This window comes from Amblyraja radiata, chromosome 10, assembly GCF_010909765.2.
Source record: "Amblyraja radiata isolate CabotCenter1 chromosome 10, sAmbRad1.1.pri, whole genome shotgun sequence".
NCBI lineage: Eukaryota > Metazoa > Chordata > Chondrichthyes > Rajiformes > Rajidae > Amblyraja > Amblyraja radiata.
Genome location: NC_045965.1, coordinates 3,396,263 through 3,540,441, shown reverse-complemented (window position 1 = coordinate 3,540,441; position 144,179 = coordinate 3,396,263). Strand labels below are relative to the sequence as shown.

The following is a 144,179-nucleotide window of genomic DNA, read 5'->3' as shown; positions in this document are numbered from 1 at the left end:
TGTGAAAACCGTGGCGATGCTCTGCCAGCTTTGTAAACTTCCCTCCCCAGCCAACATAAACATGTGTTTAAGACCTTTGGTAAAAGTGCAAGGTTGTTAATGATGCAGATGGAAACTTGGTTCATAGCAGGGGGGGGTCCAGGAGGTAGATTCAATAGTGGCGTGTGAGGGGCTTTAAGATAGCCGCATGGATATGTAGAGAGTGGAGGGGTATGGATTACAGGCACGCAGGACTGACAGAAGGAACTACAGGTCACCTATCCATGTTCTCCACAGATGCTGCCTGACCCACTGAGTTACTCCAGCACTCTGTGAAACGTCACCTATCCATGTTCTCCAGAGATGCTGCCTGACCCGCTGAGTTACTCCAGCACTCTGCGAAACGTCACCTATCCATGCTCTCCACAGATGCTGCCTGACCCGCTGAGTTACTCCAGCACTCTGCGAAACGTCACCTATCCATGCTCTCCACAGATGCTGCCTGACCCGCTGAGTTACTCCAGCACTCTGCGAAACGTCACCTATCCATGCTCTCCACAGATGCTGTCTGACCCGCTGAGTTACTCCAGCACTCTGTGTCTATCTATGGCATAAACCAGCATCTGCGGTTTCTTGTTTCTACCTGGTGGAAGAATAGTTTGAGGAAGTAAAAGCTGGTGTCTGTGTTAAGGTTCGAGTGCCTGGGCATTCCTCTGTCAGGACAGGACAGGCTGTGCCGGTCTGAAGCCAGCAGCTTTATTTCGCTCTTGCCCTTGAACTTGGGTCTGTTTTGTCTGCGCTCAACTCATTGCCTGCGGATCGGATAACACAGGCACAGGAGGAGGGAGGGGGAGGGGGTGGGGGTGGGGGGAAGTGTCTACCGTCTGGCAGACCACTTTAGCTTTGAATTATGACCCTTGCCAGCTTGCTTTAATGACCGGGAGAAGCCCAGTTGCAACAGCAAAGATTGCCTGAAGCGAGAGTCTGGCCCTAACAGGCCATAAAGCCGGGAGACCAAGTAAGCAGAGTTAATCTTCATCACCTCTCCAATTTAAATTCCAGTCGGAGTAGTTACATTCCTCTTTACATTTTCCTTTAACCCCTTGTGTTCCACATTGCCCTAAAGCAGCGACATACACAGAGTGCTGGAGTAACTCAGTGGGTCGTCAGACAGCGTCTCTGGAGAACATGGATAGGTTTAAAGGTTCAAAGGTCTATTTATTGTCACGTTTACCAATTAAGGTGCAGTGAAACTCAATTTACCATACAGCCATACTAAAAAAAGCAACAAGACAGAGTTACATAAAAGTTAACATAAACATCCACCACAGTGGATTCCCCACATTCCCCACTGTGATGGAAGGCAATAAAGTCTAATCTTCTTCCTCCTTATTTTCCCGCGGTCGGGGCATCGAACCATGCACAGTCACGGCGGTCGTAGCTCTCGCGTCGGGGTGGTCGAAGCTCCTGTGGCTTGGAGCTCCCGAATTCGGTCTCTAACCAGGGACCGCGAGCTCTGTGATGCCACTCCAGCCGAGGCCTCCAGCTCCTCGATGTTAGGCCGCAGTGCGGACACAGATACGATACGGAAAAAAATCGCATCTCCGTCGAGGTAAGAGATTATAAAAAGCTTCCCCCAATCCCCCCCCCACATAAGCTAAAGAACACAAAAACATACATTTTTTTATGATGGGGTTAGCATAAAACAAACCCTGCTGTTCAGATCCCAATAGGAACCGGTTTTTCAACATTATTCTCCAGAGCTGCACAGACTAGTAATTTACACACAAGGGAGCGCTTTTTCTCAGCTACTACTTTTTTCCAAAATTAAACTTTATACAGAATAAAACATTGAAACAAAACAAGATCTGTGCAAAAAATTATTCCGACATTCTCAGCAGCAATATATATATATATATATATATATACATTCATTAGTGTTTATACTTTAATTTAGTTTAGTTTAGATATACAGCATGGAAACAGGCCCTTCAGCCCACTGAGTCCGTGTTGACCAGCGATCACCCATGCACTAGCACTATCCTACATACTAGGGACAATTTACAGAAGCCACTCAACCTACAAACCTGCATGTCTTTGGGATGTGGGAGGAAACCGGAATATATCCAGTAGATGCACAGAATCTCTTGCCCAGAGGAGGTGAATTGAGAACCACAAGACATAGGTTTAAGTTGAAGGGGAAAAGATGTAATAGAAATCTGAGGGGTAACTTTTTCATCCAAAGGGTGGTGGGTTTATGGAACAAGCTGCCAGAGGAGGTAGGTGAGGCAGGGACTATCGCAATATTTAAGAAGCATTTAGATACATGGATAGGACATTTTGGAGGGATATGGAGCAAATGCAGGCAGGTGGGACTAGTGTAGATGGGATGTTGGCCGGTGTGAGCTAAAGAGCCTGTTTCTATGCTGTACGACTCTGTGACTCTGTGACTCTGTGTTTGTGTGCAGGTGTCAGTGGGGGAGGGAGAGTGCATCCTTCCTCCTGTTGAATGTGTGTTTAACTATACGTCAGACAAGGGCAGGCATTATGTGGAGCACAGTGTCCCAGCGGAACAGTGCAGGCATTGAAGCACCATTGTGTGGACAGACGGGGTGGAAGATTGCAAGCTTCACGTGGTCCGCCCTGTTTCGACCAATGCTATCAACCCGGCGTGCACAAACAAATAAGATCAAATAGAACAAGTTGTCCAACAACTTTAGGCTGTGCAAGCCATACGCAAGAAGAACAAGTGTGGACAGACGTCTTGATTGCTGTCATAGCTACTGCACGTTAATGTTAACTCCGCAGTAGGCAGTGGGGAGGTAGGGTCGCACAGAGGTGCAGCGGGTGGAGCCACTGCTTCACAGTGCCAGAGACACAGGTTCGATCCTGACCTCAGGTGTTGACTGTGTGGAGTTTGCATGTTCTCCCTGTGACCGTGTGGGTTTCCTCCAGGTCCTTCCACATCCCAAAGTCGTGTGGGATTGTAGGATGATTGGCTTTTGTAAATTGTCCCTAGTGTGTAGGGAGTAGATGAGAAAGTGTAATAGCATAGAACTAGCATGAACGGGCGATGAATGGTCGATGTTTAGTTTAGTTGAGGTACAGTGAGAAGTGTTTGTTGCATGCTATCCAGTCAGCGGCCAGACAATCATGTGTACATTCGATGGGTTTACGTTTCCATGCTGTTCCTTTCAATCAACATCAGTGGTCATAGAGTCAAACAGCACGATAGCAAGCCCTTTGTCCCAACCTGCCCCCACTGCCCAACTTGCCCCTGCTGCCCAACTTGCCCCTACTGCCCAACATGCCCCTACTGCCCAACTTGCCCCTACTGCCCAACTTGCCCCTATTGCCCAACTTGCCCCTACTGCCCAACTTGCCCCTACTGCCCAACTTGCCCCTGCTGCCCAACTTGCCCCTGCTGCCCAACTTGCCCCTACTGCCCAACTTGCCCCTATTGCCCAACTTGCCCCTACTGCCCAACTTGCCCCTGCTGCCCAACATGCCCCTGCTGCCCAACTTGCCCCTACTGCCCAACTTGCCCCTATTGCCCAACTTGCCCCTACTGCCCAACTTGCCCCTACTGCCCAACTTGCCCCTACTGCCCAACTTGCCCCTACTGCCCAACTTGCCCCTACTGCCCAACTTGCCCCTACTGCCCAACTTGCCCCTGCTGCCCAACTTGCCCCTGCTGCCCAACATGCCCCTACTGCCCAACCTGGCCCTAATGCCCAACCTGCCCCTACTGCCCAACTTGCCCCTACTGCCCAACTTGCCCCTGCTGCCCAACCTGCCCCTACTGCCCAACTTGCCCCTACTGCCCAACTTGCCCCTGCTGCCCAACTTGCCCCTACTGCCCAACTTGCCCATACTGCCCAACTTGCCCCCGCTGCCCAACATGCCCCTGCTGCCCAACTTGCCCCTACTGCCCAACTTGCCCCTACTGCCCAACTTGCCCCTGCTGCCCAACTTGCCCCTACTGCCCAACTTGCCCCTGCTGCCCAACATGCCCCTGCTGCCCAACTTGCCCCTACTGCCCAACTTGCCCCTGCTGCCCAACTTGCCCCTGCTGCCCAACTTGCCCCTGCTGCCCAACGTGCCCCTTACTGCCCAACAAGCCCCTGCTGCCCAACTTGCCCCTCCTGCCCAACCTGCCCCTTACTGCCCAACATGCCCCTGCTGCCCAACATGCCCCTGCTGCCCAACTTGCCCCTGCTGCCCAACTTGCCCCTACTGCCCAACTTGCCCCTACTGCCCAACTTGCCCCCGCTGCCCAACTTGCCCCTGCTGCCCAACTTGCCCCTACTGCCCAACTTGCCCCTACTGCCCAACTTGCCCCTACTGCCCAACTTGCCCCCACTGCCCAACTTGCCCCTGCTGCCCAACTTGCCCCTACTGCCCAACTTGCCCCTACTGCCCAACTTGCCCCTGCTGCCCAACTTGCCCCTGCTGCCCAACTTGCCCCTGCTGCCCAGCTTGCCCCTACTGCCCAATCTGCCCCTGCTGCCCAACTTGCCCCTGCTGCCCAACTTGCCCCCGCTGCCCAACTTGCCCCCGCTGCCCAACTTGCCCCTCCTGCCCAACTTGCCCCTGCTGCCCAACTTGCCCCTGCTGCCCAACTTGCCCCCGCTGCCCAACTTGCCCCTCCTGCCCAACTTGCCCCTGCTGCCCAACTTGCCCCTGCTGCCCAACTTGCCCCCGCTGCCCAACTTGCCCCTACTGCCCAACCTGCCCCTGCTGCCCAACTTGCCCCTACTGCCCAACTTGCCCCTGCTGCCCAACTTGCCCCTACTGCCCAACTTGCCCCTACTGCCCAACTTGCCCCTGCTGCCCAACTTGCCCCTGCTGCCTAACTTGCCCCTGCTGCCTAACTTGCCCCTACTGTCCAACTTGCCCCTACTGCCTAACTTGCCCCTACTGTCCAACTTGCCCCTACTGCCCAACCTGCCCCTGCTGCCCAACCTGCCCCTGCTGCCCAACTTGCCCCTACTGCCCAACTTGCCCCTGCTGCCCAACTTGCCCCTGCTGCCCAACCTGCCCCTACTGCCCAACTTGCCCCTACTGCCCAACTTGCCCCTGCTGCCCAACTTGCCCCTGCTGCCCAACCTGCCCCTACTGCCCAACTTGCCCCTGCTGCCCAACTTGCCCCTACTGCCCAACCTGCCCCTACTGCCCAACTTGCCCCTACTGCCCAACTTGCCCCTGCTGCCCAACCTGCCCCTACTGCCCAACTTGCCCCTACTGCCCAACTTGCCCCTGCTGACCAACTTGCCCCTGCTGCCCAACTTTCCCCTCCTGCCCAACTTGCCCCTGCTGCCCAACTTTCCCCTACTGCCCAACTTGCCCCTGCTGCCCAACTTGCCCCCACTGCCCAACTTGCCCCTACTGCCCAACTTTCCCCTACTGCCCAACTTGCCCCTGCTGACCAACTTGCCCCTGCTGCCCAACTTTCCCCTACTGCCCAACTTGCCCCTACTGCCCAACTTGCCCCTGCTGACCAACTTGCCCCTGCTGCCCAACTTTCCCCTCCTGCCCAACTTGCCCCTGCTGCCCAACTTTCCCCTACTGCCCAACTTGCCCCTACTGCCCAACTTGCCCGTCCTGCCCAACTTGCCCCTACTGCCCAACTTGCCCCTACTGCCCAACTTGCCCCTACTGCCCAACTTGCCCCTGCTGCCCAACTTGCCCCTACTGCCCAACTTGCCCCTACTGCCCAACCTGCCCCTACTTCCCAACTTGCCCCTGCTGCCCAACTTGCCCCTGCTGCCCAACCTGCCCCTACTGCCCAACGTGCCCCTACTGCCCAACTTGCCACTGCTGCCCAACTTGCCCCTACTGCCCAACTTGCCCCTACTGCCCAACTTGCCCCTGCTGCCCAACTTGCCCCTACTGCCCAACCTGTCCCTACTGCCCAACTTGCCCCTACTGCCCAACGTGCCCCTACTGCCCAACTTGCCCCTACTGCCCAACCGGCCCCTGCTGCCCAACTTGCCCCTGCTGCCCAACTTGCCCCTGCTGCCCAACTTGCCCCTGCTGCCCAACTTGCCCCTGCTGCCCAACTTGCCCCATCTACACTACTCCACAACTGTTGCCTCAGTGTTGCAGACATAAATGGAAGCTCATAGGTTACTTATAACATCCAAAAACCCGGTGGCAATGATTTCCAAATGCTTCCAGTTGATGCTAACCTTGAGTATTTCTGTCAGAGTTATCCTCATGAAAAACACATGCTGGAGTTACTCCAGCACTTTGTGTTCATCTTCGTTATAAACCAACATCCACAGATCCTTCCAACACATGTCCTCTGTTGTTGTTCTGTCTGCATTACTTGTCAAATGCAAGGTCCGAGACATGGTTTTACACAAAACATTTCAGATATGATTTGTACTAAATTTACATAATCCTGTTTACTTTTGAGTGAATGTCCTGCTGGAATTTTATGTAGATTTATGATTCATTAAAATTATTGAAATATTCCAATGCTTGGAAGATTGCATTGTATGTTTAATGGTGTGGTTGTAAATCACAGCACACAGCATCAGCTGTATTAACTATCAGCTCTGAGAGGTACTTGCAAACAACAGCCCATATATCATAACCCATGTCACATGCATTCACTGCACCACTCTTGTACCACTTTTAATCTTCCTTTTGATAGGTTATGTGTGCACAAAAACTCGACACATTTCTGGCTGGAAACTGTAGAATTACTAATACAGTAAGCCATTCTAATGCAGCATCTCTGGAGAGAAGGAATGGGTGACGTTTTGGGCCCAGACCCTTTTTCTGTCTCGACCCGAAACGTCACCCATTCCTTCTCTCCAGAGATGCTGCCTGCCCCGCTGAGTTACTCCAGCATTTTGTGTCCATCTTCGGTATAAACCAGCATCTGCAGTTCCTTCCTGCACCATTCTAACGTGCTAACATTAAAATACATATTTTTTGTTATTTTATTTTAGATATGAATTGTTATATAATTCATGTTGCAACACTTTAAGACTTTGGTTAGGGCACATTTGGAGCGTTGCCTGCAATTCTGGTCGCCCCATTACAAGAGGGATGTGGAGGCTTTGGAGAAGGTGCAGAGGAGGTTTAGACCAATAGACAATAGACAATAGGTGCAGGAGTAGGCCATACGGCCGTTCAAGCCAGCACCGCCATTCAATGTGATCATGGCTGATCATCCACAATCAGTACCCCGTTCCTGCCTTCTCCCCATATCCCTCTGACTCCGCTATCCTCAAGAGCCCTATCTAGCTCTCTCTTGAAAGTTTCCAGAGAATCGGCCTCCACTGCCCTCTGAGGCAGAGAATTCCACAGACTCACAACTCTCTGTGTGAAAAAGTGTTTCCTCATCTCCGTTCTAAACGGCTTACCCCTTATTCTTGAACTGTGGCCCCTGGTTCTGGACTCCCCCAACCTCGGGAACATGTTCTGGCCACTAGCGTGTCCAAACCCTTAATAATCTTGTATGTTTCATCAAGATCCCCTCTCATGCTTCTAAATTCCGGAGTGTACAAGCCCAGCCGCTCTATTCGCTCAGCATATGACAGTCCTGCCATCCTGGGAATTAACCTTGTAAACCTACGCTGCACTCCCTCAACAGTAAGAATGTCCTTCCTCAAATTTGGAGACCAAAACTGCAGGTGTGGTCTCACTAGGACCCTGTACAACTGCACAAGGACCTCGTTGCTCCTATACTCAACTCCTCTTGTTATGAAGGCCAACATGCCATTCGCTTTCTTCACTGCCTGCTGTACCTGCATGCTTACTTTCATTGACTGATGAACAAGGACCCAATAATAATAATAATAATAATAATAATAATAATAATAATAATAATAATAATAATAATAATAATAATAATACTTTATTGTTATTGTAAATACACACAACGATATTTCAGGCACACTGCCCGAACAGAGATTCAGCGTAAGAGATAAATAATAACGACAATGGAAACAACAAAAATGGCAAGAAAAACGTTGTCGTCAGAATGTGCAAAATTTCACAATATAGTGTTGTGGCAGTACATAATATTGGCTATGGGGGCTGTGTGTTCAGTGTGGAGTTCAGAGTGGTGATTGTCTTGGGGTAGAAACTGTTTGTTAATCTTGTGGTGTGTGATTTGATGGACCTGTAACGCTTTCCTGAGGGCAGAAGGACAATCAAGTGATGTGGGGGATGAGATGAGTCCTTTGGTATGCGTGATGCCTTCCGCAGGCAACGAGAGCTATAGATCTCTGCCAGGGCAGGCAGGTATGTGTTGGTGAACTTCTGGGCTGCGTTGATGACTCTGCACTTCCGTTGTACTTCCCCTTTTCCCAACTTGACACCATTAAGATAATAATCTTCCTTCCTGTTTTTGGCACCAAAGTGGATAACCTCACATTTATCCACATTAAACTGCATCTGTCATGCATCTGCCCACTCCCCCAAACTGTCCAAGTCACCCGGCATTCTCATAGCATCCCCCTCACAGTTCACACTGCCACCCAGCTTTGTGTCATCTGCAAATTTGCTAATGTTCCTTTTAATTCCTTCATCTAAATCATTGATGTGTATTGTAAATATCTGCGGTCCCAGCACCGAGCCTTGCGGTACCCCACTAGTCACTGCCTGCCATTCTGAAAGGGACCTGTTAATCCCTACTCTTTGTTTCCTGTATGCCAACCAATTTTCTATCCATGTCAGCACTCTACCCCCAATACCATGTGCCCTAATTTTGCCCACTAATCTCCTATGTGGGACCTTATCAAATGCTTTCTGAAAGTCCAGGTACACTACATCCATTGGCTCTCCCTTGTCCATTTTTCTAGTTACATCCTGAAAAAATTCCAGAAGATTAGTTAAGCATGATTTCCCCTTTGTAAATCCATGCTGAATCGGACTGATCCTGTTACTGCTATCCAAATTGGCCACTATTTTATCTTTTATGATTGACTCCAGCATCTTCCCCATCACCGATGTCAGGCTAACTGGTCTATAATTCCCTGTTTTCTCTCTCCCGCCTTTCTTAAAAAGTGGGATAACATTCGCTATCCTCCTGAATCTATAGAACATTGGAAAATTATCACCAATGTGTCCACAATTTCTAGAGCCAGTTCCTTAAGTACCCTGGGATGCAGACCATCAGGCCCTGGGGATTTATCAGCCATCAGCCTATCCAACACCATTTCCTGCCTAATGTGGATTTCCTTCAGTTCCTCCATCACCCCAGATCCTCTGGCCACAACTATATCAGGAAGATTGTTTGTGTCCTCCTTAGTAAAGACAGATCCAAAGTACCTGTTCAACTCATCTGCCATTTCCTTGTTCCCCATAATAAATTCACACTTTTCAGTCTTCAAGGGTCCAACTTTGGTCTTAACTATATTTTTTCTCTTCACATCCCTAAAGAAGCTTTTACTATCCTGCTTTATATTCTTGGCTAGCTTACCTTCGTACCTCATCATTTCACCCCGTATTGCCTTTTTCGGGATTGCCATCTCGGGACGACAGATGGCACAATGGGCTAAGTGTTCGGCTGGCAACCGGAAGGTAGCCGGTTCGAATCCCGCTTGGAGTGCATACTGTCGTTGTGTCCTTGGGCAAGACGGAGCGGGTGAGCCCTCGCTGGGGCTCGCTGGAGGGGAGCGCTCCGTTTCGCTGACCCGGGGCAGCCGGCAGCCTGAAGTCGCAGCCTGAAGCCGCGGTCTGCAGAGCTCCAGCTGGTGCGGCGTCTACAGCCCGGGATCTCATGTTGGGGACCCGGGGGAAGAAGAAGCCATCACTGCCGGCCCGCGGCCGACTTCTACCGCGGGTCCGGCATGGACTTACCATCACCCCTGGAGGGGAGCTTCGACCGCCGGCCCTGCAGTCTACGGTGCTTCTGGCTGCGGCGGGGACTTTAAATCTTGACCGCCGGCCTGCGGCCTACAACAACTTAAAGCCGCGGTCTCCGGTGAGGAAGAGCCGATCCTGGACTGACTCTGGACTCTGGTCCTGACCACGGGGGGGGAAATGGAGGAGGACTGGCCAAATTTTGTGCCTTCCACCACAGTGATGAATGCTGTGGTGGATGTTTGTGTTACAGTTTTATTGTGGTTGTGTGTTCTTTATTATTGTATCGCTGCAGACAACCCAAATTTCCACCAGCCTGGCTGTATGGCAATAAATTATATCTAATCTAATCTAATCTAAGACACTTCACCCACCTTTGCCTGTGTGTGAATGTGTGTGAGTGATTGGTGGTGGTCGGAGGGGCCGTAGGCGCAGATTGGCAACCACGCTTCCGTCAGTCTGCCCCAGGGCAGCTGTGGCTACAGAAGTAGCTTACCACCACCGAGTGTGACTGAGGAGTGAATGAATAATGCGATGTAAAGCGCCTTGAGTATTAGAAAGGCGCTATATAAATCCCATCCATTATTATTATTATTTTTAGTTATCTTCTGTTGCTATTTAAACGTTACCCAATCCTCTGGCTTCCCGCTCATCTTTGCTTCGTTGTACCAGAATGATGCCTGGAATAGAGGGTATTAGTTATAAGGGCAGGTTGTCGGACTTGGATTCTTTTCTCTGGAACGTCAGAGGTTGAGGGGAGACCTGATCGAAGTATATAAAATGATGAGAGGCATAGATAGGGTAGACATTCTGAACCAGTTCCAGAGTGGAAAAGAATAGAGCGTAGTTTTAAGGCGAGAGTGGCAAAGTTCAAAGGAAAAGCAGAGGGTGGTGGGGGACCGGAGCGCGCTGCCAGGGGTGGTGGTGGAGGCAGACACGATAGTGTTATTTAAGAGGCTTTTGGATAGGCACGTAGATATGCAGGGAATGGATGGATATGGATCACGTGCGGGTAGAGGAGACTATCTTGGCTTCATCATCGGCACGGACAATATGGGCCGAAGGGCCTGTTCCTGTGCTGTACTGTTCTATGCTATTCTGGGGAATAACTATTTCCTGAATTTGTGACATTGCTCTAGGTTGACTGGATGGTATTGCATGGTTCTTAATACATCTTCAAACTAGGATCCAAAGTGGGCAGAAGGTAGTCTGACTTGGAGTCTAAGTTCCTCATGCACTCGATGCATGTACAGATTCCACGGCAGAGGTTGGGAATCTGTCACACAATCCTTCACATTCCTAAAAATGGGATCTCAAACAGCAAACCACGGTAAAAGTAGCTGAACTGGCAGCGAGAATACAATGCTATTATAGTCATAGAGTGAAACAGTGTGGAAACAGGCCCTTTGGCCCAACTTGCCCACACTGGCCAACATGTCCAAGCTGCATGAGTCCCACCTGCCCACATTTGGTCCATTACATCACAAAGATAACACAGCTGGGGCGTCACAGTTTTTTTAATTATCAAAAAATTTATTGAATTATTAAAAATAATATTTACAATACAATAAAACAAAATAGAACCCACCACCAGAATACAAGGCAAACAAATATACTAAATAAACAACTATAGAACTATTGAAAATACATTCAACCCCCGCGTTGCCCAGTGTTCCCAGAAATACCCCAGGGTGCCCGTGGACAGGGCGTAGTCCCTCTCCAACACCACCCGGGCGCGGACGTAAACCCGGCAAAGGCGCGGGCAGTCGGCTTGGGCAGAGCCCTCTTCTGCCTGGTGCCGTGACTTGCGGATGGCCAGCTTGGCCAGGCCCAGGGGCGGCACAGTGGTGCAACGGTCGAGCTACTGCTTTACTGCACCGGAGACCCAGGTTCAATCCAGAATGCAGGTGCTGTCTGTACGGAGTTCACATAGATATATAGATACATAGATATATAGATACATAGGCCTACCCCTTATTTTTAAACTGTGACCCCTGGTTCTGGACTCCGACATCGGGAACATGTTTCCTGCTTCTAGCGTGTCCAATTTCTGAATAATTTTATATGTTTCTATAAGATCCCTCCTCATCCTAAATTCCAGTGAATACAAGCCCACTCGCTCCATTCTTTCACCCAATGACAGTCCCGCCATCCTGGGAATTAACCTTGTGAACCTACGCTGCACTCCCTCAATGGCAAGAATGTACTTCCTCAAAAATTGGGAGACCAAAACTCCTCACACTACAGCAGATGTGGTCTCACCAGGGACTTGTTTCGAGGGGTGGAAGGATCTCTTTGCTCCTATGCTCAACTCCTCTAGTTATGAATATGCCCCTTGGTTTTCTTCACTGCCTGTTGTACCTGCATGTCTATTTTCAGTGACTGATGTACAAGGCCACCCAGATCTCGTTATACTGCCCCTTTTCCTAACCTGACACCATTCAGATAATAATCTACCTGCCTGTTCTCTCTCTCTCTCTCTTGCACACAACGTTCTTATGGTCTAACATTTCTTGCAAATGAACTGAGCGTTTTTTGGTGAAACCTATTTTGAATGACTAATTTCCGCAACAAATCTTTTTATTTGTGTATCAAAGTGAAATCAAAATAGTTTCGCAATCATGGACGCACATAAAATAGTGGTAGAGAAAAATTAGACCAAGAGTTAAGACATTGAACTGGAAGAATAATGCTGGAGTCTGAGGAAGGGCCCTCACCCCAAACACCATCCGTCCATTCCCTCCACAGATGCAGCCTGACCCGCTGAGTTCCTCCAGCACTTTGTGCTTTGCTGAAGATTCCAGCATCTGCACTTTCTCGAGCCTCTGAAAAAAGTATCTATGTTCCCTATGCTTACAATGGCTTATTCAACACTAAACAAATCAGGGGGCCACGGCTGTAGAACACAGAAACAGGCCCTTCGGCCCACCATGTCCATATTGGGCTAGTCCCATTTGCCTGGATTTGGCCCATTGCCTCTAAACCATTCCTATCCACATATCTATCCAAATGTCTTTTGAAAGTCACAATGTATAGTATTTCAGTTGTACTGGGAAGGAGGGAAAGCCATTGCAAGCCGTTTTAAGCAGAATTTAGTGAGTTAGTCAGTTAAAACAAAATAAATAATTCAGTGGGTGGGGAGATGACATCTCTGGTGGGATGTGCAGGATATGCTTCACTGAATGACCCAGTGCCGACAAGACCTTCAACATTGCTTTGGGCAGATTGCCCTTGAACTGTGCTGTAGCACAGTGCCATAGTGATAGAGCTACTGCCTTATGGCACCAGAGACCTGACTTCGATCCTGACTATGGGTGCTGTCTGTACAGAGTTTGTATGTTATCCCGATGACCTATGTGGGTTTTCTCCAGGTGCTCTGGTGTCCTCCCACACTCCAAAGACGTGCAGGTTTGTAGTTTTAATTGCCTTCAGTAAAATTGTAAATTGTCTCGAGTGTGTAGGATAGTACGAGGTGATCGCTGGTCAACGCAGACTCGGTGGGCCGAAGGGCCTGTTTCCGTGCTGTATCTCTAAATTAAAACTATTTCAAATACCAGTAAAACAGATTTGCTTTATCAGAAGATAGACACAAAATGCTGGACTAACTCAGCAAATCAGGCATTATCTCTGGAGAGAAGGAATGGGTGACGTGTTGGGTCAAGGCCTTTCTTTTTCTATTATTTTTAATTGCTTTTGAATGCTTTGTGTAAAGCGCTTTGAATTGCCATGTGGCTGAAATGTGCCATATAAATAAAGTTGCTTGCTTGTTTCTTCAGACTGTGTCAGGAGAGAGAGAGAGAGACACACACAGAGATAAGAAAGAGTAAGGTGTGAAAATGAGATATCAATGGGGAGGAAGTCCAAGGAAAATGTTGAACAGATCATTGTTAGCTTGGGGAAGGTGACAACGAAGTATGCAAAGATAAAATTTAATCAGGAGGACAGTCAGACTGGTCGTAGAACTCGGATGGGGGGAGGTGGAGAGAGAGTGAAAGTAAGGGTTACCAGTGTGTACTTTATCAGTATGTCCACCCAACAAAGTAAATGGCAAGTTACCCTGGCCATTTATTATCATCTACCACGTATATAGAATAACGAGATACACTTTTTCCAGGAAGACGGATCCAATGTTTATTTTTCATCACATTTTTATCATACATAAATATACAGTTCAGTAAAAGACACGGTGTACTCTGTGGAGCCAGCTGGATTTCTTGGAGATAGTGTTGATGATGTGATATTGTGGAACGTCCTGCAGCGTTACTGGGGGAACCGCATTGTTGGGGAAAAGCCACACGCAGCAGCTCCGTTCCACACCAATCATGCCCACAGGCCCAGTGAGCATGGGGCAAAGAGTGTACGCAGCCCAGACCATCACACAAACCAACCTCCCTTCCATCGACTCCATCTACACCGCACGCTGCCTCGACCAGGCCAGCAGCATCATCAAGGACCGGTCTCACCCTGCCCACTCCCTCTTCTCCCCTCTCCCATCAGGCAAGAGGTACAGAAGTGTGAAAACGTACACCTCCAGATTCAGGGACAGTTTCTTCCCAGCTGTTATCAGGCAACTGAACCATCCTATCACCAACTAGAGAGTAGTCCTGAACTCCCATCTACCTCATTGGAGACCCTCAGACTATCTTTCTTCCGAATTTACTGGACTTTATCTGACACGAAACGTTATTCCCTTTATCCTGGATCTGTACACTGTGGATGGCTTGTTTGTAATCATGTATATTCTTTCCGCTGTTTAAGAAGGTACTGCAGATGCTGGAAAATCGAAGGTAGACAAAAATGCTGGAGAAACTCAGCGGGTGAGGCAGCATCTATGGAGCGAAGGAATAGGTAACGTTTCAGGACGAAACCCTTCATCTGAAGAAGGGTTTTGGCCCGAAACGTTGCCTATTTCCCTTTGCTCCATAGATGCTGCCTCACCCGCTGAGTTTCTCCAGCATTTTTGTCTACGCTATTCTTTCCGCTGACTGGTTAGCACGCAACAAAAGCTTTTCACTGTACCTCGGTACACATGACAATAAACTAAACTAACTACTCCAAGTGGCTCAAACCCAGAAGGGTTTGGACAAGAAAGCATTTTGACTTATCCCAGCTAAGAGCAACTACTCAGTTAACAAACACAAAATGGTGGTGGAATTCAACGAATTCCACCACCATCGGTGGTGGGAATGGACAGGAGACGTATTGGGTCAGGACTCTTAGTTAGACTGATAGAAACATATAAAATAGGTACAGGAGGAGGCCATTTGGCCCTTCGAGCCATTCAATATGAACATGGCTGCTCATCCAAAATCAATACCCGTTCCTGCTTTCTCCATAATATCCCCTGATTCTGTTAGCCCTAAGAGCTAAATCTAACTCTCTCCTGAATTCATGATGGAGTAGGGCGGGGGAGAAAGCTGCAACAGAGATTCTGTTCGAGATTCCAGCATCTGCAGTTTCTCGTGTCCAAACGATTCGGATACGGTAAACCCTTGTTTTAATGGACCTCTTTATAATAGATATCAGTTAGAGTGAACGTACTTACCGATGGCTGCCCACGCGGTCCCGGCACACACTGCCTCCCCAGCCGGACCTTCTGCCACCACCGCTGACCCTTACCTGTATTCCTGCCGCCCGCGGGCAGAGACCATTCTCCACCGATCCTCACCTCCCCCCCAGCTGCCAGCAGGCCAGTACCGTCAACTCACCTGGATTCCAGGTCAGGTTCCAGATGGATAGTGTGAACAAGGGTCTCAACCAGAAACATCACCTATCCATGTTCTCCAGAGATGCTGCCTGACCCGCTGAGTTACTCCAGCACTCTGTGTCTTTTGCGTATTAACCAGCAACTGCAGTTGTTTGTTTCTACCAAGCTGAGAGCGTAGGGGTCCCGGCGGTGGGGGGTGGGATTGGGGGGCGGACGGAGGGGGGGCTCCAGCAATGTGTAGCAGGCCTGGTTCACCGCAGCGAGAAGAAGATCAGACTGTTTTGTGACTTTGTCAGTGCCAGAAACGCAGTGACTGTGTACTGTCTAGGTGAGGTCTGCTGTGTGATTTATGTTGCCAACTTTCTCACTCCCAAATAAGGGATAAAAGGTCAAAATAAGGGACAAGCTCCCAACGGCAATTCGTTGACCGACTTGGCCGTGGCTGGGTGAATGATGAGTTGGCCCGGGTGCTGGACTGCACATAAAGCCCAGCCGGCGGGCCAGCTGAGGAGGTTTGGCCTGGTCGCCAGGGACGCGCAACATCGTGCGCCAAGACCGGCACCCGATCCAACTCATAAACCGATGATCGGCCATGAGGAGGAGAGGTGGTGGTGTCGGCGGTAAGCGAAGGTCCGAGTGTCGGACAGCTGGCCTGGGTGCCGACCGACGTGACCGGATACGGCACTCCGACCCGACAGTCCCCTCGACCCGAATAGTCGCAGTCAAATACGGGACAAGGGCGGTCCCTTATGGAACAAACCAATTTAGCCCAATATACAGGATGTCCCGGCTAATATGGGACAGATGTTAACCCTATGTGTGATGTTACCAATTATATGCAAAAACAGGGAATTTCACTGTACCTAGGTACATGTGAGGTTAAAATATCATTATACAATGATGATACCTTGTTCTGTTATAGTGGACAATCGGCAATAACAGGCACCTCTCCTCCACACCCACTGGTCTGTTGTAACGAGGGTTTACTGTAGTTTAGTTTCGAGACACAGCATGGACACAGGCCCTTCTGCCCACCGTGTCCGTGCCGACAAGCGATCCCCGCACACTAGCACTACCCTGCACACACTAGGGGAAATTTACATTGATACCAAGCCAATTCACCTACAAACCTGCACGTCATTGGAGTGTGGGAGGAAACCGAAGATCTCGGAGAAAACCCACGCAGGTCACGGGGAGAACGTACAAACTCCGAAACAGACAGCGCCCGTGGTCAGGATCGAACCCGGGTCTCTGGCGATGTAATGCCCCTGTCCCACTTAGGAAACCTGAACAGAAACCTCTGGAGACTTTGCGCCCCAACCAAGGTTACAAAGTAACTCAGTGGGTCAGACAGCACCTCTGGAGAACATGGATGGTTCATAGTTCATGTCATAGGGGCAGAATTAGGCCATTCGGCCCATTGAGTCTACTCTGACATTCAATAATGGCTTATCTATTTTACCCTCTCAACCCCATTCTCCTGCCTTCTCCCCATAACCTTTGATACCCCTTACTAATAAAGAATATGTCAATCTCCACTATAAAACTACCCAATGACTTGGTCTCCACAGCTTTCTGTGGCAATGAATTCCACAGATTCACCACCCTCTGTCTAAAGACATTCCTCTAAGGGTACGTCATTTTATCCCCTTTCTAGCGGCATGTGATTTTATTCTGGGGCTATGACCTCCAGTCCTAGACTCTCCCACTAGTGGAAACACCCTCTCCACATCCACTCTATCCAGGCCTTTCACCATTTGGTAAGTTTCAATGAGGTTCCCCCCTCATTTTTCTAAACTCCAGCGGGTAGAGGTCCAGTGCCGTCAAACGCTCATCATATGTTAACCCACTCATTCCTGGGATTATTCTCGTAAACCTCCCTGGACCCTCTCCGATGCCAGCACATCCCTTCCTCAGTTATAGGGCCCAAACTGCTCATAATAGGTGACGTCTCAGGTCAGAACCCTCTTCAAACTCCAGACTTCAGTCCTGACCTGAGACGTCACCTATCCATGTTCTCCAGAGATGCTGCCTGACCCGCTGAGTTATTCCAGCACTCTGTGAAACGTCACCCATCCATGTTCTCCAGAGATGCTGCCTGACCCACTGAGTTATTCCAGCACTCTGTGAAACGTCACCTATCCATGTTCTCCAGAGACGCTGCCTGACCCGCTGAGTTACTCCAAAAGTCCAAAACTCTGTGAAACGTCAACTATCCATTTTCTCTACAGATGCTGCCTGACCCCGAGTTACTCCAGCACTCTGTGAAACGTTACCTATCCATGTTCTCCAGAGATGCTGCCTGACCCGCTGAGTTACTCCAGCACTCTGTGTCCTTTTTCGTAAACCCCCAGCATCTGCAGTTCCTTGTTAGTACATTTGTTAAGCACAGTTTCATTGTTAAAGTTATATTAAACATTACATTCAACTGAAGATTTTATAATCAGATATCAAATGGCATTGATTGCTGAGATTTTGTGCATCTATGCAAGCCCGTACAATCTGCACCAGTGTTATCTTTGTACATCTTATTTGGGTCACTACCTACCATAGCTGTGTCTGGTCCAGGGTAGTCTCTCGTTGCTGAAATCTGGGCCACAGTTGCATTCATTGTCCAGCGAGTCTTAAAGTATAGTTTAACCCACCGACAGCAATGAATGTTGATTGTGACCTTTGCCCAAGCCTGTTATACAGGTTCTCCACCTGTCGGGATCGCGTTGGCAGCCATCATGACAATCCTGAGGGAGGTGTCACGCCCTCTCGGTGGCCAGAGCTGGTCGGAGGGTACAGACTACAAGGTACAAACAACGGTCGATGGTTTCTCCCAGGGTATCAAACTCACCGACAGCGTTGAATGTTCCTTGAAGCCTGCAGCAAGCAGAACGGCTAAAGTCAGGGACAAAAGAGTTTTTTTTTTAGCAAAGGCCACTGATTCATTTGTTAATGGCGTGCAATGCTGTTGCCATCTTTCTGACACGCAGGTAGTCTAGTCGGGCCAAATCTGCAAAAACAATGGCAAGAATTCAGAGTCGGGAGCTCACAAGGTTCATTCTCCACTAGAATAAAACATTTCAGAAATGCTTTGTTTAGTTTAGTTTAGATATACAACGCGGGAGCAGACCCTTTGGCCCACTGAGTCCACACCGACCAGCAATCCCCGCACACAAACACTACCCTACACACACTAGGGACAGTTTTACATTGATACCAAGCAAGTTAACCTGCAAACCTGAACGTCTTTGGAGTGAGGGAGGAAACCCCACGCGGAGAACGTACACACTCCGTACAGACAGCACACGTAGTCGGGATTGAATCGGGGGCTCTGGCACTGCAAGGCAGCAACTCTACCGCTGCTCTACTATGTCACTCCTCTATGCCACAAACCAAAACATCTGTTTTCATGTATAAAGAATGACAGTAATTTACAGTTGGCGATGCCCTAACAACTGGGACCCACAACTAGCTGCACTTTACTGTGACATCTCCCTCATATCATCCCTCCCTCCCTTTCTCCCCCTCTCTTTAGGCTAACAGAATCAAGGGATATGGGGAGAAAGCAGGAACAGGGTACTGATTCTGGATGAGCAGCCATGATCATATTGAATGGCTGTGCTGACTCAAAGGGCCGAATGGCCTACTCCTGCACCTATTTTCTATGTTTCTATGTTTACCACTGCACGATCCTACCAACAACGAGAGTGGTCCTGAGCCATTATCTACCTCGGACTATCTTTGTTCAGACTATACTGGACTTAAACTTGAACTTGACGTTATTCCCTTAGAATTTATCGATACACTGTGAATGACTCGAATGTAATCATGTATTGTCTTCCCGCTGACTGGTTAGCACGCAACAAAAGCTTTTCACTGTACCTCGCTACACTCGTGACGATAAACTGAACGAGAAACAAATATTGCTTTAAGAATGGAAAGTTTGCGAATGAACAACGGCGACACGAAGAACTACAACTTACAAAGAAATTCCTTTCCAAACAGCAGTACCTTGTGACTGATACACTGCGTTGCCTGTGGGTAAACGTCTGGAATGTGCACAAAGGAAATAGATGATTTATCATTCGAACGCTGAAAGGATGTATTTAAAATGTAAGCACAAAGGCAGAATCCACGCTGAATATTCCACCCACAGCACTCTGAATCAGCCAAGGCTCTGCAGTATGGTAGTGTACACCCTGACCACATCACATGCCAGCAATGCTGCACAGAATGATTGGACACTGCTTAGGGTAAAGGAGGTTAGTGTGACCTTTCACATTCTGGGTTTTATATTACACTTGGCATCTGTTTAAATAGGTGCCAATTTCCCATGTTTGCAGCATTCTTTATTCATCTCAACACAGAAAAAAACGTTTAGACATCTTTTAAATTCAAACAGAGTAGCAGAAAAATCAGAGTGTAGAAACAAAGAACTGCAGATGCTGGTCTCCAACAAAGATAGACACAAAGTGCTGGAGTAATGCAGCGGGCAGCATCATTGGAGAAAAAGGATAGGTAATGTTTCGAGTTGGATCTGAAGAAGGGGTCTAACCCAAATCGGTGAATCTGTGGAATTCTTTGCCACAGAAGGCTGCAGAGGCCAAGTCAGAGAGATCGAGTTTTGATTAGTACAGGTGTCAGAGATTATGGGGGGGAATGGCAGGAGAATGGGGTTAGGAGGGAGAGATAGATCAGCCATGAGTAGACTTGATGTGCCGAATGGCCTAATGGTGGAGTAGGCTTGAAGGGCCAAGGAGTAAAAAGGTTCTTCTGCAGTTATATAGGGCTCTGGGGAGACCACATATGGAGTATTGCGTACAGTTATGGTCTCCTAATTTGAGGAAGGACATCCTTGTGATTGAGGCAGTGCAGCGTAGGTTCACGAGATTGATCCCTGGGATGGTGGGACTGTCATATGAGGAAAGATTGAAATGACTAGGCTTGTTTAGACTGGAGTTTAGAAGGATGAGGGGGTATCTTATAGAAACATATAAAATTATAAAAGGACTGGACAAGCTAGATGCAGGAAAAATGTTCCCAATGTTGGGCGAGTCCAGAACCAGGGGCCACAGTCTTAGAATAAAGGGGAGGTCATTTAAGACTGAGGTGAGAAAAAACTTTTTCACCCAGAGAGTTGTGAATTTATGGAATTCCCTGCCACAGAGGGCAGTGGAGGCCAAATCACTGGATGGATTTAAGAGAGAGTTAGATAGAGCTCTAGGGGCTAGTGGAATCAAGGGATATGGGGAGAAGGCAGGCACGGGTTATTGATACGGGACGATCAGCCATGATCACAATAAATGGCAGTGCTGGCTCGAAGGGCCGAATGGCCTCCTCCTGCACCTATTTTCTATGTTTCTATGTTTCCATAAATGACCTAATTCTACTCGTATCACTTATGACCTTATGTGACCTAATGATCACCTGGCAGCTTGTCCCATGTAGCCTCCACCCTCTGTGAAACGGTTTCCCATCAGATTTATAGTAAATCTTTCCCCTCTCCCCTTAAATCTATGCCCTCCTGTTCTTGATCCACCTACTCTGGGTAAAATAATATCAAATACACTTCTATAAGATCACCCCTCAGCCTCCTGCCCTCCAAGGAATAGAGTCCTAGCCTGCCCAACCTCTCCCGATAGGTCAGACCCTCAAGTCCTGGCAACTTCCTCGTAAATCTTCTTTGCATTCAATCCAGTTTAATAGTGACCCTTGGACTATCCTTAATCAGACTGCTGGCTTTATCTTGCACTAAACGTTATTCCCTTATCATGTATCTATACACTGTAAATGGCTTGATTGTAATCATGTATTGTCTTTCCACTGACTGGTTAGCACGCAACAAAAGCTTTTCACTGTACCTCAGTACACGTGACAATAAACTAAACTTAACTGGCACATTTCCTGCAGCAGGGTGAACAAAACTGAACACAATATTTCAAGTGCGGCCTCACTGACATCTTGTACAACTGTAACATAATGGTCAGACAAAGGGTCCTGACTCCCGACCTGGAATGACACCTACAGTATCCGTCTTAGCCGGAGAAGCTGCCTGAGCCGCAGAGTTAATTTAGCACTTGGTGTCTTTTTTGGCAACCTAACGCCCTAACTTCTGCACACAATTCACTGACAGATGAAGATCAGTGTGCCAAGAGCCTTCTTCTTATGAGGAATGATTTACATTTTCCATTCATAGAGTAAGTACACTGTGTTTAATTATAAAGGATTTGCTAGCCTGCAACTTCCAGCAAAGTGAGGTGAGGTTAGGGTGACCCAGACATAAGCAATGTTACGGTGGTTAATAAAAGACCCAATAAACCACTGCAATAAACAAAATGCCATGCAAGCATTTCTATTGTGTTCTGCCACAAGTAAAATCACAAATACTTGCCTGCTTACGTGGTTCATTTTATTTTGTACAGGATTTCTGATGAATTCAATTTGTACAGTAAAACAAAACAAAACTGTTGCTAAATTACAGAAAGACACAGAGTGCTGGAGTAACTCAGCGGGTCAGGCAGCATCTGTGGAGAACATGGATAGGTGACGTTTCACAGAGTGCTGGAGTAACTCAGCGGGTCAGGCAGCATCTCTGGAGAACATGGATAGGTGATGTTTCATAGAGTGCTGGAGTAACTCAGCGGGTCAGGCAGCATCTGTAGAGAACATGGATAGGTGACGTTTCACAGAGTGCTGGAGTAACTCAGCGGGTCAGGCAGCATCTGTGGGGAACATGGATAGGTGACATTTCACAGAGTGCTGGAGTAACTCAGCTGGTCAGGCAGCATCTCTGGAGAACATGGATAGGTGACATTTCTGTCGGGATCCTTCTAAGTGGATAAAAACAGAATAAGGGACGGGCTCAGAACCAACTAAAACTGATGTAAAACTGACTTACTGTCATTGATGTATCTACTCCATAGCAATTGCGATACTTTTCACCAGAAATCTGGTCACAGATTGCACAAAGACTGGTAAAGGAAATAACTCAGTGATATTGCCAGCATCCCTTCTGCAATCCAAAACAGTCTGAAGAAGGGTCCTGACCTGAAACGTCACCTATCCATGTTCTCCTGAGATGCTGCTTGACCTACTGAGTTACTCCAGCACTCTGTGAAACATCACCTATCCATGTTCTCCGGAGATGGTGCCTGACCCGCTGAGTTACTCCAGCACTCTGTGAAACATCACCTATCCATGTTCTCCAGTGATGGTGCCTGACCCACTGAGTTACTCCAGCACTCTGTGAAACGTCACCTATCCATGTTCTCCGGAGATGGTGCATGACTCTCGGAATTACTCCAGCCTTTTGTGTCTTTTTTTAAGAAACCAGCATCTGCAGTTCCTTGTTTCTACGTTTCGGAGTTAGCTATGAACACTTTTTATTTGTCGACAAAACAAATGATTTTAATTTGAGTTTGTGAGTTCCTCCAGCACTTTGTGTTTTGCTCAAGTTTCCAGCATCTGCAGTTCCTCGTGTCTCTACTTTCCAAGGGCTACTGAAAGGCAGGGGCACTCAGTTAATAACCATTGACAACATCTGTTATTCTTTTAAGGTAGGGATTTTTGTGGAAAGGTGCCGTTGACCTTTTTAAATGGTGCGTTGTGCAGACACTCAATGCAAGCCTTGCCGGGATTACTCGAGCTGCTGCATGTATTGTGTGGCAATAGCTGCCTGGATTTAACATTGTTCCTAAGCTAATGCTCAATCACAGAGGACAACAGGAGATGTCAGTTCTCAGCGGTTATGTCATCACAGTAGGATTTGATTAGTTTGCTTTCGTCCAGACAACTCAGGGAGTTAAATCCTCCAAAGACTAGCAGCAGCTTCCTTAATGATCAGGTTCAACTCCCTCAGCTTCAGTCTGCTCTGGTTACCACAGCTAGCATAATGGATTAAAGATGTCCTTTCACTTTTGTGTTTCGCTGGGAAGATTTTCAGAATAACGAACTAGTCACTGACTTTCCCAATCAATTATATTCAAGCAAATTTAAAAAACCCTCAAGTGGCCTCTAAAAGTAAATTGTTAGTCAAAGTTGAAATATTGCCTTTCCTGGCTAGAATCAAAATGAGTTTTACAGTCCTAGTCATAGAGTGATACAATGTGGAAACAGGCTCATCGGCCCATCTACACTAGTCCCAGCTGCCCAGGTTTTGTCCATATCCCTCCAAACTGTCCTATCCATGTACCTGTCTAACTATTTCTTAAACGTTGGGGTAGTCCTGCAGTCTGAAGAAGGGTCTCGTCCCGAAACGACACCCATTCCTTCTCTCCAGAGATGCTGCCTGTCCCGCTGAGTTACCCCAGCATTTTGTGTCTAACTCCTGCCTCATCTACCTCCTCTGGCAGCTTGTTCCATACACCCACCATCCTTTGTGTAAAAAGGTTACCCCTCAGATTCCTATTAAATCTTTTCCCCTTCTCCTTAAACCTTTGTCCTCTGGTCCTCGATTCACCTACTCTGGGCAAGAGTCTCTGTGTATCTACCCGATCTATTCCTCTCATGATTTTATACACCTCTATAAGATAACCTCTCATCTTCCTGCGCTCCAAGGAATAGAGTCCCAGCCTACTCAACCTCTCCCTATAGCTCAGACCCTCCAGTCCTGGCAACATCCTCATAAATGTTCTCTTTACCCCTTCCAGCTTGACAACATTTTTCCCACAACATGGTGCCCAGAACTAAACACAATATTCTAAATGCGGTCTCACCGATGTCTTATACAACTGCAACATGGCCTCCCAACTTCTACACTCAATACTGACTGAGGAAGGCCAAAGTGCCAAAAGCCTTTTTGATCACCTTATCTCCTGCGAGTCAACCTTCAAGGAACCCATGCACCTGCAACTCCTATATCGCTTTATGACAATAAAGGCTATCTATCTATCTATCTATCTATCTATCTATCTATCTATCTATCTATCTATCTATCTATCTATCTATCTATCTATCTATCTATCTATCTATCTATCTATCTATCTATCTATCTATCTATCTATCTATCTATCTATCTATCTATCTATCTATCTATCTATCTATCTATCTATCTATCTATCTATCTATCTATCTATCTATCTATCTATCTATCTATCTATCTGCCTACAATTCATTGTGTCGGTCCTGCCCATGTTAGACTTCCCAAAATGCAACACCTCACATGACTCCATATTAAATTCCATGTTCTCTGAGTGACGATTATAGAACATAGAACAGTGCAGCACACCGACAGGCCCTTCAGCCCACATTGTCTGTGCTGATCATGGTGCTAACACCATCATTTATCTGCCTGTACATGATCCGCATCCCTCCATTCCTTGCATTTCTAAAGCCCCTGTCCCACTCAGGCATTTTTTTCGGTGACTATGGGTGACTATGCTGTTGCCACAAGGTTGCGGGGTGATGCCTGTATGGTCGTGAGTCGTCTCCTCAAGTCGCCTAAAGAGACGTAACGTTTTTCTGGTGGCCGCTGGATTTTGAAATGTTCAAAACATTTTGGCGACTGTGGGCTTGACGTAGCTTGTCTTCTCCTGACGTAGGTGCTGTCGTAGGTTGTCGCCATTTTTGCAGCGATCTGCTACGACTGTGACAGTCGCCGAAAAAATTGCCTAAGTGGGACAGGCCCTTTAAACACCACTATTGTATCTGCTTCCACCACCACCCCTGGCAGCGCATTCCAGGCACCCACCACCCTTTGTGTAACAAACCCGCCCCATACATTTCCCTTAAACTTCTAGCATTTGATGTTTCCACCCTGGGAAAAAGGTTCTCACCATCTATGCCTCTCATCATTTTTGACACGTCTAACAGCTCTCCCAGAAGCCTCTGCCTTCCAGGGAAAACAATCCAAGTGGATGCAACCTCTCTCTGCGGCCGATACCCCCTAATCACTGGAGAACGTTCTCAACCCGAAACTTCACCCATTCCTTTTACTCCAGAGATGCTGCCTCCCCCACCTGGTTACTCCAGCTTTTTGTGTCTGTTCAGGCATCATTCTGGCGAAGGAGGGCAGGAGCAAGTGGTTAATTAGTTGATGGGCATTATGGAAGACCATCTTGAACTGGTTCCAATGATCAGTTTTGCACATTAGACCTGTATGGTTGGATTATGCTTGGCAATTGGAATTTTAAAGCAATTCCCTGCTTAGAGAATGGATCTATTATACATTAGATTGTGTGTACATAGGGCTGCAATTCTATTGCAATCATATGCAGAGGGTTTAGGGAGCAACTGTTGGATGTGAGTTGGTGCCTAATTAGGTTCAAGATGGCGGCACGGTGGCCAAGTTGCTGCTTCGCAGCGCCAGAGACCTGGGTTCGATCCTGTCCACAGATGCTGTCTGTACGGAGTTTGTACGTTCTCCCCGTGACCCAGGTGGGTTTTCTCTGAGATCTTCGGTTTCCACACATAGTCCAAAGACGTACATGTTTGTGGGTTAATTGGCTTGGTACAATTATAAACTGTCACTAGTGTGTGTAGTGTAGTGTTGGTGTGCGGGGATCGCTGGTCAGTGCGGACTCAGTGGGCCGAAGGGCCTGCTTCCATATTGTATCTCTAAAACCAAAACTAACAGAGGTTTTAGAGAGAAACTGTTGGGTGTGAGTCGGTGGCCTGGTGCTTAGTTAGGTTCAAGATGGCAGGGAAACATGCTTTGTGTGTCTCTGTTTGTCATGTCCCACACTGAAAGTTTTCATCTACTTACACCCACACGACCACCGACTGGGCCCACGTACCAGGCTGCACACACCGCCTCCCACTGGCCATAGAGGGGACAGCAAGAATCACACCCACAGAGATTTCCAGCTCCAACAGAACCTCCTCTGTGGACAGTCAGAACAGCAGGCTGCCTGTCGAGATAAAGGAATTAAATTATAGTCCAAAATAACAAAATTACAAAGCAAAATAACATCTCCGGTTCGCCGGCTAACATTTCTGTTTGAAGAAGGGTCCTGACCCGAAACCTCTTCTCCAGAGATGCTGCATGGCCCATTGAGTTACTCAGGCACTTTGTGACTATCTTCTTTTCCAATCTCCTGTCACACTCTCCTCTCATCCTCCTGAGAACATCTTCTGCTGCCAGTTCACAGCTCTCCAATCCTTTTCCACAGTCGGAGATGGTTTTGTAGACTACCATACAGTAGAGAGTTAGATAGGGCTCTTAAAGATAGCGGAGTCAGGGGACGTGGCGAGAAGGCAGGAACGGGGTACTGTTTGTGGATGATCAGCCATGATCACATTGAATGATGGTGCTGGCTCGAAGGGCCGAATGGCCTACTCCTGCACCTATTGTTTATTGTCATACGAATGCAGAGAGAGGGGGAGGAGCTGGTGGGTGAGGGGGTTGGTGATTGGATGGCAGAGTAGACTTGATGGGCTGGATGGCCTAATTCTACTCATATCACTTATGACCTTGTGACCTTATGACAACTACCATAACTAGTTTAACTCAAAGCCCGGTGAATGGGCAGAGTTGGGGTCAGGGAAAACCTGCTTATTGGGGAAAATGTTATTTTGCCTTTAGGCTTTTGAGATACAGTGTGGAAACAGGCCCTTCGGCCCACCGGGTCCACGCTGACTAGCGATCCCCATACTCTAACACTATCCTACACACAACAGGGACAATTTACAATTTTACAGAGGCCAATTAACCTACAAGCCTTTACGTCTTTGCAGTGTGGGAGGAAGCAGGAACACTTGGGGAAAACCTTTGTGGTCATGGGGAGAATGTATAAACTCCATACAGGCAGCACCCTTGCTCAGGATTGAACCCGGGTCCCCGTCCCCTGGAAGGCAGCAACTCTACCGCTGCACCACTTTTGCAGGCTAAAGGTTATGGGGAGAAGGCAGGAGAATGGGGTTGAGAGGGAAAAACATCAGCCATGATTGAATGGGCCGAATGGCCTAACCCTGGTCGTACGTCTTATGGTTTTAAACAGGTCCTTCGGCCCAACTTGTCCACGCCGACCAAGATGCCCCAGCTACACTAGTCCTACCTGCCTGCAATTGGCCCATATCCCTCTAAACCTGTCCTATCCTTGTATCCGTACAAATATATTTTAAATGTTGTTATTGTACCAGCCTCAACTACCTCCTCTGGCAACTCGTTAGTTAGGGTGACTAATCCAAGGACTGCAACCTGACCCAGAGGAACAAGGAACTGCAGGTGCTAAGGTTAGAGTAAAAGACACAGAGTGCTGGAGTAACTCAGCGGGTCAGGCAGCATCTCTGGAGAACATGGATAGGTGATGTTTCACAGAGTGCTGGAGTAACTCAGCGGGTCAGGCAGCATCTCTGGAGAACTTGGATAGATGACGTTTCACAGAGTGCTGGAGTAGCTCAGCGGGTCAGGCAGCATCTCTGGAGAACTTATCGGAGACCTTTGAACTATTTTAAATTAGAATTTATCTTACATTAACCCTTTATCCTGTATTTGTACACTGTGAACGGCCTGATTGTAATCATGTATAGTCTTATAACACGTAACAAAAAGTTGTTCACTGTATATGTGACAATAAACTCAACTCAACTAAAGAAAACAAACAAAACAAAACATGGATAGGCATGTGTAGGAAGCAACTGCAGATGCTGGTTTACCCCAAAGATAGACTCAAAATGCTGGGGTAATTCAGCGGGACAGGCAACACCTCTGGAGAGAAGGAATGGGTGACGTTTCTGGTCGAGACCCTTCTTCAGACCAACCATGGATAGGCAAAGTTTAGGATCTGGAACTTTCTGCAGAGTTTGAAGAAGTGTCACCTGAAACGTCACCTATCCATGTTCTCCACAGATGCTGCCTGACCCGCTGAGTTACTCCAGCACTCTGTGAAACGTCACCTATCCATGTTCTCCACAGATGCTGCCTGACCCGCTGAGTTACTCCAGCACTCTGTGAAACGTCACCTATCCATGTTCTCCACAGATGCTGCCTGACCCGCTGAGTTACTCCAGCACTCTGTGAAACGTCACCTATCAACGTTTTCCACAGATGCTGCCTGACCTGCTGAGTTACTCCAGCACTCGGTGTCTTTTACTGTAACCTTAGCACCTGCAGTTCCTTGTTCCTCTGGGTCAGGTTGCAGTCCTTGCATTAGTCATCTTCAGAGTTTGGGCAGAGACCTGATCAGTGGAAAACCCACCGCACATCAAAAGCTCAGAAAAGCTGCTGCATCATGCTAATTATTAATATTTATGCATCATCTTTGGAGATATGAAATGAATCTCGTGGTTTTAAGTGGAAGAAGTATGTGCGTGACAGTCTGTGAATGAGTACATTCGGAAACATTTCTTGATTATTTTGCAGATTTCATCTGATGACTGAAGCAACACGGACTGAGTTTTAAGTTTGTAAATCAGCTGTGTGTGTTGACCCTGGTGTCCACGGGGTCCTGGAACAGCCCGCATCAGCGGTCATGGCCAGGGCGGGTCACCTGCACCGAATCCGAGCCACTCCCTAAACCCATCCACTGGCACGGTGGAGTTGCTGCCTTACAGCGCCAGAGACCAGGGTTCCATCCTGACTACGGGTGCTGTCTGCACGGAGTTTGTACGCTCTCCCCGTGACATGCGTGGGTTTTCTCCGAGATCTTCGGTTTCTTCCCACACTTCAAAAACATCCAGGCTTGTAGGCTAATTGGCTTGGTATAAAATACCAAAAAATGCAAAGTAATTGTCACTAACGAGTGCAGAATAGTTTTAGTGTGCGGGGATCAAGGGCGCCGACCGACGGATGAGGACAGACCGCGTGGGAGTGAGGACACTGCTGCCGGGATGCATGGGTGTAACAGAGGGGGACCTGGCATGGATACTTTGTAACTTTCTCAGCGCCCTTTATGTGGCAACTAATTGCATACCTTGGGGATGCAAGCAAAGAATTTCACTGTGACTTGTTGCATGTTACAATAAAGCATTCATTCACTCCGTCATTCATTCATTCATTCATTCATTCATTCATTCATTCATTCATTCATTCATACATTCAACTAAATCAGTTAAAACAATTGGCTTCCATTTCCGGCCATTCCTTCCACTTTGCTCCTCTAAGCTGGCGAGACTCCGGTGTGGACTCTGTGGTCACACGCCAGCGGTAGTTTGGAGGGAAGAGGTTACAGAGGTTACGTGGAGAAGTACAGATGGGTCCTGCCAGTGTTGTTCCTTCACTGCATCCTGGTCCGGAGATGAACAAGGAAAATCCATCCCGGGACACACAAAGGATTCAGACATCATCCCAGGCCAATACTTGGAAAATGGTTGGGAGTCAAATCCCTCCTTCAGTGTCGCAGCGGTAGAGTTGCTGTCCGCAGAGCCGGAGACCCGGGTTTGATCCTGACTACGGGTGATGTCTGTACGGAGTTTGTACGTTCTCCCTGTGACCGCGTAGTTTTCTTCCGGGTGTTCCGGTTTCCTCCCACACTCCAAAGACGTCCAGGTTAGTAGGTTAATTGGCTTCTGTAAATTGTCCTTAGTGTGTAGCATATAACTAGTGTGCGCTGTTCACTCTGGGCTCAGTGAGCCAAGGCCCTGTATCTCTAAACTGAACTGAACTCTTGGCTCTCGTCTAATGTGAAGTGTTGACACCATGAACATTAAAAACGTTTAATTTAATGATTAATTGGGTGCCACGTTTGACTGGGAGCCGACTGACTAATGTGCTTCCATGAGAACATCCCATGTAGAACGAGGCACATTCCTCCCACATCTGAGAAAGCCAAGACTGTGAGTCTTAACGTGGGTGTGCTTTATTCGGATTGTACAGTCCCAGGGGCCAGGAGAGTTGTTTGTGACTTACTATGTTCCATACTGTGAGGTGATTATTTCTCAACCTCTGCCCAGCTTTGAACAGCTTTGCAAATGTTCTCTTGGAGATGGGAACCTATTGCTACTGCAGGAAAGCATTGCCATGTTCCCAGGCAGTGACACGCTTCCTGTCAGTCCCCCCCAAACCACATCCATGTGCTAAACATCTGCCCCAAAATGCAGATGTGGCCTCAGCCAGCTCTTTCGATGGTTGTCTCACGATTCCCGCTTCTGGCAATGAAAGCAAAATCTTTCTTTTCTGTTCAACACCAACCATCAGGCACCTGAACGCTGCACAATACTAACCTCAGCAACTATGATCATCTGGGGACTGTGTCTTTGGTTGCACTACAATGGTGGCACAGTGGTAAAGACACTGACTCACAGCGCCATAGATCCCGATTTGATCCAGATCTCGGGTGTTATCTGTATGTGTGGAGTTTCCACGTGCTCTCCCTATCAATGCCTGGGTTTCCACCGGGTGCTCCGGTTTCCTCCCACATCTCAAAAATGTGCGGTTATTAGGTTAATTGTAGGGAGTGTAGGGAGCGGATGAGAAAGTGGGATAAGACAGAACTAGTGTGAACGGGTAATCGATGGTCGGTATGGACAGGGTGGGCTGAAGGGCCTGTTCCCATGCTGTATCGCAAAACTAAACTAAACAACAATGTTATGGTTACCTAGTATTATTTTGTTGTTTTATTGAGTATTACCGTATTTCCCGGCAATGACAACGCTATTTTTTACCCAATAATAAGGCATGAAAATTTACCTGCGTCTTGGAGGCCGAAGGTTAGGTTGTTAGCCAAGAAAGATAGCCTTGGATATCCCTCAGTACAGCAACATAAAGAACGATATTCTATCCCAATGAGTCTATCCCTCATTGCTGGCAGCTGATGGGAAGCGGCTGTAAAGTGGGAAAGGGCTGTAAAAGTACAGCGCCGCTGGGGGGGGGGGGAAGAGGTTGGGGGGGGGGCGGGGGAGAGTTCCTTTCACAGTGTGTAGGGAGTCTGACCTGGGTCAGCAGGGCCTGGGCTGCACAAATTGGCTGGGCCGCCTGGGGTAAAATTGCGGGGAGGGCAGGAGCGTTGAGAAGAAGGGGGTCGGGGATCATGGCCGAGCCACCGCATTGTGGCCAGGGAGGGAAGTAGCTCGGGTGGCTGCAAGAGGCCGCTGGGACCTTACAGCGGAACCGGTCTCCACCTCAGCGCCTTCTGCTGGCCCGTCCGCCAGCCAGCTATGGTGTCCTTCGGCACAGGCGCAACCGGTGGAGGTGGTGGTTGGCGGTTAGCTACTGGGCGGAAGGTTGGCTGCTCCTAGTCCTAGGCCCGCTCTCTCTCTCTCTCTCTCTCACTCTCTCTCCCTCTCTCTACTAGTCCCGGTGCAGACGACCTGGGCCCCACAGCCAGTCCAGGGGCAGGCAACCTGGGAACTTGAGCTAGTCCCAGGGCACGCAGGTGACCTGGGAACTGCAGCTAGTTCTGGGACGCAAGGGATCTGGGAACTGCAGCCAGTCCTAGGGCACGCAGGCGAAGTTGCCAACCCCTGGACTAAACCAAACCCTTGATCCTCTCAAAATTTAGCAACTTAAATTGGGGGTGCGGCTTCGACACAGGTGCGTCTGCATTGCCAGGAAATACGATACATATTTATCGATGTGTTACTGCATGAATGGACACGTTAAGCTGCAGCAAGTAAGTATTTCATGGTTCCATTGCCGGAATATATGACAATTAAACATTTAACTTTTGACTCGTGAAATCAATGCGCAGGGGGATCAAACAGGTTCATGTTCCCACTTGAGTTAAAATCTTTAACAAGCTCATGTGCTTTGGCACTATGTGTAGGAAGGAACTGCCGAAGTTGGTTTAACCCTGAAGATAGACACAAAAAGCTGGAGTAACTCAGCGGGACAGACAGCATCTCTGGAGAGAAGGAATGGGTGACGTTTCGGGTCCAGACCCTTCTTCAGACTGAAAGCCACGGGAAAGGGAAACGAGAGATATAGACGATGATGTAGAGAGATATGGAACAAATGAATGAAAGATATGCAAAAAATGGCCTGTTTTCTTTATCATCGTTACTTTTTTACATATCTTTTATTCACACGTTTTTAAATTGAGGATACAACCACATACATTATGCTGAGTTTCTGGAAACACCTAAGTGAGAAAAGGCTTTGGACATTCGCTCAGAGTGAGTCGCTCAGCCACAATCTCAACTAAAAGGATGTCTGACCTTGCTTTGTCTTTCACTTCGTACATTCCTGTGGTTTCCAAAGAATGTGCGCAAGCGAAAAATTGTTTCCATACAGGCTGATGGAAGCAATCTCCAAGCTTCATGGTGTCTTTCGAAAGGAAACTTACTTTAGTTTAGTTTAATGTAGAGATACAGCGTGGAAACAGGCTCTTCGGCTCACTGAGTCCGTGCCGACCAGCGATCCCCGCACACTAACACTATCCTATGCACACTAGGGACAATTTACATTTATACCAAGCCAATTAACCTACAAACCTGTAAGTCTTTGGAGTGTGGGATTAACTTAAGATGTCAGAGAAAACCATCTCAGTTACGGGAAGAACGTAAAAACTCCGTACAGACAGCACCCTTAGTCGGGGTTGAACATGGGTCTCTGGCGTGGTAATGGCTGTAAGGCAGCAACTCTACCACTGCGCCACTGTGCTGCTCTATCAACTTTGAAGAAGTAAAAACATCAGGCGTAGAGTGGATGATTAAAACATAGATATGATGCAATAAAACTTTATTCACCCTGGGGGGAAATAGTTCTGCCGACAGTCATAACACACAAAGTACACAAAAAACTTGAAATTAAAAATGAAAAACAAAAAGAAAATGACAAACGACTGTGGTCCGGCTGCCGTGTGCTCCCATGGCCATCGAGGCTCAAGCTGCCTCTGAGGCCCCTCCACCGCCGAGACTCCCATCACCACCGCCGCTAAGGCTTCTTCGACCCAGGCAGGCCTCGCCGCCCGGCTTCTCCACTTCTCCACAGTCCCCTGGGAGGCCTGTGGGACGAGTCGGGCCTACCGGGGCCCATTCCAGTCATCGGCACCACGGTTGTTTGTCGGGTGGATCGGGCCCACACGGCTTCCCCGAGACACTCCCGCACAGTATTCCCAGTCCAAAGAAGGGTCTCGACCCGAACTGTCACCCATTCCTTTTCTCCAGAGATGCTATCTGGCCCGTTGAGTTACTACAGTTTTTTGTGTCTATCTATTGAAGAGTACACCACAGGCCATTTGGCCTACAATGTCCCTGCCAAACATGATATCTGGTAAAACTAATCTCCCCTGCCTGTACATAATCCATATCCCTCCGTTACCTACATATCCATGTCTCTTGCCCAAAAGCCTTTTAAACACCACTATGGTACCTGCCTCCACCACCATCCCAGGCAATGCATTCCAGGCACCCACAACCCTCTATCTAAAAAAACATTATCCTTTAAACTTTTCCTCTCTCACTTTAAAGCTAAGTCCACTTGTCTTTGATATTTCCACCCTGGGAAAAATATCCCGAGAAAACCCATGAGGTAATAAGGCAGCAACTCATCCGCTCCACCATATATTTATTATGGTGTCACATCAATAAAGTTGAACATATGATTCTGATTTCTGCCCTTAATTGGATAACGCACATCTCCAGTCATTGTGTTTTATGGCTGGTTTTCAACCTCTTCAGTCTGATGGTCTCGACCCAAAACATCACCTATTCTTTCACTCCATAGATGGTGCCAGTCATACTGAGGTTTTCTAGTTTTTAGTGTCTATCTTCAGTTAAAACCAGCATCTGCAGTTCCTTCCTACACTCTTTGTTAAGCGAAACAGGTCCTATTCTCATAATATTATTCACTTCAACTAAGTTTTTTCTATACCTCCGTTGCTGCAGAGAATACAATCCCAATTATCAAATCTTTCTTCAAAGTGAAAAAAAAATTCCAGCTCTGCCAACATGTTCATAAATCGCCCCTGGATCCTCTCCAGAGCACTTGCACCCTTTCTACAATGTGTCATAGTCTTACAGCATGGAAACAGGCCCTTCATCCCAACTTGTTCATGCAGATCACGATGCCCCATCTAAACTAGTCCCATTTATCCGCATTTGGCCCATACCCTTTTAAACCTTGTGTGTGCCAGTGTTTGTGTGTGTCAGTGAAGCGGCGAAAACATCCGGAGTGAGCGGAGACTTGGCGATGCCCGGGGAATCCTCCCTCTCCACACCCCCCCCACCCCCCCGGGAATGTGGGCCGGCCCAGGTACTCTGTGTCCAGCTGTGGTCCGGGGGAGGTGAGGTGAGGTGAGGGCATCGGAGTGGAGCCTTAGCCAGAGATTCATCCCAGCGGCTCTGGAGGCGGCACCAATGACCCCACTAACCCGGTCCGTTCCTAGCTCCAGGCCGGGGTTAAAACTCCATGGGGTGTGGAGGTGACGGACACAGAGCTGCCGGAGGTGAGGGTGGGAGGGTGGGAGGTGTGAGCGGTGCCTCGGGGGGGGGGGGGGGGGGGGGGGGGGGGGGGGGGGGGGGGGGGGGGGGGGGAGGGGGAAGGGGGTGTTTGGTGTTGGGACCTCCACTGTCGTGTCTCACCTATCACACCATCTGCACGGGAGAAAATTTTTGCTTTATTTTGAACTTCCAGCACCTGCAGATTTTTAAGCGTGTGAAATTTGTGATCAGTGTGATCAGTGTGAGAGCGTGAGAATTTTGTGAAATGCGTGAGAGTTGGCAGCACCGGTAACAGGCCCTTCAGCCCACAATGTCTCAACTGAACATGATGCCAAGCTAAACTAATCTCCTCTGACCACATGTGATTCATATCCCTCCATTCCCTGCACTTCCATGTGTCTGTCCAAAAGACCATCACTATTTATTTTATCCTGTATCTGTGGATGGCTCGATGGTAATCATGTAGTCCTTCAACTGACTGGTTAGCACGCAACAAAAGCTCTTCACTGTACCTCGGTACACGTGACAATGATGTAAAGCCTCTGAAACACCACTATCGTATCTGCCTCCACCACCACCACCACCCCTGGCAGCACGTTCCAGGCACCCACCACTCACAGTGTATAACATTTGCCCCGCACATCTCATTTAAACTTTGTCCCTCTCACTTTAGAGCAAAGTCTTCTAGCCTTTGACATTCCCACCCTGGGAAAAAGGGACAGGAAAGTGTGTGGGCCACCTCAACCTCGTAGCTGAGAAATGGGTCGACATGGTTCAATCAATGAAAATAATTTGGAGATCATGCAGGTGGAAATAATCATACATAAAATAACGGTAAAGAAAAATTAGACCGAGAGTCAAGACATTGAACTGGAAGAGTAATACTGCAGTCTGAAGAAGGGCCCTCATCCAAAACGTCACCTGTCCATTCCCTCCACAGATGCTGCCTGACCCGCTGAGTTCTTCCAACACTTTGTGTTTTGCTGAAGATGCCAGCATCTGCAGTCTCTATGTTACCCATCCTCACAATGGCTTGTCCAACATTGAGCATCTTCATAGAGCTGTAGGGCATGGAAACAGGCCCTTCGGCCCACCTTGCCCATGCTGACCAAGACGGCATAATGGGCTAGTCCCACTTGCCTGCATTTTGCCCATAGCTCTCTAAACCCTTCCTATCAACATTGAGTTGAGTTTAATGCCACATGTACCCAGGTACGGTGAAAAGCTATATCTGGCCAAATAGCTCTTAAAGTATGGAGAAAATGGACATCAATATTCTTTAAGTGGTACAAATCACCCAATTAATTCTCAGGGACTGTAACTGAAGCTCTTTAATGGAATCGAAACGAGCTGTGCTAACCGATTTTGCAAAAGAACATGACTTCAAAGTAGAAAGAATTAGTTTCTGAATGAAGTAATATCTCAAGTGGATTAATTGCACGCTGGGCTTTCTCACTTTGCAGCAGTCTGCTCCCTTTGATCTGTGAGATTAGACTAATTGCAAGTGTAAGACGTTACAGAGAGCACTGGGTGCTCAACATGGAGATGTGCATTGGAATGTCAAGCTGCCTGCCTAAACTGCAACAGACTCAAACTGAGGGGGAGTGGCACCAACTGCACCTACCAATTGAACCGCACTGGTTTAGTTTAGAGATACAGCGCGGAAAAAGGGTCTTTGGCCCTCCGGGACCGCACCAACCAGCGATCCCCACACATTTATACCATCCTTCACACACTGGGGACATTTACGCTTATACCAAGCCTATTAACCTACAACCTATGTCTTTGGAGTGTGGGAGGAAACCGAAGACCTTGGAGAAAACCCACACAGGTCACGGGGAGAACCACTAATCAACCAGCGATCCCTGCACATTAACACTATCCTACACACACTAGGGGCAATTTACACTTATACCAAGTCAATGAACCTATGTCTTTAGCATGTGGATGGTCATAGAGTCACAATGTGGAAACAGGCCCTTTGGCCCAACTTGCCCACAACGACCAACGTGTCCCAGCTATACTAGTCCCAACTGCTCATGTTTGGTCCACATCCCTCCAAACCTTTCCTACCCATGCACCTGTCTAACTGTTTCTTAAATGTTGGAATAGTCCCTGCCTCAACTACTTCCTCTGGCAGCTTGTTCCATACACTCACCACCTTTGTGTGAAAAAGTTACCCCTCAGATTCCTATTAAATCTTTTCCCCCTCACCTTAAACCTATGTCCTCTGGTCCTCGATTCACCTACTTTGGGCAAGAGACTCTGTGTATCTACTCGATCTATTCCTCTTATGATTGTATACACCTCTATAAGATCTCCCCTCATCCCCCTGCGCTGCAAGGAATAGAGTCCCAGTCTGCTCAACCTCTCCCTATAGCTCACGCCCTCTCGTCCTGGCAAAATCCTCTCTCTACCCTGAAAACAGAGGTTCTTGGAAAAAATCCACACAGGTCTCGGGGAGAACGTACAAACTCCATACAGACAGCACCCGCAGTCAGGATTGAACCCGGGTCTCTGGCACTGTAAGGCAGCAGCTCTACTGCTGCACGACTAATTGAACAGCATTGAATTGATCAATGGTACAACCACCCCATTCCATGTGAATCACAATACTTTCCTTGGAATACAGCACTAACTTTCTGACAGATAAAAACCAGATTATCGTTGTGCAAATCAAAAATACTTGACACCGTGTAAGAAGGAACTGAAGATGTTGGTTTAAACTGAAGATAGACGCAAAATGCTGGAGTAACTCAGCGGGACAGGCAGTGTCTGTGGAGAAAAAGGGTAGGTGACGTTTTGGTTTGAGACCCTTGTTCAGACAGTGTGGGAGGAAACCGGAGCACCCAGAGAAAATCCATGCTGTCACAGAGAGAACGTACAAACTCCACGCAGACCGCACCCATAGTCAGGATGCAACTCGTGTCTGTGGCGCTGTAAGGCAGCAACTCTACCACTCTGTGTGACTAAACCCCAATCAACAGAAATGACTGCACCTCACTACAGGAATGTATCTCTGTTCCATGTCCCATGCTGACTGCCCTGTGAGCACAGTGAATGCCCAGCCTTAGAGCCTAATGCCAACAGTCTCAGGGCTGTGCACATCCCTGCTGTTGGGATGTGCACAGGTTTGAAGCTGCCCAAACCTTCTTTCTGCCAGGGAGGAGCTCACTGTTACCACAACTCTAAGCATCGACTTGCTTCCACAGAATGGGGACGCACACAGTCCCATGTGAATGTTATAGGGTCAGTGCAATGAAGGACACAGTGCTGTAGTAACTCAGCGGTTCAGGCAGCATCTGTGGAGAACATGGATAGGTGACGTTTCACAGAGTGCTGGAGTAACTCAGCGGGTCAGGCAGCATCTGTGGAGAACATGGATAGGTGACGTTTCACAGAGTGCTGGAGTAACTCAGCGGGTCAGGCAGCATCTGTGGAGAACATGGATAGGTGACGTTTCACAGAGTGCTGGAGTAACTCAGCGGGTCAGGCAGCATCTGTGGAGAACATGGATAGGTGACGTTTCACAGAGTGCTGGAGTAACTCAGCGGGTCATGCAACATCTGTGGAGAACATGGATAGGTGACGTTTCACAGAGTGCTGGAGTAACTCAGCGGGTCAGGCAGCATTTCTGGAGAATATGGATAGGTAACGTTTCATGTCGGACCCTTCTTCAGAGCAATAACATTGCTTTATCTACACATTAACCTTGAGACCAATTCCATGAAATAGTATTGATGGGTACAAGATGGAAAATTGGAGCCTGAAGAAGGGTCTTGACCTGAAACGTCACCTATTCCTTTTCTCCAGAGATGCTGTCTGACCCGCTGAGTTACTCCAGCTTGTTGCGTCTAACATAGCTGCCAGGTAGGTTATTTAGCCTCTTAAGTCTGTTCCACCATTTGGTAAGGTCATGGCTAATCAGTCAATTAATGTGCACGTACCTGATTACAAATCTGTAAAGCTCAGAAAGCTATTAAGATATTTATTGGCAAAATAGCTTCATTTGCCATCCACAAAAGTGATTTCTCATCCTCTTTCACCCTTTGTGTTGTGATGTGTCTGCCTTTCGTTCACCTAAAATGACCTCCAATTTAAGGACACTACCCCATCCCATATCTCCCACTCCAGCAGTGGTTTCTCCTTCCACTCCATCAGTTCCCCCTAACATCTCAAAATAAAATCTTCAATCAAATTCTCCCCAGCCGTCTAAATTGCAGCAAATAGTTAGCGCAATGTATAGTTTAGCCTTTGGGAGCGTGTGTATCAATCTGTTGACTCTCCAAGGCAAAGTATAATATATCCTTCCTAAGGCTTGGTGCCCAGATCTGCTCTGAGTAATCCGCTTACATCTGTTGCACATTAAAGGCAAATCTCTAATTTCACATCATTCATTTTCTAATGCTTTATACATCCGTTATAATTTTGCTCATGACACTTCAGCTGGGGAGAATTCTGACAAAATTGCATCAAAGGAAATCGAATCTCTCTTTCTGTCCCAACACAGGAGGCCACTTCAGGCAGTGTCAACCACTAACTATCGAGATGTATCACAGCTTGGTTTGGGAACAGCTCCATCCGAGACCACAAGAAATTATAGAGAGTTGTGGACGGAGCCCAGACCATCTCACAAACCAACCTCCCATCCATTCACCTCATCTACACTTCACGCTGCCTCGGCAAGACCAGTAGCATAATCTAGGACCCATCTCACCCCCTCTTCTCGCCTCTCCCATCGGGCAAAAGGTATAGAAGTGTGATAACGCACACCTCCAGATTCAGGGACAGTTTCTTCCTAGCTGTTATCAAACAACTGAACCATCCTATCATCAACTAGAGAGCTGTCCTGATCTCCCAACTATCTCATTGGAGACCCTCAGACTATCTTTAGTCGGACTTTATCTTGCACTAAACATTATACCCTTTATCCTGTATCTGTACACTGGGGATGGCTTGATTGTAATCATGTATAGTCTCTCCGCTGACTGGATAGTGCTCCTTGGAGTACAGGAACCTGAGGGGTGATCTTATAGAGTTGTATAAAACCATGAGGGGAATCAGTAGGGTGAATGCGCAATGTCTTTCACCCAGAATCAAGAACGAGAGGACATAGGTTAAGGTGAGAGGGCAAACGTTTAACAGGAACCTGAGAGGCAACTTTTTCACACAGAAGGTGGTGGGTATATGGAACGAGTTGCCAGAAGAGTTAATTGAGGCATCTATAATAACATGGACAGGAAAGATTTAGAGGTCGGTGGGCAAAAACACGGGCAGATGTGACCAGCTTAGATGGGCATCTTGGTTGGGCATGCATGATTTGGGACGAAGGGCCTGTTTCCATATATGACTGCATGACTCTGTGCCTCTGATCATCGGTGAATGGGCCACCCAGTCTATGTGGGCACCACAGAACCCTCGATGAAATATCAGAGACAGCAAACTTTCAGGAGCTGATTGATGGTCAAGTAAGAATTACAAAATGGTTTTAAAGTGGAATCTTCGACACCAGACTCCAACTCCTACTCCTGAGGCCGAGCACGTGAGCTGCAGCGGTGGAGCAGCGGTGGAACAGCGGCTGAGGTCACCGCGGTTACGCTTGGCCAGGCCAACCCTGCAACGCCGCCAGGACAACAGAGCTTCATGATCAGGTCAAGATCCCTGCACTTACAACAACTGGGACGTGGCAATGGCACCAAACTGGTGACTCTGTGTACTGTCTCAGTGGTGTACTGCTAAACACTTGTACTGTATCTGAGATGCGTATCTAAGATGTATCTAAGTGCTTATGTATAGTGGTACTTGTGCTGAACTGTTTACAAAGATGAATTTCACTGTGACAACGTGACATGTGACAATAAAGTACAACACTCTGAAGACAACAGCAGCAGAATTCCGATCACCACAAAATATTCACTTATCCCTTTTCCTTCCTTAGCCTTTGGGAGAAAAAGAGAACCCATAGACGACGGGTTGATTAATATCTGCCGAGCTGTCATCTAGGTGAGGCCATCTGGACTGATTTAACAAACATACCTTCAGGGTGGAGGTGATGAGATGGATTGCCGAGGGGAGCGAGGGGTAATTCTGCCCAGAGCCACTGCGTGGAAGCAACACGGAACTGCTCCTTAATCTACGTGGCAGGGGGGATGTCTGACATCTGATGGGATTCATCTGCCAGCAACTTCCCCCCCTATCAAATGACCAAGGCTGTAAAAACACAGAGGCGCTCACGACTCCTAGGCTGTGTATTCAGGGTCCAAATGTCCTTGAAGCATCCTGATATAGTTGATGCCCGTCCATCATCTGTACAAAGTCATTGCTGGTTCACAGATTGTTCCCACAGATGTTCACATCCTTGATATTTATAACAACTTCAATCCGAAATATTGGTGCCAACACATGGCTCCTCGTGTATACTTTAGTTTAGTTTAGTTTATAGATACAGCGCAGAAACAGGCCCTTCGGACCACCAAGTCCGTGCCGACCAGCGATCCCCGCACACTAACACTATCCTACACACACTAGGGATAATTCACATTTATACCAAGCCATTTAACCTACAAACCTGTACGTCTTTGGAGTGTGGGAGGAAACCAAAGATCCTGGAGAAAACCCACGCGGTCATGGGGAGAACGTGCAAACTCCATACAGACAGCACCCATAGTCTGGATCGAACCTGGGTCTGAAAGCCCTGGAAGGCAGCAACTCTACCGCTGTGCCACCGTGCCACCTAGAGCAATCACTGGCTCAGTGTAATCTGCTATTCCTATACACTTGTACTTAACAAAGATTGTGCGTGAGAATAAAATGAATTTCACTGCACCTTGTGACAATAAAGTTGAACCATTGAGATGGGGTCCACTGGTCTACAGGAAGGGCCGGTGTGCTATTGTTGGAAGGACAGCGTATTTCGACCACACATTATGTCTCAAAGGCTGATGCACTGATTGTATTTTGCTCGCAGTTGGAGAAGCATCTTTCGGGCTGACTACACTAACTCAGTGTGCTTCTGGCCCAATGCTCCTGATCAACCCTGGCATGGATGCACAGCAGAAGCAGATAGAAATGACCCAGTTAATACTTGCTGGGTGGGAGAAGCAGTTTTGATTCTCGGGTGCGTTCGGCCTGTGCAGATTTTAAATATAATTTTAACTGTGGCCTAACACTACAATGCTAAACTCACTTTCAGCTGATGTCCACTCACAATCATGAGAGGAAGAGATCAGGTCGATGCACAGAGTCTCTTGTCCCATGTAGGTGAATCGAGGAATTAAAGAAAGTTCTTTTAGGAAGGAGACGAGGTGAAATTTCTTTAGTCAGAGGGCAGTAAATCTGTGGAATTCTTTGCCACAGAAGGCCGTGGAGGAAGTCGTGGATATTTTTAAGGCAGAGATAGATAGATTCTTGTATTAGTACGGGTGTCAGGGGTTATGGGGAGAAGGCAGGAGAATGGGGTCAGGAGAGAGAGATAGATCAGCCATGATTGAATGCTGGAGTAGACTTGATGGGCCGAATGGCCTAATTCTACTCCTATCGCTTATGACCTTAGGACCAGAGGTCATAGGTTTAAGGTGAAGGGGAAAGGTTTTAACAGGAATCTGAGGGGTAACTTTTTCACACATGGGTGTATGGAACAAGCTGCCAGAGGAGGTAGTGGAGGCTGTGACTATCCCAACATTTAAGAAACAGTTAGAGACATGCACATGGATAGGACGGGTTTGGAGATATATGGAATTAGTGTAGATGGGACATTGTTGGCCAGTTTGGGCAAGTTGGGCTGGAGGGCCTGTTTCCACACCGTATCACTCAATGACTCCATGACACTGCCCTAATGTGATGTGACATGTATATTTAAGGCTTTTGCATTATGCATGCTTGGTTTTTGGATCAATCTGTCTGCTGTTCTACAAAGAAGACTGCAAAAAGTTGCAAACACTGCCCAGTCCATCACCGGCTCTGACCTCCCCACCATCGAAGGGATCAATCATAGTAGCTGCCTCAAAAAGGCAGCCAGCATCATCAGAGACCCACATCACCCTGGCCACACACTCATTTCACCACTGCCATCGGGAAGAAGGCACTGGAGCCTGAAAATAGTAACGTCCAGGTTCAGGAACAGCTACTTCCCCACAGCCATCAAGCTATTAACCTTTACAGCCTACATTAAACTCTGAACAAAATAGACTATTATTGTTATTACACCATATTGTTGTTTGTTTTTTTCTGTGTATGTATGTGTACGTGTGTATGTATATATATGTAATGTATATGTGAGTATGTGTATATATACACACAACAAACTTTTTTTTCTCGTTTATCATATTGTTTACAGTGTACTATATTGACATATTGTGTTGTGCTGCAGCAAGCAAGAATTCCATTGTTCTATCTGGGACACATGACAATAAAACACGTTTGACTCCTGCTTGGTGGGACCATGCCTTTCTGTGTTACTTTGCCACAGGGAATTTGAAAGCACTGGATGATTTGTGAGAGATGATTTTGCGCTGCTTGGTAAGTCAGCTATCAGATTGGTAAGCAGGTAGCCTTACTGATTGTGATGCTGCACTACATTACAGAGACCAGAACCAGCCTGCCTGGTGCAGTGTTGTTCACACTATAGGAAGGGGGTTTAGAAAGGAACTGCAGATGCTGGTGAACTGCAGAGGGGAAGCAGTGAGAGAGGGTCTCAGAGAAAGTGAAGACGTCTGAGGAGGCTAAAGAAGGGTTCTGATCAGAAATATCACCTGCCCTTTTTCCTCAGAACATCTGAATCGCAACCACAGTTAGTGTGAATGCCATGTTGGCACCTCAGGCCCTTTGCCTGAAACATCCAACCCTGAAACCACCAATCTGTACCCTTCAGTACAGCTCTGTACTTACGATCTTAGTCATGCTGATGGTCTCTAAAGCCTAAAGGGCCTGTCCCACTGAGGCAATTTTTTTCGACGACTGCCGGCGACCGTCACAGTCGTAGCAGGTCACTGAAAAAGCGGCGACTGGAGCCCCCCCCCCCCCCCCCCCCACGACAATGTCTACGAGTCGATGTCAAGCTACGGCAAGCTACCGAGAACCGGCAACCGATTAGGATGTTCACCTATGACCACACCTACGACAACCAACGACCGCATGGTGAGAACCTATGACAAATGGTTAACCTACGTCCACCCACGACAAGCTACGACAAGCAACGACCCTGTCGGCGACAACTGAAGACAATTCAGTCGCCGGTACCTGTCGCCGGTTGACGTAGGTAGTCGCCAATGGAATTCACCAAAGTCAGCACCTGGCAACAACCTGCGTCATCCTGGCGACAACCTACGACAGCAGCTACGTCAGGAGAAGACAGGCAACGTCAAGCCCACAGTCGCCAAAAAGTTTTGAACATTTCAAAATCCAGCGGCGACCAGAAAAATGTTACGACTCTTTACGCGACTTGAGGAGACGACTCACGACCATACAGGCGTGAAAATGTACAGACTCACATGTTCTCATGTAGAGTACGCATTCTACCCAAGTACTGTGAATGCGCAGAGTCTTTTCTCAATGTTAAGGAAATCAAGTATTTGAAGATATAGGTTTAAGGTCAGGAAACCTGAAGGACAACTTTACACAGAGAGTGGTGAGTGTATGGGACAAGCTGCCAGAGGAGGTAGTTGAGGCAGGGGCTATAACAGCATTTAATACACACTTGGACAGGTGCATCGATAGGAGAGGATTTGGGTGATATGGGCCAACCACAGATAAATTGAACTACCTTAGATGGACATGACATCTTGGTTAACATGACAAATTGGGCTGAGGGGACTGTTTCCGTGCTCAATGACTGGATGGCGGCATAGTGGTGCAGCGGGTAGAGCTGCTGCCTCACATCACCCGAGACCTGGTTCGATCCTGGCCTAGGGATGCTGTCTGCGTGAACTTGGCACATTCTCACCGTAACCATGTGCGTTCCCCCCGGGTGCTCCAGTTTCCTCTCACATCCCAAAGACGTGCAGGTTTCTAGGTCAATTGGCCCATTGTAAATAGCCCCTAGTGTATAGGGAGTGGATGAGAAATTGGGGTAATAGAACTAGTGTGAACGGGTGATGGATGGTCGGCATGGACCCGGTGGGTCGAAGGGCCTGTTTCCATGCTGCAACTCAAAGCTCATCTAAACGATGACATTTCCACTGTCTGTGGGAAAGATTATTACCAATTCTGTTGTATTATCAGTTGGCTGTTTGGCTTTGACTTGCTTTAAAGAAAAGACATGCTCAAGCCTCGTCTAGCAGACACGAGACATCAAAGTATTGTACAGAAGCAGTGTACACAGCCATGAGATGTCAGTGCACCAGCTCATTGTCACCTCCAGTTACACCTGAAGCATCCAGAAAAGACGTCAAGAGCCAAACTGTAATGCTGATTCTTTTTGGCGTTTTACTGCAAGTGTAATGTTTAAATTGCAAAGGCAAAGAATTCTGACGAGCGGATTCTTGACACATGCCTGGAGCCCATGTTCCCCACCTGGCTTATGGTGTGCTGTCTCGTCATTGTAGTGGACAACATGTCACGGCACATTTGCAGTGCAGTTTCGGGATTAGTACCAAGAAGTGAGAAATAAGAATTTCCGTCCCTCCGTCTGTAAAGGTCTACGAGAACGATCCCAGGAATGAGTGGGTTAACAAACGATGAGCGTTTGACAGCATTGGGCCTGTACTCGCTGGAGTTTAGAAGGATGAGGGGGCACCTCATTGAAACTTACCAAATATTGAAAGGCCTGGGCAGGATGTTTCCACCAGTGGAAGAGTCTAGGACCAGAGGTCATAGCCTCAGAATTAAAGGACGATCCTTTCGGACGGAGATAGGGAGGAATTTCTTTAGTCAGAGGGTGGTGAATCTGTGGAATCCAGATTGTGGATCTGTGGAACGTGGAATTCTTTGCCACAGAACGTTGTGGAGGCCGTCAATCAATATTTTAAAGGCAGAGATAGATAGATTCTTGATTAGTACAGGTGCTAAGGGTTATGTGGAGAAGGCAGGAGAATGGGGTTGAGGGAAAGATAGATCAGCCACGGAATAGACTTGATGGGTCGAACGGCCTAATTCTGCTCCTTTCACTTTTGAACATGAACAAAACTCAGGATGCCACCGGAACACCGAATCCCCTCCTCCTCAACCTTGCTGTCTCCTGCACAACTGCAGACCAAGGGACAATGTTGCTGTGATTCATTCAAACCATCCAACAGGTAGCCCAGACATAAACTTGAATCAAGGACCAGAGGGGTAGGTTTAAGGTGAGAGAGGGCAAGATTTAATAGGAACCTGAGGGGCAACATTTCACACAGAGGGTGATTGCTATATGGAATGGGTTGCTCGAAGAAGTAGTTGAGACATATGGACACACATAGACAGGAAAGGCTTCCTGGGATATGGGCCAAAAGTGAGTAAATATGACGTCAAGATGGGGCGGTATGGTCAATTTGGGCCAAAGGGCCTGTTTCCATACTGTATGACTATGACATAGTTACTGAAAGGATGAGTGACTTGAAGGTAACATTTTGTCTGCTCCACTGTAAAATCTCCTCGAGGTATTCCTACTTTGTGGAGGTTCTCCTCCTCTCTCCAATGAGGTTCCTGCAACACCCACTCTCACTGCTCCCCCTCTATGATTCCTCCTGCTCTCCAGCTCCACCAACTTCACAACCATTGCTCTCCCTCCCTCCCCATCCTGGTTCTCCGACTCGTTTCACTGCCCTCCTGATTTTACTGATCGTGTGCCTTGTTCTCATCTTCCCCTCAGCTAAGAATGATCCAGTCTACATTTTCTTTGGACTTCATCCACTTTTAACTCGTTTTCACACCTTGCCCTTCCATATCTCTATGCCTCCCTCTCCCCCTGACTCTCAGTCTGAAGAAGGGTCTCACCCATCCCTTCTCTCCAGAAATACTGCTTGTCCCACTGAGTTATTCCAGCACTTTGTGTCTATCCTCGACTGAAAGATAAATATCAGGTGTGTTCTGTATGGAGGTATTTGTACAGAATCTTGTTGAAACTATGATCTCAAAATTCCAGTGTGGACATCACCTCTGGAGGAACCATACAAAGCTACAAACTGAGGTCTCCACCTAGATCAGAAATCCTGCCCCACTGCTTCCAGTAATGGAGATGTGCCTGGCTGCATCTTCAAGAGCTAACGAGTTCAATGTCGATGCTTAACATATAATGATTTCTTAAGACAATAGTTTTCGCCTTCATTACGTTAAATCGCAATATTATGAGATTTGAAATACATTGCACTAAATTATTCATTCATTTGCCAAATATGTTATTTCAGTGGAACTAAAAAGCCCTTCTATTCCCAAAGTGCGTCTATTATTACTCTGGGTTGCAGGAAAATAACGTGTTCCATATCTACAGTACTTGAAGTAACATTTCCCCCGCACAGATTAGTACATTCCAGGATAGACAGAAAATGCTGGAGAAACTCAGCGGTTGAGGCAGCATCTATGGAGCGAAGGAAATAGGCAACGTTTCGGGTAGAAACGGCGGAGGGGGGGGGGGGTTTGGAGAAAGAAAATGCATTGAAGAAGGGTTTCGACCCAAATCGTTGCTATTTCCTTCGCTCCATAGATGCTGCCTCACCCGCTGAGTTTCTCCAGCATTTTTGTCTACCTTCGATTTTCCAGCATCTGCAGTTCCTTCTTAGTACATTCCTGGAAGTAAGTTTAGTTTAGTATTGTTTACAGATACAGAACGGAAACATGCCCTTCGGCCCACTGAGTCCGCACTGACCAACAATCCCCCTACACCTGCACTATCCTACACACTAGGGACAATTTACAATTTTACTGAAGCCAAATTAACCCACAAACCCGCAGGTCACTGGAGTGTGGGACGAAACCAGTGCACCCGGGGCAAACCCAAGCAGGTCACGGGGAGAATGTTCAAGCTCATCAGCACCCGTGGTCAGGAGCGAACCTGTGATCAAATCCGCTCGTCATAAATGGCAGATGTAATCACACGGAAACCGCTGACAGTTTAGGTAGAAACAAGGAACTGCACGTATTGGTTTACGCAAAAAGACACAAAGTACAGGAGTCTGTGGAATTCTCTGCCTCAGAGGGCGGTGGAGGCCGGTTCTCTGGATACTTTCAAGAGAGAGCTAGATAGGGCTCTTAAAAATAGCGGAGTCAGGGGATATGGGGAGAAGGTAGGAAACGGGGTACTGATTGGGGATGATCAGCCATGATCACATTGAATGGCGGTGCTGGCTCGAAGGGCCGAATGGCCTGTTCCTGCACCTTTGGCGAATGTCTATAACTCAGCCGGTCAGACAACATTTCTGGAGAACATGGATAGGTGACTTTTCTGAAGAAGGGCCCCAACCCAAAACATCACCTATCCATGTTCTGCAGATATGCTGCCTGACCCGCTGAGTTACTCCAGCACTCTGTGAAACGTCACCTATCCATGTTCTGCAGAGATGCTGCCTGACCCGCTGAGTTACTGCAGCTTTTTGTGTCTATTCCCAGCTACTATGATCTTCTATGAACTGTGTTATTGACGGCACCACAGACTATTAGTGTAATGTACTATTACAGTTATTAATGAATTGTATTAAGGAGTCTCACGTATTATCTCTGTGTTATTGCGCCTACAAGCCTGTTAAGCTGCAGCAAGCAAGAATATTGTTCTGCTGTCGGCACTTATGATAATGAAACAATTTTGACTCTTGACAAAACAAGAACACTTTGCTGAAACAGATTTACAATGGGAAGCCGACCAACATCGAAACAAATAGAACTGTAGGTGAGAAAAGTACCTTTTTCAGCTTCGTTTTCAGTCTCCGAGGTTCATTCCACCATTCCCTCGGTCTCCCCATGCCTTGGATCTCTAGAAAACAACATATAGAAAGATTTAGTGCAGGCATTACCATTCGGTGATCAGCAGCATGATGTTTACCCCAGCTGCAATCAATATCTGAAAATGATGACACTGTTCAATATGGGCTGTCAAATGAAGCTGCAATGGGTACAGTGAAGAATGACAAGGATGTTGTCAGGACTTGAGTCGCTGAGCTACAGGGAGAGGTCGGGCAGGATAGGACGTTGTTCTTTACAGCGCAGGAAGATGAGGGGAGATCTTATGGAGGTGGACAAAATCATGAGGGGAAGAGAAAACGTGAATGCACATTGAGTCTTTTACCCAGAGTTGGGGAATCAAGAACCAGAGGACATTGGTTTCAGGGGAGTGGGGAGAGATTTAATAGGAATCAGAGGGGCAACTTATTCACATGGAGATTGGTGTGTATATGGAATGAGCTGCCAGACATGGTAGTTGAGGCAGGTACCATAACAACATTTAAAAGACATTTGGACAGCTATGAATGATATCTTTATTTCGAACGATTAAAAAAAAAAAAAGAAGAAAAGAAAAGATGAAAAGGAATAAATACAAGGAAAATTATATATATACATATATATATACATAAATACATACACACATACATACATATACATATATACATACATACATATACACATATACACACATACACATATACATAACATATATGTACATACATAAATTAAAAAATCAAAAGCCAATTTCAACATAATACACATTAGACTCGTTCGAAAAGGGATAGGAAGAAGCCTATGCTTGTCAAGTCCTACCCCCATTCATGGATTGGAAAGGTTTAGAAGGATATGGGCCAAACATATTGGCAAATGGGAATAATGTGGAGGTCAGCATGGACGATTGGGCCGAAGGGCCTGTTTCTGATGCCTTGTCCACCTCCCCTGCCTGCACACAATCTAAACCCCTCCATTTCCTGCATTTCCATGTGCCTATCTAAAAGCCTTTTAAACGCTACAATGCTATCTGCCCCTACCACCACCCCTGAGTGTTCCAGTCCCTCACCACAGACAGCACCCGTAGTCAAGATGGAACCCGGGTCTCTGGCGCAGTGAGGCAGCAACTCTACCGCTGCACCACCGTGCCGCTCATTGCTTGTTTGTAGCAGCCGCTGCCTCTTATGCAATAGTAAAGTTGACTCTTCATGTCTCACAAACGCAGGGACAGAACAAAGGGCCCAATAACTCATGTGAATGTGGGTGAAGTTACAATGTTGCTCGAGGAGTGATAAATGACCCAGCTCAGACAGCGGTGACTCATTCTGGTCAGGGCTCTGGCAACAGATGTGTTCTGCTAGACTCTTGCACGTATGTGTGTGTGTTCACTGCGAGCTGTGTGTGGCTCTGGGACTGTGGGAGTACCCAGGGATGGGACTGATGGCACAGTGTGTGTGTGTGTGTGTGTGTGTGTGTGTGTGTGTGTGTGTGTGTGTGTGTGTGTGTGTGTGTGTGTGTGTGTGTACCCGAGTTGTGTGTGTGTACCCGAGTTGTGTGTGTGTGTGTGTGTACCCGAGTTGTGTGTGTGTGTGTGTGTGTATGTGTGTGTGTGTGTGTGTGTGTGTGTGTGTGTGTGTATGTGTGTGTGTACCCGAGTTGTGTGTGTGTGTGTTTGTGTTTGTGTTTGTGTTTGTGTGTGTGTGTGTGTGTTTGAGTGAGTGAGTGAGTGAGTGAGTGAGTGAGTGAGTGAGTGAGTGAGTGAGTGAGTGAGTGAGTGAGTGAGTGAGTGTGTGTGTGTGTGTGTGTGTGTGTGTGTGTGTGTGTGTGTGTGTGTGTGTGTGTGTTTGAGTGAGTGAGTGAGTGAGTGAGTGAGTGAGTGAGTGAGTGAGTGAGTGAGTGAGTGAGTGTGTGTGTGTGTGTGTTTGTGTTTGTGTTTGTGTTTGTGTGTGTGTGTGTGTGTGTGTTTGAGTGAGTGAGTGAGTGAGTGAGTGAGTGAGTGAGTGAGTGAGTGAGTGAGTGAGTGAGTGAGTGAGTGAGTGAGTGAGTGAGTGAGTGAGTGAGTGAGTGTGTGTGTGTGTGTGTGTGTGTGTGTGTGTGTGTGTGTGTGTGTGTGTGTGTGTGTGTGTGTGTGCATCTCTGGGAGTGTAGGGGCACCAGGGGATGGGAGTGATGGAACCCCACGGAGCTTGCTGCAAAGTACAACTATCAGGGGTATGAGGCTGAGCTGCAGCTGGCAGCATCAATACACTGACTGTCTCCGGCACTGACTCACTCACTGGGTGTGGCACTGCACCACGCAGTCAACGGAGATTGGGCAACGTTTCACAGTCTGTGGGACCGCGATCCCTGTACGTACTACCACACTCCAAAGACGTACAGGTTTGTAGCTTAATTGGCTTAGTATAATTGTTAATTCTCCCTCGTGTGTGCAGGATTGTGTTAATGTGTGGGGATCGCTGGTCGGTGTGGACTTGGTGGGCCGAAGGGCCTGTTTCCATGCTGTATCTCTAAACTAAACTAAAAGATGGCCATCTCCATGTAGACCTTGCCCTGAGGTACATGATGTCCTGCCTTTAGTAATCTCAGACTCCATTCTGGAGAAATAGTTGGCAAAATTCTACCGGGCAACACAGGCAGATAAACTCATTGATTAATTTGTATCAAAGTCACACTGAGGACAAGAGCATAAGTGTACATCATACAACCAGGTCTTTCAACCTCAGAGATATAGCAAGGAAACAGTCCCTTCGGCCCACTGAGTCTGTGCCGACCAGTGATTCCCGTACACCAGCACTATACTACGCACTAGGGCCAATTTACAATTTTACCAAAACCATTTAAGCTACAAACCTGTATGTATATCATGTATAGTCTTTTCTTTGACTAGATAGCACCCAAACAAAAACGTTTCACTGTACCTCGGTACAAATGACAATAATAAACTAACCTAAACTAAAAATTGATGATCTACTCTTGAATTGAGAATCCCGACCACTGATACAAAGCAAGTAAAATAACTTTCTTCTTGCAAAGCCACTACTTGTCAAACAGATTTGTGTGATTAGCAATCAGTAGCTGAGGCAAGGTTATGATACATATGTCTAACCCACTGAGTTCCTCCAGCACTTTTGTGTTTTGCTCCAGATTCCAGCTTGGAATGATGATGGGGTACCATAATGATGGGGTACCATTCGGCACATCAATTACGTTACCAGACAGATGCTAAAACAATCACAGGCAAGGATTGGAAGTTAAAACTAACGTTAAGGCAATTAAAACAATGCAGGGCCATATATGATCAACATATGGGCTAACTGGACCAACAGTCCCTGCAAACGTTCAGTTATGCCCAAGGGTTTTTTCTTGCAAGACAAATGCAAACTGCTTAATGTGATTTATATTCCATCGAGACAAACCGCAATTCACCTATGAAATGGAACATTTTACTTCACTGCTGTTTTCACAATTTGAAGGCGGCATGATGGAGCTGCAGTAGAGACCCAGGTTCCATCCTGACTACAGGTACTGTCTGTACGGAATTTGTACGTTCTCCCAGTGACCTGCGTGGGTTTTCTCCAGGTGCTTCGGTTTCCTCCCACACTCCAAAGACGTGCAGGTTTGTAGGTTAATTAGCTTGATATAAGTGAAAATTGTCCCTAGTGTGTGTTGGAGAGTGTTAATAGAGGCATAGAGTGATACAATGTGGAAACAGGCCCTTCAGCCCAACTCGCCCACACCGGCCAACAATGTCCCAGCTACACTAGTCCCACTTGCCTGCGCTTGGTCCATATCCCTCCAAACCTGCCCTATCCATGTACTTATCCAACTGTTTCTTAAATGATGGGATAGTCCCAGCCTCAACTACCTCATCTGGCAGCTTGTTCTATACACCCACCACCATCTATGTGAAAAAGTTACCCCTCGGATTCCTATTAAATCTTTTCCCCTTCACTTTGAACTAATGTCATCTGGTCCTCGATTCCCCTACTCTGGGCAAAAGACTCTGTGCATCTACCCGATCTATTCCTCTCATGATTTTGCATACCTCTATAAGATCATCCCTCATCCTCCTGCGCTCCATGGAATAGAGACCCAGCCTACTCAACCTCTCCCTATAGCTCACACCCTCTAGTCCTGGCAACATCCTTGTAAATCTATTCTGAACCCTTCAAGCTTGACAGTATCTTTTCTATAACATGGTGCCCAGAACTGAACACAATATTCTAAATGCGGTCTCACCAACGTCTTATACAACATGACCTCCCAACTTCTATACTCAATACTCTGACTGATGAAGGCCAAAGTCCCAAAAGCCTTTTTGACCACCTTATCTAGCTGTGACTCGACCTTCAAGGAACCATGCACCTTTACCCCTAGATCCCTCTGCTCTACAACACTACCATATACAACACCAATGTATGGAGATCACAGGTCAGTTGTACTCGGTGGGCTGAAAGGCCTGTTTCCATGCTGTATCTCTAAACTAAACTAAAGCTGCGCTGAGAGAATCACAACACAAAAGGTACAGTTTGCTGGTGGAGTTACGGCCCCAGGGTACTCAAGGATGTGGCTCTAGAAATCATGGGCGCATTGGTGTTCATTTTCCAATGTTCTATAGACTCAGGATCAGTTCCTGTGGATTGGAGGATAGCTAATGTTATCCCACTTTTCACGAAAGGAGCAAGAGAGAAAATGGGGAATTATAGACCAGTTAGCCTGACATCGGTGGTGGGGAAGATGCTGGAGTCAATTAGTAAAGTAGTAATAATGACGCATTTGGTATAGCAATAAAAGGATTAGTCCAAGTCAGCATGGATTTATGAAGAGAAATTCCTGCTTGACTAATCTTCTGGAATTAATTGAGGATGTGACATGTAAAATGGATGAAGTAGAGCCAGTGGATGTGGTGTATCTGGACTTTCAGAAAGCCTTTGATAAGGTCCCACACGGGAGATTAGTGGGCAAAATTAGAGCACATGGTATTGGGGGTAGGGTATTGACATGGATAGAGAATTGGTTGGCAGACAGGAAACAAAGAGTAGGAATAAATGGGTCCCTGTCAGAATGGCAGGCAGTGGCGAGTGGAGTGCCGCAAGGCTCGGTGCTGGGGCCGCAACTGTTTACAACATATATTAATGGCATAGATGATGGGATTAAAAGTAACATTAGCAAATTTGCAGATGACACAAAGCTGGATGGCAGTGTGAACTGTGAAGAGGATGCTAGGAGGTTGCAGGGTGACCTGGACAGGTTGAGTGAGTGGGCAGATGTGTGGCAGATGCAGTATAATATTGTGAGGTTATCTACTTTGGCCACAGGAACAAGGCAGATTTTTATCTCAATGGTGTCAGATTAGGAAAAGGGAAGTGCAACGAGACCTGGGTATCCTTGTACATCAGTCACTGAAAGTAAACATGCAGGTACAGCAGGCAGTGAAGAAAGCTAATGGCATGTTGGCCTTCATAACAAGAGGATTTGAGAATAGGAGTAAAGAGGTTCTTCTGCAGTTGTACAGGGCCTAGGTGAGACCACATCTGGAGTATTGTGTGCAGTTTTGGTCTCCTAATTTGAGGAAGGACATCCTTGCTATTAAGGGAGTGAAGCGTAGGCTCACGAGGTTAATCCCCGGGATAGCGGGACTGTCATATGAGGAAAGATTGAAAAGACTGGGCTTGTATTCACTGGAGTTTAGAAGGATCAGAGGGGATCTTATAGAAACATACACAATTATAAAAGGACTGGCCAAGCTAGTTGCAGGAAAAAATGTTCCCAATGTTGGGGGAGTCCAGAACCAGGGGGCACAGTCTAAGATTAAAGGGGGGGCTATTTGAAACTGAGATGAGAGGAAACCTTTTCACCCAGAGAGTTGTGAATTTGTGGAATTCTCTACAAAAGAAGGCAGGAGAGGCCAATTCACTGCATACATTTAAAAGAGAGTTAGATAGAGCTCTAGGGGCTAGCGGAATCAAGGGGGTATGGAGAGAAGGCAGGCACGGGATACTGATTGTGGAAGATCAGCTAAGTTCACAATGAATGGCGGTGCTGGTTCGAAGGGCCGAATGGCCTCCTCCTTCACCTATTGTCTATGTTTCTATGTCTGTTAGCACTATTCCTCTTTTTGACATTCTCTTTAAACATTCTACGTGCGTAGATTTTTTTCACTTTCAGCATATTTGTGTCTATCACTGATTTTAGGCACATCGATTTTACACATGGGCAGAGACATTCCAGTCATTTCATTGCCTGCTCCGATACAATAAACAAATTCACGTTTAATGGTGAAACGAGGAACTGCAGACGCCGGCTTACACAGAAGGAAACAGTGTTGGGACCCTTCTTCAGACCTGGGGGACCCGTCTAGGAACGTTACCTATCCATGTTTAAACTATCCATGTTCTCCAGAGATGTTGCCTGACCCGCTGAGTTACTCCAGCACTCTGTGAAACATCACCTGTCCATGTTCTCTACAGATGCTGCCTGACCCGCTGAGTTACTCCAGCACTCTGTGAAACGTCACCTATCCATGTTCTCCACAGATGCTGCCTGACCCGCTGAGTTACTCCAGCACTCTGTGAAACGTCACCTATCCATGTTCTCCACAGATTCTGCCTGACCCGCTGAGTTATTCCAGCACTCTGAGTCCTTTCAGGTTTAATATTTCCATCTCCCGCCCCCAGCCACAGTGCGCTGGCCCAGGGTGTGTGCGCTTATCTGGAAGTTTAATTAAATTAGTTTTATCTCTGTAGTTGGCCATGAGACTGCCAGGCAATGTAAACATCCTCAACAAGCTGCATGTTTTATAAACTAGGTAAAGCAAACAACAAAATAATTGATGCAAAGCAATTCTGACCCGTGTAAAACTGTCTGAACTAAGCTTACTGGCAAGAAAACATTGCTGAGCTGATGTTGGAGTCTTGGCAGTAACTGTAAGGTGTAAGCACACGTTAGGTGCCAGGGACGGCACAGTGACACAGTGGTAGATCTGCTGCCTTACAGCTCCTGAGACACAAATTTGATCCTCGGCTGCTGTCTGTACGGAGTTTGTACATTTTTTCCTGTGACCAGGTTGCTCTAGTTTCATCATTAGCTGTGAGGAGGATGCTAGGAGACTGCAAGGTGACTTGGATAGGCTGGGTGAGTGGGCAAATGTTTGGCAGATGCAGTATAATGTGGATAAATGTGAGGTTATCCATTTTGGTGGCAAAAACAGGAAAGCAGACTATTATCTAAATGGTGGCCGACTAGGGAAAGGGGAGATGCAGCGAGACCTGGGTGTCATGGTACACCAGTCATTGAAAGTAGGCATGCAGGTGCAGCAGGCAGTGAAGAAAGCGAATGGTATGTTAGCTTTCATAGCAAAAGGATTTGAGTATAGGAGCAGGGAGGTTCTACTGCAGTTGTACAGGGTCTTGGTGAGACCACACCTGGAGTATTGCGTACAGTTTTGGTCTCCAAATCTGAGGAAGGACATTATTGCCATAGAGGGAGTGCAGAGAAGGTTCACCAGACTGATTCCTGGGATGTCAGGACTGTCTTATGAAGAAAGACTGGATAGACTTGGTTTATACTCTCTAGAATTTAGGAGATTGAGAGAGGATCTTATAGAAACTTATAAAATTCTTAAGGGGTTGGACAGGCTAGATGCAGGAAGATTGCTCCCGATGTTGGGGAAGTCCAGGACAAGGGGTCACAGCTTAAGGATAAGGGGGAAATCCTTTAAAACCGAGATGAGAAGAACTTTTTTCACACAGAGAGTGGTGCATCTCTGGAACTCTCTGCCACAGAGGGTAGTCGAGGCCAGTTCATTGGCTATATTTAAGAGGGAGTTAGATGTGGCCCTTGTGGCTAAGGGGATCAGAGGGTATGGAGAGAACGCAGGTACGGGATACTGAGTTGGATGATCAGCCATGATCATATTGAATGGCGGTGCAGGCTCGAAGGGCCGAATGGCCTACTCCTGCACCTAATTTCTATGTTTCTATGTTTCTATCCCACAATCCAAAGAAGTACAGGTTTGCACATATAACCATATAACAATTACAGCATGGAAACAGGCCATCTCGGCCCTTCTAGTCCGTGCCGAACACTTACTCTCACCTAGTCCCATCTACCTGCACTCAGACCATAACCCTCCATTCCTTTCCCGTCCATATACCTATCCAATTTATTTTTAATTGATAAAATCAAACCTGCCTCCACCACTTCCACTGGAAGCTCATTCCACACAGCTACCACTCTCTGAGTAAAGAAGTTCTCCCTCATGTTACCCCTAAACTTCTGTCCCGTAATTCTCAAATCATGTCCTCTTGTTTGAATCTTCCCTACTCTCAATGGAAAAAGCTCATCCTATAATTGGCTTCAGTAAAAAATTGTAAATTGTCCCTAGTGTGTAGGATTAATTTACGGGGCAATCACTGGTCGGTGGGCTGAAGGGCCTGATTCCTGGCAGTACCTCTAAAGTCTAAAGTACAGTTTGAAGTGTTAGTAACGCTATTTGTGATGTTGGTGCTAAAACTACTGGCAAACTGGTGAAGTTTGTAAAGGCTGTAAGAAGATGAAGATGATAAACTCTACAGTATAATGGTTGACAATGATGGGAAACTCCAAACCCTGGGTCAGAGCTGAAACATCTTGGGCAGAGTTGCTCATGTGATGTAGTGTGTGGAATAAATGAATCACACAAGGCTGTTGAAACAAATGATGCAGATACATGGCCTTAAAAGGCAAATTAGATCCTTCCGACCATTTCCTGCAGGGGTTTGGTTTTATCCATACATCCCCTCTCTCTGGGTATGATAACTTTTGCAGGCTTTGAGCCCTTTATCAAGTTTTCCAGCGGTTCTAAGTTGAGGTTCTGCGGAGAACGCCTGAGGCAACTCAGTCCCCTGAGCCACAACGGAATCATTACTGCGTCTGCTTTGTGAATGGAAGAACGTCACGTTCTATGTAAACATGGAGCGGCACGTGGGCGCAGCAGTAGAGCTACTGTCTCGCAGCACCCGGGTTCCAGGTACTGCCTGTGTGGAGTTTGCACGTTCTCCCCATGACCTGCATAGGTTTTCTCCAAGATCTTCGGTTTCCTCCCACACTCCAAAGATATACAGGTTTGTAGGTTAATTGGCTTGGCATAAATGTAAATTGTCACTAGTGTGTGTAGGATAGTGTTAATCATAAGAGCATAAGGGAGAATCTTATTTCAAGGCTCATGTCACACATCTAATGTTAAATTGTCCCTTGTGTGTGTGTGTAGGGTAGTGTTAATGTGTGGGGATCGCTGGTCGGTGCAGACTCGGTGGGCCGATGGGCCTGTTTCTGCGCTGTATCTCTAAACTAAACTAAAATAACATCTTTGGAGATGAACAAAACACATATTGTAGTGGGAACTCAACAGGTCAGGCAGCAAGTGTGGAGGAAATGAATAGACAATGAATGGGAGAGTGGGAGAGTGTTTTATTCCTTGAAGCACAGGAGGACGAGGGGTGATCTTATAGAGGTGTATAAAATCATGAGAGGAATAGTTTGGCTAAACGTAATGAGTCTTCTGCTCATAGTAGGGAATCCAGAGGTTTAAGGTGGAAAGATTTAATGGGAACCTCAGGGGTAACTTTCTCACACAAAGGGTGGTGGGTGTATGGAACAAGCTGCCAGAGGAGGTAGTTGAGGCTGGGACTATCACAATGTTTAAGAAACAGTTAGACAGGTTCATGGATAGGACAGGTTTGGAGGGAAATGGACCAAACGCAGGTAGGTGGGAAGAGTGAAGCTGGGACATGTTGCTCGGTGTGGGCAAGTTGGGCCAAAGGGCCTGTTTCCCCGCTGTATCGCTCTATGACTCTAATGTCTCTGGTTGGACCCTTCATCAAACATTGGACAGACGCCCCCAACCCAAAACGCCGTCTGCCAATTTCCCTTCACAGAAGTTGCCTGAGGGCAGATGTTTGCTGAAGATTCCAGCATCAGCAACCTCTTGTGTCTCCTGTGGTACAGCGGGTAGATCCCGACCTCGAGGTGCTGTCTGTGTGGAGTTTGCACGTTCTCCCTGTGACCATGTGGGTTTCCCCCAGGTGCTCTGGTTTCCTACCACATCCCAAAGACGTGCAGGTTAGTAGGTTAATTGTGGAGGGAGTTGAACAGGAAGTGGGATAACATAGAACTAGGATGATCAATGGTCAGCGTGGACTCAGTGGGCCGAAGGGCCTGGTAACATGTGACATCTCTAAACTAAATTCCAAGGTAATTGGACTTTGCTGCTTGAGAACAGGAATATCAGGGCCATCACAAAACCAAAGGATTGTAAGTTGTACAATTCTACTGTGATCTTTATTATTGTGAGCCCTTGTAGCTCGCTGACCCCAGGGATATTGGAGGTGGTGATGGACGTGCAAGGTTTAGGGTTGGAGAAATCATCCTCCGCCTACGCCGCATCTGTTCCCAGGATGAGACATTTCATACCAGGGCATCGGAAATGTCCTCGTTCTTCAGGGAACGGGGATTCCCCTCCGCCACCATAGATGAGGCTCACACCACGGTCTCATCCATACCCCGTAACACTGCTCTCTCTCCCCATCCCCGCACACGCAACAAGGGCAGAGTCCCTCTGGTCCTCACCTTTCACCCCACCAGCCGGCAAATACAACACATAATCCTCCGCCATTTCCGCCACCTCCAACGTGACCCCACCACTCGCCACATCTTCCCATCTCCCCCCGTGTCTGCCTTCCGCAAAGACCGCTCCCTCCGCAACTCCCTCGTCAATTCTTCCCTTCCCTCCCGCACCACCCCCTCCCCGGGCACTTTCCGTTGCAACCGCAAGAAATGCAACACCTGTCCCTTCACCTCCCCCCTCGACTCCATTCAAGGTCCCAAGCAGTCGTTCCAGGTGCGACAAAGGTTCACCTGTATCTCCTCCAACCTCATCTACTGCATCCGCTGCTCTAGATGTCAGCTGATTTACATCGGGGAGACTAAGCGTAGGTTGGGCGATCGTTTCGCCGAACACCTCCGCTCAGTCCGCAATAACCTACCTGAACTCCCGGTGGCTCAGCACTTCAACTCCCCCCCCCCCATTCCCAATCCGACCTCTCTGTCCTGGGTCTCCTCCATTGCCAGAGTGAGCAACAGCGGAAATTGGAGGAACAGCACCTCATATTCCATCTGGGGACCTTGCGTCCTTATGGCATTAACATTGAATTCTCCCAATTTGGCTAGCCCTTGCTGTCTCCTTCCCTTCCTTAACCCTCTAGCTGTCTCCTCCCACCCTCCCATCCGCCCGCCCTCGGGTTCCTCCTCCTCCTCCCCTTTTCCTTCTTTCTTCCACCCCCCACCCCTCATCAGTCTGAAGAAGGGTTTCGGCCCGAAACGTCGCCTATTTCCTTCGCTCCATAGATGCTGCTGCACCCGCTGAGTTTCCCCAGCAATTTTGTGTACCTTCATCTGTACCCCGTATTCCCGCTCTCAACATCTACCTGTTACGGTCGAAGTTTGGTTTCAACGTTGAGGAATCGTGATCTTGGGCAGAAAACTGAGAGATGAGGGGGGGACCTGATTGAAAAGTATCGAAGAGTGAAAGGCTTGTATAGAGTTGACGTGGAGAGGATGTTTCCACTAGCGGGAGAGTCTAGGAGCAGAGTTACAGGGGACGTATCTTCAAAAAGGAGATGAGGCGGAATGATGAAAGAAACCTGACTTGAGGGTGGTGAACCTGTGGAATTTATTGCTACAGACGGCAGTAGAGGCCATTTTTATCATGGAGATTGATAGGTTTTCGATGTCAAAGGTTATGGGTAAAAGGCAGGAGAATGGGGTTGAGGGGGAAAGATAGATCAGCCATGATAGAATTGCAGAGTAAACTTGATGGGCCGAATGGCCTAATTCTGTTCCCATGACTTATGAACATGCCGGCGGAGATTTTGAGAAGAGAGATCTGACATAGAGATCGTCACAAAACCAACGGAATGTAAATTATTCCAGTTCTGCCATATTTACTTTGAGAATCCTCACATGTTTTAAAAGCCGTTCTAATACATTTTTGGATCACGAGGAGAGAAAAAGAATGCGCCAATTTGGCAGCTTTCACCGCAGATGTTGTCGTCAGCCTTTGTGACTGCAAGGTGATTTTCATCTAAATCCAATGTGATGGTCTGCCATCTTCTATTCCCCTGTCCATGTTGTTCATGAAAGATCAAAATAATGTCCAGGGAAAGAAGACATGATAAGCCTGCCTTTGTTCCAACGTCACATCGCATATCGCTCTCAGGAAGTGACTGGAATTTATTTTTAATCGTCTTTCTAGGTCGCTCATGTCACACATCTAAACAGTCTTTTTAGTTTTGACTGATTGATTGAGAGATGCAGCTTGAAAAACAGGCCCTTCGGCCCAGCGAGTGCATGCCGACCATCGATCGCCCAATCACGCTAGTTCTGTCTTATCACCCTGTCGCATACACTCCCTCCACTGCAACCTACAACCCCATACGTCTTTGGGACATGGGAGGAAATCAGAGCACCCGGAGAGACCCACGTGGTCACGGGGAGAACGTGCAAACCCCACACAAACAGTACCCAAGGGCAGGATTGAACCTGGATCTCTGCAACTGTGAGGCAGTGGCTCTATACGCTGCACCACTGTTGTTAATGGCTTTCCACTCTGAGGCCATTGGCAGGGGAAAGCCCCGGTAGTCCTGGAACCCTGGCTTTTGTTACAGTAACCATTTCCTTCACCTCACCTTTAAATCTTTCGATACCTAGCTTGAGAATTTCCTCCCACCAACATGCCACTTGCCCTCCATCTCCCTCAATCTCTTTGGCACCAAATGTTGTTCAATTGCACACAAAGTTCACTTTGATCTGTTGCCCTCTGATACAGGATGGGATGTAAATGCAATGCGCCAGGTTGGACAAGTAGTCAATGTGATAGATACAAAATGCTGGAGTAACTCAGCGGGTCAGGCAGCATCTCTGGACAATAGACAATAGACAATAGGTGCAGGAGTAGGCCATCCGGCCCTTCAGGCCAGAACCGCCATTCAATGTGATCACGGCTGATCATCCACAATCAGTACCCCATTCCTGCCTTCTCCCCATATCCCCCGACTCCGCTATCTTCAAGAGACCTATCTAGCTCTTTCCTCTGGAGAAAATGACATTTCAGATCGAGACTCTTCTTCAGACTGAGCGTCAGGGGAAAGAGAAACAAGAGATATAGATGGTGATGCAGAGAGATATAGAACAAATGTCAAAAGATATGTGTCAGGACCCGTCTGAAGAAAGTTCCCGACCCAAAAGATCACCCGTCTGCTTTCTCCAGAGATGCTGCCTGACCCGCTGAGTTGGGCCAGCATTTTGGGTCTATCTTTGGTACAAACCAGCATCGGCAGTTCCTTTTTATTACAAGAATACGAGATCTGATCGACCCAATAACCTGTTCCCAAATTTTTATCAAGCATGCAGACGCACAGATTCACCATGACTGGATTTTGGCACCAATGGGCCTCACAATGCATTCTAGGAATCTATAATTTCAAGAGTTCCATATACATCGAAGCAAACCATAGCCAAAAGAGCCTCTACTTTGTCAGTAGAAAATTCAGCATGCCTTGCCAAACTCTACAGATGCACCATAGAAAATATCCTATCGGGATGCTTCACAAAGTGGTTTGGCAATAGCCCAAGACCGCAAGACATAGCAGGGAGTTGTGGACGTGGCCCTGTCCAACACACAGACCAGACTCCCCAACATCAACTCCATCTTCACGCTGGGGTGGGAGATTGCAACCTTCACGTGGCCCGCCCTGTTTCGACTAATGCAAACAATCCGACGTGCACAATTAGATCAAATAGAACAAGTTGACCTACAACTTTAGGCTGTGCACGCCATACGCAAGAAGAAGAAGATCTTCAAGCTGCCAACATAGTCAAGGACCACTCATACCATCACCAAAGACATTCCCTCTTCTCCTCTCTCCCAGCAGGCAGAAGAAACACAAGCTGGAAAACATGTGCCACCAGATCATAAGATCATAAGTGATATTAGAGTTAGGCCATTCAGCCCATCAAGTCTACTCCGCCATTCAATCATGGCTGATCTATCTCTCCCTTCTTGCCCCATTCTCCTGTCTTCTCTCCATAACCTCTGACACCCGTACTAATAAAGAATTGATTGAAGAAAGGCTTCTTCCCCGTTGTTATCAGTATTGAACCATAACTCTGACATCGAGCTAACGATGATCTACTCTGCATTTTCCTTGACTTTCGTCCCCTTTGTTTTCTCGTTTTCATACCTTACCCTTCCATATCTCTGTGTCTCCCTCTCCCCTGGCTCTCGACCCTTCTCTCCAGAGATGCCGCCTGTCCCGCTGAGTTACTCCAGTATTTTGTGTCTATCTACTGTGTCTGTTGCGTACAGATGAGAGCAAGCTGATTCCTTTCTGGGGAAGTGACTCTCACTACATCTGTTGAACCACATGAGCAGCATCCTCCCTTGGTACGCAGGGACGTACACACCCAAGGTGTAGTCCCCATCTCCCAACCTAGCTTGAAGCTTCGATGGTACAAAAAGCTGGAGAAACTCTGCGGGTGAGGCGGCATCAATGGAGTGAAGGAAATAGGTGGTGTTTCGGGTCGAGACTGGAAAAGTCACCCATTCCTTCACTCCATAGACGCTGCCTCACCCGCTGAGTTTCTCTAGCTTTTTGTCTACCTTCAATTTTTCCAGCATCTGCAGTTCTTTGTTAAACAAATAGCTTGCAGCTTTCAATGCCTTTCTCTCACATTTGTTTCTTCATCTCTGGCCTTTGTCCATCTGCTTATCAACCCCCCATGCTTGCCTGTGTTCACTTATTTTACTTCGGAGTCACGTGAGTGACTACGTGAAGAACCCCGCCAGGACGCATGCGTGTCATATCGCTACACGCATTGCAACGAGTCACAGCAGGGGGAACGACGTTCCCCTTAGCGGCAAAAATTGAAAGTCGGGAACAGCAGGTAAGGAGACTCTGCGTTCCAGAATTTGAAAGTCGGGAACAGCAGGTAAGGAGACTCTGCGTTCCTTCCACTTACCTTACAGGTGGAGACATGGACCATCAGGGAACTGCAAAACACTGAATGTTCCCAGTATTAACCAGTGTATTTGAAAACATGGCAGGGCCAGGGACTTGAAACAACAGAAAGTTCTGAAAGTCCTAACAGCGGGAATTACGGATTTCGCCCGCACAATAAACAAATAAGACATCATCATAGATTTGACTAATTTGAATACTTTCGTACTTTATATTCATTACTAGATGGGAACCTTTGTTACTGCTAAGCAATTGATTCCTAGGTTACTACATGGCAAGCATCGTATTAATAAATGCTTACTATACAGTACCCATTAGGGGTGACCACAGATGTTATTTACCACAATGGATCATCTGCGGTTCACCTTAACACAGTTCACATGTAAGTGACTTTGCTGAAAGAAAAGGTTACAGCCTTAATGGAGGCTTGCAGCAAAACAAAACCATCCATCAGATTGGTAGCAAGAATAATTGGCATTATAGTGGCTGCGTTTCCAGCCACACAAATCGGACCTTTACATTATCAAAAATTACAGAGGGCAAACATTCGTGCACTCAAAAATTATGGGGGTCATTCTGACAGACCAATGAAACTACCAACAGAGGCCACAATGGAACTTAAATGGTGGAAACATAACATTAGGCATTGTTCCGATCCAAACATTATCAGCTACCCGTCTATGGAACTACATACTGATGCCAGTGCACTTGGATGGGATGCTACCAATTCCATCTCCAGCTGTGGGGGAGATGGAATGCACAGGAGGCATCATTATTACAAACACTGGGCATAAACTACCTGGGAATGTTGAGTGCATTCCATGGCTTTAAGTCATATTGTTCTGGGTTATATCACCAGCATGTTAGACTACAAATTGACAACACCACCGTGGTAGCATATATCAACGATATGGGTGGAAACATATCGACATCATGTGACAATCTAGCCAACACAATTTGGCAATAGTGTATCCAGAGAGAGATATTTGGATATCAGCTACCTACTTACCAGGTAAACTGAATTTAGTGGCAGACAACAGGTCACGCTAATTCTATGAAAAACACTGAATGGATGTTGGATAAAAAATGTATTGCTGAAATTACAGCACGGTATGGAACACCAGATATCGACCTATTCGCATCCATGCTCTCACCAGTTATCGAATTATGTTCATGGGAACCAGAACCTGGGGCAGTGGTACAGATGCATTTTCGCTGCATTGGGGGATTATTTATTTATGCATTACCTCCTTCTGCCTCATCAGTCGGGTATTTAGGAATATACAGTAGAATCCGCGTCTGATATTTTGATAGTACCCGATTGGCCTACTCAACCATGGGTCCCGGTGATACACGACATGGTATTAGAACCATGCATCACCATCCATCATAGACCTAATTTACTGGTTCATCCCGCAACAAGGGGTAGTTACCCATGTCATGATTATATAAACCTATTAATTTATAGAGTTGAAAGCACCTCTACTACACCTGGGACTGACGGACCGAACAGTGGATATTATTTCAGCGGCCCACAGACAGTCGACCAAAAAAAAAAAACAGTACTTGGTGTCTTGAAGAAATGGGAAGTACTGTCACAACACTAAACATCACCCACAGATCTATGAACATCCCGTCTGTTCTGGAATTCCTGGCAAGCCTCCATTACGATGAGAGGCTCAGTCATAGTGCCATCAACTGCGCCAGAAGTGCTCTGTCAACATACCTGTGGCAAGGAATAGAGCGGCATTCTGTTGGGACACACCCTGGTAACCAAACTCATGAGGGGCATTTTAATGTTAATCCCCAAGAACCAGGTACTCCCAAATATGGGATGTGAGCATTGTACTGACCATGTTAAGAAACTGGTCTCCAGCTACAACTCTGTCCCTACAGAAACTGACTATGAAAACAGTCATGCTGATGGCCTTGGTCACGGCACAAAGGGTCCAGTCACTACAGAAACTAAGGCTGGACAACATGATTATTTCATCTGGAAATTTAACTTTTCACATCAATGAAATAGTCAAACAGAACAGACAGGGGTCAGCAGGCCTAAAAACAGAATTCAGGGCCTACCCTACAGATGGTCGTCTCTGTATTGTAACACACTTACTATTATATATGGAGTATACTAAGATCATCAGAGGGAAAGAAATGTCACTTTAATCAGCTACAAACCGCCACTCAATACAGTGACAGTCCAGACCATCTCTAGATGGCTAAACCAGGTCCTAATAAAGGCTGGAGTAGACACTAGCATTTTTAAATCTCACTCCACCAGGGCTGCAGCTACATCGGCAGCTATGAAGTTGGACGTTCCTATGGACCAAATCCTCAAGACAGCAGGATGGTCAACGGAGGAAACTTTCCAACGACTTTATAACAAACCAGTCATTGAACCTGGAACATTTGCAGAAACAAATTTAAGTTCTGTAATATAATTTACCCCCATAAATAGGGGCAATAATTGGTGTTAATATATTTATCGTTGGGTTTCAATATCGTATTGATGTCTAATGATGTTAACTCTATTCTCCCCATAATCAAGGCAGATGTGATGCATGGACTCGTTTCCACGGCATGAAATCACAGAGCTTTAAAATCTTCACGTAGTCACTCACGTGACTCCGAAGTAAAATAGTAAGATTAAACGAGAACTTACCAGTTTGAAGTTTGATCGTTATTTTATGAGGAGTAACGTTGAGGGAATACGTGCCCTCCGCTCCCACCCTTGATCATATACTCAACTGGTATCTCTTCTCTAATCTTACTATGTTTAGTCATTACAGTTATCTGTGATTTCACACCGCTGCTTTGAAGAATGACACGCATGCGTCCTGGCGGGGTTCTTCACGTATTCCCTCAACGTTACTCCTCATAAAATAACGATCAAACTTCAAACTGGTAAGTTCTCGTTTAATCTTACTATTAACCACCACGATTTGTCCTGCTCCTCGTCTTGTCCAACTTTCTTTCCCTCTCCTACAATCACTCTGTAGAAGGGTCTCGGCCTGAAAAGCCACCTATCCAGGTGCTGATGAACGTACTTTCATACACTCACTGTCATTTTCCCAAGACTTCCTGCCCTGCTTGTTGTTAAGATTGTTAAGAGTTTGGACACGCTAGTGGCAGGAAACATGTCCCCGATGTTGGGGGACTCCAGAACCAGGGGCCACAGTTGAAGAATAAGGAGTAAGCCATTTAGAATGGAGACGAGGAAACACTTTTTCTCACAGAGAGTTATGAGTCTGTGGAATTCTCTGCCTCAGAGGGCGGTGGAGGCAGGTTCTCTGGATACTTTCAAGAGAGCGCTAGATAGGGCTCTTAAAAATAGCGGAGTCAGGGGATATGAGGAGAAGGCAGGAACGGGGTACTGATTGAGGATGATCAGCCATGATCACATTGAATGGCGGTGGTGAATCGAAGGGCCGAATGGCCTACTCCTGCACCTATTGTCTATTGTCTAATGCTTTCTCTGCTTCCTGTTTACGTATTGTTAATCATCAAGATTGTAAAGACATGAGAAGAGAATGCCGGCCAGATAGCACTGCTGCTTGGGCACAGAGATGTTGCTGGGTCTCTTCCCCCCACCCCACACCCCCCCATCCATGGACGTTGCAAGGATAGTTATCCTTGGGATGTTTCAAGGAGACCAGCAGGGAGATAACCCAGCACTGCCCCTCCACTGACAACAACACTGCCCTGGTCTTCAAGCTTGCCAGTCTGACGAGAATGAGTGAGAACTGGCCAGGTCATACCTTCCACACACTCAAGGTCGGCTGCGGAAGGCTCCCCCTCGGGCCACAAAGATGGTCGGGCGAGGAGAGGATCGACGGTTCACTGAACAATCCACACAAAGGATGGATGGCTGGAGGCCCTACAGCAGCCTGGGGCTCGCCTAGATCAGGCTCCGCTCCATAAGACCGAGCACGCGGACCCAGACTTTGGAACTGGTGCCAAATCTGATCACTCGATAAAGAATGTGCAGGAAGGATTTACACTGGTTTAAACCGAAGATTGACATCAAAAGCCGGAGTAATTCAGCGGGTCAGGCAGCATCTCTGGAGAAATGGAATAGGAATACTTGAGGTTTGGGGTCGAGTCTGAAGAAGTTTCTCGACTTGAAAAAGAATGTCACAGAGGTTTGCACATGTGACAATTAGAGCAGCATTGAACCATATATTCCCTTCAGGGGAGGAGAATCTTAGCACATCTGTGGCCCGCTTTAGAACAGACTGCATGGGTACCCCGCGGGGGCTGCGTGCTGTGTGCTGCTCCCATCCAGAAGTAATAGTCAGCAGGGTAGTACTATGCAACCTCCCCAGAGTGTGTCCACTGCTCCCTGTTAGTTACAGTCGAGGTGACAGGAGGACACAGGAGTCGTTTAGTCATAAACAATACAACAGTCCCCACATTCACCTCCATCACACTATACACTTCACGCTGCCTCGGAAAAGCAGCCAAAGGCATGTCCCACCCCAGTCATTCCTTCTTCTACCCGCTCCCGTCCAGCAAGCTTGAAAGCAATACAGAGCACCACCAGACTCGGGAAGAGCTACTTCCCCTCTGTTATCAGGCTTCTGATAACCCCAGGCTAATTTCCTGATTGGTGCTGGCTGGCCCAGAACAATTCAATGTGCAGAAAAACTTTGTGCTCAAGTGTGTTGAATTTCAAGGCACAATATGTGGTTCTTACAAACGTCAAGTACAGGAACTTGACAGCACGCACCACCAGACTCAAGAACAGCTTCTTCCCCTCTGTTATCAATAGACAAAAGACAATAGACAATAGGTGCAGGAGTAGGCCATTCGGCCCTTTGAGCCAGCACCGCCATTCAATGTGATCATGGCTGATCATCCACAATCAATAGCCCGTTCCTGCCTTCTCCCCATATTCCCTGACTGCTATTTTTAAGAGCCCTATCTAGCTCTCTCTTGAAAGTATCCAGAGAACCTGCCTCCACCGCCCTCTGAGGCAGAGAATTCCACACTCACCACTCTCTGTGAGAAAAAGTGTTTCCTCGTCTCCGTTCTAAATGGCTTACTCTTTATTCTTAAACTGTGGCCGCTGGTTCAGTCCAATTTACCTCGACCCCATTGCAGACATTGGACTTGTCTCTGGAACTGATGCGCTACAATGCTGAGAACTATATTCTGCACTCTGTATCTTCCCGTTTGCTCTGCGTATTATACTTGAGTTTGACAGTCGTATTTACGTATCGCATATCTGACCTGTTTGGAGAGCATGCAGAACAAAAGTTTTCACTACCTGGGTACAGGTGACAACATTAAACATAAACCTGGACCTAATTGGGTAAACCACAGGATCAGGCAAGGTATATTACCGGACAATGGGATACTGTGTGTCACCGATGACTTCATCTAATTTCAAGACAAGCTGTTGGGAAAACCCATAATTACATGTTCAGGGACATGCCGTACAAAAGCCATTATAAGTTGCCGGCATCCATTTCACAACAGAGCTATTATTTGGCTAGATACTGGTGAAGATAAGAATTGGTCACCAGGTATTTAAATGCTATAAAGGCAGCAAGGAACACACACAAGGAAAGACCAGAGCCTACACAGGTGTTCTGAGGAATCGCATTGCAATGCCAAAACCAAAACCAATGCCCGAACACTTGTTCTGTTCTTTCAACTTAAAAGAATGAGAATCAAACAGGGTACAGAAGTGGCCACCAACATGTTATTGCCTAGTTTACTCCACTGCCCAAGATCAATGCTCCACCTCCCACAGCCTATTTAACCATTGGAATTAAAGGCCCTCACGGATAGAGTCTTCTCATTTCCAAAGTGTTACTAACTAACTAACCAGGTATTGCAATAATCCACATTACAGAATAAGAGTCAGAAATTGGAATGACAACAGCTGGCCTCATCTACAGCGACACTCAGAGTGCTGGAGTAACTCAGCGGGTCAAGCAGCATCACTGTAGAACATGGATAGGTGACTTTTTGGGTCAGGAACCTTGTTCAGACTCATTGTAGTTGGGGGGAATAATGAGTCTGAACAAGGGAATAAGAGTCTGATGAAGTCTCTGAACCAAAAACTATCCTATCCATGTTCTCCAGAGATGCTGCCTGTTGTGTTTAACTTCTGTTTTTATTTTACACTAAGGTTTGAGATCACATGAGCAGTTCAAAACTCCTTTGTACTGAACTTGATAAAATGTTCCAGCCTTCGGCTTGGAAACGTAACTCGATAATGTTGTCCTGCTGTAGAAACAAAGAACTGCAGATGCTGGTTAATAGGACAGTCTGAAGAAGGGTCTCGACCCGAAACATTACCTATTCCTTCTCTCCAGAGATGCTGTCTGACCCACTGAGTTACACCAGGTTTTGTGTCTATCTTCAGTTTAAACTAGCATCTGTAGTTCCTTCCTACACAAAGGTTTCACAGAGTGCTGGAGTAACACAGCAGGTCAGGCAGCATCTCTGGACAATACGGATAGGTAACATTTTGGGTCAAGACTCTTCTTTAGACTGACGTTTTGGGTCCAGATCTTCTCGATGCGAAACATCATCTATCCACGTTCTCCAGAGATGCTGCCTGACCCGCTGAGTTTCTCCAGCACTCTGTGAAACGTCAGCTATCCATGTTCTCCACAGATGCTGCCTGACCCGCTGAGTTACTCCAGCACTCTGTGAAACGTCAGCTATCCATGTTCTCCACAGATGCTGCCTGACCCGCTGAGTTACTCCAGCACTCTGTGAAACGTCACCTATCCATGTTCTCCACAGATGCTGCCTGACACTCTGTGTTTTAGTCAAGATTCCAGCACCTACAGTTCCTTGTGTCTCCTCATCTGCTGCGCTGTGCTTTTTTATTGAGTTCTCTCCCCTGTATTCCCACTCCCACTATCGACAGTGTTCGATACTGTGATCAGGGGGCATAAGTCATGTTGATGGTGATAGAGTTTAACTTGACATTTTTCATTCCCATAAAAAGGATTCCTTCAAATTCTGAAATGATGTTATGATCCTTTTTGAAAGGGAAAATACAGCAGACCAGACGTGAATTTGAAGTGTTCTTGTCGATCTGACAGGAAAGGGTTAAAAAATTTTTTTTCTTTTTCTTTTCTTTTCGTATGGCTGTATGGTAATTTGCATATCACTGTACCCTAATTGGTACGCGTGGCAATAAAATACTGTTGAAATCTTTGACCCGAAATGTCACCTATTCCTTTGCAGATTGCCGCTATCTAACCAGGTAACAGGGATTATTCTCAACCTGATCAATACTTCACTCTACTCTCGGCACCAGTTTAAATAGCACAAACCACCCTGGAGAAGATGAGACATTGTCATCTGGAGAATTTTCAAACAGCAAAAAAAGGGTCTGAAGAAGGATCTCGGCCCAAAACGTCACCTATTCCTTATCTCCGGAGATGCTGCCGGTCCTGCTGAGTTATTCCAGTCTATCTTGGGTTTAAACCAGCATCTGCAGTTCCTTCCTACACATGGCAAATAAAATGGTTGATGTGTGGTATTGTTTGGGGTGCAATGATTGTGCTAGATGCGATCAGTGTACATCGCAGTAACCATCAGTAAACGTGTCAGATGCTGCACATTCTGAGGCTGAGATTATCATCATGCCCACATTCCATATGAGTGAGACATGGCTGGCAATTTCAGACCGCAGTCACCAGGCATTGAGCTGACACAGAGACTGCCATTATACAAAACAAATGACAAAAAACACAAAGTGCTGGAGTTCTTAACCTGACCATGAAGGCGTTAAGTTGGAATGTGAAATCACAAGCTGAGAAGTGAGGTCAAATGCTATATTTGTGTGCATTGAATCGCAATAGACTTGACTATCTCACCAAACTGTACGATATATGTGTTGGAAGGAAATGCAGATACTGGTTTACACTGAAGATAGACACAAAATGTTGGAATAACTCAGAAGAATGGTCTGGACCTGAAAGGTCACCCATTCTTTCTCTCCTGGGATGCTGCCTGTCCCACCGAGTCACTCCAGCATTTTGCGTGTATCAAAGGAGTGCATTCCCTCTGACAATGTGCAGTGGCTGGGGAAGAGGGTGGGAGGGTCTGTAGAATAGCCCCCCTGGTCAAACGTGGAGATGATAACTGGCTCCAACTATGAAAGCTCTTCCAACATTCTGAATACCCACCATGCTACAGGAGTTGTTTCAGGCACATTCAAGAGTTTGGGAGTTCCACCATAATTCACCCATGCATTCTCCATTGGACACGCACCTCACACCGAACATAACAAGTAGGAGAAGGGCCTGAATCTACTCCTATGACATGAACTCATTGAACTCTGGGGAACATGGATAGGTGACGTTTCAGGTCGGGACTAAGGTCGGAGTCTGAAGAAGGGTCCCAACCCTAAACATCACCTATCCACATTCTCCAGCGATGCTGCCTGACCTGTTGAGCTACTCCAGCACTTTGTATCTTCCCATTCCTCTTGTATAATCTAGTTCTACCTAATAGGGTCCAGGAAGGGAGACTTTGTCCTGCCCCCACCTCTCTTTCAGCTTTCTCTCCACCCACCCTCACAATCAGTCGGACCCAAAATGTCTATGTCCTCCAGAGATGTTGCCTGACCCCTAGAGGTACTCCAGCACTCTCTAAAACGTCACCTATCCATGTCCTCCAGAGATGCTGCCTGACCCAATGAGTTACTCCAGCACACTGTGTCTTTTTTTGTAACCTAGCACCTGCAGTTCCTTGTCTCTTGAGAAGGGGCCAGTTGAGAACCCAGGTTCAGAATCTTTTGCCCTTACAATTATTTCTCAATAATATAATCAAACATGCTCTCTAGGAGTTATCTCTTTCACGGGTTATCTCAGAATTAAAGGACGGTCCTTTAGGAAGGAGATGAGGAGGAATTTATTTAGTCAGAGGGTGGTGAATCTGTGGAATTCATTGCTGCAGACGGCTGTGGAGGCCACGTCAATGGATATTTTTAAGGCAGAGATAGATAGATTCTTGATTAGTACGGGTGTCAGGGGTTATGGGGAGAAGGCAGGAGAATGGGGTTGAGGGTGAGAGATAGATCAGCCATGAATGAATGGAAGAGTAGACGTTTTGGGTCGATATCCTTCTTCAGAAGAAAGATCTCAATCCGAAGTATCACCCGTTCCGTCTCTCCAGAGATGCAGCCTGTCCCGCTGAGTTACTCCAGCTGTTTGTGTCTATCTTCAGCATCTGTGGAAGGAATAGTCGGCTGATATTTTGGATCATGACCTTCCTTCAGAATCTAATGTTTTCAATTGGGACCCTTTCTCGGGTGTCCGTTTCTGGAGAATATTTGTAGTGTGGTGGTTTCATCTGCCTCCTGCATCAACCTTCCCCACTGATGAGGATCATCCATCCACCACTACACTCTGTACACACTTGACCCAGAATTAAGGATGCCACAAACTAATTTTACACCGGATGAGTGAATTCCAGGGGCCAGTAATTTTAATACTTGCACATTTGAAGAGACTCCAAGTTGCTGAGAGCAGGCTGGAACCCCAGGGGCGACTTCCCTGACTTTACTCGGAAGCAGATGTCTTTTTGAAGAAAATAGGCTAGCAGGCACTGAAATCCTAACACTAAATATAGTCTGAAACCAAGGAATCTCAGCTTGTTTCCCCAGAGCTGAAACCAGCATGGCATGGATCATGTTCAGCTGAGGTTGGAATCTAAAGCAGGTGTGGACGCCAAGTCAATGCAACAACATCTAATGGAAAACGTAGGCACAATATTAAAAACAAAATTACACAAAAGTGCTGGAGTAACTCAGCGGGTCAGGCAGCATCTCTGGAGAACATGGATAGGTAACGTTTCACATCGAGAAGATCTGGACCCAAAACGTCAGTCTGAAGAAGAGTCTTGACCCAAAATGTTACCTATCCGTATTGTCCAGAGATGCTGCCTGACCTGCTGTGTTACTCCAGCACTCTGTGAAACCTTTGTGTAGGAAGGAACTACAGATGCTAGTTTAAACTGAAGATAGACACAAAACCTGGTGTAACTCAGTGGGTCAGACAGCATCTCTGGAGAGAAGGAATAGGTAATGTTTCGGGTCGAGACCCTTCTTCAGACTGTCCTATTAACCAGCATCTGCAGTTCTTTGTTTCTACAGCAGGACAACATTATCGAGTTACGTTTCCAAGCCGAAGGCTGGAACATTTTATCAAGTTCAGTACAAAGGAATTTTGAACTGCTCATGTGATCTCAAACCTTAGTGTAAAATAAAAACAGAAGGTAAACACAACAGAATGGTGGAGAATTGAACATTGATGAGGCTTACAGCTGGGGTGGTTCATATTCAGAAGTGATAGGAGCAGAATTAGACCTTTTGGCCCATCAAGTCTACTCCATTCAATCATGGCTGATCTAGCTCTCCCTGATCTAGCTCTCCCTGATCTAGCTCTCCCTGATCTAGCTCAACCTGATCTAGCTCAACCTGATCTAGCTCAACCCCATTATCCTGCCTTCTCCCCATAACACCTGACACCCATACTAATCAAGAATACATCTATCTCTGCCTTTAAAATATCAATTGACAGCCTCCACAGCCTTCTGTGGCAATGTATTCCATAGATTCACCATCCTCCGACTAAAGAAATACCTCCTCATCTCTCACAGAAAGCATTTGATAAGGTCCCACATAGGAGATTAGTGGGCAAAATTAGAGCACATGGTATTGGGGTTAGGATGCTAACATGGATAGAAAATTGGTTGGCAGACAGGAAACAAAGGGTAGGAATTAACGGGTCCCTTTCAGAATAGCAGGCAGTGACTAGTGGGGTACCGCAAGGCTCGGTGCTGGGACCGCAGATATTTACAATATACATTAAAGATTTAGATGAAGGGATTAAAAGTAACATTAGCAAATTTGCAGATGACACAAAGCTGGATGGCAGTGTGAACTGTGAAGAGGGTGCTATGAGGATGCATGGTGACTTGGACAGGTTGGGTGAATGGGCAGATGTGGATAAATGTGAGTTTATCCACTGGTGGCAAAAACAGGAAGGCAGATTATTATCTAAATTGAGTCAAGTTGGGAAAAGGGGAAGTACAACGAGATCTGGGTGTCCTTGTTTATCAGTCAATGAAAGTAAGCATGCAGGTACAGCAGGCAGTGAAGAAAGCAAATAGCATGTTGGCCTTCATAACAAGAGGAGTTGAGTATAGCAGCAAAGAGGTCCTTCTGCAGTTGTACAGAGCCCTAGTGAGTCCACACCTGGAGTATTGTGTGCAGTTTTGGTCTCCCAATTTGAGGAAGGACATTCTTCCTATTGAGGGAGTGCAGCGTTGGTTCACCAGGTTAATTCCCGGGATGGCGGGACTGTCATATGTTGATTGAATGGAGTGGCTGGGCTTGTGTACTCTGGAATTTAGAAGGATGAGAGGTTATCTTATTGAAACATATAAGATTATTAAGGGTTTGGACACGCTAAAGGCAAGAAACATGTTCCCGATGTTGGGGGAGTCCAGAACCAGGGGCCACAGTTTAAGAATAAGCCATTTAGAACGGAGATGAGGAAATACTTTTTCACACAGAGAGTTGTGAGTCTGGAATTCTCTGCCTCAGGTGGAGGCTGGTTCTCTGGATGTTTTGAAGAGAGAGCTAGATAGGGCTATTAAAGATAGTGGAATCGAGGGATATGGGGAGAAGGCAGGAATCGGATACTGATTGTGGATGATCAGCCATGATCGCATTGAATGGCGGTGCTGGCTCGAAGGGCCGAATGGCCTATTCCTGCACCTATTGTCTATTGTCTATTGTCATTGCACAAATCATTTTGCAAATCTCACATCTCAACACTTCAAGTCTTGCATCCAATTCTTCACTGCTTCATTTTTGTACTTTCCACTTCAGTTTAGTTTAGTTTAGAGATACAGCGCGGAAACAGCCCTTTGACCCACCGAGTCCGCACCGACCAGCATAAACATGAGGGACAATTTATAATTTTACCAAGTCAAGAAGCCCACAGACTCTACCACAGCATCAGCGTATCGTGTCATATCTTCATTATTACTTATGGTAGAATTGAACTGGTTGACATGATCTCGTACAGAGTATGTAGACTCTTGCGCACTTCACAACACTAACCACTACCTCAACAACTATGATCTGCAGTGATGTTTGTTTTGGTTGCATGATGGACTTCAGTTTTGCACTATTACAGTCTGCGTACCTGGTATTACTGACTAATAATGAATGGTATGGTTGATGAGTGTACATTGATCAGTGTACTATTGTGTTTACCGGCCTGTTTAGCTGCAGCAAGTCAGAATTTCATTCTCCCACTGTCGGTACATATGACCATTAAACACTCTCGACTCTGGGCAGAAGATTTATAGCAAGGCAGTTCCTCATTCAGTCCCCGCTGAAACATTCCACCCCGATTCCAGCAACAACACTGCTTTTGCCAAATTGTCAAGTGGAAAAGACCAGGCTCCAGATACGCCTCAGGTCTATAAATGTGTTGCCATTTTCAAGCAGCATCACAGCTGGATATCACAGCCCTGGAAACAGAGGGGTAGCTATTGCAATCTTTACTTTAGACTTTAGATATACAGTGCGGAAACAGGCCCTTCGGCCCACTGACTCCGCGCTGACCAGCGATCACCCCGTACTGATCTACTCATGTGGAACAATTTTGCGATTTTTACTGAAGCCAATTAACCTACCTTGATCGGACTGTCTTTGATCGGACTTTACTGGCTTTACCTCAATGCACAAACGTTATTCTCTTGATCATGAATCTGTACACTGTGAATGGCTCGATTGTAATCATGTATCATCTTTCCACTGACTGGTTAGCACGCAACAAAAAGCTTTTCAATGTACCTCGGTACACGTGACAATAAACTAAACTAAAATAAAATAAACTACATGTCTTTGGAATGTGGGAGGAGACCACAGCACCCGGAGAAACCCCGCGTGGTCACAGGGAGAACGTACAAATTCCGTACATACAGCAAACCCGGATGTCTGGTGCTGTAAAGCAGCAACTCTACCACTGCGCCACTGTGCTGCCCTTTCGTAGAGGGGCAGCACACCCAGTCATAGAGTCATAGAGTGATACAGCATGGAAACAGGCCCTTCGCCCCAACTTGCCCTCACCGGCCAACATGTCACAGCTACACTAGTCCCACCAGCCTGTGTTTGGTCCACATCCCTCCAAACCTGTCCTATCCATGTACCTAACTGTTTCTTAAACGATGGGATAGTCCCAGCCTCAACTATCTCCTCTGGTAGCTTGTTCCATACACCCACCACGTATGAAATAGTTACCCCTCAGATTCCTATTAAATCTTTTCCCCTTCACCTTGAACCTATGTTCCCGGGTCCTCGATTCCCCTACTATGGGCAAGAGACTCTGTGCTACCTGATCTATTCCTCTCACGATATTATACACCTCTGTCAGATCACCCCTCATCCTCCTGCGCTCCATGGAATAGAGACCACTTCAAGGAATAGAGGAACAGATTCCAACTTGGCCTGCTCCTACCACACCTTGTGTGTGCTGGGTGCGCTGGGAGCGCTGCAAAGATTGGGAAGAAAGGGAAGTCCTGAACTATTATCTACCTCAATGGGGACACTTGGATTACCCTTGAGCGGGCTTTGCTGGCTTTACCTTGCACTGAACGTTATTCCCTTATCATGTATCCATACACACGGAATTGTAATCATGTATTCTCTTTCCGCTGACTGGTTAGCACGCAACAAAAGCCTTCCACTGTCCCTCGGTACATGTGACAATAAACGACACTGAACTTGGAGTAGGGAGGCGGGAGGGGACAATGTGGTGGGAACAATCGGGATGGAACACGGGCAAGTTATACACAACAACGAGGAGGAACAAGGCCAATGGAAATTGAAGGAGATGTCCACGGAAATGCAAGGCAGGTGGCAAAACTGATAGCAGGCCTGGTGTGGGGAAGGAAACTAGGCCCCAGCCTCAACAGCAACTGATGTATCCGTGTAGGGGAAGGGTGCAACCCAAACTGAAGTGGTGGAAACTCAGAGCCTGCCTCTCACACACAACACTCCGGGGAAAGGGGGAGAGAGGGAGGGAGAGGGGCAGGGAGAGAGGGGGGAAAGAGAGAGGGGGCAGTGAGAGGAAGAAGAAGACAGACAGTGAGAGAGAAGAGACAACGAGAGAGAGAGAGCGTGACAGAGAGGAGAGAGGGAGGGAGAAGTGAGAGTGGGAGGAGACGAGAGGGAGAGAAAAAGAGGGAAGAGAAAGAGGGAAGGAGAAGGAGGAAAGAGAATGAGGGAGAGAATGGAAAGAAAGAGAGAGAGAGAGGGAGGGAGAGACAGACAGCGTGTTTCTCTCTCCTCCAGTTTGAGCAGCATCTCTAATTATGTGGAGCAGCCATGAGGGAATGTAGTGGCAATTCACAGAAGCTGCTCTGAGCTTTGCTTTGTATTCCTCAAAGCACTTCAAAGGAAGTCAGAATGTGCTGGGAATACGAGGGGTGCAGTCCTGCAAGGCTGCCTCAAAGAGGTAGGGAGAGGGCCCTGTTCCGCTGAGGGGCCTGGGATGATATATATTCCACAGAAGGCAGCTGAGGAGCATGAAAAGAAGATGAGAGGCAGGCTGTAATGAGAGAGTGGAGAGAGTGCCGAGCGCTCACTGTGACTGGGGACATGTGCAAGTCTGTAATTTAAATAGCATGATTAGGACAGGGAGATGAAACACCAAACAACTGCGGTGCGGAGACAAGGCTGGCAGCCGTTCTTAGATGAGAGGTTTGGTGCCTCTCATTTGACAGTAAATTAAATATATATTGCAGTTGCCAAAAAAACTAGCTGTTTTGTGGCTGAATAATTACATCTGTCAAATAATGAGGAGATATTCTAAACTAAGCTCATTACCTACACTCATTTTCTTTACTCTTAACGGTAAATTATTTCCACTGTGACATCTCCCTGATTAGTTTGAACGTTGGTCAATATGATCGGCACGGTGGCGCAGCGGTAGAGTTGCTGCATTACTTAATATCGCCGGGTTCGATCCTGACTACGGGTGCTGACTGTACGGAGTTTGTACGTTCTCCTCGTGACCTGCGCGGGTTTTCTCCGAGATCTTCAGTTTCCTCCCACACTCCAAATACCTATAGGTTTGCAGGTTAATTGGCTTGGTATAAATGTAAAATTGTCGCTAGTGTGTGTTGGATAGTGTTAATCATAAGGGCATAAGGGATAGGAGTTGAATTACGCCATTCGACCCATCAAGTCTTCTCCTCCATTGAATCAAGGCTGATCTATTTCTCCCTCCTAACCCCATTCTCCTGTCTTCTCCCCATAATCTCCGACTGCATGGCCTGTGACAAAGAATCCTATAGATTCACCACCCTCTGACTATAGAAATCCCTCCTCATCTCCTTCCTAAAGGAACGTTCTTTAAATTTGAGGCTATGACCTCTGGGCCTAGAATCTCCCACTAGTGGAAACATCCTCTCATCCAGCGAGTAGAGACCCAGTGTCGTCAAATGCTTATCAGATGTTAACCCACTCATTCCAAAGATCATTCTCGTAAACCTTGTCTGGACCCACATTTTTCAGTGAGTCTGATTCAGAGACAACTTCTTCAGTCAATTTGTCACTCAGATAACTTCAGCAGCTGAGAGAGTGCGGAGGTTGTCTTCAGTATAAAGTCAACACCATCCATGTGAAGGCCCACCTTAACTTCATGGAAGATGTGGATACTTTGATGAAAATTTCTAACATTCTGGGTGCGTTTAAGATTAAAGATACAGTGTTCAATCAGACCCTTTGGCACACCAAGTCCACGCCGACCAGTGAACGGCCAACACTCGCACTATTCGACACACTAGGGACAATTTACAATTTTACTGAAGGCAATTAACCTACAAAACTGTACGTCTTTGGAGTGTGGGAGGAAAGCGAAGCACCCGGAGAAATCCCGCGCGGGTCACGGGGAGAACGTACAAACTACGTATAAACAGCACCCATAGTCAGGATCGAACCCGGGTCTCTGGTGCTGTGAGGCAGCAACTATACTGCTGCACCACTGTGCTGCCCTCTGCCAATGTACATGGTGAGCCCAAGTGTCAGATATTTGATCATAGCCACCTTACAGCAGAGTCATTGTCCTTTTACTTTTGTATACTTACATAGAAATGTTTTTAGAAGAATAATATAGTATTAGTTGGAGTAATAATGGTGCGGGCTTACTTTAATTCAATTTAAAATACTGCACAGACTCTACTATTCAAAGACTAAACTGAATAAGATCTTTCCAAATGTATCTCCTATTTGTGACAAATGTCTCCTTCAAGAAGCAACTATAACACATTCCTTCGCCTCTTGCATAAAATGACATAACTTTTGGAGAGGAATTTTTGAAAATTTCTCAAAAACATTAAAAACAAAACTGGACCCCGACATGGAATTGATTATTCTAGGTACGTCAGAAGCCTGCTCAGAGCTATCAATATTTCACAGATGTTTCCTCAATTATGGTCTGATAACCGCAAAAAAACTAATACTCAAATTTTGGTAACATACATCTGCCCCTACTCTCAAAATGTGGATTACAAACATGTCTGAGATGCTACATCTTGAAAATATGAGACTTGTCTTAGCAGAAAAACCAGAGCATTTTTCAAAGACATTGACACCATTCATTGATTTACTACAAGGATAGTATGATGCAATTGTGGAGTTAAATCTAATTATGGGTTGGGTGATGAGTGGGGAGGGATGCGAGGCAGGTATATCATCACCTTTTGTTTTTCTTTCTGTTTGTGTCTTTTTATTTCTCTACGTCTTTCTTATTTCTTTTACTTACTCACTCTTTGGGTACACCACTCTGGTAGTCCAGGGGTTCTATCCTTGCACACTCCACTTTCTCTCTCTTGCTTTTTCTCTCTTCTTCTCTCTCATCCTTAGTTAAAAATTAAAATTGAAGCTGTACAATAACTGTATTATGTCATATGCCGCTGGTTATATTTTTGTACACGGCATCTAATAAATAAAAAAATTAAAAGAATATTTTTTTTTAAATAATGGTGCGGGCTTAGTGTCTTTTCAATTGAATGGAGCTCTGTTAAATGGGCAATATTGATTTAATTGTATCTTTCATGATGATTCTGCACTATAAAACCACAAAGACAAAGAGTCTAAAAATTTGCAATCAATTGTCTATATTTGCTGACCTTTTACTGTAATCCACAGAACATGGTGTTATGACAAAACTCCTTTGAAGGGAGTGGGCACCTTCATCGCAGAGTTGAAACATTCTTCTGGACCAACCACTTGCTTCTTTGTGCCCCATAGTCCAAGATCCTTTTGCGAGCGGCTGTGGAATTAGACAATTCGAGATCTTAGTTGGATCCTGAAGTTATCACATCATATTTAACAGAGGTAATGTTGGCAATGACTGTGCATTGAACACAAGGTGATGTCTGGCAGCTTGACAAGTCTGTGTGTAAAATAATCATGTCACAGTGAAGCAGTAATTGTTGCCAATAGACTGCCCAGTGTTCACTAAGTACTTGCTGAAACATTACTCCAGAGTCATTTACTCGCTATTAAACATGTTCAGTTACCGAGTTCCGTCTCAACTGCATTCTAATTTTCTGAAGATAGACACAAAATGCTGGAGTAACTCAGCAGGACAGGCAGCATCTCTGGACAGAAGGAATGGGTGACGTTTCGGGCCGGGACCCTTCTTCAGGACTAAGTTACAGCCCAGTCTCATATTTTGCTCCATTTCCAACTGTTAGTTTAGTTTCGAGATACAGCACGGAAACAGGCCCTTCGGCCCACTGAGTCCGTGCCGACCAGCGATCCCCGCACATTAACACCACCCTACACAGTTTTTACATTTACACCAAGCCAATTAACCTACATACTTGTGTGTCTTTGGAGTGTGGGAGGAACCCGAAGATCTCAGCACGCAGGTCACGGGGAGAACGTGCAAACTCCGTACCGACAGCACCCGTAATCAGGATGGAACCTGGGTCTCTGTCACTGTGAGGCAGCAACTCTACCGCTGCGCCACCCTGCCGCACTATTAAAATAACTCAATTCTAAAACCTACACTCACTACTTTTTAAACCCATCATTGATTTACTTGTGTGCAGGTTAATTGGCTGGAGATTTTTTTTAAATTAATCAAATGATGACATAAAAATCCTCAGCAAATTTTCAATTCCTCATGGCCTGCGCTGCATGGAGTCCGAGCTGTACAGCACAGAAATAAACCCTTCGGCCCGCCTTGTTCATGCCGACTCAGTTGACGTGCTGGACCAGTCCCATTTCCCTGCATTTGTCCCATAGCCCTCTACACCCTTCCCATCTATACATCTGTCTGGAATTCGTGATTGTATCCACTTCTGTAGCTTCCTCCGGCAGCTCATTCCAGATACGGACGAATCTCTGAGTGAATCAGTTGCCCCTGAGGTCCCCCTTAAATCTCTCCCCTCTCACCTGCCCTCTAGTTTTAGCATGGTACTTAAAACCATGTTTATGTTACCATGAGTGTAGGAAAGAACTTAACACCAAAGTTAGACACAAAATGCACAAGGAACTGCAGATGCTGGAATATTGTGTGGAACACAGAGTGCTGGAGTATCTCAGCGGGCCAGGCAGCATCTGTGGAGGGCATGGATGGGTGATGTTTTGGATTGGGATCCTTCTGTGACCAGTCCTGACCCAAATTGTCATTTATCCATGTTCTCCAGAGATGTTGCCTGACTCGCTGAGTTACTCCAGCACTCTGTGAAACGTCACCTATCCATGTTCTCCACAGATGCTGCCTGACCCGCTGAGTTACTCCAGTACTCTGTGAAACGTCACCTATCCATGTTCTCCACAGATGCTGCCTGACCCGCTGAGTTACTCTGTGTCTATCTTTTATTTTGCCATGACATTCATCTGGAACAGGAACCATCACCATTGGACCAGTCAGCATGTTAGTGTTAAAGATCAGGATGTACTCACTCATAACAGAAGCAAATGTTGCTCCCTCTTGTTGATGGTGAAGGGCCTTAGCTCTGTTCAGTTACCTGCCGCCCAAGATGCTCCATCTAAGCTTGTCTCATTTAGTTTAGTTTAGTTTAGAGATACAGCGTGGAAACAGGCCCTTCGGCCCACCGAGTCTACACCAACCAGCGATCCCCGTGCATTAATGCTATCCTAGGGCCAATTTACATTTATACCAAGCCAATTAACCTATAAACCTGTATGTCCTTGGAATGTGTGAGGAAACGGAAGATCTCGGAGAAAACCCACGCGGTCACAGGGAGAACATACAAACTCCGTGCAGACAGCACCCATAATCGGGATCGAACCCTGGTCCCTGGGGTTGTAAGCACTGTAAGGCAGCAACTCTACTGCTGTGCCACCATGCTGCCCTCAGAGATAAGCTTTTCCCACTGAGAGTAGGGAAGATTCAAACAAGGGGACATGACTTGAGAATTAAGGGACAGAAGTTTAGGGGTAACATGAGGGGGAACTTCTTTACTCAGAGAGTGGTAGCTGTGTGGAATGAGCTTCCAGTGAAGGTGGTGGAGGCAGGTTCGTTTTTATCATTTAAAAATAAATTGGATAGTTATATGGACGGGAAAGGAATGGAGGGTTATGGTCTGAGCGCAGGTATATGGGACTAGGGGAGAATACGTGTTCGGCACGGACTAGAAGGGTCGAGATGGCCTGTTTCCGTGCTGTAATTGTTATATGGTTATATGGTTATATACAGCCTGGAAACAGGCCCTTCGGCCCACCGAGTCCATGTCGACCAGCGGTCACACGTACACTAGTTCTATCCTACACACAAGGGACAATTTAGGGAAGCCACATAACCTACATACCTGTACGTCTTTGGGATGTGCCTGCATTTGGCCCATCCCCCTCTAAACCTTTCCTATCCATGTACCTGTCCAAAAGTCTTATGAATGCTGTTATAGTACCCACCTCAACCACCTCCTCTGGCAGCTCGTTCCATACACCCACCACCCTCTGTGTGAAAAAGTTGCCCCTCTGGTTCATATTAAATCTTTGTCCTCTCAGCTGAAACTAATATGTTCTCGTTCTTGATTTTCCTACTCTGGGTAAAATACTATCTATTCTATCCATCTATCACCCTCTGTATTCCCCTCACCTCTATGAGATCACTCCTCATCCTCCTGTGCTAGAAGGAATAGAGTCCCAGTCTGCCCAACCTCTCCCCAACCTCTCCCCTTGATCCCGGCAACATCCTCGTAAATCTTCTCTGCAGCCTGCCCAGCTTAAAGACATACATTGTGGTCTCTGTACACCAGTGGTGGATAGGGTATAGAGTCCCAGTCTGCCCAACCTCTCTCTCCCTGTAGCTCGAGACCCTTCTTCAGACTGGGGGCTTTGTACACCTTGTTGAAGCTCATCCAGGTGGGCAGAAAATATTCCGTGCATTCCTGCCTTGTTCATGGTGGGTGATGACGTGGCTTTGGGATGTCAGGAACCGAGTCGTTTCTTTGCCGGATGGCCTCCCTCTGATCCACAACAGCATTGGTGCAATGGGTGCAATCACGTTTCCAGGTTGGCGGTAGCTCCAAGAATGTTCAGGCACTGAATGCCAAGGGCTGAGGTTAGACTCACCCTTGTAGGACTTCATACGGTCAAGTGATAGGAGGGGATTTAGGCCATTCTGCCCATCAAGTCTACTCCGTCATTCAATCATGGCTGATCTAACTCGCCCCTCAACACTGTCTTTTCCCCATAACCCCTGACACCCGAACTAATCAAGAATCTATCTATCTCTGCCTTAAAAATATCCATTGACTTGGCCTCCACGGCCTTCTGCGGCAATGAATTCCATAGATTCACCACCCTCTGACTGGACATCATTTTAGGAAGACTTTCCTCCTCATCTCCTTCCTAAAATAATGTCCATTAAGTCTGAGGCTGTGCCCTCTGGTCCTCGACCCACTAGTGGAAACATTCTCTCCACATCCACTCTATCCAAGCCTTTCACTATTCATGGCCTTGTGCCTGGCGGGTGATGACGTGGCTTTGGGATGTCAGGAATGGAGTCATTTCTCTGCAGTATGCCCACCCTCTGATCCACATTAGTCGTGTGTTGGAATCAGTGTTGGTGCGATGGTGCAGTTCCAGTTGGTGGTAAGTCCAAGAATGTTCAGCTCACCGGATGCCAAGGGTTGAGGTTTGACCCACCCTTGTAGGATTTGGCAGTTCCATGGTCTGAAGCTTACTTTACCCCCATCAGCATTGACCAGCCTGAGGATTGCCTGAGATTGTTGCATGCTGGAGCACACTAGCTCATTTATGAATAATAATAATAATGGTGAATAGAATTACACACTGGACAGTCTGCAGAGACCTCCCACCTCTCCTCTGATGGAACGGTTAATGCACGATTCAATAAACAGACAGGAGGCAGCAACTACAACAGCATATAATCTATTCCCCAATTGCCATCGAATGTGGCAACGAGCCTTCTTAAAAGACATTTGCACAGGTACATGGTTTGAGAAGGATATGGGTCAAATGTGGGCAGGTGGGATTAGCGTAGACGGGGCATCTTGATCGGCATGGATGTGTTGGGCTGAAGGTGGACACAGAGTGCTGGAGTAACTCAGCGGGTCAGGCAGCATCTCTGGAGAAAAAAGATGGGTGACTTTTCTGGTCAGAACCCTTTTTCAGTTGGGCCGAATGGCCTGTGTCCATGCTATATAACTCTATGACCATGTCTGTATGGAGTTTGTACGTTCTCCCTGTGACTGTGTGGGTTTTCTCCGAGATCTTCGCTTTCTTCCCACACTCCAAAGACGTGCAGGTTTGTAGGTCAACTGGCTTGGTATAAATGTAAATTGCCCCTAGTGTGTGTAGGATAGTGTTAGTGTGCGGTGATCGGTGGTTGGTGCGGACTCGGTGGGCTGCAGGGACTGTTTCCATGCTGTATCTCTAAACTAGAAAAGAAAACTAGACTACGATAAATCACAACAGTAGCTGTTTGGCAACATTTTCCAGTGAAATGGTTTTAACGCCAGAGAAACAAATCACGGGATTTTTGAATGAAACCACTTTTGGATGACCTATTGATGGCAATCAGAACGCATGTACTCCACAGCATTTTGGTTGAAGTTAACAGTTGACTTCCCTCCTCCAGAAAGCCTTTACGGTTTAGTCCATGAATCAGCTAAATTGCTGAGCATTACTGAACGAATTACCTAATAGTTAAGTATTATTAATACTTAAAAGTTGAAACAGGTATACCACAAGAACAATGGAATCTGGGTGAAGGAAGATGGTTCCGTTTAGTTTATTGTCACGAGTAATCTTTTGTTGCATGCTTCCCGACGGCCCGCGCGGCCAGAAGGCTTCTAGACGAGCCTCCCGGATCACCATGTAGAAGCGCTGGTCGGGCGAAGAGGCCGATGGGGCCTCGCGATGATGGGGCCTTAGCGGTGGTGAATCCTCACAGCGGCAACGTTCCCTTGCTGGTCGAACCGCGGTTGACGGTCGATGAGAGTGTGGAGGGCCACCGTGAGGAGGGGGAGGAGAAGAACAATGGAGGACCTGGCCTGGGGGGAACCGTTGTGGGGGGGGGGGGGGGGGACAAAAGGAGGAGCCGGCGTGCTTTGTAACTTTGTCAGTGCCGTAGCTGGCTGCTATTTGTATACATTGTGTACGCAAGCAAAGAATCTCACTGTGCCTAGTCACATGTGACAATAGAGTATTCATATTCCTAACCAGTCAGGAGAAAGACAATACATGATTATAATCAATCCATTCACAGTGTACAGATACATGGTAGATGGAATAACGTTTAATGCAAGATAAACCCAATAAAGTCCGATCAAGGATAGTCCAAGGGTCTCCAGTTAGATAGATAGTAGTTCAGCACTGCTCTCTAGTTGTGGTAGGATGGTTCAGTTGCCTGAAAACAGCTGGGAAAAAACTGTCCCTGAATCTGGAGGTGTGCGTTTTCACACTTCTATACCATTTGCCTGATGTGAGAGGGGAGAAGAGGGAGTGGCCAGGGTGCGACTGGTCCTTGATGATGCTGCTGGCCTTGCCGAGGCAGCATGAGGTGTAGATGGAGTCAATGGAAGGGAGGTTGGTTTGTGTGATGGTCTGGGCAGCTGGCCTTGCCGAGGCAGCGTGAGGTGTAAGTAGATGGAGTCGATGGACTCTCTCTTTGACGTGCTTGAACCCATCACTTTGCCATTGGCTTGTGGCAGTGCAGGTCACATTTATTTCCACTACACACTGTGTTAGTTTCCTACCAATACATGATTATTTCTCTGGGACCACCATGTTGTGTCCGTATGAAACATTGAGCAGAAATTGTTCCCTCTCCTCCCTCTCCAGTCTGCAGGGGTTGCATGCTTGTTATATCATTTTGTATGCTCTTTATCAAATTGAAACTGCAATTCACAGTGAATAGAATGTTTAAGACTAAACACAGCAAGGAATTGCTAAATTACACTAGGCCCTGCTAGATTTGTGCATGGTTTTTTTCTTTAATCAATCACATAGCAGCAAATGTCCAGAAAAGATACTGAACCCATGATATGAAAAATCTTCGAGGTAGTTGAGAGCATTTAAAATACATGGACAGGTACTGTATATGGATAGGGACGTTTCAGAGGGACATGGGCCAAATGGGACTAATGTAGATGAGGCATTAGTTCGGCATGGATGAATTGGATGAAGGGCCTGTTTCCGTGCTGTATGACACTAACATTGGAGACCCTCGCTATCCTTCATCAGACTTTATCTTGCACTAAGCACGAATCACGTTATACCCTTGATCATGTATCTATACACTGTGAATAGCTATATTTAAGGGAGTTAGATGTGGCCCTTGTGGCTAAAGGGATCAGGGGGTATGGAGAGAAGGCAGGTACTGGATACTGAGTTGGATGATCAGCCATGATCATATTGAATGGTGGTGCAGGCTGGAAGGGCCGAATGGCCTACTCCTGCACCTATATTCCATGTTTCTATGAATGGCTTGATTGCATGCATGTATTGTCTTTCCACTGACTGGATAGAACGCAACAAAAAAGCTCATCACTGTACCTTGGTACACTTGACAATAAACTAAATCCTGGGATGGCGGGACTAACATATGATGAAAGAATGGGTCGGCTGGGCCTGTATTCCCTGGAATTTATAAGGATGAGTGGGCATCTTATAGAAACATATAAAATTCGAAGAGGATTGGACAGGGTAGATGCAGGAAAAATCGTTTGATGTTGGGGGAGTCCAGAACCAGGGGTCACAGTTTAAGAATACAGGGTAGGCCATTTAGGACTGAGATGAGGAAAAACGTTTTCACTCAGAGAGTTGTGAATCTGTAGAATTCTCTGCCACAGAAGGCAGTGGAGGCCAATTCACTGGATGTTTTCAAGAGAGAGTTAGATTTATCTCTTTGGGCTAGCGGAATCAAGGAATATGGGTAAAAAGCAGGAACGGGGTACTGATTTTGGATGGTCTGCCATGATCATATTGAATGGCGATGCTGGCTTGAAGGGCCGAATGGCCTACTCTTGCACCTATTTTCTATGTTTCTATGTAAACTAAATGAACATGTTAAATAATGAAACCACATTGCTGAGACCTATTAGATTAATAAGTAGTGTTCAGCTAATTCCTTTCACCTTGTCAGACAAGGCAGATATTTATCCCAACACAGCCTAAATATTCTACCAGCGATATTTCTTACTGAATGGTCACAGTTAGGGCGGCATGATGGTGCAGTGGTAGAGTTGCTACCTTGCAGCGCCAGAGACCCGGGTTTGATCCTGACTACGGGTGCTGTCTGCACGGTGTTTTTTGCATTCTCCCCGTGACCCGCAAGGATTTTCTCCGGGATCTCTGGTTTCCTCCCACACTCCAAAGATGTACAGGATTGTAGATTAATTGGCTCGGTATAAATGTAAATCGTCCCTAGTCTGTGTGGGGTGGCGTTAGTGTGCGGGATCTCTGGCCGGTGTGGACTCGGTGGGTCGAAGGGCCTGTTTCTGCGCTGTATCTCTAAACTAAACTAAAGGTGAACGATGTACATTCTCTGTTTTGTATGCCTTAAGGGCCTGTCCCACTGTACGAGGTAATTCAAGCGCTCTCCCGAGTTTCCCCTGATTCGAACTCAGAGAATTACGGTAATAGCCGCTCGTAGGTCCTCGGGGCTCTCGTGGACATTTTTCAACATGTTGAAAAAACTTCCCGAGCTTACCGCGTTTCCCGAGTACCTGCCGTTAGCGTTACGAGCCGCTTTGAGACGTCCCCGAGCTCCTACGTACCCACTACGTACTTACCACTTACTTAGATTTTTTTTTTATCTTGGGAGAGCTCTTGGGTAAACTCGTATATGGGACTAGGGGAGAATACCAGGTTCACCAGACTGATTCCTGGGATGTCAGGACTTTCATATGAAGAAAGACTGGATAGACTTGGCTTATACTCGCTAGAATTTAGGAGATTGAGAGGGGATCTTATAGAAACTTACAAAATTCTTATGGGGTTGGACAGGCTAGATGCAGGAAGATTGTTCCCGATGTTGGGGAAGTCCAGGACAAGGGGTCACAGCTTAAGAATAAGGGGGAAATCCTTTAGGACCGAGATGAGAAGAAACTTTTTCACACAGAGAGTGGTGAATCTCTGGAACTCTCTGCCACAGAGGGTAGTTGAGGCCAGTTCATTGGCTATATTTAAGAGGGAGTTAGATGTGGCCCTTGTGGCTAAAGGGATCAGGGGGTATGGAGAGAAGGCAGGTACGGGATACTGAGTTGGATGATCAGCCATGATCATATTGAATGGCGGTGCAGGCTCGAAGGGCCGAATGGCCTACTCCTGCACCTATTTTCTATGTATCTATGTATCTAATACGTGTTCGGCACAGACTAGAAGGGTCGAGATGGCCTGTTTCCGTGCTGTAATTGTTATATGGTTATATGGTATAGTGGGACAGGCCCTTTAAAGTTCACCCACAACATACAGTAAGTGAAATAAACAGAGCAGTGTTCTCATTTTGCCGTGTTACAGCCCTCTCTGTGGAGTCGATGCTGTACTCAGAGTTGCATGGTGCACTACACTAGTTCCATTGTCTGCAGTGTGAACCATCCCTATCTCATGAGCACAGCAGGGGTGAGTGAGTTCACAAAGACTCAGCTATGAAAGAAAGCAAACTGCATGTCACTGGGTTCAGCACAGCAACTACTTCATCTCACCACTGATTGGACAGGCTTATAAAATAAAAAGCCCCAAATGAATAGCATAACGTGACTAATTAAATGACAAATTCAATTGGAATTTCCTTTGGTACTAATCCCTGCATCGAGTGACTGGACACACTTAGTGAGATCATCAGAGTGTGATTTGCTCCCTTAAATTATATTTAATAACCCAGGTGGAAAGCAGCCCTAGGAAAGGTGGGAATGAAGTCACAGTGCCCACGGCACTGATTGAACAGGTTAAACCGTTTAAACACACAAAATGCTGGAATAACTCAGCGGGGCAGATAGCCTGTGTAGGAAGGAACAACAGATGCTGGTTTGCACCGAAGATAGACACAAAATGCTGGAGTAACTCAGCGGATCAGGCAGCATTTCCAGAGAGAACGAATGGGTGACGTTTCGGGTTCTTCAGACTGAGAGTCGGGGAAAAGGGAGACAGAGATATGGAAGGGTACGGTGTGAAAACGAGTCATCAAAGGGGACAAAGGATAATGTAGAATAGACCATTGTTAGCTCGGGGAAGCTGACAACGGAGCATCCAGAAATAAAACCCAATCAGATGGACAGTTGGTCACAGAACTAGGATAGGGGAGGGTTGGAGAGAGAGGGAGACCATGGGTAATGTTTGGGGTTGAGACCCTTCTTCAGACATCGTTCATAGTTCAGAACTAAGCATTAGGTCATTGACTCAGTTTAGATGTAACTGGAAAATTGTCACCTACATCTGCCCTAAAACACGCAGAAACTGGCATACTACAGAAACTGCCACACATACTCGCTTTGCTGTAACGGTTAATGTACAGCAAGCTTTCAGCTGTCCCCGAGTTGTGGGAATAGTTTGCACTTTACAATCTCACAATGTGTCAGCGCACTGTCCAATGTTTGGGAAACATCGTTAAAGTTGCAAGGCAGGGAAGAGCTGAAGCATGTGCACACTGCTGCATTCCACAAACTACACTGCAAACAATCCCAAGGGATGCCACTTGAAGGATAAATATTCACCGGAACACCAGGAATAAACCCATTACAGCGCCTCGAATAGTGGCATGGGAATTTCACATTCACCTAAAGGAGCAAATGCAATCATGGTCTGATGTAGCATCTGGAAGAACGCCTTTAAAATGCAACCCTGTCACTGCAGATTGAAAGCCATCTCTTCAAATAGTTGCAGACCAGTAACATCAATGGGGCTTGAAACACACAGTGCTGGAGTAACTCAGCGGGTCAGGCAGCATCTCTGGAGAACATGGATAGGTGATGTTTCACTGAGTGCTGGAGTAACTCAGCGGGTCAGGCAGCATCTCTGGAGAACATGGATAGGTGACGTTTCACAGAATGCTGGAGTAACTCAGCGGGTCAGGCAGCATCTCTGGAGAACATGGATAGGTGACGTTTCACAGAGTGCTGGAGTAACTCAGCGGGTCAGGCAGCATCTCTGGAGAACATGGATAGGTAACAATTTGGGTCAGGACAGCTCTGAAGAAGAACCCAATCCAAAACATCACCTATCCATGTCCTCCAGAGATGCTGCCTGACCCACTGAAATAGTGAAGCATTTTGTGTTCTACACAAGATTCCTGCACCTGCAGTTCCTGTGTCGACATCAATGTTGTTTTGAGTCTATCTGATACAATTTATCTGCTGTGGCAGTGAAAACATCTACAAAGCTAACTTCCAGCTTGTTAAAACCATAATCAGAAGATATTGCTTAGGCATACACCCTATCATCTCTTTTATCACCCTGATATCTTGGTTTCCCATCCTGACTGCCATTGGAGTTTGCTCTCCACACCCTGTAATTTTAGGACATAAAAGGACTTGAGTGTTTATGCATCAGAGGCTTTGATAGCAGCTGTAAAGCTGACAACAGGAAGGATCAGGCAGAAACATCCCTGTCTGTCATGAGATTTCTCAAAAGCTATAATTGACAGTTAGGTAACAATAGGTTTGCACTTTAAACAGCTCTGTAGTTTAGTGTGGAGATACAGCACGGAAACGGGACCTTCGGCCCATTGAGTCCACACTGACCAGCGATCCCCGCACATTAACACTATCCTACACACTGGGGATAATTTGACTAAGCCAATTAACCTTCAAACCTGCACACACGCCTTAGGAGAATGGAAACTGGAGCACCCAGAGGAAACCCGCGTGGTCACAGGGAAAACGTGCAAACTCCGTAGCATCCATAGTCAGGATCGAACCCGGGTCACTGGCGCTGCAAGGCTGCAACTCTACCGCTGCACCACTGTGCCGCCTCTCGAGACAAGCAAGGTTCAATCTAAGTATACCTCCTCCTGCCCCAGCCTGGAAACGTGTGTGGCAGCCCTCTATTGACTGGGAATTACTGCACAAAATCTACCAGAGGAAGGCGATGATTGAGTAATCGAGGCAGGTACAAAATCAACATTTAAAGATACTTGAGCAGGTACATGGACAGGAGAGGTTTCAAGGGATATGGGCCAAACACAGGCAGGTGGGACTAACGTAGATGGGGCATGTTGGTCAGCATGGACAATTTGGGCCGAAGGGCCTGTTTCTGCACTGGCTGACTCTATTGCAGTGATAAGCAAAAGGTTTGTGATCAGTACAATGCCGGCTGATGCAACTTCAGGGCAACTTTAAAATAAAAAAATAATGGATATGAACCAAATGTTGTCTCTATCTACCAATAAAAAAAATCAATTAAAACAAGGTTTCTGCCAGGAGCAAGCGACTGAGATCATCTTGGACAGAAATTGATGAGAGGACCAAGAAAATGGGTATATAGTTTAGTTTAGTTTGTTGTCACATGGACCAAGTTTGGATCAATCACTATTGCTGATTGGATCGCAGCAAGTTCGCTGGATGGATACGATTGTTGAAATGATGGACATGTGACAGCAGATCGTGAGTGGTCCTGGGATCAGGACTTTGTCTCTACACCTGTGAAAGAACCACCAGTGGGGACAGTGCTGATGGTAAAATCCCCTGTAAGGCCTGTGGAGAAGTCCCCCGCCAAACCTGTGCTGCTTGAGTCATCGCCTGCTAAGAAACTCCCTGTGTAGGTTGTACCTATGGCGGCATCATCTATAAAGAGCACTGCTGAGGGGCTGTACTGAAAGCATGCAGGAGGGATCTGTCATAAGATACAGAGACTTTGTCTAGAGGCAGATCCTGGACTTTAACTAACTATAGTTGACATTACTCATATTGAAGTCTGAAGAAGGGTTTGGACCCGAAACATTGCTTATTTCCTTCGCTCCTTAGATGCTGCCTCACCCGCTGAGTTTCCCCAGCATTTTTGTGTCTATCCTCATTGTCCAAGCAGTTACAGATATCAGTGGCATTAGACGACATACTTCACCGGTCAGGGCAACTGAAGCTCCTGCATCGAGTACATCTGTCAGACTACAGGCATGGACTTGCTTCTGATTGACTATAACTGAAGCAGGAGGACATTTCACAGCCTAAAACTACAATCGAACTACAGACAAACAATTGCGTTCAATATGTTCAAACACTGGTATTTCTCACATGCTCTTCAAAATGGTTAGTTTAGTTTGGAAATACAGTGCAGAAACATTCTTTAGGCCCACCGAGTCCGCGCTGACCAGCGATCCCCGCAAATTAGCGTTATCCTACACACACTAGGACTAATTTACAATTATACCAAGCCAATTAACCTACAAATCTGTATGCCTTTGGAGTGTGGGCGGAAACCGGAGATCCCAGAGAAAACCCACGCAGGTCACGGGGAGAACGTACAAACTTCGTACAGACAGCACCCGTAGTCAGGATCGAAACTGGGTCTCTGGCGCTGTAAGGCAGCTACTCTACCGTTGTGCCATGTGCCACCCTAAACTACTTTTGTTTATTGCCACGTGTACCGAGGCCCAGTGAAACGCTTTTTTGCTGCATGCTATCCAGTCAGCAGAACCACCATACATGATTACAGTCAAGCCGTCAACAGTGTACAGATACAGGATGAAGGATAACATGTAATGTAATTACAAATTCCAGAGCCCTCTCTCCTGTGAAGAATTGTCTTTGTTCATTCTGTGCAGGCTCTGCACACTGGGATTTCATTGAATCTAATTGAAGAGATTTGAAATAAATTATTGCTCACTGCTAGCACACAGTCTTGTATCATCTCATGGAAAATTAAAATACAAGTGAACAGGTGCATGAAATAAAGATCCAGCCTTGGATTAGTGCTTCGTGTTAAGCTGCTCGACAGAACCCAATCCTTTTTAAACAGCCAGCCACAGCCGAATGCCAAGTCGGATTCAACGCTGCTCCAGTTTCCACAATGTCTGGCATTTAATGAAATGAGTACATCAAACATCTTGGGGGTGGGGGGGGGGGGGGGGGGCAGAAGCAAAGCAAAGCTGATTTTAATCAAACCAACTAGATTTGGATTATCTCAGACTTGATCTACTTGGGGCCAGATTTGCACTCATCCTTCTTACCAAGGCTCAGGGAGAAGGTTAGTCAATGAATTGACATGAACTGCCTTTGGGAAGAATGATGTAAACATCCAGCCGACAATTGCTCCATTTAAATCCACATCTGCGGAACAATCCACCATTTGTATTATTCCCACAACCACAAGACACACATTTATTCCCCTCCACAACCAATCACATTAAGTACCTTAGAGCCGCTAGAAAGTCCATTTTAAAGAGATTTCATCTATTGTTTGGACAACGAGAAATCAAAATGACCCCCCGAATTACCCGATACTAAATAGTCAGAAACAGCTGATGGAAAGGAGCAGGTGGAAGGAATCTTGGATGCGGCACGCGTTATCCGAGTCGCTATTGTGTCAAAACGTACAGATGATTCTGTTAAAAGAAAATTCTGAAAAGCAACGGAAGGAAGAAATATGCAGGAAGGAACTGCAGATGCTGGCTTATACCGAAGATTGATACAAAGTGCTGGAATAACTCGGCAGGTCAGGCTGCATTTCTATGTGGAGCCTTAGACTGTGTCTGAGACTGCAACAGAACTTCTTCAGAAAGGCAATCAGATGAAGGGTCTCGACCCAAAACGTCACCCATTCCTTCTCTTCAGAGATGCTGCCTGACCCACTGAGTTACTCCAGCATTTTGTGTCTATCTTTGGAAATAGGAAACTAAGAATCAGCGAGGAGAGACAAGCAAGACACAGGCGAGGACAGATGACATTCTTGATTAGTACTGGTGTCGGGGGTTATCGGGAAAAGGCAGGATAATGGGGTTCGGAGGGAGAGATGGATCAGCCATGATTGAATGGTGGACTAGACTTGGCGGGCTGAATGGCCTAATTCTGCTCCTATCACTTATGACAGGAGGAGAGACGGGTGCAATGCGTTCCTGGTAAACCTGGTGTGGGAAAGAGAGTCTGAAGAAGGGTCTTGACCCGAAACGTCACCCATTCCTTTTCTCCACAGATGCTATCTGACCCGCTGAGTTACTCCAGCTTCTTGTGTCTATCAGGAGTTAATTGAAGGTGGTTTGGGAATCCAGACACAGGAGAGGCGTGTAATTGTAATGTGGACACCTCCACTCCCTCTTCCATTCATGTTTTAAAACATCCTCTTTTGCTTTCCAAGGAATCTGAAACACCCAGTGAGAAGCGGCAGTCAAGGGGTTGGGAATTACTGCCCAATAAGTTGGATGAACAAAAAGATTTGCGGAAGGCAGGGAATGTGGACCAGCTGCTGGGCGGGAGCCTTGTAAAACAAAAACACTTCTTGCTTCCCCCAGCTTATGTCTGTCTGCCTATTTTAACAGGCGGAGTCACGGTGACCCCCTCCAAACATGCAGCCTGTCCACTGCAAGTCAAGTCGTCACTTTTATTTCTATAGAACATTTAAAAAACAACTCTCGTTGACCAAAGTGCTTTACATTGGTGGAGGTACTAACGTTATACAACATTGGTTCATAGATTAAGTACATACATAAATACATACATATAGCCCTCCCTCAGAGGACGTCAAGAAAGGCTTGAGAGTAAAGATGAGTTTTAGGTCTCGACTTAAAAGAGTCGATGGAGGGGGAAGATCTGATGGGAAGAGGGATGCTGTTCCACAGTCTAGGGGCTGCAACCGCAAAGGCACGGTCGCCCCTGAGCTTATGCCGAGACCGCACGATATTCAGTAACCCCAAGTCGGCCGATCTGAGGGACCTGGAGGTGGTGTGGTGGGTAAGCAGACTTTTGATGTAGGCGGAGGCAAGCCCGTTAAGGGCTTTGTAGAAATAAAGAAGCATCTTGAAATGTATTCAGAACCTCTTCAGAGGGAGCCAGTGGAGGGAGGCCAGGATCGGGGTGATGTGGTCCCTTTATCGGGTGCCCGTCAGGAGTCTCGCTGCGGCGTTTTGGACCAGTTGCAAAGGTTCAGGGAATGGTAGGGGTTAGTTTAGTTTAAAATGCCAGTTTAGTTTAGTATAGATACAGTGCAGAAGCAGGCCCTTCGGCCCACCAAGTCCACACCGACCAACGATCGCCTCGTACACTAGTGCTATCCTACACACACTCGGGACAATTTACTAACTTTACCGAGTTACTCAACCTACAAACCTGCACGTCTTTGGAGTGCGGGAGGAAACCAGAGTTGGCCGGGGAAAACCCACGCGGTCACGGGGAGAATGTACAAACTCCGTACAGACAGCACCCATAGTCAGGATCGAACCTGGGTCCCTGGTGCTGTGAGGTAGCAACTCTACTGCTGTGCCACCGTTCCAGTTCTGGGGACAAAGACCACCTTTTGTGGGAGGTGGATAAGAGAGGGAGAGGGTGGGGGGTTTGGTTGGGGGGGGGGGGGGGGGGAGGGGTGGTGTCGGGGTGTTAGGTGGAACCACTTGAGCAAGTAGTTTATACATAGCCTGTCTGTTTCCAGGGACTGTGTGGTGCAGGTTGTTAAAAAGCAACATCAAAGTGTCTGGGGCAGGCGTTCGGAGACAGTTTATGGGTTAAAGGAAGGAGGGGAGTGGGGCCAGACTTGCTTCCACCCTCTCTGGGTGGGTGATCAGTGTTCCCTGAACACCTGTCTAACTGGTAGATAGCTTGAAGCTGCAACAAACTGCAGTCACACCAGCTGCACAGTAAATAAGGATCCAAACCTCCACTGAGAATAACTGTGTGACTCGAGATATTCCCCACTTTTACAACTTTGTTCACTTGTCCGTGTCTGTGTCCCTGGGATAAGTGTGTCTGGGGTGTCAGTGTCTGTGTGTGTTTCTCGGATAAAAGTATCTTAGTCTGTGTGTGTTTGTGGGATATGTGTGCCAACATCAATGACAGTTTCTCTGGGATATGGGCACCTGTGTCTGTATGAATTGTGTGCTTGTGTCTCTTGGATGTCTGTGTCTCTGTCTGTGGGGTATGTGTGTTTGTGTCTGTATCTCTGTCTGTGGGGTATGTGTGTTTGTGTCTGTGTCTGTGTCTGTGGGGTATGTGTGTCTGTGTCTGTGTCTCTGTCTGTGGGGTATGTGTGTTTGTGTCTGTGTCTCTGTCTGTGGGGTATGTGTGTTTGTGTCTGTGTCTCTGTCTGTGGGGTATGTGTGTTTGTGTCTGTGTCTGTATCTCTGTCTGTGGGGTATGTGTGTCTGTGTCTGTGTCTCTGTCTGTGAGGTATGTGTGTTTGTGTCTGTGTCTGTATCTCTGTCTGTGGGGTATGTGTGTCTGTGTCTGTGTCTCTGTCTGTGAGGTATGTGTGTTTGTGTCTGTGTCTGTGTCTCTGTCTGTGGGGTATGTGTGTTTGTGTTTGTGTCTGTGTCTCTGGGGTGTGTGTCTCAGTCTCTGTGTCTGTGTGTGCCTCTCGGCTTACGTGTATTGTGTCTGTGTCTCTGTCTGTCCGTGGGATATGTATGCCTGTATCTGTGACTGTGTCCCTGGCATAAGTGTGTCTGTGTGTGCGTGTGTGTCGGGGACATGTGCAACTCTGTCTGTGTGATATGTGTGCATCTTGGACAGCATGGTGGCATGGTAATTCCTTACAGCGCCAGAGACCCGGGTTCAATCCTGACTACGGTTGCTGTCTGTACAGAGTTTGTACTTTCTTCCCGTGGCCTGCGTGGGTTTTCTCCGAAATCCACCCACTCTCCAAAGACGTACAGGTTTGTAGGTTAATTGGCTTGATAGAAATTTACAATTGTCCCTAGTGCGTGTAGTTTAGTGTTAATCTGCGGGGATCGCTTGTTGGTGCGGACTCGGTGGGTCGAAGGGCCTGTTTCCGCGCCATATCTCGAAGCTAAACTGTGTCTGTGTGATATGTGTGCTTGTGTCTGTGGGATATCTGTGTCTGTGTCTCTGTCCGTGCCTCTGGGATATGTGTGGCTGTATCTGTGACTGTATCTGTATCTGTGTCTCTGGGGTGTGTGTGTGTCTCAGTCTGTGCCTGTGTCTGTGCCTCTGTGTTTGTATCTATGACTGTGTCTGCGAATGTATCTCTGGGTCATGTGTGCCTGTGCCTGTGCCTCTGGGGTGGGTACACAGGGCAGTGCCTACCTTGGTGAGGATCGGCCAGAGTTGCCTTCACCGTGGTGCTCCTTCCCCGCACTTCACGCTGTACCAGCCGCCTGGAGGGAAAAACAAGCAGAATCAGTGCGTCAGAACATTCCTGTCATATTTGAAGATACACTAAATAAAATGTTATCTTGAACGTTACAAATATGGATTGTGTACCCAGTAACCTTTGAATCGAGCATCAAATTACGCCTTTGAGTTATCAATATTAAATAAACATTCTTCCAAGGAACGTGCGTGCAAGTTACTGCAGCACAGACAAGGGTAACCGCCGTGCAGTCTGAGCACAATAGCTAAGTGGTTGCAGTTCACTTCTCAACAGCCACTGCACTTCAAACAAACCTACATGCACCGTCCCTCCTTCCTGTGGGATTTTGCTGGTAACAGTACACTCATATTCATGGACAAAATACCGTCTAGTTGCTTTTGTCCCTCTGCTCGCTCTTAGGCATGTCTTGACAAGAGTTCAGTATCGCAGGGAGGGTGGGTGGAAGGAGGCTGTCGTTTGTCAGCCGATCTTAACCCTGAGTCGATGCTGTGTGGAAGGGTGCGGAGAGGGGGTGGGGATACAGCCCCTCTATCGTAATTGCCAAAAACAATCTGTTCAGATCGGGCTAATCATGAGATGACCACACCAGAACCTCATATCTACTGTGTAGTTTCATCAAGAGAGACAACACTGGGAATGTCTTGAAAGCTGGGGAAAGCAGAGAAAGTCTGTTCCAGATAAGTTACAAGAATGAACACAAGAATGGGTGCAAAGAGATTTAGCTCTTAGGGCTAACGGAATCAAGGGATATTGGGGAAAAGCAGGAACAGGGTACTGATTCTGGATAATCAGCCATGATCACATTGAAGGGCCAAATGGCCTACTCCTGCACCTATTGTCTAAGTTTCAAATCCCAACTATCAGTCTGGGTCTGACTGCAGCTTGGCAAGATACAAACATCTCAAGCTCTTTACTCATCCTACACCTTACAGGACAGTGCAGCACAGGAACAGGCCCTTCGGCCCACAAGGTCTGTGCCAGACACGATGCCAAGACCAACAATCTGCCTACGATAGACACAAAATGCTGGGGTAGCTCAGCGGGACAGGCAGCATCTCTGGGGAGAAGGAATGGGTGATGTTTCAGGTCGAGACCCTTCTTCAGGTTGGGAGTCAGGGGAAAGGGAGTCTAGAGATATGGAATGGTAAAGTGTGAAAACGACAAATCAAAGCAGATGCTTATAAGGAAATGTAGAATGGATCATTGTTAGCTGAGAGGAAGGTGAGAACAGGTGTACAATCAATAATATTTAATCAGGAGGGCAGAAAAACTAGTCAGAGAACTAGGAAGGGAGAGGGGAAGGAGAGAGAAGGAAAGCAAAAGTTACTTGAAATTAGAGAAGTTAATGTTGATACTGCTGGGGTGTAAGCTGCCCAAGTGAAATATGAGTTGCTGTTCCTCCAAGTAGCGCTGGGCCCCACTCTGACAGTGGAGGGGGCCCAGGACAGAAAGGTCAGTGTGGGAATGGGAGAGGGAGTTGAAGTGTCCCGTCTGCAGTTGGCCAGCCTGCTGCAACACACCATGACGAGGTGACAAGTGAACTGATCCAGAAGACACGTGCCCAAGGAGGTGTCTGAAGAAGGGTTTCGGCCCGAAACGTCGCCTATTTCCTTCGCTCCATAGATGCTGCTGCACCCGCTGAGTTTCTCCAGCAATTTTGTGTACCTTGCCCAAGGAGGTAGTTGAGGCAGGTACAATTAGAACATTTAAGAGACACTTGGACAGGTACATGGATAGGGAAAGTTTAGAGGGACATGTAGATACAAGGAACTGCAGATGTTGGTTTCAGAAAACACACAGAGTGCTGGAGTAACTCAGCGGGTCAGGCAGCATCTGTGGAGAACATGGATAGGTGACATTTCACAGAGCGTTGGAGTAACTCAGCAGGTCAGGCAGCATCTCTGGAGAACATGGATAGGTGACGTTTCACAGAGTGCTGGAGTAACTCAGCGGGTCAGGCAGCATCTCTGGAGAACATGGATAGGTGACGTTTCACAGAGTGCTGGAGTAACTCAGCGGGTCAGGCAGCATCTCTGGAGAACATGGATAGGTGACGTTTCAGGTCGTGACCCTTCTAATGAAGGATATGGGCCAAAGGTGGCCAGATGGAACTGTCTTAGATGGGGCATCTTGGTCGGCATGGACAAGTTGTAAAGGCCTATTTCTATGCTGTGCGACTCTCTATAACTCTGGAGGCAGAGTGATCCAAATTGAGAAATCCAGCTATTTTAATCTAGAAGAGGCCCTTTCACATTGGCCAGTGGTCTGCAGAAAACTACTTTTACAGATGGAACATGATGAGTTGAATAACTCAGCGGAAACTCAGCGGCAAGCTTCAGAGAATGGAATGGAATGGAATTCCAGCAGTCCCACCAAATGCAAGTCTCAAAGTTCATAAGTGAGAGGAGCAGAATTAGGCCATTCAGCCCATCAAGTCCACTCCACCATTCAATCATGGCTGATCTATCTCTCCTTCCTAACCCCATTCTCCTGCCTTCTCCCCATGAGCCCTGACCCCCGTACTATCTATCGCAGCCGTAAAAATATCCGCTGACTTGACCTCCACAGCATTCAGTGGCAATGAATTCCACAGATTCACCACCCACTGACTAAATAAATTCCTCCTTATCTCCTTCCTAAAGGAACGTCCTTTAATTCTGAGGCTATGACCTCTGGTCCCAGACTCTCCCACTAGTGAAACATCATCTCCGCATATACTATATCCAGGCCTTTCACTGTTCGGTACGTTTCAATGAGGTCCCACCTCATCATTCTAAACTCCAGCGAGTACAGGCCCAGTGCCGTCAAACGCTCATCAGATCATTCCTGGGATCATTCTCGTTAACCTCAGATGCATCCTCTCCAGCTAATGATGAATGTTGAAAACCATTACTTGGTTAATATAGCTCCGTTCAAAATTGCATGTGGTAAGGCTTACAACTGGAGTCTTGTAAAAGCCTGGAGTTTATATTGAGATGCATTTTCCATTGTGTTCACTGTGACAATGACAAGGTGTGTGATGGTGGTCACCATCCTCGTCACCTTGCTCATGGACCAGGCTAATGGCAATGTCAATCTGACCACAATGGAATATTGACGTAAGCATCTTATTGTTTCAAGTTCCGCTGTTTACAGTCACAATCGATTGCTGCGATTTTTCCGATCCATTAAACTGCCTGAAAGCCTGCAACCATGTATTGTCTTTCCGCTGACTGGATAGCACGCAACAAAAGCTTTTCACTGTACTTTACAACACAATAAACTAAACTGAATTAAAAAGTGGAAGACATACCCCATCAGTGATAGATCAGTGTGTGGGGAGGGGGAGAAGGGGCTGGAGAACTCACAACTCCGCACCCTACCTCCTCCACAACCATAGACTTGCTTTTATTTTCTAGTTGTGTTTTTGCATTAATGTCTTTTTATTCACATGGACCATAGATCAGTACAGCACAGCCAAAATGTGTAGGAAGGAACTGCAGATGCTAGTTTAAACCCAAGATAGATACAAAACGCTGGAGTAACAGAGGGTCAGACAGCATCTCTGGAGAAAAGGAATAGGTGGACCCCACCCACAGTGCGAGGAAGGGTCTCAACCTGAAACGTCACCCATTCCTTTTCTCCAGAGATGCTGCTTGACCTACTGAGTTACTCCAGCACTCTGTGAAACGTCACTTATCCATGTTCTCCACAGATGCTGCCTGACCCGCTGAGTTAATCCAGCACTCTGTGAAACATCACCTATCCATGTTCTCCACAGATGCTGCCTGACCCGCTGAGTTATTCCAGCACTCTGTGTCTATATATCTTCTCGTGCACCACAGAAATAGGCACTTGTCATAAACAAACAGTGTTTGTGCCAAACATGAAGCCTGGCTGAACTGATCTCATCTGCCTGCCAGGGATCCTATCTATAAGCAGTCTATAATGGGCCTATCTATAGGAGTTAATAATGGGCCTATCTATAAGCACAGTCTATAACGGGCCTATCTATAAGCACCGTCTATAATGGGCCTATCTATAAGCACAGTCGATAATGGGCCTATCTATAGGAGTTAATAATGGGCCTATCTATCGGAGTTAATAATGGGCCTATTTATAAGCACAGTCTATAACGGGCCTATCTATAAGCATAGTCTATTATGGGCCTATCTATAAGCACAGTCTATAATGAGCCTATCTATGAGCACAGTCTATAATGGGCCTATCTATAAGAGTTTATAATAGGCCTATCTATAAGCACAGTCTATAATGGGCCTATCTATAAGCACAGTCTTTATTCTAGAAAATTATGTGTAATTTATGTGTGTGTGTGTATCTAAGAATGTGTGTGTAAGAATGTCATTGTTCTGTCTGGGTCATATGACAGTAAAACACTATTGACTGGAGTCCATGTACCTGAGATGCTGCAGCAAGCGAGATCTTCATAGTACCTGTACCTCACTGTGCCAGGCAGATGACAATAAAATCAAGGTGCCTTTATTTGCAGTTTACAGGCCAGTGCCTATGTCCACTGGGTGTCACAGCGGTAGAGTTGCTGCCTGGCAGCGCCAGGGACCCGGGTTTGATCCTGACTACGGTTGCTGTCTGTACGGAGTTTGCACGTTCTCCCTGTGACCGTGTGGGTTTTCTCCGAGATCTTTGGTTTCCTCGCACACTCCAAAGACGTGCAGGTTTGTCAGTTAATTGGCTTGATATAAGTGTACATTACCCCTAGTGTTTGTAGGGTAGTGTTAATGTGCGGGGATCGCTGGTTGGTGCGGATTCAGTGGGCCGAAGGGCCTGTTTCCATGTTGTCGATCTAAACACTGCTTTTCTGATCGGATCAACGGAAGTGCCCAAGTTTCTCCCAATCACTGGGACTTGCTCCAGACAGATTGAATCTGTTCAATTCTACTGCATTTCCAACTAATATCAAAAAGAATTACAAAGGACTTTCAGAACAAAAACATGGCAGCTTGTCCAGCTGGAGAACATCTGTATGTTTGTTTCAGTCCGTCCTCCTCTCCCAGCTGGCTTCCCCTTGGGGTTAAACATGCACGGATAGACCATCTGAAGCATCTGTATAGATTAAACATATGATCTTTCCTCATGATCAGTCTCAATGGTGCGTGTGAACTGCCCGTCTGTGAGGCGACTTTTGCACGGAATAATTGAGACTATATTTAGTAGATAACGAGTTATCAGACTACTGAATGGTCCTCCCATTAGCTATGGCCTAGTCCCAATCTTCCAACCTACCTCATTGCAGACCTAGCACTTTTTCTCTGCAACTAGCCCTGTAGCACTACATTCTGCACTCTGGTATTTAACTCTTTGCACTACCCAGTCTGATTGTGTTCACAACGCTCTTAAGATCCAGGGTATGGTCTTGCCAAAGCAGTCTGATGTAAGGTCTCGAATAATGAAAGGCATAGATATCGAGTGGATGTGGGAAAGATGTTTTCACTGGTGGGAGGTCAGAGCTTCAGAATTAAAGGACACTCTTTTAGAAAGGAGAAGAGAAGAGGAGAAACTTCTTTAGTCAGAGGGTGGTTAATCTTTGGAACTCATTGCCACAGAGGGCTGTGGAGGCCAAGTCAGTGGATATTTTTAAGGCAGAGATAGACAAATTCTTGATTAGAACGGGTACCAAGGGTTATGGGGAGAAGGCAGGAAAATGGGATAAGGAGGGAGAGATCCACCATGATTGAATGGCGGGGTGGACTCGATGGGCTAATTCTACTCCTATGACTTGTGAACTTGTGAAAGGTCACCCTTTCCTTCTCTCCAGAGATGCTGCCTGCCCCGCTGAGTCACTCCAGCATTTTGTGTCAATCTTCGGTGTGAACCAGCATCTGCAGTTCCTTCCTACACAACTGCCGGCTCTGTAGTTTAGAAACTGTCAGAAAATCAGTTTGATGAATCTGCGAGATAGAAGGGGGCGAGCCACAAGTGACCATTGCTGGCACTGCTGTGCAGGTTTTGGTACATTGTGCTTGCTTGCAGGGCAATGGGCAACAATGTTCAGTGGTCAAGACAAACAGAGGCTGCCGTTTACCCACTCCAATCCATTTGTCCAGGAACGATTCCCAGCCACGGTCAAGAACGGGCAACATTCCAATTAGTCCGACAGACTAAACAGAACGCTGAGCAATAAACATGCGTGTGTGTGTGTGTGTGTAAGACGGACGCTAGTTAAAGTAATCATGTGTTGGAACTGCAGATGCTGGTTTCAACCGAAGATAGATGCATAAAGCTGGAGTAACTCAGCGGGTCAGACAGCATCTCTGGAGAGAAGGAATAGGTGACTTTTCGGGTCGAGGCCCTTCTTCAGTCTCGACATGAAACCTCACCTATTCCTTTTCTCCAGCTAAAGTAATCATACAGATGTACAAATAGAAAAGTGGAGTCCTCTCCCCCCTAAATACAAAATGTCCAGAAATGCAAGATATCTTCCTCCATTGTGGGCTTTGCCTAAAACAGGACTCAGCATTTAACTACAAAAACACACGTTGACTGCATGGCATCAGTTTGAAGGATTTAAACGGAGGTATTATTAAAGCTCTAAAGACAACTGAGAACGTGTGATAATACTCAAAGGCAGCTTCGTCCCCTTGTTCCAAAGGATATAGCTCAAGGCAACAGTGTACCTGCACGGCCTGTTTCTTTGCCGAGACTACACTTGTAATGCAGAAGCTGCACCTTGAAGCGCAGCATTTTGTCGCCAGTCAGATGTCTGGCTTCCGATCAGAAAGTTTCCAGATCTTATTGTGACTTCACTTTGCACAGTGGAAAGCTGATTAAGATATTAGCATCATGACACAAAATGCTGGAGTAACTCAGTGGGACAGGCAGCATCTCTGGAGAAAAAGGATGGGCCACTTTTCGGGTCGGCACCTTCTTCAGACTGGGCTAACCAGGTTGTGCAAGAAGGGTACTAGAATTGCATACAGGATTATGTCATGTGTAGGAAGGAACTGCAGATGCTGGTTTTTAACCGAAGATAGAGACAAAGTGCTGGAGTACCTCAGCGGGACAGGCAGCATCTCTGGAGAGAAGGACTGGGTGACTTGTCGGGTCGAGATCATTCTTCTCAGATTATGGCATTTGCCTCATCAGGCCTGCTGTATCTGAAACGTCGCCTATTTCCTTCGCTCCATAGATGCTGCTGCACCCGCTGAGTTTCCCCAGCAATTTTGTGTACCTGCTGTATCCTCTGCCAAGATCACAGCCAGTACTATTTCCCTAAACCATCCCCATACCTTTTTCCCTCATGACCAGAAATCCATCATTATTGAATCACTACCAGGCTCTCCTTGTACCTCTGGGAAGAGAACTGATGTGTAAGAAGGAACTGCAGATGCTGCTTTATACCTTCCCCTCAGCTAATAATGAAACATTCTGCATTCCTCATCACCATCTGCTTTGATCTGACTTTTTCACACCTTACCCTTCCTTATCTCTAGACTCCCTCTCCCCTGAATCGCAGTCTGAAGGGCCTCGACCTGATACGTCGCCAATCCTTCTCTCCAGAGATGCTGTCTAGCCCGTTGAGTTGATCCACCATTTTGTTTCTATCATTGGACTCCAAAGAGACTTCATCCTCTGCCTTAAAACATTTCCCCTTATACCATGGCTGATTTATCTTTGTTTCAGTGAGATCTCTGCTCATGTTTTGTCTGAGTTCTACAGATCACATACCTGGTTTACTGAATCTCCTCCCATACAGCTACTTCACCATTTCTGGACCAATCTCGTGAACCTTCACTGCACCCACCCCCACCAAAGCAAGTCCTAGTGAAAGGGAAGGGCCCCCCGAATGGTACACAGTGCTGCAGATGCGGCTTGCAAGCTGATATAGCTGCAGTATCAGCAAAGCCTCCAGTAATTAAGGTCAACACATGCCATTTACCTTCCCCCATCACTGTTGAAGCTACACCATGACTTTCAATGACTTGGGCACAAACAGAATGGAGCCCGCTTTAGACATTGGCATCACCCAGTAACTAAATACTCCATCTATCCATTTTGTGTACCAAACTGAACAATTTCACTCATAGAGTCATACATCATGTTAACCAGCCCCTCGACCCAACTTGCCCACACCGACCAACATGCCCCATCTACATTCCTGTCTAAACTTGATGCTAGCAAGCCTATTCCTCCATGGTCACTGACACAATAATGTTCTTGGCATGATAGCACTCAAATGTTTGCAATTGTTTTAAATTAGTCATTCAGAATGGAAACAGGCCCTTCGGCTCACCAAGCCCACACCGACCATCGATCATCCACCCACCCTAGTTCTATCTTGGCGTCCACTCCCTACACACTAAAGGCAATTTACAGAGACCAATTTACATAGAAATCCGCATGTGTTTGAGATGCGGGTGGAAACCGGAGCACCTGGAGAAAACCCACGTGGTCACAGGGAGAACAGGCCAACTCCGTACAGACAGCACCCGTAGTCAGGATCGAACCCGTGACTCTCGCGCTTGAAGGCAACAACTCTACCACTGCGCCACCGTGCCACTATTTTAATTTTCCAGCTCTGTCTTGGATCACATGACCTGGATTAGCCATTATTAGTCCAGAATCAGATGAAAGTCAGCGGCAACAATTGACGGGTGTGTTTCGATGCAACATTATCGCCTTCAGTGAACAGCAACGGTGGCCAGTCATTCTAACCCAGACCACCACACACACTACAGACAAGATCAAACCAATGATGCTGTAAATATGAAGCAAACATTGCTGGAAACACTCATCAGGACAGGCAGCATCTGTGAAAAGACACAGAGAGAGAAGGAAGGAGAGGGAGAGGGAGAGAAGGAAGGAGAGGGAGAGGGAGAGGGAGAGAAGGAAGGAGAGTGAGAGAAGGAAGGAGAGGGAGAGAATGATGGAGAAGGAGAGGGAGAGCAGACAGGAGAGGGAGAGGGAGAGGGATAGAAGGAAGGAGAGGGAGAGGGAGAGAAGGAAGGAGAGGGAGAGGGAGAGGGAGAGGGAGAGGGAGAGGGAGAGAAGGAAGGAGAGGGAGAGGAGGAGAGAGAGGGAGAGGGAGAGGGAGAGAAGGAAGGAGAGGGAGAGGGAGGAGAGGGAGAGGGGAGAGAGAGGGGGAGGGAGAGAGAGAGGGAGGGGGAGAGGGAGGGGGGGAGGGGGGAGGGGGAGGGAGGAGGGGAGAGGGGGAGAGAGGGAGAGGGAGAGGGAGAGGGAGAGGGAGAGGGAGAGGGAGAGGGAGGGAGAGGGAGAGGGAGAGGGAGAGGGAGAGGGAGAGGGGGAGGGGGAGAGGGAGAGGGAGAGGGAGAGGGAGAGGGAGGGAGAGACACACAGACAGAGAGAGACACACAGACAGAGAGAGACAGAGAGAGAGAGAGAGGAGAGAGAGAGGAGCGAGAGAGAGAGGGAAAATAGAGGAGAGAGAGAGATGGAGAGAGAGAGAGAGAGAGAGAGAGAGAGAGACAGAGAGACAGAGAGACAGAGAGACAGAGAGACAGAGAGACAGAGAGACAGAGAGACACAGAGAGAGACAGAGAGAGACAGAGAGAGACAGAGAGAGACAGAGAGAGACAGAGAGAGACAGAGAGAGACAGAGAGAGACAGAGAGAGACAGAGACACACACACAAACACAGTGAGAAACACAGAGAGATGTAGAGAGAGAGACACGTGCACACACACAGACCCATGGAGAGAGACAGAGAGAGACACACACAGACAGAGAGAGAGAGAGAGAGAGAGAGAGAGAGGGGGGGGGGACAGGGAGAGGGAGAGTGAGGGGGGAGAGGGAGAGGGACAGGGAGGGGGGAGAGGGAGAGGGAGAGGGACAGGGAGAGGGACAGGAAGTCGGTGTTTAAGGTCTGAAGAATGACCGTAAATATGAACCGTTTCTCTCCCCACTAAAGCTGTCTCACCCACTGACCCTCCCACCCTGTTCCATTTCTAAGCTGTGTGCTGGGTGGCTTGGGCTGAGTGTCATGGGTGAAAGACATGTTGTCGTGGATGTGGTGGAAGAGATCTGTGGGACACCCACTACCGTGAAGGAAACTACCGAGGCTGGCAGGTTGCATTGACCAGAAACTTTCTCACCCCCAACCCTCCTCCCCCCACCCCACCCCGGCTGGGTTAAGATTAGTTCTAGCAGACTGTGGGCAACTGATAATCATCTCAATAGGATAAATGTCAATTGCTTTTAGTCCATTCTCAAAATAATTGGGTTCTCATTATGATAATATCTGGGATGCAGGACTAGGAGGGAAATAGTTTTTCCAAATAAATTGGCAGGATGCAGATTTGAAATATAACACTTCAGTACAATTACAAATACAAAATTTTTGAACATTTTCACTGGCCAAAGGTCACACATACTGGAACTTTTGTTTAAAGTATATAAATCCACCGCATGACAAATCTGGCCGTGAGAGAATAAGTGCTTATACTGTAACGACTTTGTTTTATTCATCTTTTGCTGGCTACATGGGGATTTATTTTTCAAAATGGAAACTTGTCTGGCTCGAACAAAGAGAATTCCGAGATTGAAAGATTTCCCTTGGATCCCAACATTCCTGTGATTCGACGGAAAGTGCGGAGTCAAGTTTTACAGATGGTCGGTGATGGGAAACATGTGGCTGGGGCTGAAACCTGCTCAGGACTTTCTGTACTTTAAGGATTAAGAGCGAACATGTGTTTGCAAATAATTGCAAACAGCATGCAAAAGAGGAAAGCAAAGTGCTGAAAAATCAGAAATTCCTAACTGTTCCTCTTGCCACTAGTGTGTACAATGTAGACTTACAGACGCAAGCTGTTATACTCAGAATCATCGCCAGTTTCAGGCATTATTGACCTCTCCTCTTTTGTTTTACATCTCCCTAAATATTCCAAGCCAGTAAAGGCTGGACCTGGTTGTACTCTAAGCTCCTAGGTACACGAGTCCTTTTTTAAAAATAAAACAAAAATAATGCACTCAAGGTTGTCCCAGTTATATTCCCCAGCCTCTATTTATTCAGCGTCACCTCAAACAAACAAAAGCTCTAGCGCAAGCAACGGTCTGTCCATTGCCTCAGGCTTTAAACGGTGATTTGCATAATTGAAAATAGCACGAGCACAAAAGAAAAACAGACATGAAATATGTGAAAATATGAAATTCCATTCAAGCCGGTCATACAAGGAAAATATCACCGTTCCAAACAGGACAGACATTTGCTGTGTAAATTTATCTGCAACATCTTGGTAATGACCTTGCACTTGGAGTTGTAGCTCAACCGACCTGACCCTGTCTTTTTCTCGCTCAATAAACAGAGCAAGCCTCGGCAGACAGGAATCAATACTCATGCAGCACTGGGGTGATGGTGCTTTTTCTCTCTCCTCATGTTCTTGCTCAAATCCCCCAGAGCCTGGGACTTTTGTGAAAGTAAAATTTAATGCAGGGGTAAAAAAAAAAAAAAAGGCTTGACTTGTGATTTACGGTCAAAGCTGTTGCAATAGAATGTATGCGGGGAAAGAAGAAGGGTTACGCCTTTATCTGTTGACTGATTTACAAAGAGATCAATCCAACATTTGTCTATAAACCATTAACCTGCGTTTCTCCACTGCAGTACAAGATGGCACCGCCTTTTCCCCCCAGAAAATTGTCCACCGAATCATTGCCGCCATTTCACTTCACATAAAAGGAAGGGTTGTATTAAATGTAAATCTACAGAGGAAAATTTGAGCACAGTTTGTTTGGAGAAAAAAAAAATATTACACTGGTTTCCAATAACAAAGGCTCAGTTGAAAAAAATGTTTTAACTACTTTCTTACTGTGGTTTCGGATGCTTGGCAGATTACAGGAACATTCTCCAAAGCAGCAAGGATCAAAGCTGTGATCCAGCCTGTGGGATTCCATCATTTTATTCCCACACCAGTGTTTGTGAGATGCGGTGGGAATACAACACATTAGTTAAGCACATAGCAAACTGCAGACGCTGCGATCTTGGGCAAAGCACAAAGTGTTTAGTTTAGCTTATGGTCACATGCACCGAGGTACAGTGAAAAGCCCTTTGTTGCATGCTCTCCAGACTATACATCATTACAATCAAACCGCCCACAGTATATAAATAGAGGATAATAGGAATAATGTTCTGTGCAAGAAAAAGTCCAGTGAAGTCTGAAAAGCTGCTGTGGAAGTAAAGATTTAAAAGATTGCAGTGATTGTAATATAACCATATAACAATTACAGCACGGAAACAGGCCATCTTGGCCATTCTAGTCCGTGCCGAACACTTACGCTCACCTAGTCCCATCTACCTGCACTCAGACCATAACCCTCCATTCCTTTCCCATCCATATACCTATCCAATTTATTTTTAAATGATAAAATCGAACCTGTCTCCACCACTTCCACTGGAAGCTCATTCCACACAGCCACCACTCTCTGAGTAAAGAAGTTCCCCCTCATGTTACCCCTAAACTTTTGTCCATTAATTCTCAAATCATGTCCTCTTGTTTGAAGCTTCCCTACTCTCAGTGGGAAAAGCTTATCCACATCACCTCTGTCTATCCCTCTCATCATTTTAAAGACCTCTATCAAGTCCCCCCTTAACCTTCTGCGCTCCAAAGAATAAAGACCTAACTTGTTCAACCTTTCTCTATAACTAACGTGCTGAAACCCAGGCAACATTCTAGTAAATCTCCTCTGTACTCTCTCTACTTTGTTGACATCTTTCCTATAATTTGGCGACCAAAATTGTACCCCATACTCCAGAATTAGCCTCACCAATGCCTTGTACAATTTTAACATTACATCCCAACTTCTATACTCAATGCTCTGATTTATAAAGACCAGCACACCAATAGCTTTCTTTACCACCCTATCTACATGAGATTCCACCTTCAGGGAACTATGCACCGTTATTCCTAGATCCCTCTGTTCAACTACATTCCTCAATTCGCTACCATTTACCATGTACGTCCATGTAATGAATGATAGCAGACTTTCATCTGGGACCAGCAAGCTGTGAGTTGCCTGGCCATGACAACATTGTAACGTGTGTCCCATATAACCATATAACCATATAACCATATAACAATTACAGCACGGAAACAGGCCATCTCGACCCCTCTAGTCCATGCCGAACACATAGTCTCCCCTAGTCCCATATACCTGCGCTCAGACCATAACCCTCCATTCCTTTCCCATCCATATAACTATCCAATTTATTTTTAAATGATAAAAACGAACCTGCCTCCACCACCTTCACTGGAAGCTCATTCCACACAGCTACCACTCTCTGCGTAAAGAAGTTCCCCCTCATGTTACCCCTAAACTTCAGTCCCTTAATTCTCAAGTCATGTCCCCTTGTTTGAATCTTCCCTACTCTCAGTGGGAAAAGCTTTTCCACGTCAACTCTGTCTATCCCTCTCATCATTTTAAAAACCTCTATCAAGTCCCCCCTTAACCTTCTGCACTCCAAAGAATAAAGCCCTAACTTGTTCAACCTTTCTCTGTAACTTAGTTGCTGAAACCCAGGCAACATTCTAGTAAATCTCCTCTGTACTCTCTCTATTTTGTTGACATCCTTCCTATAATTAGGCGACCAAAATTGTACACCATACTCCAGAATTGGCCTCACCAATGCCTTGTACAATTTTAACATTACATCCCAACTTCTATACTCAATGCTCTGATTTATAAAGGCCAGCACACCAAAAGCTTTCTTTACCACCCTATCTACATGAGATTCCACTTTCATGGAACTGTGCACAGTTATTCCCAGATCCCTCTGTTCACCTACATTCTTCAATTCCCTACCATTTACCATGTACGTCCTATTTTGATTTGTCCTGCCAAGATGTAGCACCTCACACTTATCAGCATTAAACTCCATCTGCCATCTTTCAGCCCACTCTTCCAACTGGCATAAATCTCTCTGTAGACTTTGAAACTCTTCTTCATTACCCGCAACCCCACCTATCTTAGTATCATCTGCATACTTACTAATCCAATTTACCACACCATCGTCCAGATCATTGATGTACATGACAAACAACAGTGGACCCAACACAGATCCCTGTGGCACCCCACTCGTCACTGGCCTCCAACCTGACAAACAACCATCCACCATTACTCTCTGGCATCTCCCATTCAGCCACTGTTGAATCCATCTTGCTACTCCACCATTAATACCCAACCATTGAACCTTCTTAACCAACCTTCCATGAGGAACCTTGTCAAAGGCCTTACTGAAGTCCATATACACAACATCCACTGCTTTACCCTCATCAATTTCCCGAGTAACATCTTCAAAAAATTCAAGAAGATTAGTTAAACATGACCTTCCAGGCACAAATCCATGTTGACTGTTCCTAATCAGACCCTGTTTATCCAGATGCTTATATATATTATCTCTAAGTATTCTTTCCATTAATTTGCCCACCACTGACGTCAAACTAATAGGTCTATAATTGCTAGGTTTACTCTTAGACCCCTTTTCCCTTAGACCCATCTTCAGGCGTTGGGGAAACTCAGCAGGTCGGACAGCATCTGAGGAGTGAGTATGTCGCCAGTTCATTCCCACCACAGATGCTGCCTGCCACTTTGAGTTTTATGTAATTTAAGCAATTTTCTTTAGAATTCTTAACAGGTAATGGTTTCTTAACAGGTAATCGTTAGTTAACAAAATCTATTCATTTCCAAAAGCTTTTCTTTCTTTGAAGCTTGCAATTAAAACTCAGTTTCTCAGAATGAAACTTGATGCTGGTTAGATAGTGTGTAGGAAGGAACTGCAGATGCTATTTTACACTGAAGATAGTCACAAAATGTTGGAGTAACTCAGCGGGACAGGCAGCATCTCTGTAGAGAAGGAATAGGTGGCGTTTTGGGTCGACTCCCATTTGAAGAGATTGTCTCAAGGGTCTTGACCTAAAACATCACCCATTTCTTCTCTCCAGAGACGCTGCCTGCCCTTCTGAGTTACTCCAGCATTTTGTGTCTATCGCTGGTCAGACCGTTATGTTTCTTTCACCATTTTACAGTGTGGATAAGCTGTCCTATCATCTCAGGGTCAAGACCCACATCAGCCTGGCTGAGTCCAAATGTCTTTATCAAAAAAATAGACACAAAATGCTGGAGTAACTCAGCGGGACAGGCAGCATCTCTGGAGAGAAGGAATGGGTGACGTTTTGGGTCAAGACCCTACTTCAGACAAAATGCCACTGCTCCGCATTAAAGGACATGCAAAAACAGCGAACATTTCTCACACTAAAGAGCTTGAGATGATGGTTTCTTCATCGTGATATATGGTTAGTTGGCAACGTTTTATTGAATCATCCCCACTTCCAATCAACCATTTCCTGTTTTTGATAAAAACTGTACAAAGGTCAGTCTGACGACCACATTTTGTCATGTTTAATAATATATATCCACAATAAAATCTGCCGCCAAAATGGTGCAGCAGAGGATTTGATTATCCTTTTTGTGAATCTTTTATTCTCGAGGCAGAATACAGCAGATATCTCTATTATTTGACCAGTTTACAAAAGTTGATCAAGGCTTGTGGAAAGACGCAGCTCAGTTTTCAGACCACCTTTGCATCTTTGAATCCAATATCCAAGCAAAGAGGTCCTTCTGCAGTTGTACAGAGCCCTCGTGAGACCACACCTGGAGTATTGTGTGCAGTTTTGGTCCCCTAATTTGAGGAAGGACATTCGTGGTATTGAGGGAGTGCAGCGTAGGTTTACAAGGTTAATTCCCGGGATGGTGGGACTGTCATATGCTGAGAGAATGGAGCGGCTGGGCTTGTATACTCTGGAGTTTAGAAGGATGAGAGGGTATCTTATTGAAACATATAAGATTGTTAAGGGCTTGGACACGCTAGAGGTATAAACATGTTCCCGATGTTGGGGGAGTCCAGAACCAGGGGCCACAGTTTAAGAATAAGGAGTAAGCCATTTAGAACGGAGACGAGGAAACACTTTTTCTCACAGAGAGTGGTGAGTCTGTGGAGTTCTGCCTCAGAGGGCGGTGGAGGAAGGTTCTCTGGATGCTTTCAGGAGAGAGCTAGATAGGGCTCTTAAAAATAGCGGAGTCTGGGGATATGGGGAGAAGGGAGGAACGGGTTACTGATTGTGGATGATCAGCCATGATCACATTGAATGGCAGTGCTGGCTCGAAGGGTCGAATGGCCTACTCCTGCACCTATTGTCTATTGTCTATTGTCACCCAGACTTATAGGTTTAAGGTGAGATGGGAAAGATGTAATAAGAACCCAAGGGACAACTTTTTCTGCACAGAATGGTGGGCGTATGGCAGTTGAGGCAGGTACTATCACAATATTTAAAAGACATTTAGAAAGGTACATGGACAGGAAAGGTATAGAGGGATATGGGTCAAATGCAGGCAGGTGGGACTAGTGGTGGATGGCGTGGGCAAGCTGGGGCGAAGGACCTGTTTCCGTGCTCAATGAGCCCAATTGAGCTTTCATAAGTGATAGGAGCAGAATTAGGCCATTCGGCCCATCAAGTCTACTCCGCCATTCAATCATGGCTGATCTATCTCTCCCTCCTAACCCCATTCTCCTGCCTTCTCCCCGTAACTCCTGACACCCGTACTAATCAAGAATCGATCTCTGCTGTAAAAATATCCACCGACTTGGCCTCCACAGCCTTCTGTGACAATGAACTCCACAGATTCATCCCTAAAGAAATTCTTCCTCATCTCCTTCCTAAAGGAACGTCCTTTAATTCTGAGGCTGTGGCCTCTGGTCCTAGACTCTCCCACTAGTGGAAACATTCTCTCCACATCCACTCTATCCAGACCTCTAGCTTTGGTCCACTGAAGAGAGATTTCACATTGTTTTTGTGTCAACTATCATATTTTCAAAATAAATGGATTTCAGCAAGTGGATCCCTTTTAGAATATGGAGGCTGCAACAATATTTATTATGGTTTGAAGTGACTCAGTGGATGTAGGCTCTGCCTGGGGTAATGGTTCTAACCTTTCACATAGGCATAATCTTTGATCCCAGCCCAAATGGCAAAATGAGAATTGTTCACATGTTGGAACAAGTAGGTAAACCATCAGTTTGAATCCCTGTTCCCAATGCAGTTACAACCTAGCGGTATAAATATTGACCTCTAACTTCTAGTAAATCTTATTATCGCACTTTTTCCGTCCCGCCCCCACACTAGTTCTCCGACCAGTCTGTCTGTCCTCCTAGTTAAATTTCATCTTTGAATGCTTCATAATCACCTTTCCCTCACTAACAATGATCTATTCTACATTTTCCTTGAACCTCGTCCCCTTTGATGTCTTGTTTTCACACCTCACACTTCCATATCTCCGTTTCTCCCCCTCCCCTACTCTCAGTCTCAAGGAGGGTCTCGACCCGAAACATCACCCTTCTCTCCAGAGATGCTGCCTGACCCGCGGAGTTACTCCAGCATTTTGTGTCTATCTTCCATGTAAATCAGCATCTGCAGTTCCTTCCTCCACGTGTTACAGATCATGCTACTGTGAGAAGGGCTTGTTTGGGACAGCAGCTCACTGCTATGTGTTCTTACCAAATAACCCCACAGCCAGGAACCCTAACAAATTGTTGCTCATTCCTGTATGTGTTGGAGCACTTAGACATGCTCAGAAGGCAAAGGATACTAGTATTCAATAGACAATAGACAATAGGTGTAGGAGTAGGCCATTCGGCCCTTCGAGCCAGCACCGCCATTCAATGTGATCACAGCTGATCATCCCCAATCAGTACCCTGATCCTGCCTTCTCACCATATCCTCTGACTCCACTATCTTTAAGAGCCCTATCTAGCTCTCTCTTGAAAGCATCCAGAGAACCAGCCTCCACCGCCCTCTGAGGCAGAGAATTCCGCAGATTCATAACCCTCTGTGAGAAAAAGTGTTTCCTCGTCTCCGTTCCAAATGGCTTCCTCCTTATTCTTAAACTGTGGCCTATTCAAGGATTGGTTTGCTTCATTGTAGGTTTGAGAACTCCGCTGACAGGCTATTCTTCATTTGACTCTTTTAGTTTAGTTTAGAGATACAGCACGGAAACAGGCCTTTCGGCCCACCAAGACCGCAAAGACCAGTGATCCCCACACTTAACACTACCCTAAACACACACTAGGGACAATTTTACATTTACACCAACCCAATTAACCTGCGTCTTTGGAGTGTGGGAGGAAACCAAAGATGTCGGAGAAAACCCACGTGGTCACGGGGAGAACCTACAAACTGCGTACAGACAGCACCTGTAGTCAGGATCGAACCCAGGTCCCTGGTGCCGTAAGGCAGCAACCCTACCATGGCGTCCCCTAGGTCTCCTCTCTTCATCTCCCGTCCCCCATTTCCATTTTATTCCCTCCCCCTTTCCTATTCCCCCCAATCCCACAAAGTCCCCTTCCACCTATGTCCCTCCCTCCGGCTTTACCATTCACTCCTCTTCATATCTAACACCTTCCTATCAACGTTTCACCTCCAGCCTTGGTCACTTACTCCACTCATCTGCCAGTGAAACTTCCCCCCTCCCTGCCTCACCTGTATCCACCCATCACTTACCAGGCTTTCACCTGCCTCCACCCTAGTCACAAAATCCTGGAGTAACTCAGCGGGAACAAGTGTCTCGACCCGAAGCATCACCTATTCCTTCTCTCCAGAGATGCTGCCTGTCCTGCCGAGTTAGTCCAGCATTTTGTATCTACCTTCGAATTAAACCAGCATCTGCAGTTCTTTCCTACACATTTTGCCCACTGTAGTCATACAGCACTGACTATACTCACCTCCCATTTCCTGCTTTCTAACCCTTCCCCCCCCACCAATCCCATCGGTCTTAAGAAGGGTCCCAATATGAAACGTCATCGGTCCATTCCCTCCAGACACTGCCTGCCAGCCCAGAACTTTGCATTTTGGTCTTCAGCTAACTTGCCTAACAATACAGAGCTTCACACTCCTCCCTTCCAACCCCCCATCCAGCAATCCGTCTGAAGAAGGGTCCCGACCCGAAACGTCACCTATCCATGTTCTCCAGAGATGCTGCCTGACCCGCTGAGTTACTCCAGCACTCTGTGAAACGTCACCTATCCATGTTCTCCACAGATGCTGCCTGACCCGCTGAGTTACTCCAGCACTCTGTGAAACGTCACCTATCCATGTTCTCCACAGATGCTGCCTGACCCGCTGAGTTACTCCAGCACTCTGCGTATTTGTCTGTAAACCAGCATCTACAGTTCCTTGTTTCTACTTCTCACTGGCCATGCTCTCTACTGAATGTATGTCAAAAGATTGGTTTTGGACAAAATAAAAGCTGACGGGGCCTTAAAATAGTTTCTAGTACCGTACAGCCGGCAGATATGATGGTTCACAAATCAGTACTGAATACCCTGTCTGAGATCAGGTCAGTTTACTTTATTTTCAAGTCAAGTCAAGTTTATTCGTCAAATACACATACGAGATGTGCAGTGAAATGAAAAGTGGCAATGCTCGTGGACTTTGTGCAAAAAACAAACAAACAAACAATCAAACAGAATGGAACAGAATCACATACTTTTACATATTAAATATTGTCATGTGTACCGAGGTACAGTGAAAAACTGCTATCCAGTCAGCAACGAAACAATGCATGATTACACTCGAGGCATTCACAGTGTGCAGATACATGATAATGGAACAATGTTTAGTGCAAGATAAAGTCAGCAAAGTCTGATCAAGGATAGTCCAAGGGTCACCAATGAGGTAGATATTCATTGAGGACTGCTCTCTGGTTGTGGTAGGATGGTTCAGTTGCCTGATAACAGCTGGGAAGAAACTGTCCCTGAATCTGGAGGTGTGCGTTTTCAAACTTCTATCGCTTCTGCCTGATGGGAGAGGGGAGAAGAGGGAGTGGCCAGGGTGCGACTGGTCCTTGATTATGCTGCTGGCCTTGCCGAGGCAGCGTGAGGTGTAGATGGAGTCCCTGTATCCAGAGATGCTGCCTGTCCCACCGAGTTAATCCAGCATTTTGTGTCTATCTTGAACGGAAGGGAGGTTGGTTGGCGTGATGGTCTGGGGTGCGTGCTGGTGGAAAGACGGTGTGTGTGACAAAGTCTGGAACTAATGCACAGTAAACACAATGGTCTGAGCCATTCAGGATGCCATCCAGTCACAACCAGACTATTCATCACCAACAACTTCCCCCACCATAAAACACCAAAGGGGAGCTTCACACTGGGCAAAAACATTTACATTCTGCCACAGGGCACAAACACTGCCAAAGAAAATCCAAACTCCTTTTCACCTGGTAACTGGCCCTTCCACTATGCTTCAGATTGGCACGATTTAACCAGGTAACAGGGATTATTGAACTCCTGCATGGATGGTCAATATTTCAGACTGCTCTCTGCTCCAGTTTAAAATAGCACAAACTACTTGGAAAAGATGAGACTTTCTCATCTGGCGAATGTTCAAACAGCCTGTCTCTCGTTTCCCTTTCCCCTGACTCTCAGACTGAAGAAAGCTCGATTTCTTCTCTCCAGAGATGATGTCTGTCCCGTTGAGTTATTCCGGCTTTTTGTGTCTACCTTAGGTTTAAACCGAGAGGCATCTGCAGTTCCTTCCTGCACGGAAAAAAAAATCAGCAATGCGCGCGTTTTAAACTTGCTGCTGAGAAATCTTTCCCATGTGTTCAGAGGATAAAATGTAAGCCATCAAGCTAGATGTGTCAGATGTGGGGAAATCATGTGCTTTCAATGGTGCATTGTCTAACAAACGGGTGCACGACCAGACTCTCCGTCTCATTTTTGTGTGTAGTTGCCCCCGTTTTCCTCGCGTTTGCAGACTCTGCCGCTGTGATGTTATCCAGCTTTGGCCGGGAAGGTGTGGACCGACTACGCCGTGTAGCTGTGCGGGAATGCCGGGTTTAAATGGAGCAATGCGGCTCTGGGCAGCGGGTCCGGAGACAGGTTCTGTGTGATTTACCGCAGGCACCAGACATTTCGGCGCACAGCACGTCTGGGTTTGAAATGCACGTCTCCGCACTATTCAGCTGCTCAATTATTGATCGTCGCGGCGGCTCGCTTTGTCTTCCACCCAGTGGCCCAAAGTGGATTGAGGGGAGGGGAGATTCTCTTCCGATGAAACCTGCCGCAAAGGTGGCCATCATTAAACTCTCATCGGCTGCACCACGCACAAACTGGCGCTAATCAAATTAAGGACATGCGTTGGAGAGAGGGAGAGAGGGGTGTAGGAAGCTACAATGGAACAAGTACTCACGCAGAAACACTATGCCGCGCTGTGTCGGAATGAACTGCAGATGCTGGTTTACACCGAAGGTAGACACGAAATGCTGGAGTAACTCAGCGGGACAGGCAGCGTCTCTGGAGAGAAGGAATGGGTAACGTTTCTGGTCGAGACCCTTCTTCAGCTGGTTTTCAGATTCCAAGTCTGTGGTGGGAAACGCGGGGCCCCATTGCAGGCAGGATGTGTAGGAAGGAACTGCTGATGCTGCTTTACACCAACGATAGACAAAATACTGGAGTAACTCAGCGGCTCAGGCAGCACATCTGGCGAGAAGGAATGGGCGAAGTTTCGGGGCGAGACCCTTCTTCAGACTCAGTTACTCCAGCCTATTGAGTCTATCTACCCATTACAGACAGGGTGATCGGTGGAATCTTAGTCGTCTCCACAACACAGTCGCTCAGATGGAATCCACGCAGCGGAAAGCAGGAACTGCAGATGCTGATTAATACACACAAAAAAGCACAACGTGCTGGAGTAACCCAGTAGGTCAGGCAGCATCTCTGGAGATCGGGGATAGGTAGACCTTCTTACTGAACTGAATGGTCCAAAGATTCCCACAACCTGAGCCGTTTGCACAAAGTCTGAAGAAAGGTCCCGATCCAAAACGTCGCCTATCCATGTTCTCCACAGATGCTGCCTGACCCGCTGAGTTACTCCAGCACTCTGTGAAACGTCACCTATCCATGTTCTCCACAGATGCTGCCTGACCCGCTGAGTTACTCCAGCACTCTGTGAAACGTCACCTATCCATGTTCTCCACAGATGCTGCCTGACCCGCTGAGTTACTCCAGCACTCTGTGAAACGTCACCTATCCATGTTCTACACAGATGCTGCTTGACCCGCTGATTTCTCATGCTGTGAGGTTTAGCCTCAATGATCACTTTAGAGACACAAACCCTTTGAGTCTACGCCGACAATTGATTGCCCTAATTGATTACACTAACATAAACACACTAGGGACAATTTTACCAAAATACACCAGCTAAACACATACACGTCTTTGGAGTGTGGTTGGAAAACGGAGCTCCCGGAGAAAACCCACGCGGTCACGGGGAGAACGGACAAACTCCGTACAGATAGCACCCGTAGTCAGTGTGGAACCCGGGTTGCTGGTGCTGTGAGGCAGCAACTCTACCGCTGCGCCACCGTGCGCTCTCGGTCTATCTACCATCGCGGTGGCCGCGGGAAGACCCAGAGCTGCCTCTCCGCATGTACCTGTTACGCTAATGTAGCCGCCGGGCAACTCCGGATAAATCTCCTCTCCACCTCCCGCCTGCCCAACGCTGGGATTGGAGGAATGTGGCGCTATAGAGAGACAGGGTAGTTGCTCCATAGATAATAACGAAGTCGGGAAGCTTGCGGCGACACATTATGCCATGTGCGAGACTGTGTTGGTTAGCCACAGAGAGCTGGAGTAACCCAGAGGGTCAGGCAGCATCTCTGGAGCAAAGGAATGGGTGATGTTTCGGGTCGGGACCTGGGAGAGGGGCCCGACTCCCCCGCTAGCGTGGAGATGCTTTTTGGCGGTGAAGCATCTATGCTCAGTCCGCAAGGCGCCGGCCGCACCGGAGGCTCGTTACTGAAGCCAAGTCCATCGCCACTTTCCGCACCCCATTCTCCCAAACAAAGGCGCAAGTAGTTGGCAAGTTGTGCCCGTGTGTGTCGCTCGCTGGGTATGAACCAGCGCCGCACCCCCGCTCTCACTCTTCCCTCCACAACGCGGGCCGGCCAGCTCGAAAGATAGGCCAGTAAAACTCGTTCCAGGTTATAGAAACAAAAGAACTACAACTGCTGGATTATACCAAAGGTAGACACAGAATGCTGGAGTAACTCAGCGGGACAGGCAGCATCTCTGGAGAGAAGGAATGGGTGGCGTTTCGGGTCGAGACCCTTCTTCAGACTGAGACTCAGGGAAGAGAGAGACACATAGATATATTGAAGGGCGAGATGTGAAAACGAAGATTGGTTCATAAGTGAGAGGAGCACAATTAGGTCATTCGGCCCATCATGGCTGATCTATCTTTCCCTCTTAACCTCATTCTCCCGCCTTCTCCCCGTATCTCTTGACTCCCGTACTAATCAAGGTTCATTGTTGGCCAGGGGAAGCTGCCAACGAGGCATGCGATCAGTAAAATCTAATCTGGAGGATAGTGAAACTAGTCAGATAGGGGAGAGATGGAGAGAGGGAGAGTGGGGGCGAGAGAGAGAGAGAGATAATTAGTTACTTGAAGTTAGAGAAGTCAATGTTCATACCGCTGAGGTGCAAGCTGCCCAAGTGGAATACAGTTGCTGTTCCTCCAATTTGCACTGGGCCTCACTCTCATCGTGGAGGGGGTCAGTGTGATGGGTTAAGTGGAAGAGCCGTGTAAACGAGGCGAGATTTGTTTAGTTTACAGATACAGCGCGGAAACAGGCCCTTCGGCCCACCGAGTTCACACCGACTAGCGATCACCGCACTATCCTACACACACTGGGGACAATTTACATTTATACCAAGCCTATGTACCTACAAATCTTTGGAGTGTGGAAGTGTTCCACCCGGAGAAAACCCACGCGGTCACGGGGAGAAGGTGCAAACTCCACACAGACAGCACCCGTAGTCAGGGTCGAACCCGGCTCCCTGCCGCCGTGCAGTGGGGAAGCAGCCGCGGCTGAGAGTCAAAGGGCCGGCTGACGGCGAGCGGTGGCCTCACTCTGACAGTGTTAGACCCCCGTCTATATAATAAAGGTCGCACAGACATCCGCTCGTTGAAACTCTGTGGCCCAGCGGTAGAGTTGCTGCCTCACAGCGCCAGAGACCCGGGTTCAATCCTGACTACGGGCGCTGTCTGTACCGAGTTTGTACGTTCTCCCCGTGCAGTTTTCTCCGGGTGCTCCGGTTTCCTCCCACACTCCAAATCCGTACAGGTTTGTAGGTTAATTGGCTTTGATAAAAGTTTAAATAGTCCTTGGTGTGTGTGGGGGGATAGTGTTAGTGTGCGGGAATCGCTGGTCAGTGCGGACTCGGTGGGCCGAAGGGCCTGTTTCCGCGCTGTATCTCTAAACTAAAGTGAACGTTCACTGGCCCCGGGATAAAGAGCCGTGGACAAAATGCAGTCAAAGTTCACCCCTCCCCGTGGAGTGGCCGTGACATAGACTCGCGTGTCCGACCCTCTGTATGTGGAGGGAGGCTGTAGATGCTGGTTTATGCTGCAGACAGACACAACAATGCTGGAGTAACTCAGCGGGACAGGCAGCGGCATCTCTGGCAGCGGCTGCTGGCCATTATGTATGTCTGGCCTTCAGGTGAAGCGGCTCAGTGGGTGGTGGGGACTGAGGGAGGGAGGGAGGGAGGAGAGGCAGAGAGGGGGGAGGGAGGGAGGAGTCGTCTGAGATGACAGACAAAGAAGGGTCCAAAACAAAACACCGATGCAGGTTGCCAGCATTATCCCGAGAGTGGGAGACGGATTGGAGGTCCAAAGGCTGGCCAGACTGCGTGAGAACGAGAGGGCACGGCTCAGGGCTGGCTGTGGGTGTGCGGGGCTGGGGAACGAGTGTATACACACACACACACACTGCCCGCCGACTGCTCTTTGTTTCAGTGCAGGCGGCGCGGCTCGGCTGAAGTCTATGCCGCTGTGAGACGGGCAGGGTTGGGAGCAGCCCTCCTTGCCCCCGGGCATCGGTCACGTCTCCTCCCGGACGCCGGGCACGGGGTGGGGGGAATACCGGGGCCACAGATTTCATCCCCATCTCGCCGGGATAACGCGTCGCGCTGTCTGCGTTGCGAGCGGCCGGCAAATCCCGGCTCCATCGGATGCCGACTGTTAATCCCCTCGCACCCCCTCCATCTACCCATCCCTCCCTCTCTCTCCCCCTCCCACCCCTCTCTTCTCTCCCTCTCTCTCCCCTTTCTCTCCCCCTCTCCCTCACCCCCCCTCTCCCTCTCTCCTTCCACAAGGAAGCGCCGAGCTGCACAATCAGAGCTGCCGACCCACAAACTTCAAACGCTTTAGCAGCGCATTAATGCATCGGACGCCGGGAAAGCCAGCGCCCGGAATGCAGAAGGGTCTCGACCCAAAACGTCACCCATTCCTTGTCTCCAGAGATGCTGCCTGTCCCGCTGAGTTACTCCAGCATTTTGTGTCTATCTTCACTGTGTCTGTGCGGGGCGAGAGATAGCGAGTGCATGGACAGAGATACTCACGGTTGAGTGGAGGGAAGGGAGCGTTGTCTCTGTCTCTGTGAGTCGGCGAGTCCCCGGTCATTGTACAGTGTGCATGCCTCCAGTGACAGGCAGCCGCCAGTGTGTACACATCCCCAGTGCCGCTGCTGCACGGTGCACTATATAACTCTCATGTGAAAGACAGCGCAGTCGCCACAAGCGGCGCACCCACTCGCACCATTGGCTTGGCGCATCGTCTTTAAGAGAGACGTTCTCCACTCTATTGGCCGCGGCGGTGGACTGAAAGGTGTCTGGTCCCTCCCAGAAATGGAGCCGGCTCCAGCTCCACGGCAGGAGGGAGGGGAGCAGAAGGAAGGGTGGGAGGGGAGGGGGAGGGAGGGAGAAGAGGGGAGAAGTTGAGAGGAGATGGGGCGCAGGTTGAAGTCATCAGGACCAAGGATGGGAAGCTTTACTAGAACAATGTTGAGGATATTTGGAGACCCAAGGAACTGCAGATGCTAGGATCTCGAGGAAGACACAAAGTGCTGGAGGGTTCAGCGGGTCAGGCAGCATCTGTGGAGGGAAATGGACAGATGACGTTTCGTGTCGGGACCCTTCCTTTAGACTGTTAGCACCGGCGGTTGGGGGGGGGGGGGGGGGGGGGGAGTGAGAGAGGGTTTGGCCATTGGCGAGAGGAGGAGAGCGTCTGGCATACTTTAAAGAGATGTGGCAGTGATCTCCATTGTATAATGGAGACACAAGGAACTGCAGAGGCTGGGATCTTGAGCAAGACACAATGTGCTGGAGGAACTTTGCCAGACCGTTGTGCAGGAAGGAACTGCAGATGCTGTTTTATCTGAAGATAGACACGAAATGCTGGAGTAACTCAGCGGGTCAGGCAGCATCTGTGAAGAACATGGATAGGTGACATTTCACAGAGTGCTGGAGTAACTCAGCGGGTCAGGCAGCATCTGTGGAGAACATGGATAGGTGACATTTCACAGAGTGCTGGAGTAACTCAGCGGGTCAGGCAGCATCTGTGGAGAACATGGATATGTGACATTTAGGGTTGTGACCCTTCTTGAGACTGATTGTAGTAATGGGAGAATTGGAAGTAATGGAGAAAACAGGACAAATTGTGGCCCAAATCCATGCCAAAGTTTGAGTCTTCCAGTGTGGAGTTGTACAGCACAGAAACAGGCTCTTTCACCCACCTTGTCCACGCTGACCAAGTTGGCATGCTGGGTTAGGCACATTTTCTAAAAGCTGGAGTAAGTCAGCGGGTGAGACAGCATCTCTGGAACAAAGGAATAGATGACGTTTCGGGTCGAGACCCTTCTTCAGACAATCGCTTCAGACAATCTCGACCCGAAATGTCACCCATTCCTTTTCTCTAGAGATGCTGTCTGAACCGTTGAATGACTCCAGCTTTTAGTATCCATCTTCGGTTTAAACCAGCATCTGCAGTTCCTTCCTACACATTAGTTTAGCAGGCAAGGTTCCCATAGCTGATGGTCACCATCCACATACTGTAAGCCACACATCAGGTTTTACAGGAGACAGGGAGACTGCAGATCCTGCAACCTGGATGACCCCTGCCGGAACTCAGTGAGTCAAGCAGCATCTGTGGAGGCAGAGTCACGGTGACCATTTCGTGTAGACGGCTGACATCTGGACCTGATTCAGATCTCGACCCAAAACTTCAACCATGCCTCTGCCTCCATGTGTTGTACAGGTGTGATCTTCACGGAGGTTTTTATACCATGTTTTTCATCCCTATCCGTATCTCATTATCACCTACCCTACAGCCTACAATGGAGCATTGTGGGCTCCACCTTTCTTTGATCATCATTGTTATTTGCGTATCTTTAATGCATTTGTTCTAAGTACCTTCTATAACTCTCACTTCCCTTTCCTCGAACTCTCAGTCTGAAGAAGGGTCTCGACACAAAATGTTACCTGTTCCTTTTCTCCAGAGATGTTGCCGGACCCACTGAGTTACTCCAGCTTTTATAACTAAACACACATTGTTTCAGAATTGCTTTGAGCAGTCACGGTGGGTTTTCTCCGAGATCTTCGGTTTCCTCCCACACTCCAAAGACGTACAGGTTTGTAAGTAAATTGGCTTAGTAAATGTAAAAAAATGTCCCTAATGGGTGTAGGATAGTGTTAATGTGTGGGGATCGCTGGTCGGCACGGACCCGGTGGGCCGAACGGCCTGTCCTATTTGCTGGATAGAGTGAGGAGAGGATGTTTCAACTAGTGGGAGAGCTTAGGACCAGAGGTTATAGCCTCAGAATTAAAGGATGTATCTTTAATATGGAGATGAGGAGGAATTTCTTCAGCCAGAAGATGATGAATTTGTGGAATTCATCGCCACAAGCAGCAGTGGAGCCCAAGTCATTGGGTATTTTCAAACCAGAGATTGATAGGTTCTTGATTAGTAAGGGCATCAAAGGTTATGGGGAGAAGGCAGGAGAATGGGGTTGTGAGGGAAAGATAAATCAGCCGTGATTGAATGGCGGAGTAGACTTGATGGGTTGAATGGCCTAATTCTGCTCCTATGACATGATCGCTAATCACTATGGGATGGGCTACAATAGAACAGAGAATAGTACAGCACAGGATCAGGTCCTTCGGCCCACATAGTCTATACCAACCATGATGCCATCTAAACTAATCTCACCTACTTGTCCGTGATCGATACACTTCTATGCACTCCCTGTCCATGTGCCTCTTAAACGCCACTGCTTCCACCAACCCCTCTGGGAGTGTGTTCTAACCAAAGGAAAATGGAAAAAAACTTGCTTCACAAATCTCCTTTAAACATCCCCCTCTCACCTTCAATCCAGCATTTGACATTTCCACTCTGGGAGAAAAAAAACCGTCTCGACCCTATCTACGCCTTTCATAATTGCAAACAATATATGAAGAATATTGGAATATAAGATTTCTAGATTTATAAATTTGTAGAGCTTAAATAATGAGAGCTCTTAAACAGCCCCAGAGTTAGAATGAGGTAAGAAAATGCTTAGAATTTAAAGTGAAAGAAAAATAATATGAAATGTAGTGAAGCAAAATAACAAAGGTTTCTTAAGGCCAGATTGTCTATCCCCATCTACAAGTTTGCATAAGACACCACTGTGGTGGGCTGGATCACAAACAATGACAAGACGGAGTACAGGAAGGAAATAGAGAACTTAGACTGTGAAGAAGGGTCTCGACCCGAAACGTCACCCATTCTTCTCTCCAGAGATGCTGCCTGTCCTGCTGAATTACTCAGGCATTTTGTGTCTATCTTAGCAACATGGTGTCAGAACAATAACCTTTCCCTCAATGCCAGTAAGATGAAGGAGTTAATTATTGTCCAGGAAGCATGGTGGAGTACATGCCCCAATCAGCATCAATGGTGCAGAAGTGGAAATGGTTGGGAATTTTAAGTTCCTCTGTGTTAATATTACCAACGATCTATCATGGAGCAAACACATTGGAGCGACAGCCAAGAAGCCACACCCACACCTCTACTTCCTTAGGAGAATGACATTTGGCATGTCTCCAGTGACTCTTATGAATTTCTACAGATAAGCATACTGTTGGGATCACAGCTTGGTTTGGGAACAGCTCTGCCCAAGACCACAGGAAATTACAGAGATGTAGGTGTAGCCCAGTCCATCATAGAGATCTGACTCCCCACCATTGGCTCCATCTACACCTCATGCTGCCTCTGTTAAATAAAGACTATATTTATCCTACTGAAGAGACAAACCACAAAATCTGCTCTTACATTAAGTTCTCCACACTGCACCATGAAATTAATAAACACTCAGAAAGATATGAGTTATCAAATTATTTTTTATTTCTCTGAATAGTATCTTCTTCTAACGTATGGTGTGCACAGCCTAAAGTTGTAGGACAACTTGTTCTATTTGATCTATTTGTTTGTGCACGCCGGGTTGATTGCATTAGTCGAAATAAGGTTGCAATCTCCCACTGCTCCAATTAAGTAAAAAGTATTTAATCAAAGGAGCTGCACAAGAGGATTGTCGACACAATGAACTGCAAATGTTGGAATCCGGCATAAAGCACAAGTGTTGGAATCAGAAGAATGGTCTTGACTCAAAACGTCACCTATCCATGTTCTCCACAGATGCTGCCTGACCCGCTGAGTTACTCCAGCACTCTGTGAAACGTCACCTATCCAAGTTCTCCAGAGATGCTGCCTGACCCGCTGAGTTACTCCAGCACTCTGTGAAACGTCATCTATCCAAGTTCTCCAGAGATGCTGCCTGACCCGCTGAGTTACTCCAGCACTCTGTGAAACGTCACCTATCCATGTTCTCCAGAGATGCTGCCTGACCCGCTGAGTTACTCCAGCATTTTGTGTCTATGGACAATAGACAATAGGTACAGGAGTACACCATTTGGCCCTCAGCCAACGCTGCCATTCACAGTGATCATGACTGATCATCCACAATCAGTACCCCGTTCCTGCCTTCTCTCCATATCCCCTGACTCCGCTATCTTTAAGAGCTCTATCTAACTAGAAAGCATCCAGAGAATCGGCCTCCACCTCCCTCTGAGGCAGAGAATTCCGCAGATTCATAACCCTCTGTGTGAAAAAGGTATTCCTCATCTCTGTTTTAAATGGCTTACCCCTTATTCTTAAACTGTGGCCCCTGGTTCTCGACTCCCCCAACATCGGGAGCATGTTTCCTGCCTTTAGCGTGTCCAAACCCTTAATAATCGTACATGATTCAATAAGATCTCCTCTCATCCTTCTAAATTCCAGAGTATACAAGCTCAGCCGCTCCATTCTATCAACATGTGACAGTCCCGCCATCCCGGGATTTAATCTCGTGAACCTACGCTGCACTCCCTCAATAGCAAGAATTTCCTTCCTCAAATTTGCAAAACTGCACACAATACTAGTAAGATTAAATGAGAACTTACCAGTTTGAAGTTTGATCTGTATTTTATGAGGAGTTACGATGAGGGATTACGTGAAGAACCCGTCCAGCACGCATGCGCGACATACTTCAAAACAGCGGTGTGGAATCACCGACAGACACAGTAATTGAAATAAATATAGTAAAGAAAAGGAGAGCTTAAATACCAGTTGATCTCTATAATTAAGGGTGGGAGCGGAGGGCACGTAATCCCTCATCGTAACTCCTCATAAAATACAGATCAAACTTCAAACTGGTAAGTTCTCGTTTAATCTTACTATTTTACTTCGGAGTCACGTGAGTGACTACGTGAAGATTTTAAAGCTCTGTGATTTCAAACCGTGTAACAGTTCATACTTCACACGCTGCCGAAGTCATTCGAGGGAGGAAGTATGTTATCGTAATCAACCATGAATCTGTTTGTAAAACAATAATGGTGTTATTAACAATAACAAGACCAAAATGCTCCCCCCGGGCTTAAATTATATATTTGCAGATTCTAATACTTTTTCTGCAAACGATACAGGTTCTGCCAGCGGCTTGTTATAAAAGTTTGGAACGTATACTCCCTAGACCACCCCGCTGTAGCCAGGATGTGGTCCATAGGCTCGTCCATCCTCTTAGTCACTGATGTGGATGCTGCCCTGGTGGAGTAAGATTTATACACGTTAGTATGTACTCCAGCAACTCCCAGTACCTGCTTGAGCCACTTGAGATAGTTTGGCTCGTCACCCGACCATAAAGTTTCTTGTGGCTGACCCATATGGCTTTTTCTCTCCCTCGAGGATTACTTATTGTGTTGATGTAGTTCAATAAGTGGGTCATGACACATAACCGTGGTTCAGATGGGTAGACCATGACTAGACCTGATGTTCCTGGTCTGCTCTGTTTGACCAGCCCCTAATGGTAAATGTAACATGATCTAGTAGACCATATTGTCAAATCGTAGATGGAGGAAACTGGACTCTTTGTGCTGAGACAAGGCCATCAGCATGACCGTCTTCAGGGTGGGCTGTTCCAGGGTGAGGGACCTGGCTGGTGACCATCCCCTAAGGTATGTCAGGTCCACACTGACATCCCAGATTTGGGTGTACCTAGGTCTGGGGGATTAGAGTTGAATATGCCTCTCCTGAGTTTGATCACCAGCGGGTGGTACGCTATGGCCTGTTGTCCTGGTGCCTGAGTTAAGTAGGCTGACAGAGAACTTCTGGCTGTGTTGATGGCGCAGTAGCTGAGTCCTTCATTGTGGTGAAGACCTGCCAGGAACTCCAGTACAGGTTTTGTTGTAGTTGAATATGTAGTTCCTGTATTTGAATAGTATCTTCCCACTTCTTGGTGTCCGCCAAGTATGTTCCCTAGTGGATATGCGATGGGATGCTGTCATCGTGTCGATAGTGCTGTCTGACAATCCAGGCCCAGCAGTGGTCTTCCCAATTCTGCAACCCAGGCCCAGTAATGGTCTTTTCAAATCTGCAACCCAGTAGTTTAATTTATCGTGGCATGTGCGTAGTTCAGCGGGAATGAATTCATTGCCACTGCCTCAAAGTTTGGTTTCATGCGACATACATCGGTACGTGGTGATTCAATTGAAATACAGGGAAATCGATATCTGGTGTTCCATATAGCTTTGTAATTTCAGCAAATACTTTGGTTTAATATGTCTGTTTACAGTATTTAGCTCACCTGGTAGGTACGTTTGCTGATGGTCGAATATGTTTGACGACCTACGGTTACCAATTATTAAATAAATTGTCACATGATATCGATTTATTCTGCCCAAGTGGTTTGGTATATGCCACCACTGTGATGTTGTTAATTTATAAACGAACATGCAAAATGGTGCACTACAGAATAATATGCTTTACCAATAGAACGTGCTCAATATTTCCAACTAGGTTTTACGCCCAGTGTCTATAATGATGACGACTCCAGATTAGTCCATTTGCCACCATGTTCTGGGTATGGGTATTTAGTTTAAAACATTAGCACCTTAGCTCTAATGGAAAGGTTCAAGTTAAGTAGCTGGAAATGCTGCTACTAACTCCCAATTACTCTAGCCACTTGTTGAATGGTTGGTTGATACCATTAATTGTTACAGGTTGTGTCATATGCTGACTCTCCTTATGGCAATGTTATAGATGAGTGGGTAGAGTTAATTGAATACCAGATAGTCAATAGTAGTGGATGGTGTCAACGTAGATCTATCTGGATAGAATGACAGGCTCGGCTAAATAAGTATAGTAGCTAATGCTGCTGATTTAGCTATTTCCATGGATTTGTCTGTCGTAAATATCATAGAGACATGCCATGACGATATGTTCCTTAATAGTGTCAGAGCTGGTTTGAATATCTGGGAACAGTTTTGGCTGATATTAGCCATAGTCGACAATTTATACTGCCATAGTTACCCCATCCAGGTAAATAGGTATCTCCGAAATGTTATGAATGGGTACTGAATAGTATGCATCTTTAAACTGATGTCTACCATAAAGTATCCTAGGAAATACATGGTTAGCAGTTACAATTTTCCATAAGTGTGTAACCTGGTGAAATACTCAAGTGGTTTTTTGGTACCAAAGGTTCATATTAGGTTGTTTATGAGCCCTTGTATATCAATGATGGTGCGACATTCACCATCTTGGGTTTGTTGGTACCAAAGGTTCATATAGACTTCTTTATGACCCCTAATATATCTTTTCCAGTTAGCTAGTCCCTCATGTTCTTTTTTAGTGGGAGGGTAGTCCCCTTGGGGTGCATGCTGAACTGGTAATATATGGTCCCTAGATAAGGGACGTGCCAGATATTAAACTGATAAAAACAGATATTATACTTGATCTTAGCCAAAAGGCCGAGAAGTGATGGGATTCTTAATTCAATTTTTATCCTTGAATACTTTTGGTATATAACTACCAAGTGTGATAGTTCTTCATGCTTCCAAACCCAGGTGTGATTTCCCCCCCCCCTGTTAGTACTAACCCTTCACCTTTTATGTGATGGTAGGAACCATACTTATCTGTCTTCACTGTTGTTTAGTGGTGTGTACATTTCTTCGGTTTCTGGTTCCTTGTCTTTAGGGATGGTGTTGTTGGGGGGTGGCGCATTTTCCATGGGGCCCGCTCTGGACCCTGGCCTGAAAGGGCTTACTGGGGGTTGGCATGCGGGCCCCGAGCTTTCACCAGTACTATTAAGTAGACGCCTACTGGTGGACGCCTGGAGGTACTGCTGTCTGATTTTGTGTGGTGCTCATTCCAGGCCCTGCCCTCTTGATGCCGAATATTTTGGATACTTCGTCCAGTTTCTTAGGCTTGGTTTGATAATTTAGCCAGATAGCAGGATCTATGGTTGTGAGGTCGGCGTTCTCACAGTCCTGTGAATTTTAGGTTGAGGGCAGGTTTTATAACTTCCTGAGAAGTTGCGGAGCATCTGTGAACAGTTGGGTCAGGTGTTTTGCCATACTACCCTGCCCCTCTGGAATGAGCATGCGAAAATGATAGCCGACGTCAGGGGTATCAAATGCAATTTAAGATATTTGGGTTTTAAAAAGCTATGCTCAATAACGGTGGGCACTTTGAGTAAATGCAATTTAGGGGAGGCATGATGAAATCCAACGCCTCATGACTACCTGTCTTGGAGAGGTTTTTGAAAAGAACAGGTAGTAAGCTGGCCGTCAGTTGAGACTGAAAAGCCATCTCGCTAGTGGTGGAGCCACATAGCGGCCACACCCAGCAGCTCTTCCTGATCCTGTACCTCAAGCATACTCCCGGTGTTGTTCAGCCAGTGACCCCTCTTCTTGACCAGCCCAGCACTGGTCACCATCGATCCCTCGACAAGGGAGATGGCCAGTGCTGTTAGTGCACTGGAGCGGGAGTGTTATGCTCCCTTGGCAGACTTGCCCCTGCTCCTGAGGCAGTCTCGCTGGAGTTTTTAGCTCCATGACCTTGCTCTAGGCTTGGAGAACAGACACTTACTTGTTCTCGTTTGAAGTGCCGATTCCATCTTCTGTGTCTGTCTCCAGCCCGAGGTGTTGTTGCTGGCTTTGCTCAAGAGGCTGTCTGCCGTTTTCGGGCGTCGTTTCTGCGGTTCTCGGGCGGCGAGTCTCCTTGTCGGGAGATGCAGGGATTACCGGCCGGTTTTTTGAATTTCCCTCCAGTCCGCTGCTGTTGGTCAAACAGCTGTTAGCGGACTGGGCATCGGCTCATTACCCTGACTGTGGACCGCAGCGTGTGCGGTCCAGGTGCCGCCACTCCCCCCTCCACTGACGGAACGCTCCTTCCCTGAAGTCGAACGGGGGCCGCTTCCCTCTGTGCTGCTTTGCTGTCTCCAGTTCCCCTGGAGCAACAAAGAGTAGCAAAGTCACGAGTTTAACTTGTAACTAAGTACTTACCTAACGGTCCGTTTCTTCAGGCTTGTAGCCTGTACTCCCGTTCGTCGCTGTTGCATCTGCGTGAACGCTATGCCGCGCATGCGTGCTGGACGGGTTCTTCACGTAGTCACTCACGAGACTCCGAAGTAAAATCCAGGTGTGGTCTCACTAGGGCCCTGTACAACTGTAGAAGGGCCTCTTTGCTCCTATACTCAACTCCTTGTGTTATGAAGGTCAACATGCCATTCACTTTCTTCACTGCCTGCTGTACCTGCATGCTTAGTTTCATAGACTGTTGAACAAGGACCCCCAGATCCTGTTGTATTACCCCTTTTCCCAACTTGACATCATTCAGATAATAATCTGTCTTCCTGTTTTTACCACCAAAGTGGATAACCTCATATTTATCCACATTAAACTGCATCTGTCCACTCACTCAAACTGTCCAAGTCGCCCTGCATCCACATAGCATCCTCTTCACAGTTCACACTGTGTCATCTTCAAATTTGTTAATGTTACTTTGAATCCCTTCATCTAAATCATTGATGTATTTTGTAAATAGCTGCGGTCCCAGCACCAAGCCTTGCGGTACCCCACTAGTCACTGCCTGCTATTCTGAAAGGGACTCGTTAATCCATACTCTTTGTTTCCTGTCCACCAACCAATTTTCTATCCATTGCAGTACCCTACCCCCAATACCATGTGCTCTAATTTTGCCCACTAATCTCCTGGTGGCGGCGCGACTCGTTGCAGCGGCTCCTACAGCCTGTCTGTCTTTTTTTTATTTTTGTCTAGTTAAATGTAGTGTTTGTGTTTTTTTTTAAAGCTTGGTTTTAAATGTGTATATGTGGGGGGCGGGGGGGGGGGGGAGGGGGAAACCGTTTTAAATCTCTTCTCTGTACGGGAGACCCGACCTTTTCCCTGTCGGGTCTCCGTTGTCGTTGGGGCCTAGCACCGTGGAGCGGCCTCCAGCCTGAACGACCCGGGGGCTCGGGAGTCTGCGGAGCTGTGGAGCTGCGGACTACTCACCATCGTGGGGCTGGCCGGCCTCGGAACGTGGGGAGCGGTGGTGACTCGCTGCTGCGACTCGACTCCTGGGGCTCGGAGGCTCCAGCAACGCAGCCGCAGGTCCGGTGGACTGGGACATCGGGAGCTCGCGGGTCCGGGGGGAGAGAGAGAGACCGCTTCCCGGAGCTCCCGCAACGCGACTTCTCCAGCCCGTGTCGCGGGGTTGGAACGACCTGGAGCGGGGTCATACATCACCCGGCACGGCTTCATGGCCGTGGGACTCACCATCGCACGCTGGGGCTCCGACCTTGTACTTTCAGACCGGGAGCGGGGCCGTAAATCGCCCCGCGCGGCCTAAAATGGCCGTGGGACTTATCATCACCCGTCTGGGGCTTGGACATCGGGAGAGACATGGAGAGCAGGGGAGAGAAAAGACTTTGCCTTCCATCACAGTGGGTTCACTGTGATGGATGTTTGTGTGAACTTAATTGTGTGTATGTCTGTAGGACATTGTCTTTGTTTGTATGGCTGTGGAAACAAAATTTCGTTTGAGTCTCACTGGGGCTCAAATGACAATAAATTGTATTGTATTGTATTGTATTGTATTGTATTGTGGGACCTTATCAAATGCTTTCTGAAAGTCCATGGACACTACATCCACTGGCTCTCCCTTGTCCATTTTTTTTGGTTTAAACCAGCATCTGCAGTTCCTTCCTACACAGGAAACATGAAACAAACCCTTCAGCCCACCAAGTCCGCACTGACCAGCTATCACCCGTACACTAGCACTATCCTACACACTAGGGGCAATTTATAATTTGCAGAAGCCAATTAACCTACAAACCAAAGATAGACAAACAAAGTTGGAGTAACAAAGTGGGACAGGCAGCATCTCTGGAGAGAAGGAATGGGTGACATTTCGGGTCGAGACCCTTCTTCAGACTTGTTAGGGATAAGGGAAACAGATGTAGAGAGATAAGAACTGTGAATGAAAGATATGCATAAAAGTTACGATTATAAAGGAAACAGGCCATCGTTTGCTGTTTGTTGGGTGAAAACGAGAAGCTGGTGCAACTTGGGTGGGGGAGGGATAGAGAGAGAGGGAATGCCGGGGTTACTTGAAGTTAGAGAAATCAATATTGATACCACTGGGCTGTAAGCTGCCCAAGCGAAATATGAGATGCTGTTCCTCCAATTTGCATTTACCCTCACTCTGACAATGGAGGAGACCTGGGACAGAAAGGTCTGTGTAGGAATGGGAAGGAGAATTAAAGTGTTTGGCAACCGGGAGATCAGGTAGGTTCACGCGGGCTCAGCGAGGGTGTTCAGCGAAACGATCGCCCAGTCAATGTTTGGTCTTGCCGATGTATAAGAGTCCACATCTTGAACAGTGGATACAGGAGATGAGGTTGGAGGAGGTGCAAGTGAACCTCTGCTTAACCTGAAAGGACTGTCGGGTTCCCTGGACAAGAGTCGAGGGAGGAGGTATAGGGACAGGTGTTGCATCTCCTGTGGTTGCAGGGGAAGGTACCTGGGGAGGGGGTGGTTTGGGTGTTAAGGGATGAGTTGACCAGGGAGATACAGAGGGAAAGAACTCTGTGAAAGACGGAAAGGGGTGGAGATGGGAAGACGTGACTCGTGGTGGGATCCCGTTGGAGGTGGCGAAAATGTTGGAGGATTATGTGTTGTATGCAACGGCTGATGGGGTTAAAGGTAAGGACTGATGGGAGGGGAGGCAAGGGCGGAGCTGTGGGGTACCAATAGACAATAGACACTAGGTGCAGGAGTAGGCCATTCGGCCCTTCGAGCCAGCACCGTCATTCAATGTGATTATGGCTGATCATTCCCAATCAGTACCCTGTTCCTGCCTTGTCCCCATATTGCCTGACTCCTTTATTTTTAAGAGCCCTCTCTAACTCTCTCTTGAAAGCATCCAGAGAACCTGCCTCCACCGCCCTCTGAGGCAGAGAATTCCACAGACACCACTCTCTGTGAGAAAAAGTGTTTCCTCGTCTCCGTTCTAAATGGTTTACTCCTTATTCTTAAACTGTGGCCCCTGGTTCTGGACTCCCCCAACATCGGAAACATGTTTCCTGCCTCTAGCGTGTCCAAGCCCTTAACAATCTTATATGTTTCAATGAGATCTCCACTCATCCTTCTAAACTCCAGAGTGTAAAAGCCCAGCTGCTCCATTCTCTCAGCATATGACAGTCCCGCCAACCCAGGAATTAACCTTGTAAACCTACGCTGCACTCCCTCAATAGCAAGAATGTCCTTCTTCAAATTGGGGGACCAAAACTGCACATAATACTCCAGGTGTGGTCTCACTAGGGCTCTGTACAACTGCAGAAGGACCTCTTTGCTCCTATATTTGAATCCTCGTGTTATAAAGGCCAACATGCCATTCGCTTTCTTCACTGCCTGCAGTACCTGCATGCTTACTTTCATAGACTGATGTACAAGGACCCCCAGATCCCGTTGTACTTTCCCTTTTCCCAACTTGGCGCCATTTAGATAGTAATCTGCCTTCCTGTTTTTGCTACCAAAGTGCATAACCTCACATTTATCCGCATTAAATTTAATCTGCCATGCATCTGCCCACTCCCCCAACCTGTCCAAGTCACCCTGCATTCTCATAGCATCCTCCTCACAGTTCACACTGCCACCCAGCTTTGTGTCATCTGCAAATTTGCTAATGTTACTTTGAATCCCTTCTTCCAAATCATTGATTGAATTGAATTGAATTGATTTTATTAGGGACAGTGCATATTAATAAACATTTGCATGTAATATGCAAGATTGTAGCCAGTAGCTAATTTCCACCTTTAGTCCCAACACAAGGTAAACACATCCCAAACAAGGTAAAAACAAAAGACAAAAACAAAAACAAAACAAACAATAAAGTAAAAAAGTAACAATTAAAGAGTACTATAGGATAATTTTAAGGTAGATTATGATTGCAGTTTTGATTTTGCAGTAAGCATGTTTTTAGATGTTTGGTAAATGAGGTAAGGGTTGGCAGATCCCGTATGACGCATGGTATCGCGTTCCAGGTCTGCGATGCTCGATATGAAAATACTGACTGCCCAAAGACACTTTTCCTAAACGGGACTATACAATCACCCCTGGAGGCTGCTCTTGTCGACCTATTTGTGTTTTTCTTTATGAAGTCCTTTAACGGAGGTGGGGCTAGTCCACGGAAGATTTTGTAAACCAAAATCGAGTCCGAATATTTTATTACGTTTTCCCAGCTCAGCAGATCAAATTTCTTCAGGATGCTACAGTGATGGGCTTTTTGTCAAGAGTTTTTAGGGCTTGTTTATAAGCAATTTCAACAGGCTTTAGTGTGGACTTACATGCCAGTGACCAAGTTGTTATACAGTAGGTCATGTATGGCACAATCATTGCATTCAAGTATAGTTTGGCTGAATCAATAGTTAAATTATTTCTAATATATCTAAAGTTGGACAAATTAAATTTTATTAAATTTACTGTTCTTTTCACCTGTTGTTTGAAGCAGAGCTGTGAATCGATCACGATTCCTAAATATTTAAACTCATGTACAATTTTAAGTTGTGTTCCATGTACAAACACATCAGGATCTCCATCAGTACTTGCCTTTTTGGAGAAAAACATACAGACAGTCTTTGACACATTAAGATGTAGATCAGAAAACTGCAACCAGTTTGACACATTAATCATAGCAGCTGATAGGTCTTGTGCAGCTTGATGTTTGTTTTTGGCATGTACATACACAACTGCATTGTCAGCATACATCTGGCAAGTTACATTTGATGGACAGCTACTTGGTAGATCATTAATGTACAGACTGAATAATAGCGGTCCCAAGATTGAACCTTGAGGTACACCAAGAGGGTTTTTAGAAGTTGCAGATTTACTGTTGTGCACTCTAACACATTGTTTTCTCTGTACCATATATGACTCAATCCATTTCATCGTGCTCAAGGAGAGGTTAAAATAGGACAATTTGGTCACCAAGATCTGGTGGTTCACTGTATCAAAGGCTTTTCGTAAATCAAGAAAAACAGCTCCTATAACACCACCTGCATCAATTTTGGACTTCATATTTTCCAAAAGGAAGCAAAGTGCCGTCTCAGTGGAGTGATATTTTCTGAAGCCAAACTGCATTGGGTTTAGGGTATATGGACTATTGTTTAAATGTTTAATTATCTGTCCTGCAACCCATTTTTCAGCTATCTGGGAAATTGCCAGAAGAATGCTTATTGGTCTATAATTACTAATTATAGTGGGGTCTCCTGATTTTAAAATTGGAGTTATTACAGCAGATTTCCAAGAATTTGGGAATACACATTCGTTTATGGACTTGTTGATGATGCTGGTAATTGGAGCAATGATGTATATTGTAAATAGCTGTGGTCCCAGCACCGAGTCTTGCGGTACCCCACTTGTCACTGCCTGCTATTCTGAAAGGGACCCATTAATCCCTCTTTGTTTCCTGTCTGCCAACCACTTCTCTATCCATGTCAGCACTCTATCCCCAATACCATGTGCCCTAATTTTGCCCACTAATCTCCTATGTGGGACCTTATCAAATGCTTTCTGAAGGTCCAGGTACACTACATCCACTGGCTCTCCCTTGTCCATTTTCCTAGTTACATCTTCAAAAAATTCTAGAAGATTAGTCAAGCATGATTTCCCCTTCGATAATCCATGCTGACTCGGACCGATCCTGTTACTGCTATCCAAATGTTCGGCTATCTCATCTTTTATAATTGACTCCAGCATCTTCCCCAGGAGACATGTATGTGGACTTCAACTATGATGGGAGTGGGGAACCACAGTTCCCTAAATAATGAGGATATCTCAGATGTCCTGGTGTGGAACACCTCATCTTGAGCGAAGATGCGGCGTAGACGGAGGAATTGAGAGTAGGGGATAGAAGCTGGTTGGGAAGAAGTGTAGTCGAGATAGTTGTGGTAATCAGTGGGTTTGTAATAGACATCAGTTGATAGTCTATCTCCTGTGATGGAGACTGTGAGGTCAAGAAAGAGAAGGGAGGTGTCGGAGAATGTCCAAGTGAATTTGAATGCTGGATGGAAATTGGTGGTGAAGTTGATGAAGTCCACGAGTTCTGCATGGGTGCAGAAGGTGGCACCAATGCAGTCGTCAATGTAATGGAGAGAGAGCTCGGGGATAAGGCCAGTGTACGCCTGGAACAGGGACAGTTCAACGTACCCTACAAAGAGGCAGGCATAGCTGGGCCCCATGCGGGTGCCCATAGCTACGTCTTGGACTTGGAGGAAGTGGGAGGAGTCGAAGGAGAAGTTGTTAAGTGTGAGGGCTTATAGGTGGAGTGGGGTGTTAGTGGAGGGAAATTGGATGGTTCTGCAGTCAAAGAAGGAACGGAGGGCTTTAAGGCCTTCCTGGTGGGGGATGGAGGTGTAGAGTGACTGAACATCCATAGTAAAGATGAAGGCGTGGGGGCTCGGAAAGTGCAAGTCATTAAACAGACAAAGTACGTGTGAGTATCTTGGACATAGGTCGGGTGAGATTGGACCAGGGGGATAGGATGGAGTCGAGGTATGTGGATATAATTTTCGTGGGACAGAAGCAGGCAGAAACAATGGGTCTACCAGGGAAGTTGTGAGATCTTATAGAAACATATAACATCATAAAAGGACTGGACAAGCTAGATGCAGGAAAAATGTTCCCAATGTTGGGTGAGTCCAGTACGAGGGGCCACAGTCTTAGAATAAAGGGGAGGCCATTTAAGACTGAGGTGAGAAAAAACGTTTTCACCCAGAGAGTTGTGAATTTGTGGAATTCCCTGCCACGGAGGGCAGTGGAGGCCAAATTACTGGATAGTTTTAAGAGAGACTTAGATAGAGCTCTAGGGGCTAGTGGAATCAAGGGATATGGGGAGAAGGCAGGCACGGGTTATTAATTGGGGACGATCAGCCGTGATCACCATGAATGGCGGTACTGGCTCGAAGGGCCGAATGGCCTCCTCCTGCACCTATTTTCTATGTTTCTATGTTGCTATGTTTATAGATTTTGGGGAGAAGGTACAAATGGGCTGTGCGGGGCTGGGGAATGATAAGGTTGGAGGCTTTGGAGAGCAGACAGCCAGTAGTGATAACATCAGAAATGATCTGTGAGATTATGGCCTGGTGCTGGTCTGTGGGATCATGGTCCAAGGGTAGATAGGAGGAGGTGTCCGAGAGCTGGTGCCTGGCCTCAGTGCGGCACCTACAAACCTATATGTCTTTGTAGTGTGGGAGGAAATCGGCGCACCCGGACAAAACCCATGCAGCTCTCAGGGAGAACGTAAAACTCCATACAGACAGCACCCGTAGTATTCAGGATCGAACCCGGGTCTCTGGCGACAACTGTACCACTGCGTCACCGAGTCTTCTGAAGATCGTGACCCGAAACGTCATCAATCCATTCCCTTCTCAGATGCTGCCTGACCCACCGAGTTCCTCCAGCACTTTATGTTCTCTTTAAGATTCCAGCTTCTGCAGTTCCTTGTGTATCCATTTTCTTATTTGGATTAATGCAGTGAATGCAGAAGGAACATTAAAAAAAAAATTCAGACGGAGAGATTATGGTGATAAAAAGAAATGCATGGAATACTGACTCTTCTCTCAGTAGAACGTTAAATTCTAAACAGATGCCAATGAACTGCTGCAGATTATGAAAGGTCTTGAAAGGGGAATGATTGAACGATGTTTGTGCTGTTAAATTGTAGCAAGCAAGAATTTCATTGTTTCTTTGTCCATCCATCTGTCAATTGAACACTGGCAACTTGATTCTGGGCTTCAGTAACAAGTGTACAGGGACTTGTGATATTACCCTAACGACCAAATGAGAAAGTAGAAGACTTTTTTGAAGAATATTACAGTACTCAGGAGAGAAATCAATAAGCAATTGAAAAGGAAAAGTTGAAAGAATATGAGGAAGTTAGAGGGAAATTGTAGCAGTACTTATAGACATGACAGCACATGCATGAGGATGGCAGGACAATACAGGAAGCTGGCTGTCCCATCAAACGATGCAGGCTCATCCCAAACTTTGTGGAAATGCAAAAGCAATTATTTCCTGAAGAAAGCAGGAAAATGTCAGGAAGAAAATGTCGCGTAATTTTGTGCAAATCTCTTCCTGATTAAGTAGGAAGGAACTGCAGATGCTGGTTTACACTGAAGATAGACACAAAATGCTGGAGTAACTCAGCAGGACAGGCAGCATCTCTGGAGAGAGGGAATGGGTGGCGTTTTGGGTCGGGACCCTTCTTCAGACTGTTCCTAACTGGGCAAGGCATCGAACACAAATCGCTGGAGGGACTCAGCGGGTCAGGCAGCATCTGTGGAAGGAGAGGACAGATGACGTTTTTGGTGGGGAACCTTCCTCCATTTGATGGAATCGGAGGGAAAGGTGGAAAAGAGGTGGGGTGGGGGGTGGCAGGACAAGCAAGAAGGGTCTCAACCCAAAACGTCACCTAATCCTTTTCTCCAGAGATGCTGCCTGACCCGCTGAGTTACTCCAGCACTCTGTGAAACATCACCTATCCATGTTCTCCACAGATGCTGCCTGACCCGCTGAGTTACTCCAGCACTCTGTGAAACGTCACCTATCCATGTTCTCCAGAGATGCTGCCTGACCCGCTGAGTTACTCCAGCACTCTGTGAAACGTCACCTATCCATGTTCTCCAGAGATGCTGCCTGACCCGCTGAGTTACTCCAGCACTCTGTGAAACGTCACCTATCCATGTTCTCCAGAGATGCTGCCTGACCCGCTGAGTTACTCCAGCACTGTGAAACGTCACCTAACAGTAGGTCGAAGGCCCTGTTTCCATGTTGTAACTCTAAACTATAACTAAAGTGCCTCAAATGAGCAAACAAACAACTAGAGGAACTCAGGGAGTCAGGCAGCTTCTGGGTAGAGATTGGAAAGGCAACGTTTCGGGTTGGGTCCATTCTTTAGACCTGCCGAGTTGTTCCAATACCTTATCGACACAAGAAGCTAGAGTAACTTAGCGGGTCAAACAGCATCTCTGGAGAAAATGAATAAGTGATGTTTCGGGTCGACACCTTTGTTTAAACTGGGTGACGTTTCGGGTCGAGAACTTCCGTCTGCTCCAAGGTTCAAGATGAAGATTCCAGCACTGCATTCTCTTGTGTCTCAGTATTTCCCCAGATCTTCTGCAAGCAGAGCGAGCATTTGTTGTGAACTATCGACAAGAGGCAGGTGTGGTGAGCAATCCTTGACTCACCAACAGAAAGCATCGTAGCGGTGACTGCACTTCAAAAGCAACGGTGCAAAGCAATTAATGACATCCTGGGGCCATGAAAGTTGCAATGTAAGTGCAGGGCCTTGCATTACGCTGAAGGAGAACTGGAGTCTGTAACGCAGCAAGCATTGACTCGACATGAGCCTTCACTGTCTGTAGGCTGTGTTCATACTCATGCATTATGGCAAGAGGTACATTTTATGTATCTCAACTGTCTGGTGTATGATCATCAGGCCCTTAACACCACATAACACTGACCTCCTCGACTGTCATCTACGGACTATGATTTTACTGCACAGCAGACTTTGGTTTTTCATAATTATGGTTACCTAGTATTCATTTATTGTACATTTGATTATTATATATTATCAGTTAGTTATACTGTAGACACAAAATGCTGGAGCAACCCAGTGGGACAGGCAGCATCTCTGGAGAGAAGGAATGGGCGACGTTTCGGGTCGAGACCCTTCTCCAGACCTTCTTCAGTTTGTTATTGTGTTTGGAGACCTGTAAAGTGGTGGCAAGAAAGAGTCCCATTGTTCCGTTGTGGCCACATCTGACAATTAAACAGTCTTTGCCCTTGCCTCTTTTGACTCATGTTTATAGCTAACTTCCACCACAGGTGTCTGAGGAAATAAAATAACGAACCGACTGCAGGAAGAACTCGTTTGCACCTGTTTGTGAGAATCTGATAAGGAAGATGTAGGCCTCGCACACATTCACAGATCTATTAAAAATAATTCCATGACAGCAAACCCCATGTGGTGTACGTTTGTGCTGATACTCTGCTCATTGTGCAAAGGAGCAGAGAGAAAAGCTGTTCTTGCTTAATCTTTGGCATGATGATGTAGTAAACTCTGTGAAGAAGATCCCAACCCAAAACATCGTCTGTCCATTCCCTCCACAGATGCTGCTTGACCCGCTGAGTGTCCATTCCCTCCACAGATGCTGGTTGACCCACTGAGTGTCCATTCCCTCCACAGATGCCACCTGACCCACTGAGTTCCTTCAGTAGTTACCCCTCTCTGAAATGTATTTCCAGTACTATTGCACAGGGCCTGTCTACACCAAGCAGGATGATATTCAGTACATATGGTCTGAAGATGGGAAACCATTTAATCTTACATCAGGGAGTGGAAACATAATGTATAGGAAGGAACTGCAGATGTTGGTTTACACCGAAGATAGACACAAAATGCTGGAGTAACTCAGTGGGACAGGCAGCATCTCTGGAGAGAAGGAATGGGTGACGTTTTGGGTCGAGACCCTTCTTCAGACTACAGTATATTGTCCTTATTTCATATCATAATTTCATGGGCCCATACAGTACATAGAACAGTACAGCACAGTAACAGGCCCTTCGGCCCACAATGTCCATGCCAAACAAGATGCCAAGACAATCTCTTAGCTACCTGCATTTAATACATATACTTCCATACCTATAATGAAAACTGGTTAGGTTCAGGTTTATTAATGCCACATGTAACATTGAGAAGCTTGATTTTGCATGCAATCTGATCAGATCAGATGATGCCATACATGGTACCAGTGGTGCAGCAGTGGAGTTGCTGCCTTACAGCACTTGCAGCGCCGGAGACTCGGGTTCCATCCAGACTACGGGTGCTGTCTGTACGGAGTTTGTACATTCTCCCCGTGACCTGCGTGAGTTTTCTCTGATATCTTTAGTTTCCTCCCACACTCCAAAGACGTGCAGGTTTGTAGGTTAATTGGCTTGGTATAAGTGTAAATTGTCCCTGGTGTGTGTAGGATGTTAATGTGCGGGGATCGCTGGTCAGCAC

At 46.8% G+C, this 144,179-nt stretch overlaps 2 long non-coding RNA genes and 1 pseudogene across 2 annotated transcripts; 1 reads left to right on the top strand and 2 right to left on the bottom strand.

The window, feature by feature from the left end:
* Positions 1–26,014: 26,014 nt before the first annotated feature.
* Positions 26,015–98,865, bottom strand: LOC116977452. The gene is made up of 4 exons (XR_004413221.1): positions 98,347–98,865; positions 80,845–80,987; positions 48,568–48,638; positions 26,015–26,349 (listed from the first exon to the last, which is right to left on the bottom strand). It is a non-coding gene; the product is annotated as an uncharacterized LOC116977452 (long non-coding RNA).
* A 635-nt stretch (positions 98,866–99,500) lies between these two features.
* On the top strand, positions 99,501–119,849 carry LOC116977453. Its single transcript, XR_004413222.1, has 3 exons — positions 99,501–99,517; positions 103,770–103,776; positions 119,770–119,849. It is a non-coding gene; the product is annotated as an uncharacterized LOC116977453 (long non-coding RNA).
* An 11,633-nt stretch (positions 119,850–131,482) lies between these two features.
* On the bottom strand, positions 131,483–131,596 carry LOC116978170 (annotated as a pseudogene).
* Between the last annotated feature and the right edge of the window lie 12,583 nt (positions 131,597–144,179).